The sequence below is a fragment of the Coffea arabica genome, chromosome 9e, assembly GCF_036785885.1.
Source record: "Coffea arabica cultivar ET-39 chromosome 9e, Coffea Arabica ET-39 HiFi, whole genome shotgun sequence".
NCBI lineage: Eukaryota > Viridiplantae > Streptophyta > Magnoliopsida > Gentianales > Rubiaceae > Coffea > Coffea arabica.
Window position 1 is genome coordinate 32,147,423 of NC_092327.1, and position 142,351 is coordinate 32,289,773.

The following is a 142,351-nucleotide window of genomic DNA, read 5'->3' on the forward strand; positions in this document are numbered from 1 at the left end:
TCTAGTGGCAATATATTATTTGCCATATATTAGACTACTTTTTATCTAGTTAAATTTGGCAGAGGAAGGGTCAGCAGTTTAGGAAAAAGTGGGTGAAAGAAAGAGTGCTGGTTGATTGGGAGCAAGTCCCGCGAGTCCATTCCTTTTGGGAATATTGGTGGATGGGACAGAAAGCTGAGGAACAGAAGGTTTCAACAGTAAAAACAAGTACATCTATCAGACATGACAGGAAAGCTCAGTAGAGACTGGGATAGATGTTGGATGGGACTCCCTCTCATTTTCCCAGTGGCATAAATAATTGCAAGTCTAGTCCCTTCAAACATAAAAAATTGCTTCCATTGATTCCAGAATTGGCAAAAATAAATAGAATTCTGCCAGTATATCCGTGTTACTGAGCCATATTCAGTGTATCTTAGTATGTGCTATGTTTGTCACACACACACGCAAACACTCCTTTTCCTTTTCTGGCTGCAAGCTTTGGGGTTCCTCAGCTTTCTGTTTCAGTTTTGGGATAATATAATTTACTGTGTGTTTAGTACCTACGTAAAGACAAGGATATATATATATATATATATATAGACAAACACATATATATATACATATATAAAGACAAGGATAAATACATATATATACATGCACACATATATATAATTTGTCACAAAACTTTTACAAGTTTAATTTATTTTTGTTTTTTTCCCCTTGTACAATACTTTTTTTTTGTTATATAATATGTTTTGATTGTCCGTTTTGCCTGTTATCCCCGAGTAATCAGCAAACAGTTGACATTCTCAACATCTTAGACTAAACAAATTAACAAACCCAGCATATTTAACTATTAGTTTTGTGGTTCAGAGTATTTATGTGAATACATGAGTTGAGAAAATTTTGATCTAGTTTGGATTGCGGTTTTCCGTCGGAAAATTACGTCGTTTTCCGTGATCACATTTCCCTATTACCTTTTTCTCTCACATACATCAAATCGCTACAGTAATTTTTCCATGAAAAATCATGAAAAATGCAATCCAAACACAAAAAGTTAAGATTTCAAAAATTAAAGATCCTGAAATCTAATCCTTTTATCACCTTTCTGCCTTTTAAATCCCATCATTCCCTTATTGGAAAAAAATTTTTCTCTAAAAAAGTGATCCGTTTGTCATTGAGTATTAAGTATATTCATGAGATTTTTGTGTTTTACTTCTTAAATCTCATCCTTCTCTTGTTGGGAAAAAAATTTTCTCTGAAAAACTGATCCATTTGTCGATGAGTATTAAGTATACTCATGAGATTTCAGTGGCATATTTCATACAATACTACAAGTATTGTAGTATGTTCAATGGTTCAGAGTATTTAAATGAAAGCATGAGTTAAGAAAATTTTGATCTAGTAGCTAAATTTAAGATTTCAAGAATTAGATGTCTTGAATTATAATCCTTTCATCCCCTTCCTGCATCTTAAATCTCATCCTTCCCTTGTTGGAAAAAAAAATTTCTCTGAAAAGCTGATCCATTTGTCATATTAAGTATATTCATGAGATTTCAGTATTTCGTTTCTTAAATCACATCCTTCTTTATTGGGAAAAAGATTTTTCTCTGAAAATCTGATCCATTTGTCATTAAGTATACTCATGAGATTTCAGTGGTAAATTTCATACAATACTACAAGTATTTCCGTTTGGATTGCTATTTACTAGAGTTTTTGTAGAAAAATGCATTGTAGTGATTTGATATATGTGAGATAAAAATATGATTGGAAAATGTGTTCACCGAAATTATATTTTTTTGGTAGAAAATGACCTTTCAACCAAGGGTGCATTCCAAACAAAAACAAAATTTAAATTTGCAGATGCCAAAAATGGTTCACCAAAAATGGGAGTGAAAATACTCTAGACATAATTGGATTGCATAGTGAAAGGATCAATTTTGACACATACATTAGCAGGAAAAACCTTGTTTACAACGTGGGCTTTGGTTGCAGAAAATAAAAAAATTAATAGGTTCTTTGACATGATTGTAACTTTGAAACGAGTAACTGGGTACCGTGAAGAAATTGCAAAGGTTCCTTATCCTGATAATAGCTTTGAAAATTTCTAAAAACTGTTCGTGGACACATTAATCAAACAAAAGCAAATAGCCACAAACTATTTCGCCTCATAAAACATTTTGAAAGACTTCAAAATGCTTGTATGGCTTGCAAATAATCATTCCGGAAACAATATAATTTTTTTGAAAAAAAAATGTCTCTGTTTTTTATTTACTATTAACATATAATAGTACTCGTATCTATAATCTAGTGTGATGGAATATATTGCAACACGTCTTAGTGTAATCATGTTATGTGTTCCCATTTAGCATGCAAAATGGCTGAAACAGTCTGTCAATTTTATTCTTCAGGCTTTCAATTTAGTAGCACCACACTATTTTAATAAAGTTAGTGAAAATTTATGCTTTAGTACCTACTTCAAAAAATATATTCAAGGTGGACACTTGACAATATATAAGTGTGATAAGCACCACAAATTGGACACAGAATTTTCAATAAACAAGACACGAACTTTTTTTTCCTTAGTAAGAAAGATGTGAGATTTTAAGAAATAGAAAGAAGGGAGGGATGGTTGGAATCCAAACCTCAACTTTAATCACCACTAGATCAGACATAAACTTGAAATGCAATAGTCAAAATTTATTTTATCTCCCAAAAGGAGCCAAAGATTTAGTTTGAAATTTGTCTCATATTTCAAGGTACATAAATATTTGTCCCCAATAGAAAGAAAATTAATCTCTTTGGATCATAGATTATATATGGAAAAACATTTTTTCGTTTGTTGTGAAATGTTCTGAATGTAATATAGATGGGATAAAAAGATGAATGAAAGATAAATTCATGGTAGAAATTCGGATTTAGAGATTCTCCCAAAAAAATTTCCCAATTGACAAAAGCTGTAAAAGGGCGTCAACCATCCATTAAAAAGGTAACACGTGTCACGCAAAATAAAATGAGCAAAAAGAGGTTGTATTGCATCTTAAAAATGGTGGTTTTATAGCGGGTTGCAGCATATACGGTAGGGAATGAGATGAACTTATTTAATAATCAAATCCAAAATCCCATCTTAAGTACTGCAAAAGTGAAAAAAAAAAATGGAGGGGTACCACTTATCCAAATAGTATGCTAGAATTCATTTGATAATACCTTCATCAAATCCGGAAAACACGTATGAAACATGATAATACCTTCTTCGATATTAGAGTAATCTTTTTTGGTAATTCAACTTTTTACGAAGATAATAATCAACAATCAACTATGATTAAATGATGTGGTATTAGTAAATTTACATATGTATCTTTTGAATTCGAGATGTTTTCTTGTTAAATGTGCATTAGAATTTTAAAATTTGTTTTTTCCAAAAAAGATTTAAAATTGAAAAACACGTGTCAAATTTAAAATAATAATTTTTATTTTAAAATATTAATAAATAAAATATGACATTAACAATGCAACGAAAGATTTTTTTTTTTTTTATCACAAGTGCGCTAACGCACTACAGAAGCGTCCCAACTAACATTAGCTGAATTTTATGTCTTCAAGCTATGGACTCTTCATGACTGGGATGGTGGTGGAAGCACTTTCCCTTGAATCATTATTGGTGAAACAGTGACCTCAAGCTTTGTCAAATCTATCCATCACTTCTGATAAGATGAAAGAGCAAAATAAATAAATACATTAATAGATAAATAAAATTCATGCCCACTAAAACTAGAGTCACTTCCTAGCAGGAAAATGGAAAGTTTAAAAGCTTTATTGCGTTTCTCATTCTGATTGATGGAGAATAATCATTAACAGTATGATGGACTCCTTTTGTGCATTTGAGCTTATTGGAGTGACTGTTATTATGGTCATGATTCAAAGGGAACATACACAGTTTCATTGGGCAGGTATTCAACTGCACCAATCAAAATACTAGTACTTATTAAGTCAAATAATTTTTAATATTATTTTATTTACATTACAAATAAATTTTTTTTCTCAATGCACAAACAATATTTTCAATCAATTTTTATTTTAATTAATTTTTTAGCTCGCAGATATCACATTACAAAAAAATATTACAGTAATTATTTTATATAATTATTTCAAATAATTTCTTATCCAAACACAATTATGTCACAGTACCAATTTTTGTTTCACAGCAGATTTCTTTTTAAATGATAACTGTAACTTTCAATATTGAACTATTGTGTTTATTTTGAAAAGGTTAAAATTTTCATTCCATGAATAATATGCAGTGGAACAAATTAAAAATTATTTTGTGACATCGGAATCGTTTTATGCAATGCAAAATGTGCTGGATAGTGGATTATTTAGGATAATTTTTTAAAAAATATCATAATATTTTTTATGTGATATATATAAAATAAAAAAATAATTAAAAAATGTATCGATACTGTAAGTAAATAAAAAAGAGCAAATAATCCACTATCCAAACACTACATCGAATTCACGCGCTCTAAATAGCAATTAGTAAACTCGCACAAGCTAATGACCTTAATTTCAGACACTGTTGACAAATAGTACAGTGTCAAAAAGAATCAAAACCTCAGACAAGACGTTGAATTGAGGTATTCAAGTCACTTGTGAAATCTCAAATTTGACAAAGATGATTAGTCTTTAGAAGCATTATTCACATGCAAGTCCATATGACATTTGGATTTTGTAATCTTTTCATTCTTGAAAAATCGAACACATGAAATATCATGTCGCGCTTTCTTTTCAGATACTCATCATTATTGTAGCGCTAATACATCATTAGCACACAATTCTTTTTCACGATTGGTGGCTAAAACTAATCAACTTGTAACTGTAATTTTCTTTTGTTAGAGGTCTAACAGAGCATTATTGAGGACTATTTTGTACCCTTGCCAAATAGGTGAATGTCATGAATGATTATTTGTAAAACTTGTCGTCATCAAGGTGTGAATGTGACCCCTAATTAACCTACATAATGGACTTTAAACATTATTCTGCTGGTAATTTTGAAAGCAAGTGATTATGTAAACACCAAAAGTTATTTTCACTAATTATTATTAGGGAAAGTCGTTCAAAACGTCCCTCACATTTTGCAAGATGACTTTTTTCATCCCTTACTTTTAAAAGTGTAATTTTACGTACTTTACAAATTCACATTGGTCAAATTTGGTTTCTATTTAGGTTTCCGACTAGTTTTTTGTGGGAATTCACCACGTGCCTTGCACGTGATCATATTTTAAGGGCAAAATTATCAAATCAGATTTTATATAATTCGATTCATAATCCCTCACATTTCATAAAATAAATTTTTTCGTCCCTTATATTTCACAAAATGAATTTTTTCATCCTTCACATTTTTCAATATGAATTTTTTCATCCTTTATTGATCATGTGTGTGAATAAATTTTTTTAAATCTATGTATATATCTATTTGATTTTACCTGAACAGTACGAATAGCATGTGAAATCAAATAGAAATATATTACATACTATTTGTACTGCTCAAGTGAAATCAAATAGATATATATATATATGGGTTTAAAAAATTTGTTAGTTTTTCACTTATATTCATTTTCTTTTACTCGAAATTTGAAAATATAGAAGATATTTAATCCTAAATATTATCGAGTGTTTATATCAAATTAAATTTGGATAGAAAAAGTAAACAAAATAAAAGTATGACAAAAAGAAATAAGTGATTGGCACTTTCAAATTTTAAGACAATCACAAGGTAAGTAATTCAACTGTTGGTCTTAAAAGTGTCGAATAGAAATTTCAAATTTAAACTGAAATTTGTTAGCACAATTATAGAATTCGAGTTAGGACCCATTAATTAGATGACCTTATTATACAATTCAATAAATAAATTATTACCAAAAGAGAAATGTCACAAATATTGAATAGGTTCAAATGGTGAAATCATATAAATATATACATGGGTTTCAAACAAAATCATTAGTTTTAAACCCCTATATATATATATATCTATTGAATAGTATGTGTATAACTACAATTAGCATGTTTAGATGAAATCCAATAGAGATAAATTACATGTTATTCATACTGTTCAGATAAAATCAAATAGATATATACGTGGATTTATAGAAAAAAACTATTCTTACACATGATCAATGAGAGATGAAAAATTTCATTTTGAAAAATGTAAGGGATAGAAACATTCATTTTTTGAAATGTGAGGAACGAAACAATTCATTTTGTAAAATGTTAGGGACGAAAAAATTTATTTTATGAAATGTGAGAGACTATGAATCAGATTATGTAAAAATTTGATTTGACAATTTTACCCTTAAAAAATGATCACATGCAAGTCACGTGGTGGATTCCGGCAAAAAACTAGTCGGAAACCTAGGTAGGGACCAAATTGGTTAATGTGAATTTGTAAAGGACGTAAAATTACACTTTTAAAAGTGAGGAACGAAAAAAGTCATCTTGTAAAATGTGAGGGACATTTTGAACGATTTTCCCTTATTATTAACATCTCATTTTTTTTCTCAAAATTTTCCTTGGTAATAAAAACTTTAGGAGAAAATAGCTATTATTTTTCTTTTTGTATTCAAGCATAGCGTTAAAATTCATATAAGGCTCCGAATTGAATTTAAATCGTAATGACTAAGTTTTTTTTTTTTTTTGGTTGAAGTTCAATGACTAAGGCTTTGAAACCCAATTGACTTTGAAAGATTATTGGGTCAACGGTCACAGATTCGATTATTAGGCTAGATGTAATTGACCATTGATGCCATAATTGTGTCATAAATGTATTATTGAATATACTCGTTAACAACTTAAAAGGACATAAAACATAAGTAAATATACTCTTGAGTCTTGACCAGAAAAAAAAAGGTTAGCTAGGGAGACAAATAAATTTATTTGTATAACTTATCTGAAGGTAAAGAAATATAAAGAAAGAGCACATATACATGATTTGAATTTTAAATTTAAATTCATGTTATGTTGCATGATCAAAACCTATTAGTGTCAAAGAAAATTTATATACTGACAATGTATAAAAAACTTATGGGAAATTTGTCAAATTGGTCCCTAACATTTACACAAAAAACTTTTTTAGTCCCTAACATTTAAAATCAGTCAAAATAGTCCTTAACATATAAATTATAATCCATTTTGGTTCTAATGCTCGTATTTGCTCATTTCTCTGACTAAAAATAGCACGCTTCTCTCACGTGGGTATATTTTCAAGGGTAAAACTGGAAAACACTATTGTCTTCAGTGTAAATGTGGAATTGAAGCTTCTACTGCTGCTGCTTCAGTATATTCTCCTCAAATTGAAAAGCACCCGCGTCAGTTTGAGGCTTGATCCCCCTAGTGGTGTGGCTGCTGTTGTTGATCCCCCAAGGTACTGCCACCATTAAACCCTGCAAGGTTGATTCTGTCACCTTTCCGTTAAAGCTGTGTGATCCTATCGCCGAGGAACCCCCAACACCCTTTTTCCAGCAGATTGTGCAGGAGGCGAAGCCCAGGCATCAAGATTGTGGGTTTTGGTGGGCTATGGAAGAGAAGAAAAAAGAGATGATGTGGAAAATGATTTGGGTTGAGGAAGCGAAGCCAACAAAGATGACGATGGTTTTGGAAGCAATGCCAAAAGTCTCAAACTTTCCCGATTTTTTAGCAATTGCTGCCCATCCCTCTCTTCTTGAAGTTCATTAGATTAATGTGGATTCAGGGTTGAGGAAGACGACGAGATAGGGGGCTTTGAGGGGTGGGATTGGGGTGGGGGAAATGGAAAGGAGATAGATGAGGAAGAAGAAGATGATGAAGATTTTGGGGGTGGCAGTGAGGAGAGGAATCCAGCGGATCTGGGATTTGAGAGCTGTGGTTTATCTTCTTGTTCTTCATCGGAAGAGGCGTAGCTCGCTAGCAAAGAGTCCATGACCAGAAGCAAAAGGGGAAAAAAGCCCTAATTTAATAACAGGGAAAGAAAAATATACGAAAATGTTGTCCTTGAAAAGGGGAGAAAAGCTTGTGTTTTCTAGTTTTGCCCTTGAAAATATACCCACGTGAGAGAGGCGTGCTATTTTTAGTCCGAGAAATGAGCAAATACAAACATTAAAACCAAAATGGATCATAATTTATATGTTAAAGACTATTCTGGCTGATTTTAAATGTTAGGGACTAAAAAAGTTTTTTGCGTAAATGTTAGGGACCAATTTGGCAAATTTTCCAAAATTTATTCATACTTAAATCTATAAAGTAATATGAGTTCGTTGAAGACAAGTTTGTATTGATAGTTAGCTGTATTTAATTGTAGATTGTCTTTAAATGTGCATATTTTACCAAATTTAAAAAATTTTGACATTAATTGCTTTAATAGCAATAAACTAGTTAGTTCACCTAGAACTGTCCCAGTTCAATGGTAGAACCTACCAACTCATCCGAGTTACAACTTCCAATACATAAAGCGGTTAGTTTGAGGGCATGACTGGACCGAACAGTAGATCGGTCTACGGTTTAACCAGTATGCGTTGTCAGTTCGGTTTAGATTTTAAAATCATGGTAATGACTCGATAGAATGATTTGAGGTCCTAAGTTTTTACTCTCAGATCCTCCACATTTGCACTTCCCCTTGTAAAGTTATTAGTCTCCCTTGAATTGATAAAAAGGAAAAAAAAAGAAAGAAGAATATTTGTCTTTATATGCCTTCTAACGCCAACAAAACGGATTAAAAAAAAAGCACTTCAAATTCTTTTAGTTCTATTTAGAAGGTAAATTGACGAATTTATACTGAATATAATTATGTAGTTTGCTCTAAACCTTATATTTTTCATATTCTTGTTCCTTTCTGTTTGGATAGAGTATTATTTGAAATAATTATTGTAACACTTTTTATGATGTAATGTATGTGAGGTAAAAAGGTGATTGGGAATATAAAAAGGTGAGTTGGAAAATATGTTTATGATACAAATGAAATATTATTTGAAAAAATTTGATATCCATGTCCATTAATTTTGTTTCATTGATGGCGTACTATATATCTACTCTTATATTGGATAGAGACTATAGCAATTTATTATGTAAAAAGTGTAGCATGTCTATCAAGACGCCATGATGCATTGCTTTATGAATTACTTGATATTTGAAAAAAAAAAAGATGAAACAAATTGAATTTGAAAAATCAAGATGTAGCACACAAATCTACAAATGTTTGAAAAAAAGGAAATAAATAAAATTTAAGAATTTTTGAAAGGATTTGACTTAGAGAGTTGAATTTGGCAATTAGTCAAGGCAGGACTAATTGCTACCAATTAGAAGTACTGAACTGGCCTTTTAATCCGACAAAATTTTGCAGAATTTATCTACTAACTGGGCTAGGAGTTGACAAGCCCATAATTCGGGACCACCTCACGAACAAAGATTCAAAGTCGTTGTTTGGTTGTCCAAACATCATTTGGAGCTCATGCAGGCAATGGGCATAAAAGAATCCAAAAGATTTAATTCAGTCCAAAACAAAATTCTGGACCTCTAATAATTATGGGCCAGCCCATAGTTAACTTATACAAACCTAAATTTGATGCTACTATTAGAGCCTCCTTTAAATAAGGGAAAAGCAAAATATTTTTTTCTAAAAAAAAGAGTATTAAATATAACTTCCATGCTCCTTGGGTTGGCTCGGATGGTCTTGGAGTAGTCTAATTAGATTCCGAAATCCTGTGTTCGAATCACCTCTCTACCACTTGTGTATTCTTGGGGGGGGGGGGGGGGCGGGGTGCACAGGAATAGGGAGATTAGTCTGGCAAAAATTGAGATACTCTCTATGTTGAAAAAATATATATATATATATATAACTTCCATGCCATGTCTCTGTGTAAAATTATATACAAATTTTCTCTATTTGTTTGTTTGTCTAGTTCTTTTAGGGTTGAAATTACATTTTTGTTACATTTATGTTCTCGTCTTTTTGGTTGCTAACACCTACAAAATGACACTAACATGCGTGTTGCCCATGCTCTTAATACATGGTTAGTTTTTTTGGATTCTGTCAATATTTTGACTTAGATGGAACACTTTTTGAAGTTTAAGAAGTAAAGAAGTCCATTTTAAAGTTTAGAGACCAAAGTGGGATAGCGCACATAATTTGAAGGGACAAAGCGGAATTAACCTTGATTTTGCCAAAGACGTGTGAATTGTACAAGGGTCATAAGGTTATTACCATATTCCATTCCATTCTCTAATGTTAACAAATGTTTTTTTTTTCATTTTTTGAGATTTTTTTAAAAAAATTTAAACCTCATTCTTGAATTCAACAAGCTTTCCCTTATTAAATTAGCCTTCAGACCATTCAAAATTTAGTGGTATAAATTTTGCAAGCACAAAATAATTTGCCTTCACCTAATGCTAAAAAATGCTTAGCTATAAGACAAGAATTGGACAAATGAAACACAATCAATACCGAAAGTCAAATCTTGATGCTTTGGTTTGCCAAAAGCGTGTACAATAAATTATGCATACTTGACGTGGGGAGCAAGTGCACTGCTAAATTAATTGTGCTGAGAACTCAATCATCAGGTCATTACTTTAATCAAATCCTCTTTTATTCATCTATTTATTTTGAGGCATCTTCTAAGCCAAATCAACACGACAATTATACTTAGCATTCCACACTTTCCACCAACATTATCACCAAGCTTTGCTTCTCAGGTAGGGCTGCAAACGAATCGAGCCGCTCGCGAGCTCGAGTCGAGCTCGATATTAATCGAGCTCGAACTCGAGCTCAGAATATTAAGCTCGTTAGCTCGCGAGCTTGAATATATATATATATATATTTTTTATTTAATAATAAAATTACGTCTATGATATATATATTTTTTATTTTTTATTTTCATAGTAAAATTACGTATATATCCTTAATATTTTATTATTTATTAAGAAAAAAATATTATTTTATTTATTTTTTAAAAAATAAAATAATTATTTTTTATTTTTTTCGAGCTCGAGCTCGAGTTCGAGCTCGACTTGATTCGAGTCGAGCTCGAGCTTGAAAATTGCCGGCTCGTCGAGCTCGAGGTTGGTAAAATTTAGTCGAGGCTCGGTTCGATTAGCTCAAAACTCGACTCGACTCGGCTCGTTTGCAGCCCTATCTCAGGTTAATACTAATTAGCTCGAGCTCGAGCTTGGTAAAATTTAGTCGAGGCTCGGCTCGATTAGCTCAAAGCTCGACTCGGCTCGGCTCGTTTGCAGCCCTATCTCAGGTTAATACTAATTTGCATTCCTAACATTTCCCTTCAAAAAATTACATTTCTCTAATTAATCTGTGATCATCACATTTTTTGAGACTTTAACTTAAAATATAGATATACCTAGCCCATGAGTTCACGATATTTATTTATTTTTTTCGTCGTTGGCTGCAGGTTTATATTACGCAGATCCTGCAAGCATGGGGGGTTTGAGAAAAGGGCTTCAAAATTTGCAAGAGTTGATTGACAAGAAGAACGAAGTTATATCAAAGATAGTGAAAAATTTAGGCAAGGGGCAGGTGAAAACAATTGAGATTTTTTCACATACTCTTTTGTTTCACTTTTTTCTTTTACTTTCTTGAGACAAAAAAAAAAAGTGTTACAATAATTTTGTTTTGCTTCCTTGATCTATCTTGAGACCAAGCTAGTTTCGGCACTTTGTCTTGCAGAACATTTGTTATTGCGACGAGCTGAGTGATAATGCCGGCTATTTCACTATCAGTAGAAGATTTGATAGTCTGCCATGGAAGTATGGACTTCATGCTGTAAAGGACAACATAATTGCAATGCAAAATTTGCAAGCAGCACTAGATGAGCATCATCGTGCAGATGAACATGTAATCCAGGTTAGTAATGCCATCAAATAGAAATGGCAAATTTTTATTAAAACAAAAGCAATTTTATGCTGTATTTTATCTTGCACTCTCCCCAAATTGACTTAAAATTAATTTGAGATTCACTGCATTATATGATTTGGTATGTCAAGAATTTGAGGATCGGGCAGCCAGTGTTATTGTTTGTGGTTATTGTATTTCTTACATTATTTATTGCAGACTCTCTTATTTCTTAGACAGAACAAGATTAACTCCTCGAAGGGTGAACTTTAGTATATCTGAGCTATAGCATATAATACAAAATACTTTTAGATTTTTGTGGGAGCAAAAGTTTAACTTGTGTGAAGGATATTTTTGCAAAATTTCAATAATCCAAGGGAGGAAAACACGATTTTATAAGTCCCCTCTAGTTCTGTCCAATGTTGTTAAACTCGGATCGGATAGCAACGACGCGAATAAACTATTGGATGCAAAATGGCTAAGTGAAAGAAATTGTTGAATATATCCGAAAATAAATAGAGAAATTCTATTTGCTAGCAAAAGATTGTTGGTTCACTTTGTCCTTCCAAACTATGCGAAACAGATTAAGCAATTATATCATCGGCTGCATAAAGGAAGAAATTCTTTGTCCATGGAGAAGCAGGTCATTAGAGAAATTAAATCCGCTGAAGAACGCAAAGAAAAGCTTACTCTTGATTTTGAAGAAAAAAAATGGACATCACGAAGTGTACGAGAATTTACAAAATCAAAGAAGATGATCAAAGATCAGAAGGAGGTAAGGTTGATTTAGTTGTTTATTTTCATGCATAATTCGTATTACGAACAGATACTGACTTTGCAGCCCTTTATCTCCAATTTTTGCAGATTCTGTTTGCAGAATTGAAAGGATTAAGAAAACAGCAAAAGGCTTATAGTTTTGAGGCAAAGCATCTTAAGAAGATATTAGAGGCGGCCGATAAGGATAATAGTTACAGAAAATGTTTTATACGGAAGGACCGTATAGAGGCTACATTAAATTGAAAGCACCTCCAGTGGTCCATGTGTAATTGAAGGGACATGGGGCTGTTGTTGTATTTGTACTGTTATTGAATTATCATGTTGTACTTTGGAAATTTTGTTCTTCAATCCTATAACAAATAGAGTAAATACTGATAGTATATATACTATCATGGTTGGATATACGACAATATATAGAAGATTAATCCTGACAAATGTATTTAACTATACATAATCAGATCAAGTTAATTCTAATTATACGTAGTTCCTAATGTAAACATCTACCACTTATTAACGTAATTTAGTGTGGGATTTAGTTTGTGAGTTGTATGATTTCATGATATTTGCATGTATCAAAAGTTTTTTTTTTTTTCAGTTTGGTTAACAGATATCCACAAGAGGAAATTTAGCTGTTAGTTTTTTGAAAAAGTAATAATTTGGAAAAGTGTCTAAATATAGGAGGCACATAATTGTAATTTTATCTATTAATATGGTAAGTTCGGTGTGATTTAAAACTGTTTAAAAGTAATTTTTTTCAGACAAAAGGCTAGTTATCACTTATCACTTTAAATTAGGTGCTAATTGGGCATTGGTCCTGCCAAATGTTCCACCATAAAAAGTAAATTTCCTTTTGCATTGTAATTTGGTGACTCACCTAGAGTAATAACATCTATCAAATTTCTTGCTTGGAAACAAATCCTTCTAAAAGCCATGGAAGGATAATATAAGATGAGAATATTAATTTTTTAACATTTCATGTGAATTATTTATTAATATGGACCAAAATTGTTACATTGATATTGAAAAATAAAAGATGTAAATGTAATATTAAAAGCTGAAAGACGAGTCAAGTGAAATTGCTCGAAATCTTAGGGGAGATTTACGAAATTATTCTAACTTAATATAGCAATATAGATGTAAACTTATTGTGATAAAAAGGTAGAATTCACTAGCCATTGCTAAAAATCTTAGAAATTCCAATGTATTGAAATTTCAGCTTTGACTTTCGACCCTCGTTGAGAACTCGTGGTTTTGATAGCACTTGTGGTCTGGTCGCTATTGCTCAACTAAAATTGGACATAGTTGTGGTCCGGTCTCTGTTACTCCAACTTCCCAGTGAGATTTTGTCGGATTTGCATTCTAATTCATCAGCTGACCTCGAAATGAAGATAAAATGCCAGAAAGAAAAAGCTCAAATTATCTTAAAATACTTTCTTACAGGCACAGTACTTCCATATAATTGTCAAATATAGGGCAAATTGCACTTTACTCCCCTGCTGTGATATAGTATATTTTTATATATAACCCTTCTATGGTTTCAAAAGTTATACACAACCTCCTCATGGATTGGGTTAAGGTGTCAAAGTAACGGAATTTGCAATGCATAATGGAGTCATCTAAAATGTCAAAAATACCTCTATGTAAAGTTGAAAATTGTCACGGGGGGATTATGGGTATATTTTGAAAATTATAAGAGAGTTATATAATAAAGTGTTAAAGTATAAGAGAGTTATATGGTAAAACATAAAATCATACAGGGTTAGTGCATCATGTATACTATGTTTATATATTTTGGTCATTTTAGCCATTTTAATTTTTAAACAAGGGTAATTTCAACATGTTTAAAGATTCCGTTACAAATGATTATTTCCGTCATTTTGGTATTTTAATTTAAACCATGAGAGGGTTATATATAGTTTTTGAAACCATAAGCGAGTTATGTTCAAAAGAGATTGCAACGTGAATAAAAATGATGTATCACGAATCTAAAATTGCTAGTGTGTAAAATTTTTGATATTGTATAGTGCAAGAAACTTTAAGTCGTTTTTTTCATAAAGAGTAACTCTAATTGGGACAGAATTAGAGGGGTGAGGAAAGGCCTTTGGCCCCTCGCCCCTTCAAGTTCTAGATATTTATATTTTTCCTCCTTAATATTTTGAAAATTTTGAAAAGCTCTATATTTTATACTATATACCCCCCTCCCTAATTTTTTTTTAAAAAATTTATGTTAATTCGAAAGTTTATATGTACATATATTTCGCCCCCTCAAATCAAAATTTTTGGTTCCTCCCTGTAAGTCGACATATGCTTCTCTGCCCGCACTTGCAGGTTCTGCTTCAGGAATTGCAAGTACTACGGAAACCAAAGATGCAATACGATTCTGAGGCCAAGCAACTTAGGAAAGCATTGGAGGTTGTTGAGAAGGATATTAAGTCATTGCAAGAGGAAACAGAAAGGTTAAGACAGCAAAACGAGCTATTGAACAAGCACAGTAGTAAACGAAAAGCAATGAGAACATCCATGTTGTGGAATGAATTCAAAGGAAACCATCCACAGAAAGTCTCGTAAAACTAGACTTAGCGATGCTCATTGTGTGATATCTAGGAAGAAAAGAGTGCACTAATTAACTTGAGCTAGAAATTCTTGGTCCAAATTTCACAAGCTGCGAATTTCGGTTCAAATTTCATGAGTTGTGAGTTTAGTCTAACTTTTTACTCCCTCCGTCCCACTTTGATAGTCTTGGTTATTTTTTCATACAGTTTAAGAAAAAATAGTTAACTTTGTTGGAACAATCAATTTAGGTAGCTATGACAGGTTGTCAGCCTGTGCAATAATAAAAACCTGCTCAACTAAAGTTAATTTCTGTAGATAGTGGTCAGCAGGGTCGAATCCACAGGGACTGGGAGTAATTATTTCTTTTCCAGTTCACAGTGACAAGGGGGGTGTTTTTGTCTCAGGGGTGATAATTTAAGCAATCTAACTAAAAGTAAAATAATAAAAATAAAATAGCCAACTAGAAATTAAATAACAATTTACTAAAATCAAAGGATCTAGCCAAGGAATAACTTCAGCAATGGTTCACCTAATTGATCATTGAAACAAAGGCAATTCCAATTATTTATCAATAAATAGGTTATAACTACCAAACAAGCGATGGCAGTCAACCCCTCCTTACTGTGTCGGTGATCAAGGTACGCCCGTTAATCACTGCTCTAATTGAGAAATAATCCTAGGTACGCCCGTAGAATTTAATTCCCCAATTGCCTTAAGTATTAGAGGAGCCCTATTCTAACCAAATAACGCACTACCAGGGTTATTTTAGATTAGCCCGCGTATTCCCCTGACACAAACCTAATCATGCCAGTTGTCACTATTTTAGAGCAATTAAACAATTACGGATTTAATGCCCTAATTGACAATAGATTACCCAATCAACTAATTATCTGGATCCAAGACAATCAATTAATTAAATAACCATAAGAATAGCAATCAAGAAATATGCGGATACCAATAAATAAAAGAAAAAGATTAAATTAAAACGATCTCACAAGTTTAGATGACCCAAAGCATCCGTTGTCCCTTGAGTAGAAAAAGGGGTTTAACTCATTGTTGATGAGAAAAACCCATACAGAACTGATGCAACAGTAGCGGCCATTGTCAAATTCAATTCGGAGAAATCAAGAAGAAAGACAAGCCACAGCAAGGAATTCAATGTTTTTGCTCTCCCTAACATACGGCCGAAAAGAAACTACTAACGAGAAGCAAAAGAAAAGAAAAGTCAAAGTTCCCAACTACACTACAAGACGAAAAACTAAAAACTAAAGCCAGCTCTCCTCTGCAATTCCTATATTTCCTATCTAAGTGCTTGCTCCTCCTGTGCGGCGTCCGCCGCACGAGAGAAAAGAAGAAGACCCTGAGGTTTGCTTTCTTTTCCCTTTTTCTAGTTGCTGTCTTCGGTCAAAATTACCAAAAAGGTCATGCATTTTCTTGTTCCAAGAATGCCCTTGATTGCCTGCTATTTGAACTCTCTCCCGATGACTGTCAAATTGGCCTTGATTGTGACATTTTTATTCTACTCCCTGAAATAAATACAAATTACGAAAAGTGAGTAGAATCTAATAATTAATTCACATTGGGTTAAGTAATAGGGGAAATTAATTATAAAATAAATGATAAAATTACAACCTATCAAGCTATTTTCCTAAAATACCCTCACATTAATTAGAGTATAACTTTATGGGAACTTGAATTGATGGTAAAAAAAGAATTAACTCTCATTAAATGGGATAGGTTTATAGTAACAACAACTTACATTGAATAAGGGTATTTTAGGAAAATTAAAATACAACTACATTCTTCAATTGGAAACTGGACTACAATTTGGGACAGACGAAAAAGGAAGATAGGACTATCAAAGTGGGACGGAGGGAGTATTATTATTTGTACCGAGTGTTGACTAATTGTGATTAATGAGTTGTAAATTGTTGCATTGATTCTACAATTTTAAGTTACATGTAATTATATATATATAAATAAATAAATGGCTCCTTAGTTTAAAAAGGGCACTCAATTTGACCTTAATTATAACCCAAGGCATTTTGTACTTTTTTTTTTAAAGGGTCATGGATGATGTGCCATTCTTAGAGTTTTTCCATGTCACTATACTAATAATGTCTGGATAGTTTTGGAACATCTTAAGTCTTAGCTGTCTTTTTCTTTCTGTCTTGAACATATGTTGACAGTCTTGCAGGTTTTAGATATTTAGTTACATAATTTCTTATACTTAGTGTTAATCAAGATGAATTGTGTCTCCACATTTAATGTTTAATATCAGTGAGCATTCATCATTTACTAGCCATATATCCTATTAGGAGAAAAGTGGCATCCTAATGCAATGTATCATACAGAGTGTAGCAAGAAAATGAAAACAACATTGCTAATTAAAAGAAAAAAAAAACCTTGTTTACTTTATCTCTCATTCTCTAAATATTCTTGAATTGGATTTGAAATAGCTAACATTAGAGTCATCATTAATTTTGCAAATTTGAACTCGTTACATGAGCCCATCTAAATTCTATATGACACATACAAAAAAAATTCAAGTTGCAGTATGAGAAGGAGTAGATATAAGTAAAATTTTTTAAAAATAGCCTCAAAAATATCTAAAACACCCCAATAAATAACTACAGTAAAATTTTTTATATACAATGTTACTATAAAATTTTTGAAAAACAGCCCCAAAGACACCTAATCCATACGAATTAGTCAACTGGGGAACCCGTGGCTGGGACAATTACAACTATGACAGTCCCAAAATAGTTTCGTACAAAATGTAAACATGTTTGTTCAGAAAACAAATCAACTTAAACACAATATAAGCCTAGTATATTTTTTGTTAGCTTCCACACATGTTAAAATCAATGTGTATATTTTATAATTTGAGCGATATATTCTTTTTCTTAGCCAATCACAGCTATGAACCTTTTAGGAACCGTTGCTACTGCAATAGTGCTTGTCCCAAATTCTAGTTTGGGTGGGAAAGGGAGGGGGGGGAGGACAATTTGCTAATGCTTTAAGAACCTTTATAAGGCTGTGGGTTTTTTGTTACAATTTCTAGTGTCACCATATTTCCTGGTTTCCATATATACAAAATAAAAAAGTCAACACAAGTTAACTTAATTGGTAAGGACGGATTACTTTCTCACAAAAAGTCATATACTCGAATCCCACTGCTGATATGAGAGGGTTGTGTTGTTGATGATTGATTTGTATATTTGTTGGGTTTTCACAACAAATTTACACAACAAATACAGAAAAAATTCTTTAAATATAGAAAAAGTTTGTTGGGTTTTCACAAATATACACAAAAATCCTTTTTGGGGGTGTATATTAGAAAAAATTCTTTAAATATAGAAAAAGTTTGTTGGGTTTTCAAAAATTCTTGAAATACAGATAGTTTCTTGAAAAAGAAGTTTCTGTGTCCCTTGCACGGCCAATATATAAAGGGGAAAGTCAAAAGTCCAACAATGATTTGAAGGAATTGAGGGCTTTTCATTGTCAGAACTTGAATTCTGGTTTTGTATAGGACTCACATAATCAAATTTGGGACCTAAAGGATTTCATTGCAATTGTTGAGTTTTACAGGCTGACATTGTTATTTTTATCAAATGTACTCAAATAATATTGCTCTTACCTGCCCCATTGCAGCTATTATTTAATGAAATGCAAGGAATATGGAAGGATCAAAAAGCACATGATCAGATGGTTGAGCATCTTAAGAAAGGATTGAAGGTTCTTGAGCAAGATATCAGTGATCGGATTCAAACTTTTGTATATGACCTATGATCCCGGAGACAGTGATCGGATTCAAACTTACCTAAACATTTTCTTACTAAAAGAAAAAACATACGCGAAATAACCGTTTAGTGAGCTATGCTGCTGTAAATAACTGCAAGAGAAATTCATGGTGCTGCCAAAGTGGAAATCTACTCCAGAGTGCAAAATGTCGTCATGTTTTACTTCTTCAAAGTTGACAATTAGCTTTCCGCCCTTAAATTTCACAAAAAGAATCCATTGACATTTGATTTTATGCAGCATCCTACTTATCCTTTTTTTTTTTTTAGCATCCTATGGATCAAAACTTGTAAAACTGAAGAAGAACAAAGGTAGTATCACAATATTGTTACCTAATGTGGGAATTTAGTATGTGTTTTATATACTTTAGTACACAAATAGTACTTCATTTTTTGAGTTCAAGGGAAACTATATATCTTACGAAGAGGAAGAAGAATAAGGGAAAAGCTCGACACTGGAATAAAATCTGATTAATGTTTATTATCTACTGAACTGGTTCTTGAGGGGAAAAAAGAGTACTCTAACCATAAAATTATTGATTATAAACCAAGATTCAACACTCGAAAAAGATTATGTTAATCTTAGCAACGAGTTTCAAAACCAGAAAGTGTTGAAAGCGAAGCCATGTGGGCTTATTTGTTTATCAAAGAAGTCGCAAAATTAATCAAGATCCTTTCCTTGACGTGGGGAGCAAGTGTTTGTTTTTTTTTTTTTTTTTTGATAATCGCAATGCTATTATAAAAAGAAATCACCAGGTCAACGATATTAATTTATTCTATTCCGATCCAACTATTGTATTAAATATTTCATGACACATCCCGCCATGCCTAACTCAGACTAACTGCTATATGGGTATATAAAGCCAGTTGAACTCGATTTAATCCAAGTCTTCAATTTTTCTCCATTTGCTTTTCCAATATTTTCCTTCTTCTTTTCCCTTCTTTAAAAATTTCTTCTTATTCAATCACTTTCTCTTTTTTCATTCAGTACTAGGTGACAGCATATTTTGTCGAGAAAGCTTGAGGTATGTTTCGGTCATACAACTTCCCCTGTTGTAATTCTATTTTTACAATTTTTTAGAATAAATTAAAAAAAGAAGTTATAATGTTTGCGGTATCTAACAAATCCAGTTAAGATTTCAGTGCATTTTCCACTTTAAGTGCTTGTTTACAATGTTTTTTTTTTCTTCAGAAAATGGAAACTTAAATTATGAATCTTGCTTTACTGGTTGTCGATGACAGGTTTGTTTGAAAGAGGAACTTCATGGACCCTGAAAAGCTGATGGTTTTAAACACTGATGAAAAAATTAAGTACGTGGAAAGTTTGATTAACAAGGAGAGTCGAGCTCGAGTGCAAATGTATCAAGAATTTGTGCAGAAGAAGGTGAAAACAGAAAAAATAAAATAAAAGAACCTCTCATACACAATGATTTTCATTTTTAGGTAAAAAAAAAAAAAAGGTGACGTAATATTCTTCTCTTTCTTTGATTTTTGTTCATCATATTTGCAGAAGGATCGAGCAAGAATTCTTTTGAAACTAAACCCTTCACCATGGATGAGAGGATACTATTCTACATATCGTGAGAAACATCCAATTCACTATTTACGGCAAGCTCTTGATGAGCATAATGGTGGCGGCCATAGTGAACATGTTATCAAGGTACCTAAGGATATTATTCTACACAACACTTACTAAGAATTCTGCCACAACTTTGTGAAAATTATTTGAGCAAATTTCTCAATTTGCATTTGGACATTTAGCAGCAGGGATAGCTATCTGGAAATATGTCATATGCTTCCTTTATCTCCATACTAGCTCCAAAACAAAGCTTTCTAAGTTGGCTTGGAAATGTAATTTGAGATCTGAACCAAAATATCCTCCATTTGGTTCCTTTCTCTCCAACAAACTTCGACATCTTTATGCTCTACTTGTTGGAAGTTTGGCATTTTTATCTGGACTATCAATGCTATGTTACATCTTTAGGGCTTATAATCTCGAGAAATTCCTATTGAGGAAGGGATGCAAGTCTCTTGCATCTTTTGGTTAAATTGTCGGACTTAATTAAGATGTTATGATGAAAGTCTGGGGTGCAAAATCAAAATTGATGAAATAGTAGGAGAAAAATAAAAAAATGAAAGTCTGGTGGGCTAAAGTTTGAGAAAAATCTTCTTGAGAAACTTTATGGGCTCCTCAATTGATTTACCTCCTTTTTCTCCCAATTTGTACACCAGATAAAGTGTTTATTTCACCGATTGCGAAATGGAAGGAACTCTGTGGTTGAAGAAAAGAGAATCCTTCGGGACGTCAAATGTGCTCAAGAAGAATGTGAAAAGTCTTGTGGGGCTGTTCGTACAGAAAAATTTGTACCTTGGGAATTGCATTCAAAAGGCTCGATCAAATATCAAATGGAGGTAAGGTTTCTTTTAAAGAAACTTTTTCTCTTTTTTTTTTTTTTTTGTGGCTTAAAGTTCGTGAGGAAAGCTGCTTTGTTGGCACTTGAAGTATTCATAAAATCTTCTAGTGGCAGTTGTGATTTATTCATAGATCTCGTGTATTCTTTAAATATAGAAAAAGTTTGTTGGTTTTTCACAAATATACACAAAAATCCTTTTTGGGGGTGTATATTTATTGGGTTTTCACAACAAATTTACACAACAAATATAGAAAAAATTCTTTAAATATAGAAAAAGTTTGTTGGGTTTTCACAAATATACACAAAAATCCTTTTTGGGGGTGTATATTAGAAAAAATTCTTTAAATATAGAAAAAGTTTGTTGGGTTTTCAAAAATTCTTGAAATACAGATAGTTTCTTGAAAAAGAAGTTTCTGTGTCCCTTGCACGGCCCATATATAAAGGTGAAAGTCAAAAGTCCAACAATGATTTGAAGGAATTGAGGGCTTTTCATTGTCAGAACTTGAATTCTGGTTTTGTATAGGACTCACATAATCAAATTTGGGACCTAAAGGATTTCATTGCAATTGTTGAGTTTTACAGGCTGACATTGTTATTTTTATCAAATGTACTCAAATAATAATATTGCTCTTACCTGCCCCATTGCAGCTATTATTTAAAGAAATGCCAGGAATATGGAAGGATCAAAAAGCACATGATCAGATGATTGAGCATCTTAAGAAAGGATTGAAGGTTCTTGAGCAAGATATCAGGTCTTTGCAGAGGCAAATGGAAAACATAAACAGGGAAAAGGGAAAACTGTATGCATACATTCTTGAACTCAAAAGATGAGAGTATTGTTTTGTTAAGAGTTGATGGCATTTGCACAAACCAGGTGTAATATCATATCCTTATTTAGTTGGGAAAAAAAAAATCTGCATGTACTCAATTTTGGTAGCCTAGCCAACATTCCTTCATTAGGCTCCAAGTGTTAATTCCTTGAAAGGTGAAAATTATATTGAGCAAGTAATTTAGTACAAGATAGCAAATAAATGCGAATTTGTGTTTATATTGTAAATTTTATGCATCAACTATTAGAAGAGGACAAACAAAACAATTTAGAGACCCCTTTTTATGGATTTATTTAAAATTACCATGGATTGTGCCAAATCCCTAAATTATGAGGTGATGTGTATTGAAGGATGAGATAGAAAAAAAAAACAAAAGATTAATGCAGAAAGGATTCGTATTGTAATGTGGTCAAGTGATTCGCCCATATGCTTTTGAGGTGAAATACAGACTCCAAATGAATTTAGGGACCATAAAATCAAGTTTTTAAAATCTGAAGAATAAAAATATATTCATTTCAAACATGAGGGACTAAAAAGTTACATATGAGCGTATGAGGGAGTAATTGTGCGACTTCCACGAGCACGTGCTATGCTAAAACGGTGTCGTCTAAGTAAAATAGGCCGGCCAACAATCCTGTTTTGTTCCATCGTACCCCCGCTACACCAGATTAGACACCTAAGTATTTCTAATTTCCATCCCAAGATTTTCTTATATCATTAAAATGATCCCACTTTCTTATATCATACTAGAGAAGCTAAGTATTTTTATTCTTACGCAAATTTCTATTATTTTAATTCTTGTTTGTATTGATATTTATGGACTTTAATTGAACGAATTAAGTTCAACTAATGAAACCACTTAGGCCAGCATAGCCAACATTTTGAGTGTATAAATCTTGTTCCCTTTTATTCATCAACCACAAATGCATTAGTATTACATAAAATTTAATGAATATAGAGGTCTTGACTACTCAATATGAAATTAGAGCTACTCAAAACTTTAATAGAAAAAAGAATCAAGCTCAATTTTTGGAGATTGTCGGCAAATAAGACCAGAGGAAAGTGAGAATTTAATTAAATAATATTACTAAAACTTGATTCAAGATCATTAATAAAGAATTGAAGAAGTGGGAAGTGAATATAGAAATGTACATATGCATTCTCCGAATCAAAGCATCCACTAAAATTAGTTTTCCCTTTTGGCAATTTTTTCTAGATGGCAGGAAAATTTTGGGGATTAGAATTTTTTGAGGGGTAGGTTGTGTCAAGAATGGAAAGGGGATGGAGAAGGGAGAGAATTTGAGAACAATGAAGGTAAGATAGTGGAGAGAGTGCGATGGGTTTAAGTCAAAATAATAGAGTAGAGAAACAAGAGTAAATGAGAGATGAGGCAAGAGGAAAAGAACATGTAAAGAAAAAAAAAAAAGAGAAAAAGGGAAGTGGAGAAGAAGAGGAGAGGATACGGTCGACGTAGGAAATGAGGAAGGGGCTGATTTTTTATTTTTCTTTAAGTAAAACCTATTATTTCTCCATGTAAAAAACAGATAAAGTGAAGGCTGTTTTAGATAATTCAATATGTCATGGTGTTAGGGTCGGTATAATTTTTAAAAATTAGAGGGGAGCCTCATGAAATTGTTAGAAACTTTTGGTGAATTTTTGAAATTGTTTGTTTTTGAGATGGCAAAGCATACGCTAATTTTTTGTTTCTTGTGGTTGAGTATCTTAATAAATCCTTCTGGCATTAAACGAAAGTGAAACATCCTCCTCTTTTTTGTTTGAAAGGACTTCGAAATAAATAAAATAGAAGAACCGGGGTCATGGTGAGAAAAGGCTGGCAACTCTTTATTAAACTGTAAGAATCATCCATACTGTAGGAAATAGTTTGGATAGCAAATGCTGTTAAAAAACAGTTTCCATAGTTTGTAAGTGTCATCCACACTCTTTGTAATAATACCAAACTTTTCCCAGTCAAATGAAAAATTCGACCAGATGTTATATAATACTAGAGTAAGCCAACTCATAGATTTATACTATGTTTGAAAACGTAATTTAGCACTTAAACTTAATACATTCAGACGCGTTTGATAACTAAAAATTGAACATCTGAATTAATTAAGTGCCACTGAATTTTCTAAACAAAACTTACGTTCAAAAATAAGTGATAAACTATTCACTTATCACTGAATGTGATATGCACTCAAATATATTTGATTTAATACTTAACAATTCAATAATTTAATGAATTCAGATTCAAATTTTAGATTTCAGTTTTATCAAACACACCGTTAGTCTAATTCAACATATAGGCAGACTTTTCATAAGCCGATCTGAATAATTCATATTGGCAACAAAACATCGCTGACATAGTTTAAAATCTTGAAAGAAGAGAGAATATAACAAATTCAAACTGTTGCTGTTACTAACCAAATTATTCATCTAACTCTATTCAATTTTAGATCTATTGTATCTGTTGATTATGACATACATTCGTATTTGTTGTATGTCTGGTGTAATTTTTATCATTAGTTAATTGTAATGAAAATTTAGTGTTTATAAAAGTAAAAAAAAAAATTAAAGAAACATTTATGCCCTTTGACCGCCCTTTAGATGTAATAGAATAGTCAATACTAAAGTTGTTACTGTAGCACAGTTGACGTGGGGAACAAGTGCATGCTTTACCTGGTCAACAATTCTCTCCTCCTCTGTACTATTCCAAAGGTGACAATAATTCATTGCCTTCATTAGGCACTTCGATCGCCACCATGTTTGAACATTTGACACGACCACCTGCTTTACCACATTTTACTTCTCAGGTTACTACTCATTTCCTTCACAAAATTTTTGCATGTTTGTTTCTAAAGTTTGTTGTGGAAAAAAAATTCTGCACAATTCTTGAAGTACATATTTTTGTTGTTTTGGGATTTCCTAGTTTGTTTTGATTTGAATAGTCTTTTTCTTCTTAACTTATCTTCTGAAAAAAGCCGAACTGATCGTCAAACCCCGTTAGATCAGCTATTCCATCTGTGTATTTTGCTCCTCGTTGATTCACAGAAGATTTATCAGTAGCCAGGCATGGAGCTTTTGACTGTGGATGAAAAAGTTAAAAATAAAGAAGATTTGATTCAGGTGAAGAGTCAAGCTGGAAGAAATATTGCCAAGAAATTACAGAAGAGAGAGGTGAATATTGAATATTATGATTGCAATCATTTTCATGTACAAAAATCCCATTTTTTTTTCCTCTTTTTATATGTACTATCTAATATTTTTTCCTCTTCCGCCATGGAAACCATCCCACACAGTTTGATCGACGTCATATCCGGGAACAATTAAGGATGTTGTTGCTGTCCCACAAAGATTTTATGCCCATCAAAAGAGATGCAATTCGATATTTACAAGGAGCTCTAGATGAATATAATCATGTAGATGAACTTCAAAAGCAGGTAAATCTGGAATAATCATGTGTTACTCCATTTATTTTGTTCTTTCCATAGTAAATTAACTTTACCATTTTGATTTTCCTTTTTTTTTTTTGGATAATATGAACCATATTCACGTACTTTGATTGTACAAATATTGATGGGTCTATCTAATTGGGGGCATCTGTTAAAAGAGGTATTTAGAACATCAAAAGTTAAATATGGAAATGGTTTAAAAGCAGGAAACAATGAATGTGAGTGTGTGGTAACTGTGGTGTAATTTGTTTTTGGGTTTTTCTACCGAACGTTAACACACTTATATTCCACTTAACCTATCGTATATATACACACTAATAATTACTATTGGTTCTTGCATTTATATGTTTTTTCTAATTAATCCCTTTGCATTTATATACTTTTTCTAATTAATCTTATATTTCTAAAAATCTAACATCTTAAATTCATTTTAATGAGATCGTTGGACAAACTGTTCGTTTTTTTGGGTAGAAGAAAAACCCAATTTTATTTAGTTTATTATTTGAGTTTACTGATCATAGTATAGGTGATTGATAATTTCCAATTTCAACTTTGCAAAAAATAGATTAAGAGCCTGTCTCATGGGCTGAGAAGTGGGAGAAACACCTTGCTTGAGGAGAAACAAATCCTTAGACAAATCAAATGTGCCCAAGAACAAAAAGAAAAGTTTTGTGCAGATCTTGAAGCAAAAAATTGGAGTCACTGGCATTTACCAGAAGTTTTAAACTCAAAGGAATTTGTCAAAAGTCATTTCAATGTGAGATTCCTTTTGTTTCTGCATCCTTTTTTTGGTTTTTTTTTTTCTTTTGGGTTGAATATACACTCATGTACAACTATTTTTCAGCGTCTATACAATGAACTCGAAGGAGGGATCAAGCAACAAACGGCATATTATTCGAAGGCTGCCCGGCTTGGGAAAAAACTGTCTGCTGTTGAGAGAGATATAAGTTCTTTGCAAAAAAAGCTGGAAAAACTAGAATGCAAAAGAGAAAAAATGTATGAGCATCTTCAACAACTCAGAAGTTCTGTCCAAAACCCTTCTTGATTTGAATTGAAAGGTTTGCAAGAGTTACTCTAACCATACTAGAGTCAAAATCCCCTGGTCAATGGGATAAGGGGCATAGGAATGGTTAATAACATCCTTGGTTTAGAGCTACTAATAATATGGTTTAAACATTTAGGCTTGCACTTTAGGTCGTCCAAGAGTCATCTTGCAAGTCTAGACCCGGTATCATGTTTATAAAACATTTTTGTATCAATAGTAATTGATCGTTGTGGGATCTATTTATAATACATTTTTTACTCTATCAATAGTATTTTTTTTATTTTGTCTTTTTTGTTTTCAGATTATGCAAGAAGTGAACTTTGAGCCAATTTTAGTTTTTCAAACACCCTTTTGATGTCGGCCAAAAAACAAAGGGTAAAATATATTTTACTCTCTTGTGATTTAGCGATTTTTTACATAACTCTTGTATAGTTTCAAATACTATATATAACCCTTTTATAGTTTGAATTAAAGTACACGACGGATCTTCTGTCCCACTTCATGCTACTCTTTGTCCTATTTTTTATTATATCACTACAGGAAAGTAGGCTTTTTGTGACGTTTTCGCTGCGGCAGAAGGAGAAAATGCAGCAAATAAACTGCACATTTCAAATTTTGTGGCAAAGTTGACAAAGGCGCATAATTTTTGTGGCAAAACGACGTAGTTTTAATGAATCTAGAAAAAGGTATTATAAAAAAGGGGGAAACCGGCTTTCACTTCCAATGTCTCCATTCTCTGCTAATTACAAATCTTCCACACTTCTTTCTTCCAAATTCTAAATTCTGATTCCGAATTCCCAATGAACTTGTCTCGCTCTCTCTCTCTCTCTCTCTCTCTCAAATGGTCAAACCTAATTCCACCTCCTCCATTTTCCTCCCAATACGGCCAACGAATATGGGGCAACCACCTTCATCTTTGAGATACAAAGGAATTCCAGAAGAATAGACAGATTGATTGCTAATTGGTTTCGACGCCTGAAGCTAGGGTTTTAACACGAGGAAGATAGACCTCCTCCATTTTTATTCTCAGCAGTTGAAATCGATTCCCAATTGCAGTGCTTCTCCATGTAATTTTGATCATCGGTGAACTAATTGTAGCTTTGAGAGAACTTACCTAACAATTTTGCTAGCTATTCTGGTTCAAAAGCAAGGTAACTAAGCTCAATTCCTTTGCAATTTTTTTCACTTTATTCATTTATTTTATGGTAAAATCAGAGAATTTATTACATGCCCTTAGTGCTCGGGAGTTTATAGACTTTTGTGGTTATTTTTATGTATTTTTTGTAATTCTTTAGAATATTTAATGTGACTTAAGGGGAGATAATAGGAGTTTACTCTCGTTTTAAAGAGTCCAGCCCATATTGCAGATGGAAATGAAATCGCCTGAGAAACTCAATACAGTCGTTGTCTTGAAACAGCCAGATAGCAGCCGTTGGCAGAAGGTACATTTGAAGCTTAAGTGCACTCCATCCTCTGGTTTATATATTTGTCCGATTATCATGCTACTGATATTAGGTGTTATTTGTAATTCTGTCATAAATGCTTGTAAACAAATCTCCCTGTTCTTGGAGACTGGGATCACACAAATAGTTTAGGAGAAATCCCAACTTTGGAGCATAATCATTTCAAGAATGTGGAAAATGGCAATCAAGTATTGCTGTTTTAGACCAAGTAATTCCTGATTTAATCCTTAAAAATGGTTACAAGGCATTCAAACTACTTAAAAATGCACTTGCTTATGGTAGCAAGAATTTTTGCTTCACACTATGACATGGTATGATAATATTGTAACACAAAATTGTTAAGCATGATTGCCTCTACAGGTATAATAGTAGGCCCACCTTCTCTCATTATTAGCTTGGTGTTTGTGTTATTTACATAACTTCTATCAGGACCGACACTAATGCCTAGTTTGGGAGATGAGATTTGAGCAGAAAAGAAAAGAAGGGAAGAGAAATGTAGCATTTCCCACGTTTGACAGTTTTAACTGAAATAGAAAGGAAGAGAATCTGACAGATTTGGAAGGAAGAAGAGGCTGCTACAGTTTAAAAAAATTTCCGGCCCAAATCGGGCGGAAATCAGAGAAAAGCTAAGGAAAGGCTGCAAAAAATTTTTAGATTACCCATTCTATCCTTAAAAAGCTATTGAATGAAATATTTATTGACCAATGTATCCAAAATCACCTCCTTTCTTTCATAAACTCCCAAACAACACTAAAATCTCTTCCCTTCTTTTCTTATCATTTCTTTTCTCTTATAACTTAACCTTTCTCTTCTTTTCTTTTCTATCCTCAACTCACAAACTAGCTATAAGTATAACCATTCTATCTTGCAGTCACCCAGGAGAGATTGTTGTAGAGTTTAGCCATCTAAAAGGAGCACAAATATATATATATATATATCTGGGTAGGCAAATGCAGAACGGATAAGGTGTAGTAGAAGCAGCAGGCAAGAAATTCAGCTAGGCATCTATTCTCTTTTCGTTTTCCTTTAATTTCAGTGGACATTGTTGCTGGAATTCGATTGCGATTGAGTGGTGAGAATTGAGAGAGTTGAAAGTATTGGATTTAGGCTGGAAATCAGAATTAAGGTGCTTTCTAAAAGAACCGTAGGATCCTCAAATTGGGATTATTGGTTGCATACTTTCTCATTTCTTAAATTTTTGGAATACACTGGATATATAATTGCATTATAAATATTCAGTTATTCAATGATGGGCCAACTAGGTACCATCAGCAATATAGTCATAGAACGGAACATGTATGTATAAGCTATCAAATCTATGCTAATATATGAAACTTAGTTTTGGATGTTAACGTTGTTACTAAACAAATCACTGACTGGAGAATTGAAAAGAATGCTGCCAATGTTAAAGTGAGCTACACAATTTCTACAATAAGCCTTGGAGTTCAATAGCTTTATGGAATTCAGTAATCATGCAGTTTTTAGTCATGTGTAAAATTATGATATATGGATTCAAGTCATGCAAAATAGAGGATGGAAAATGCTTTTAATGGTATTGTTAATTATTCTTTTATCGTTCTTTTTTTTTCTGAATATATGTTTGTGTGAAATGTAAATTCTTTTAGCTTTCTCAGGTCCAATGACAAGTTAAATTGCTAACTTTCTTGGCCACTGAATGGACTTTCATGGCAGGTTAGGTATCAACTCATCCATGTATTGGCTCATCTGTAGTTAAGTGGCCCTCTGAATGGTAGCTAACTATTTGGTTAAGGATGGTTGAATACGAAATAGTAGCTAATTTAATTTTTGCCAATTGAGTGCAATTCTGTGTTCACTGAGTCATTGACAAATTTCGCCATTTCCTCCTTGGCTTCAACATACCATTTAATAATTGGTGTTCTTGGTATTTAGTAAAATTCAGTTTCATTTTAAAAGAAAATTCCTTATTTACCAAATATTACTACCTGTAGCAAATTTGGTTAATTCTTTTTGTAAGAGTTACCAGTTTCTTATATGTGTGTGTTAATTCTGCCCAGATTAATACATGCAATGGCTTCTAGTTGGCTATTTCCCAAATAAGCTTATAAACCCAAGATGCGGACTGAAGACTGGACTGGCTGGTTGGTTACCCCATCTCCAACGATGCAGTTATTACTAGTTAGACCCATATTATTGCTCGTTGGCATTAATTTCATGTCATTCCCCATATTATTGATGCCCATGATACCACCACCAAGCTGATTTGACATCATCATTTCATGTATGATTTTTTGAATAGAACTCTGGGAATCATTTGCATCTGTGTCACTGGAAAATGTTGGCTGTTGCATTGCAATGTTCGGTGAACTAGCAGAATTCATGTGCGTTCCGGTCGGTAAGCCACCAAGTGAAGTCTGTGGAGGATTGTTAGATGATGATGCTTTTGGAGACTGGAAAGGAGAAGGATTGAGTTGCGGTTGTAGTAAGGTACTCAAGGAACACTTGGAGATGGCATCTGAACACCATTTCCTCCATAAGGACAGTTTGCACTACTCTTCGGGTTTTTGCTGTCTCGAGTTCATTGAGTTTTGATGACGCAGCCCACATATATATGGCACTAGTAAAGGAAGTTGCAGGAGCCGAATTCAGTGGATTATTTACATTTGCCATGCCATTTCTGGAAGGAAGTTGCAATTATTATGAAAATTGTTTCAATGTGGCCTAACCATATTGAAACGTGATGACTTTCGCAAAATTGGTTGGAATTAGGAACTACTTGTACCTTTTAGAATTAGGTTATAATGATGAATTTGGAAATTTGCAATGATTGTTTCCATTTAGATAGTGAATTGAATTAACACTTGAAAGGGGAATGTACTACAAGCATGGAAAATAATTCATAAAAATATGCAAAAAGTGTAGATCACTTCAGTGCATCTGTTTATTGAAGGAGACTATTTGTGATGCAATTTTTGTGTCGCATGATTTGCCGTGCAATTTTTGTTCTGCTTGCATATTTTGTGGCACTAATCTGTGTCGCTAATTGTGCGGCAAATACTTGCGACACATTTAAAATAAAGTGTTGTTTTCTTTTGTAACGGCTACTTTTGAGGCACAAAGGACTTGCGTCGCAAAAGCGTCGCAAATACTTTTTTGCGGCAGTTTTTGGACTTTTTGCAGCACATTTTTGGCGTCGCAACAAGCCAAATTTCTTGTAGTGTATATTACTATTTCTCCTTCATAAATATTATGTTTTAGTTCTTTTTTGTTTCCTTAACATCTAATAACTATTAATTGAGTAAAAAATAAATACAATATTCTCAAAAAAGTAATATATAATAGAAAATTAAAAAATACAACAAAAAATTCATAAAAAAATCTCATTTTTTTATGCATTTCCTTCACTAATTTTGCAAGCTTTCCCATCAATTACTCCCAGTCCCAGCAGCCCCAGCCTCTTTGGGTTCCTATCCCATCACACTGATTTGTCTGAGGTTTCACTACCCTTCCTTTTTAAACTAGTGCTGCGCAGGACATCTGCTCAAGATGTCAAAGAAAATGCAGCCATGTTGGGTGAGATCCTTATTAAATATCTCAAAGAACAATCTCGTGGCCCTTCTTGAGGACAGGGGTTCTAAACAAGTTGACTTGAACAAGGAGATCCTAAGGCTCAATGAGTATTTCTTGGAGAAATCAGTTGACAGATCTCTGTGGTGTGGCAGATTGTGATGATATACTTGAGGGGCTGAGTCAGATGGCAAGTCTTTGTCAGGAGGGAAGACTTTATTTTTATGTTCTTTGTAATATGAAGTTCAATCGCTCATATTGTTTCCATCTGTTCCTGTTTGTAGTTTGCAGTTTTTGTTTGTGAATTGATAGGATCAAGGAAACAGCAAAAGGCATACAATTCTAAGGCCAAGCAGCTTATGCAAGTACTAAAAGTTGCTAGAAGGATTGTATACACAACTTATCAAATCGAAAGAATTTCTTGAGATCCATGTCGTGTTATGAATTGAATTGGATTCATGCTGTTCATAATTGTGGTGGTGTATATGCTTTATTTGAAGTTTGTCATAGTGCAAGATTATGTGAAGATAGTGATTTTGTGAGAACCCGTAATTTTCCAATTTCTAGGTTTCTCGTATTTTTCATGGCTTGTTTTCTGCATTTTCGTGATTAGAAAAATTGCTAGATGAATTTAAGGAGCAGATATAATTTTTAGATGATTTTTCTAGTATCGAATGGATTTTGAGAAATTAAGAGCGTATACCGGACGTGGGACCCACTAGTGCGAAAAGTTCGGAAAAATTCGACCAACTAGGTTAAGTTTTGAATACTGGAATTAATTCACCGGGTGTTAAGAGATAAGTAGAGGGTGCTAAGCGGATTGATATAAAAGAGACAAGGTAGGTAGGTATTTATTAAAAGGTGACAAGTGTCACCATTTGAGTGGTTGAACCTTAAGACCACTATTCATGGTCTTACCATTTGACTTAAATAAACAAAAAATGACCCAAAAATCATCAAAAAAATCCTCAAAGGTGGCCGGCCCTCTCTTGCTCTCTTTCTCTCTCTCTTACTCCAAGCACAAGGAAGAAAACACTTCAATCTTGTTCCAAATCACCAAAACCAACCATCCAACCTTGATTTTGCTCCATAAAACCACTTAAGGAAGTGTTGGTGAGTTGTTGTGTGAAGTTTTTTTTTGGAAGGTTAAGGTGACCAATAGCTCTCTCTCTCTTGTTCTAAGGTAAGTGGTGAAGAATCACCCTCCTCCTTTAATTGATGCTTAAATCATGCTTAGTGGTAGTATAAGATGCAAGTTGATGGATTATTTCTTGATTTGTGGTTGAAATGATGAAGTTTTATTATTTTTGGGGATTTTTCTGTTTTAATATAAGCATGATTGTGTGGCTATCTATGATGATTATAAATGGTATATAATGACTCTAGGAGGTGGAAAAAGTGATTAATTGCAACCAATTTTTGGTTTGGAAGAAATTTCAGAAAATTAGGGTTCTTGAGGGAGCATTCTGCCCGAATTTTTAGGTCCTAGTTAGAGGCCGAATTGGCCTTGGCTTAAAACATGAAAGTTGTAGGGAATGACATTTTAGAAGTGCCTACAAAATTTTAGGTCAATCGGAGTAGTGTATAATGAGATAAGTCGAAATTACTATTGCTGTTCTGGTTTTACCCGAATGTAAGAATTGCGCCTGTAATTGGCTGGAATTTCTTCCGAATTGGTTGTTGAGGCCTTCTGATGAAATTTAGCTCTGTTTCTTAGCTTTCAGATGGTTTTATAATTTCTAGATTTGGACTTGGAGAGCCTGAGTTATGATGTTTCCGCTAGCATGCGTTTTGGTGAATCTGTTTTACGTTTTTGATGTAGTATCTTGCATTTTTAACCTGTTTGCACTCAAAACTGGGTTGAGTGACCTTCTGTTATGTTGTAGCCCTGTCTTTTAGCTTCGAAATGGTGGGTCTTGCACCCTCATCCGATAATCGTAGTGAAATTGGTGTCATTACCGCAAAATGAGGACAAAAACTGTTTTTTTCAGGGCCAAAGCTAGTTACATTTCCGAAATTTCTGGTTTCCTTTAATGTTTGTATATGCTTATGGAACCCTATTGGGGTCATGTTTGGCCTTGGTTTATGACTCGTTATCGAGTCTCATTGTATTTGTTTGCATGTTTTAGGACGTGACCGTGGTGCACAACATTCTTTTGACGGAAGTGCATGAAACCACATTTGCTAGCTTGGTGAGTGTACTACTCACTTGTGTGCTCTTATATGGCTTTGATATTTGAACTTGAGATGTTGAATGTTAATTGATTGAAGTGAGAGTGTACTTTATCACTCTCACTTATTGTTTCGCATGTTATTAAAAAGTTATTGGAATGTTCTATGAAATGTTATATGAAATGAAATACATGACTTGGTGTCGTTTGGACGAGTCTCCAACGACTACAAATGTTATCAATGAGCTCAACCCCATTGGTAATTGATTGAATCGAGCCGGCGAGGGCTTGGTCGTGCCAATTAATGTGCCTTGGGGCAATGTTATATGGAATCTTGTAGTATGATAGACTCTCGATTCCGGTTTACTCGAGTAATACCACAATGCACGTGTTTGGATTTCGGGCCTGGTTGGGGAATGTTAGGTGGAAGGAATGGAAGTAAAGTGGAGTCTACGGTTGGTTATTGTTGAACATTGACGGAGAGTCAATGACGTTCGATCAAGAAATGCAAACGAGGAAAAGGGCTCTTGAGAGCCATCTGTATCCTTTTATCACCATATTTGACGTGTGCCTTTGCTTATGTTTATTATATTGATTGAAAGCTTGATGCTTATATGCACTTGGTTGCGTAAGTGATAGTATCTCACTGGGCAATTAGCTCACACCGTTCCTTTTGTTTTCCTTACAGGAATATAAACTCTTTTGGAATGGCTTTTGATAAGGGGTTGCCGAGTGGTCCCCTAAGTGCATTGTGATCCAACCTTTTGTTTGAATTGTAATTTGCAAACCTTATATGGATAATCTTGTAGGATCACTTTTGTGATGCCATTTTGGCTTGTATATGCTAAATGACAAGTTGTAAATGTATTTTTGATGTTTGGTTGGATTACGGACAGGTTCGGCTTCCAAACGGAAAAGAAAAAAAATTTTGGCGAGGACTGCCTGGCCTAAATCCGGCCAGGAATCCGGCCAGAAACTGGCCGGATTTGCGGCCGGATTGCCTGGGGAAAATTTGAATCCGGGCTGTTAGCTACTGGACAGTATCCGGCCAAGAATCCGACTGGTAATCCAGCCAGATTCCGGCCGGATTCTGCTGTGTCAGGCCACTATTCATCGTTTCATTTTTTTATTTTTTTTTATTTTGGTACTTGTGGTTTGTCCGAGTGCGTTTTTACTTTCCCGAAACGTTTTAGATCGCGTGTAACTACTCGTTAGTCCTGGCGAGAGCTGGGCAGGCAGTCCGCTAACCTCTTTGGTTCGCCTTAGGGGAAGGTGGGGCTGTCACAGATTTTGATACATACTTTTCTATATCTTACATAGTTTTGGAATTAGTGTTAAGCGAAATAATAAGCATGTATGGTAAGCAATATACATAGTACGGAAGTGCAAAGAACTTTCTCATCATAAATTTCAATTTTGGACACTTTGCATTTATATTTTTAAACTCGGACCGGGTCGGCCGGTCCGATCGGTCGAATCGAGAACCGGCCAACTGTTCGGTCCAAGTTATCCCTAAAAACCGGAAAAATAAAAACTCGGTCAAACCAGATCAAAATTTGGGTTTGACCGGGAAAATTGAAGAACCGGTTGTCAAAGTTCTTTTTTTTTGAAAGGCCAAAGCATTTTTAATATTATGTTTTGACCCCTAAATTGTTAAAAATTATTAATATACCTCAAATATTTCATACTTTATAAATGTTGTCTTAAAGTTTGGTGTTATTTTTCAATTAAGTCCATAATTTTAATTCTAAACTTGTTAATGTTCATTAAATAATATAAATTACTACTTGATTGTTCTAATTTCTTTGTATTTTCTTGTTAAATATATTTGAAACATCAAATATATATGAATATACTTTTATTAATATTAACAAACTCTTAGGTATTTTACATATACTATTTTAATTTTTAAATAATTTTTATTTATGACATCATCCGGTTCAACCCCGGTCGAACCCTGACCCTTGAGCTCGATCAAGTCGATACCCGGTCCGAGTCTGAAAACATAGCTTTGCATCCTAAACTCTTAATTTTGGACACTTTGTACCGTAAACTCTCAAATTTGTCCTATTTAAGTCTAATCAATAATTACATTTATAAAATTAATGAGATAAAAGATAGCAAACATTAATAATAATGTACTGTTTTGCTCTAATTGCGATCTTTTAACTTTTTTGACACTTTTAGAATACTGTCATTGATTTATATGGTCTCAATCATTAATATTGTTAGAAAAATGAATGAGATAAAAGATTGTGTAAATTAATTATGATATATTGTTTTGTTTTTGCTATGGGACTGTGGCACCTTTGGACCACTTTTGACACATTATTATTCATTTGTTGGATCCTCTATGCCATTAATTTTGCTAAAGTTTATATTCATTGGATTTAAATGGGATGAATTTGAGAATTAGGGTGCAAAACATTTAAAATTAATAGTTTAAGGTGCAAAGTATCCACCATTGAAGTATAGGGTGTAAAGTGAAAAAGTAATACAAATTCAAAAATACAAAGTGGAGTTCGTTCAAATATCGATCCCCTAACTTAAAATGTCAAAAATTGTATATTAACAAGTAGGCTAAAGAAATTATATTAACAAGTCGAGACCTTAGGACTCAAAGGTCCTGGGTTATAATCCTCATCTTCTCGCCTCTTAAATTCCATCCATCCCCTGTTAGGTTATATATATATATATATATATATATATGAAAAACTGGACTAAAGAAGTAAGCTGCTGCTCTGGTCGTCTTTGCTAATCCTCACTCGTAACTAGTGTAAATCATACAATTAAGCAACTATTTTTGTAACCCGCATCTACTAGCCACAAAAACTATAGGCTATTGACAGATTATTTTAGAAGAAATATTATGTGCAAAATTTCTGTTGCATCCTTTTTTTTAACGTAATCTTCGTACCGATTCCAAAAAGCTTGACAAATATTAACTAAGATATTTGACCAGTGTTATATAGGCAAATGGTACGCCAATCGCAGATTTAGTTCAATAAAAAAAAAACTAGCCAAGTTTATATTCCTAACCAATATTAAAAAGATTATTTCATTGAAAAAATCATTGAAATTATCAAATTCGAAAGAACATGGAAACGAAGAAATCACAATTTTCTTCCTTGCTGTATAGAACGTTGAAAATAGCAATCTAAACATAATATTTTCCTTAATCTCTTGCTATCAAATAAATCTGACTTCCAGTATCTAAAAGTGTTGTTTCTGATCTTCAACCATTAGAACAGTTAAAACCAGGATTTAAAAAGCAACTGAGAACACATAAAACTACTCTTTTTTAAAAAAAAAAAAAAAGAAGGAGCTAAAATTCGGTGTTTAAAATCATTTGAGAATAGCAAACCCCAAATAAACAAAACAGAACCTCTTAACTACTCCCCCTTAATTAATGAAAAAAATCAATTAGCAAAAGATTAAAGTGATCTAACTAACTAAATTAACAAGGTTGACTTGGGGAGCAAGTGCCTAGCTAAGCATGCATGGAGTAAACCTGGTCAACAATTCTATTCTGTTCCAACAAGAAAATAATTCATTGCCTTCCTTAGATGGTTCCTCCACCATATTCGATCGCACCAGCTGCTTTCCGTCATTGTGCTTCTCACGTTAGTATTCATTTCCTCCCCAAATTCTTCGCTTATTAATTAGGACTAAAACTCAGAAATGAATTGTATGCCTTTTTTTTTCCCTCTCAATTCACCCGCAGTTTCATTGTGATTTCATAACTAGTATGCTTTAATTTGATTCATCTTGTTTCTTAATGTTATTATTTGATGAATGGACTATTAGGGAATTGACTTAATTTCCTTTAGATAGATTCTTTATTTTGTGTGAAAGTAACTAATTTTCTAATTATTTTAGTTACTTGATTTTTTTTTTTTAAGTGTAAGTGGGAGATCTCGAACTCGAGATCTCTCACTCACACTCCCTCCCCCGAACCACCCAACCCATCCCTCCCTCCTATTTGAAATAGTAGCCTAAGAATTTTCTATTTGTATGAGTTTAGGAATTAGAAATTATTTCTTATTTTATATAAGATTATGTATTAGTAATTATTTTCTATTATTACTTGGATTTTGGCCAGGTAATGTGGCCATGAATCAAGAGAATAAACTATTGTCTCAATTCTTTGGAATGACAAAGTACAACTAAAGTCATAGTTGATAGGGGTAATTGCTAATTGAAGAACACTTCATTTCACCGAATTGTTAGCTTTAACTCTTAGTCCAGGGAGCTAGCAAAGTGCTTAATAAATACAATTTGGGTGCAAAGTGATTTTTGGATCAAACTTTAGGGGGGAATTTAATGCAATTTACTACCCATTTTTCATGTTCCAATAAAAAAAAACTATCAGCCAAAGTATAAAGATAGAGTAAATCTTATATATACTGATAATATATACACTATCATCGTTGGATTCATGACACATGTACAAAATTTAGAGTTCAAATTCAAATTTTGTATAATTGTGATTCATTCAATAGTGTATTGTGTAAGAAAGATTAATTCATAAAGGGGCTCCAATAAAAAAAATCTATTAGGCAAAGTATAAAGATATTGCACTAAAAGTTAATCAGCGAAATTGACGTGGGCAGCAAGTGTGCATGAATTGGTAAAACATGGAGTTGCCTGGTCAACAATTGTATAATATTCCATACGCGAAGATAATCCATTGTCTTCTTTAGACACCTTCACCACCATACTCAGACACCACCACCAGCTTTACGACATCTTACTTCTCAGGTCAATATTCATTTCCTTCCCAAATTTTAGCAATTTTTGTCATTTAAAGTTTGCTATGGAAAAAATTTCCACGAAATTCTTGAAGCACATATATCAGTTCTTATGTGATTTTATATTTTTCTTGTTTATTTGAATAGTCTTTCTGCTTGATGCATGTTATTATCTCATGAAAAAGTTCAAATGATCGAATCGAATGAATCAGTTACTGATCAATTCGTTCTAAGTTTGAATATATGTGAATTTTGCTCGCTCCTTGAATCTTGATTGACAGCAGCTTTATCAGCGTCCAATCATGGAGACGTTGACGATTGAAGAAAAGGTTAAAAATGCAGAAATTTTGATTGATCAGAAGAATGAAGCTCGGTTTGAGATTGTTCAAAGACTAGAGAAGAGAGAGGTGAAAATTCAACAGTATGAGCTCAATATTTTTACAGTAAAAATCCCAATTAATTAATCTTTTTTTTTTCCAGTTTGGAGTGTACTATTGATTTTTTTTTTTTTAAGTATTCTTCTGCCTTACAAAAAATCAAATACAGTTTGATCGGTTTCATATGCTCACCGAATTAGAAGGCCTGTCGCTCGAAATTGAAAATTTTGCTGTAAACATTAAAGAACCAATTCAATATTTACAAGGAGCTGTAGATGAGTATAAAGCTGCAGAAGAATTTACAAACCAGGTAGGTATATTTACCATATTCACTATTTTCATTGGACAAGTTTCAATTAGCTATTATTTGAATTGACTAACTTTATTATAGGTGATTGATATTTTTCCTTTCCAACTTTTCAAGAACAGATTAACAGCTTATTTCATCGGCTCAAAAATGGGAGAAACCCCTTAACTGAGGAGAAACAAATCCTTAGAAAAATCAAATGTGCTCAAGAACAAAGAGATAAGTATTCTGCATATGTTGAAGCCAAAACTTGGAGTCACTGGCGTTTCCCAAAAGTACTTTTAAACTCTAAGGAATCGGTCCAAAGTCATTTGGATGTAAGACTCTTTTTGCTGCTTCTTTATTTTTTTTTTCTCCCCTGTTCTTCTTTTTGGGTGCATATTGAAGTTTCACCAATACAACTATATTTCAGCGACTGTACAATGAACTTGAAGGAGGAAGCAAGCAACAGAAGGCATATTATTCTGGGATTCACCAACTTAAGAAGAGATTACCTGCTGTTGAGAGAGATATTAGTTATTTGCAGAAAAAGCTGGAAAAATAGATTGCGAAAGAGGCCAGTTGTATAAGCATCTTCAAGAACTCAGAACTTGTCTCGAAAACTATTCTTGATTGTGACTTGAAAGCCTTAATTTACAAGAGTTGCTCGAACTATATTAGCTACGGTCAGAAAAGTCCTTAGATGATACCTAATCCCACATCAATGGGATAGGCAACACAGGAATGGCTAATAACATTCTTGCTTAAGGCAACTAAGAGAGAATGCTTGGAAGCAAATTGATGCAGTGGTGGGAAATGGACAAAACATTTACTTATAGCCCATTAATCAGACATTATGGAAGGGAGATTGTAACTCAGTTTGGTAGTTCTATCGATGCAAAATTAGAATCACTAATGGAGAATGGAGAATGGAGCTGGCCTACAGGAAAAAGTAAGGAACCAAAAAGTGGAAGATTTAATCTGAGCAGTCCCTACAGAATGCAGGCCACTACCTCAGGAGCAGGATTCATTTAGATGGGCAGGAGACATAGCAAGAATATATACAACTATATCAGCAGTTCAATTGTTGAGAAGCAGCAATCAAACTGTAGCATGGTTTAAACTGGTATGGTTTAAGGGTTATATACCTCGTTATGCATTCATAATGTGGTTGGTATGTAAAAACAGGTTGGCTACAAGAGATAGATTAATGAGACGGCGGATTAATTATTTCAGAAAATCGGTGTCCATTATGTGCCTGTGCCAGGGAATCAATAGACCATCTGTTTTTTTCTTGTGACTATTCAGCCTATGTACGGGGTAGAATCCAGCAACCGTGTCTTCTTTATAGAGGAAAGCATGGATGAAATCAGGAAGTAGAATGGTGGATACGAAATATTACAAATGATTCATTCTTGAACAGGGTAAGGAAACTTGCAATGTTAGCAGTTGTGTATATGTTATGGAGAGAAAGGAATAGAAGAGTCTTTAGAGGAAAAGCGACAACAGCAGAAATGGCGATGTAGGGGATAGTGTAGGTGATAAGCAGCATTGTGGCAGGTTGGAAAAACATCCCAAGAACCAAAGCAAATTGGGAACTGAGTTTAGAATGAAATTTTAGTCCTAAGATTTGTTTTATGGTAGATTACTAATGTATAGAGTAGTAGATAAGGAGATATTGCAATATATAAGGATGTACTGCTGTGTAAACTGATTGCTAATCATCAATAAATATTTGATTTTTGCCCAAAAAAAAAAACATTCTTGTTTAAGCGTTACCAATAATTTGGCTTGTACATTTGGGTCTAGCCTTTTAGGTCCAAGAGTTATGTAGCATGGGCTACTCAATAAGTTGGATTAATCATTTTGAAGTTGTGATTCTGATTAAAGTTATTTAGACCAGTACATGAACTCAGGACGTTACAGTATTTCATCCTATTTTGAGCATTACTTGCCCACTGTTGCATTAGTTTCAACAATGGTTGTCAATAATTATATTGAAGTAGGACAGCATTTGTGTTTTATGAGGTGAAGTGCCTAAAATTGGACTTTAAAGGCTAATGTGAAATCACGTCTATTATTTAAGAGTCCAAAATAGAATTTATCCAAAATTGGACTTTCTATGCTTCGTATGACAATTTGAGAGACCAAATTGCTCATAGAAATAGCCAAGATCCTTATTTCGTTGTACTATATCTTTTGCAAGTTGTTTAAGCATCTTGTCTTGCTTATAAACTTTTAAGGCAACTTGTTGGATTTGGCTTATAAGCTATCTATAGGTGATTATTTCTCATGAAACAACACCATCATACTGATTTTGGAGCTCATATTGATTTAGGAAGGCTATTAAGGAACTTTTCTTTCTAATTGGCTTGATTACCACCTGCTCTATCATAGATTCTAGTCAGAAAAGTATCCTTATACCAACGGAAATCTGAAAGGTTTTTGAACTTGAGAGAGGTTGCCGGAAAGAGGGGAGAAGAGAGGAGGGAAGAGGAGAGAAAGGGAGGGAGAAGACAGGGAGAGAGAGAGGAAAAAAAAACCTTCTCTTGCTGCCGGCGCGGGCAGCCAACAAGTGGATGAGGTGAGGGTGAAGAAGTGGAGAGGAAAGAAAAGGAAAAAGAAAGAAAGAATAAAAAAATAAAATAAAAGAAAAAGTTTTACATTTTAAAAATTTTTTCTGCAAATTCTACAATAAATTACAGTAAAATTTTAGATAAACATCAAAAAAATTCATCTGTTAAACGGGACCTAAGTCTCGATTTTATTAAATTTAATGAGTTTGAATATGGATTAAAGAGATCCATTTCAAACTCTATTTATTGACATACCTAGCCTAGTCATGATAAACGAACCATTGCAGATGCAAGGTCATTTGATTTCTGTTTGGATATCGGAGTAGAAAAGATTATTGTTCAATCTTTGGCAATACGCTTCTCACTACTAACAGCAAGTGTAAATCAAAGGCTGAAGCAAGTACTTAGAGTCACTCTCGTTCGCTAAACTTAGCACAATTACCCACTAAGCACAATGCAAGACAAGTGACACTCACACCCACAATAATTAAAGCTAATGGAAGCTTTTCCAATGCAATTTTCTATTCTGTTTTTGGTCGTATCTTTATAATTCATTTTGGCACAAAAACGAAATTGAAATAACTTCTCGTTTTTGGAAAGGCCATCGAAATAAATAAAAGTATTAATTTCAATTAATCCCCTTAAGGTATATCCCGTTTCCCATTTTATCCCCTGATTTTTTATTCGGTTTGTCTAACGAGTGTCCTATCGTTAAGATATATTTCAGGTGTTATATTTTTTAAAATATAAGATTAATTACTAAAAATAAATAAATATAAAGGAGCATAGATAAGATTAAATAAGAAAAATATATAAATGCAAGAGATGATAATAGATGTTAGTATGTGTGTATATATATATATATATGATAGGTTAGGTGAATACTAAATATGTTAACGAATGCCTTGTAAGCACCCGTTAGAAAAAAAAATTTTATTTCACAAGAAATATTATGTGCAAAATTTCCATTACAACTTTTTTTTTTTTTAACATAATCCTCATACCGCTTCTGAAAAGCTTGACAAATGTTAACTAAGATATTTGACCAGGTGTTATATTGAGAAATGGTAAGCCAATTGCAGATATCTGACTTCCAGAATCTAAAAGCGCCTATTTTGTTGCTTCTATCTTCAGCCATTTTTCCTATAGAAAAGTTAAAACCAGGATTTAAAAAGCAACTAAGAACACAAACAACAGCTCTCTCTATTTTTTTTTTTTCTCAAAAGCTAAAATTAGGTGTTTAAAGTCATTTGAGAATAGCAAATGATTAATAAAAAAAAAAGTCAATTAGGCAAAGATTAAGGCAATTAACATGGTTGACTTGGGGAGCAAGTGCCTTGCAAAGCATGCATGGAGCAAACCTGGTCCACAATTCTATTCTATTCCAACACGAAAATAATTCATTGCCTTCCTTAGATGGTTCCACCACCATATTTGATCCCACCACCTGCTTTCCCTCATTCTGCTTCTCAGGTTGGTATTCATTTCCTCCCAATTTCTTCCCTTATTAAGTAGGACTAAAACTCAGAAATGAATTGTATGCTTCTTATTTATAAAAAAAAAAAAAAAAAAAAAATCACCAGCATTTTCATAATTACTGTTAAGTTTGTTTTGATTTTATATGTAGTATGCTTTAATTTGATTCGTCTCATTTCTTAATGTAAATTATTTGATGAATGAAGTACTGATCAGAACGATTAGATCAACTGTTTATCGACTTAGTAAACTTGCTAATTGCCTAGCTATAAATTTGAAAGATATGTGACCTTCATTCCTCCTTGAATCTTGATTGACAGCAGGCTTATTGGTATTTTGGATCATGGAGATTTTGAATCTTGAAGAAAAAGTTAAAAATGCAGAAGCTTTGATTCATCAGAAGAATGAAGCTCGACTTGAGATTGTTCAGAGATTGCAGAAGAGAGAGGTAAAATTTGGATACCATATATGACCTCAATCTTTCTCTTACACTGAAAGTTCCAACTCCTTCAATTTTCTTTCTAATATCTTAAGATTTGTTTTCTTTTCTTCTTCCATTAAAACTATCCAATACAGTTTGATCGATTCCATATTCGCACACAATTAGAGAACCTATCTCTGTACCATGGATACTACAAAGTAGATGCAATTCGATATTTACAAGGAGCTCTAGATGAGTATGATCATGTCGATGAATTTACAAAGCAGGTGAATCAGAAAAAATTGTTTTTGACTGCATACGATTTAATTTTTTCCTTTGGATATCAATTTAACATATTTCAATTAGTATACCATCTGAATTACAAACTTTGTTCCAATCCGACTTTGCAAAAACAGATTAAGGGCTCATTTCATCGGCTTAAATGTGGGAGAAACTCCTTAGCAGAGGAGAAACAAATCCTCAGAGAAATCAAGTGTGCACAAGAACAAAAAGAAAAGTCATGCGCAAATCTTGAAGCAAAAAGTTGGAGTCACTGGCAATTAGGAGACGTGCTTTTGAACTCAAAGGAATCGATCAAAAGTCAATTTGATGTAAGATCTTTTTGTTTTTGCAGTTTTTACTGAATATGAATGCACATATATTGAAGTTTCTCCTCTACAATTGTTTTTCAGCAGCTGTACAATGAACTTGAAGGAGAAAGCAAGCAACAGAAGGCATATTATTCAAAGATTAAGGGGCTTCAGAAAAGATTGCCTCCTGTCGAAAGAGAGATTAGTTCTTTGGAGAAAAAACTGGAAGAAATAGATTGCGAAAGAAAGGAATTGTATGGGCATCTTGAACAACTTAGAAGTTGTGTCGACACTCGACACCTGTTCTGGATTGTAAATTGAAAGCACTATCGCCCAGATCAATAAAGTTGGATTTTTTTGGTCAAATGGAGGCCGAAGCCGTATTCTGGGTAGGTTGAGGCTTCACAACTGGGGATGTCAATCACGTTTCACGGGCCATGTTTTAACAAGATAGAGCTCAAAAAAGAAGAAGAAAAAAGAAAAAAAAGAACTTACGCACTTCCAAACTTTGGGTTGAGGCCTAGATTAGAAGGCTCAGGTTCGGGTCATCATTTAACATGAGTTTTGGACTCATATTGAGTTCAACCCAACCTCATAATATATTTATAAATTATTATAAATTGAATATAAATTTTTAATGTTGTAATATGTATTTTCATATATTATACATATCATTTAATATGAAATTAATTATACATATGAATAGGTCTGGCTTTAATTGGGCTTAAGGCTGTGATGATCAAACTCGATTCAGAATTAATTCGGACCTATTATTTAGACCAAAACACTATCCAGCCTTGTGAAACATAAGGCTTATTGGGCTTTTTTGCAGACCGAATGAAGTGCGGCTCCATTGACAGTCCTGCTCAAGACGTAGAGGTTCTAAATTTCAATCTTCCTTTTTCTCTTCGCTTCTTAAATTCCACCGTTCTTTTGTTAGAAAAAAGTTCAAAAAATATTGCACAAATGGTCAACACCCACAAGTAAAATAAGAATAGTTAATACCACTTTTAAGTTATTGGCTACTACAATTTTGACATAAATTTTTGGAGTCAGCAGTTTAGATTCAAAAGTTATTATGTGGAGTCTAGGTTTGGGGCTGCTATCAATTAAATCTATGCCACATATTATTCGTTTTGAGTATGGAATTTTACTATAATGACCATGTGAGATCATGTTTGCAACGTGGTTTACCGTATTCATAACATTTTCTACTTTGTCGGGCTTGGTTCATGCAAGAAGTTGACTTTTTAGCCTTAAAGATTGTTAGACTAATAGCACTAGATTATATCAACGGCGAATTAGATAAATAAGAACAAGGAAGAATACAGTTGTTTGAAACGATTTAATGTACGTGAAGTGAAAAAAATAATTAAAAATATGTTCACTGAAAACGTATAAATTTTTCTGCAAAAAACCAGAACCCAAAACAGAAAATTGAGGAGCAATATATTCTACTACCCTTGAAAATAATTTCGCCTTCGTAGATGATAAAGTATGGTTCTCCTGGAATTAGCTGCTAAAACATGGAATTACGTGGTCAACAATAATATATTGTACTGCAAACACGACTATGATTGTGTTGGGGCAAAATGGGCAAAAACCGCACGGACAGAAGGATTCATATATTGCCGTCATTTAAATCTTCCACCACCGTGAGTTTGACCGCTAAATTCAAGCGCTTCCAACCGGATCACGACTTACAACAATTAATGGGATTATATTTGTTGACAAAGGCAAAATCAGAAAATTTCTTTTGACGAGGCAAACTCTAATTCAATTAAAACTTAAATATATAATTTAACATTTATAGTGTATCCACAATATTTTTCATGTTTCCATAATAATACCAAAAAGAAAACTAGGTAATTTGGGAAAAGTAACACATTTTCTAAAATAAGATCATCAAGGATTGATAAACATAACTAACTAATTCTTGTGAGCAGATACGAGAACTGTATTGATGAGACGATCTGTAAAAATTTTGTAAATAACTTACAGTCCAGAGGATATGTCCTATCGTGGTGATGACCGATGCAGAATATTTTCGTATAAAAAAAATGTAAAACATAACTGGGGAAGATGACGTGGTAACCGGCTTGACCGTATCCTTTGTCTTTATTATTGAAAACAAACGGCAAGATTTGGCTGAAGGTGCCAAGAATATAAAGAAAACTACCGTTCTCAAAAACCAGAAGAGAGAGAGAGAGAGAGAAGCTACGGTTCTCAAATTGTGTTTGTCAGCATTGCGACAAAGTTTATCCATAATCAGGACATAACTCGAAGTAATTATATATATTTTTTCAAAAAGGGCAAAAAAATTATAATAAGGTAAAGAGAATAATTTTACTAGTAATCAGTCCATGTAAGTGATTATACAAAGGAAATACGTACAAGGCCCCAAGTTATACAAATTGAGGCTCTATCAAAACAACATAGAAATCCAAGTGCAGCAGCACGATTAATCTGTAAAAAAAACTGAGAAATTGAACAGCAACCAAAAATTAAATGTTTCTCTCCTTTCTCTTTGTGTCGAGTCTTGATTTCCAGCCTGAAAAAGATTTTTTTTAAAAAAATCAGAAATATGCTGTTAAAGAAATCAAAGGGCAATAAACAAATTACATCAGATACGAGAAAATTAACAAAATATGAAGAAGAAGATCTACGGTAGAGGGGAACAAGAAAGAAAATGGAGTTTTGGCATGCTTGACTCCCCACATGGCACCCATCCATGGCAAATCCGCCACCGGATTGCTGTTAATGTGTGGCATGCAGGGAGCCAGGCACATCCTTTTACACCTATTTCCTTCATTCATCAACCACCAAAATCCCAATTCTTCATAAATCAACAGTCTTTCCACCATTTGGCATGCTGCTACTTGATGAGCAAATAGGTTTGCAGGTTCAAGAAAATACACAAGAAACTTGACAATATTTTGCAAAGACTATAATGGTGTGGATTTTTTTTCTTTACAAGGAGATTCTGTGGTATGCTGTGTCTGACTCAGGGGGGAAGGCAAATATATAAAGATCTCATTGATGAATGTGAATGAATAGGTGATAGGAATAACCCCTAATATTACATTCCTTATTTAAAATAAGGATGTTTTTCAAGATAAAGGAAAAAAAAGGGGTTCAAAAGTTGCACTAAAAGTTGGTCATAAGCATAAATGCCAAATGTATGTTAGTCACCCCATTACTCCTTCATCATTGCCTGAAATTAAACAAGAGAAGCTGACAAACAATAGTAGGTGAAGATTCAAGATATTACTATCTGTGGTTTCATATTTGCGTCCAAGCCATGTAAGAGGTTTTCCAGTTGAGTTTTTCAACTATAGTCAACAATAATTTCTAGTTGAGGTTTCCCAGATCATGCTTTTCTCCCACAAAGTTCGAAATCAAAATAAGTGTGAAAACCTAGGATAAAGAGCAAAGGGGTTAAAGAAAAGGAAAACTTGCCTTTAATTTCATCTAATGAGATGGCCAATAAGATGATCCTATATTGAGGATGAGGCTCAATCAGTGCCTTTAGTTAAGGAGATTAAAGCTGCATGTATTTCTTCTCAAAACTGACCATTTTGCACCTTCTAGTATCCACCTTCTATGGTCAAACATCAAAATTTAGAATGTTTTACTCTAATCACATCATCTAATCGACAAGCATTCGAATTGAAACTAGATTGGTGATATTATTGTTTATCATGACACAAATTTATGGTAATTATTCTCCAAGTAGTGAAAATTGAGCGTAAGAAGTTTGATACTTGTTACTGACTTCAGAGAATTAACTTCGAGTTTAAAGGGACATTAGTACTTCTTAGTGAACCAAAAAGACTATTGGTAAACAAATAGAGGTGCTAAATAAAAATTGGTTAAAAAAATTGTTGGTGCTTAACTAATTTATATAATGTGCCACAGGTTGATAGTATAAAGTATAAAAGTATTAAAATTGATTGCTTCGAAAAAAAAAAGCATTAAAATTGATAGTCTAAGAAGGAAACTGCAAATCAGACATAGTTTAAAAAAAAATTTTAATCGTACACATTACTAGGAATATAAGGGATTAAGGGAAGGGAGCCGGCTCGTGATCTCGAGCTAGCTAAGCAAGCCTATCGAGTTGAGTCCTCGCAGAGTCAATTTGATTTTATATATTTTTAATAATTTTTGTTAAGAGCAAAATTACGTGTATGTCCACTACATTTGTATTATTTATTAAAATGAAATGTTCATATATATATATATATATATATATAGGCAAATTATCCATTTGGCTCTTGAACTTTTAGTTTAGGTAAAATTAAACCCTCTAACTATTTGTAGTCAACTTTTAGCCCTCAAACTTGTAAAATTGGGAACGCGTGGTCCTTTTGACTAGTTTATCCGATTTTGCAACTGAAAAACCAAATCACACGAATGGCAGCATGCTTTAAAGAAGGGCATTTTTGTCCGTATAAAAGTAAGCAAAAAGTGAACAACTCCTTCCCTTTCCTTAATCCAGCCAAACAAGTCGAACCACACCTCTTTTCCTTACCCCTCTTCATCTTCACTTGAGGATCTTTATGGACGGAGAAGAGCAAGAGACAATTAGCACTGTCGGATTCAACAATAGCTAGGTATCATTGATATTGAAGCAACAATGGAGTGGCAAATCAGGCCGCAAAATAAATACTTTAATTCGGTCCTCGCTTATATGGTATGAAACTTTGTTGGAACCTTTAAATGTGAAATAGCTAGCATATTCAGTGGTTGGATGGGTAGCAATATTTTGGTGGTGGGGATTACTGAAAGTGACGTGGTAGTGGTCCTAGATGTGGGGGTTTGATGGTGGGGACCTAACTTTGTTGTTTGGTTGTTCAAAAAGTGTAGGGGTTTGCGAATAATCTTTAAGCATTTGATTAAAAGTTGGAACTTGTTTATTGTTTAACTTGGATTTGGGTATTAGATTAGGGTTACTTTTTTAAAAAGCATGTGAGGCAAAAATTGAAAATTAATTAATTATAGTTTAATTTTGAATAGCATATTTATCTGCACTTCTTGTAAGCCGAACTTGTATTGAAACGAAAAATTCACATATTGGTATGCAGCTCCAGAATTTGAAATATTTAGCATAAGATTGAACTACAGGAGAAGAATAAATTGGGAAAATTACGTAAGGTATGAGAATGGAGAAGTAGACTATATAGATATGTGTGATGATGAGCGTATGTTAATCCATGAGTTGAATAAAATGATTGAAAAAGTTGGTCATCCTAATGTAGCCATTTTGTACTATTACCTAGAACCAATTGCAGACATGGGGATTGGTTTGAGAGAATTGTCCACTGATACTCATGTTAGGACCTTCTGTGATTGGGCATATAATTTCAAGGTGATGGAAGTGTATTGTCATCATCTAACAGTAATAGAAATTGAAGAACTGAATAATAATCTAATAATAGAGTCACCAAATGAGGGAAAAAAATAAAGCTGGAGTTGTCATAGAGGAATTAGATGAGTAGGAATGCATAACTAGAGATGTGGAGATTCAGAAGAGAAGTACTAGAAGGGATTCTATAGTTGGGGCAGTAGGGGGTGAAAAGAGAGCAAAATGCAGTCATGCAATTACTAATGTTGGGACAACAGAGGGTCAAAATGGAGTAGACTGTAGTAATGCAACAACTAATTGTGGGGCTGATGAATCAATAGGTATAGAAAACATTGAAAATGAATTTGAATCAGAATCAGATGAAGAAAAATATAGATTTAGTGGTGCCAATGACTATGGTGGCGAAGAGGAAATGTTAGACATTCTGTTTTCCAATGTTGATGGCAGTGGTGAAACCTCACAGCAACACCATGGAGATGAAACCACACCTGACCAGACGCAGTGTTCACAACAAGCAGAGGTTTTAGACATGCAAATAGAAACTGACTTGGAATCACAGCAGCAAGGTGTGAGAAAGAAACAAGTTAGGAGAAGGAGAACTAGACCAACAAATCAATCTAGCCAGGGACCAGAGGATACAAATTCACTCTAGCAAGATTACATCCCTTATCACCTAAGTAGTGACAATGGCTCATTAGATGATAAATTCAAAGGAAAATACAAGGACTTTGCCCTAGAGAAATTCCTCAAAGATGCCAAGTTCGAGATTGGGATGAAATTTGACTCAAGAGCACAATTCAAATCTGCTGTTACTGAGTATGGGATTAGGATGGGTAAACGTGTTTGGAGCTATAAAAATGAACCCACCAGGGTGAGGGCCAAGTGTAGGAAGCCATATAAATGATTTGTATTTGCTTCAATAGAGAAGGCTCTCGGCACAAAGGACTTGGTAGTAAAGACTATGTATGATGTCTATGAAACATGCAACCATGCATGAAAAAATAAGAATATTACTGCCAAGTGGCTGTCTAATAGGTATGTAGAGAGAATAAGATCAAATAACAATCTACCAACCAGAGAGTTAAGGCAAACAGTCCACGAAGACTACCAGGCAGGAATCTCTAAGCATGTTGCAACTAAGACAAAGACACTAGCCATTGAGAAGATTAAGGGGTCAGTTGAATCACAATACAAGAAAATATGGTAATATTGTGAAGAGATTAAGACGACTCATCCTGGAAGTATAATGGAGGTTATGTTCACTCTATTTAGAGAACCTGGATGTAATCCAAGGTTTATGAGGATGTACTGCTGCCTTTGCTCACTTAAAAAAGGCTTTAAAGATGGATGGAAATCTATTTTGTGTTTGGATGGGCGTCGTATTAAAGGTAGATAGCTAGACCAGCTACTAACTGCTATTGTAGAGGGGTCCAACAATGGCTATTGGCCAGTTGCATGGGCAGTTGTTGAGAGGGAGGCTATAGAGCAATGGAGATGGTTCTTAACTCTCTTGAGTGGCGACCTGTAGATACAAAATCAGGGACATTATACTTTCATGTCTGACCAGTAGAAGGTAAAAGTACAAAATAACTAAAATGTTATGAAATTTCTTGGATATCTAACTTATATCTGCTTTGATATTTTGTGTAGGGACTAGATAGGGCACTTGCAGAGGTTCTCTCAAATTCTGAGCACATATACTGTGTTCAACATATGTATAGAAATTTCAAGAAGAAACATCCAAGATTAGACTTAAAGGATAGATTGTGGAGTATAGCAACCTGCACAACAGTTGAACATTTCAACAAAATCATAGATGAGATTGAAGAATATGACAAAAAAACACATGCATGGGTGAAGAAGGCACCACACTCTAGTCATTAGTGTAAGGTCTTTTTTTCTAGACATACATAGTGTGATATGTTGGTTAATTATTTGTATAAATCATTTAATGGCCATATTTTAGAAACTAGGGACCAGTCTATTATTTCTATGATGAAAGCCATTAAAGAATACTTGATGAAAAGAATCCAAAAGAGAAGGACATTAATGAAAAAATACAAGTTAGATGATGGACTACTCATTAGAGAAATTGTGGAAGAAATGGTCAAACATGCAGCACAATGAAAAATAACATGAAATTCAAAAACAAGTTATCTGGCAAAAAGGCCACGGGAAGCCCAATTTGCTGTTGGCCTTGAGAAAAATGAGTGCACATGCAATTTGTGAGTCTTGAGTGGCAATCCATGTTGCTATACAATTACTGCTTTACATAGAGTTAATAAGGATCCACACAAAATGTAAGCTAACTGCTATCACATGGAGTTTTTCTTTACCATCTATGATAACGTGTTGCAGCCTATTAATGGAAACATTCAATGGCCACAGTCAGATATGCTGGAGTTGGACCCATCAGCAAGTGTCACTCAACCTGGCAGACCAAAGAAAGCTAGGAGGAGAGATGTTACAAAAGAAAAAGATCATGGCAAAAGATTGTGAAGGAGGATTGTAATCCATTATAGAAATTGTGGAGGGATTGGATATAATGTTGCGACTTGCAAGAATCCTTCCAAGTCATCTAGTATACAACAACCTTCTCAACAACCAGCACCTATTGAACAACCATGTAATCCGCAGCAACAGCATGCTCTAACAAAAAGACAATGTGTGAGTTTGGATTTCATGGTAACTTTCTTTTCTCTGAAATTTTTTTGTGATCTGAAATTTTTTCCTTAATGTGTAGGTAAGCAACAACCAAGGACAAAGAAAGCAGCAAAAAACTCAGCAGTAGACAACACATCAACCTCAATCCCAACAATCCACCACAAGGCCACCAGTTCATAGGCAGAAGCGAAGTACATCAAAAAGGCCATTGATTGATGCAGACAAAGATTTTATTGATCTCAACTATACTTACTTGGGTAAAGATCCACCTTTTAATGTTGGAAATTGGCAGGGAAGAGATCGAGGAAGAAGAAGCGACAGGGGAAGGGGAAGAGGAAAGAGAAGATCTATTGGATCTGGAACAAGTTCTTGATAAATTGCATCATCTTTTGTCACCAGGCCTAGCAAAGTGGAAGACCTGTTATTTTTGTGATAATTTTATTGATTGTAAATGGATGTAACTAGAAACATTGCTAGATTAGAAGATTTTTTTATTAGTCTTTTGTAGGGAATGAAATATGTATCTGTGCTTGGTATCTAACAATACAAACAAAGATCACTGCCTTTTGGGCATTTGTCTGTTTCCTATGAAAGTGATTATTCTATGTATTTACAGATAAAGATCATTGTAATTTTTTTTTTGCTAATTATATTCTAATGTTATGCAGTTGTTATCTTACATTTGTATGGTTTGATATAGCAGTTTTTTGTTGAGTACTAAAATCAAATACATCCAACAAAACGCATGACATGGGAATTGGGATAAATAATTCTCATCACATTACATGGAGAAAATTGTAGTTATCATTGATTGGGTTCCACCACACTTTTACACTAATCCAACATGCTACAAAGACTTGTAAAATTAAAGAATGCAATACACTTCTCCCTAACCCTCTGCATCATACACGATACATCTATTTGCTTCTTCCATTTTCCTTAAAACTAGCAATATTGATAGCTACAAATCGCAGTTACACACTGCCCTTAATGTATCACTTTCAATTCGCATCATCCCATTACATTTACCCCCAATTTGCAGTATCCCAACAGAGACTCCACCTTTTTTTTTCTCTGTAAGCAGCATTATTATAGCAAACAATTAACTCATAACAAGTACCCTTATAAAAAACTTATTCAACCATTTCTGCCATCATAGCTGCTCTTATGTTTCTCTTAAATTTGACTTCAACTTAGCAGCTTTTGCCTCAGATCTTAATGCTGCAGTTTCAAATATCTCTTTTTTGCTTTTCTGTTGCATTGATCTTCCTTAGAAGGCCGCGTATCAACTCAATGGAATGGCAGCACATCTTTTCGTTAATCCAATCCCAATACTCACAACCACCAACTTCTTCTGAGTAAACAGCGTATCTTCTCTCTGGGTTTCTATCAGTCCACGAAGTAATCATCTTTATGACTTTATTGCAAGGACAAATAGGAAGCGAAGAGCTGTGATATTTACACATTTTTGCTTGTTTCTCTACACACTTCTCTCCATTCCCTCTGCAATTCGTCTATTGAGATCTATTAGAGATTTAGGTTAGGGAAAGGGAAGAAGATGGAGTTGTTCACTTTTTGCTCATTTCTATGCGAACAAAAAGGCCCTTCTTTAAAGTATATTACTATTCGTGTGATTTGATTTTCTGGTAGTTGCAAAACTGAATAAACTAGTCAAAAGGGCCATGAGTTCCTAATTTTACAAGTTTGAGGGTTAAAAGTTGATTACAAATAGTTAGAGAGCTTAATTTTACCCAAACTAAAAGTTCAAGAGTTAAATGGATAATTTGTCCTATACATATATATGAATTTATTTTTACATTTATTTGAGCTCGGTAAGGCTCAAACTTTAACTCACCTAGATTTGAACTTGAGTTAATAGTTATACTGAAAGCTATATCAATTTCGAACTCGAGTTCTATATATGGTAAAATTAAGTCAAATTTGGCTCGGCAAACCTCATAATCTATGGGACGTGCTTGAAGCCCTACACATGACTCAACCATTAGTACACGCATTACTTTTTTTTTTCAATTTTTTTCCTTTCTTAACCATTAGGGCATCTACAATGGATTATATTCTGAAGAAGATAATTCATATGCCGTATTATCACTTTATTATCCCTTTTTCTATTACGCTATCACTCACTATAAATTACTCTCTACATCACAGTATAATAGCATGGACCAACAATCAAATCACACATTTATTTTAATAATTCTCAATACAAATCCCATAAATACAAATAAATTTATTTTCTAAAAAATAATTTCATTATTGTTCAAATATAATTTATTGACTTTCATTGAAAATTTTCCATTGAAAATTTTTTTACTTTCTAAAAAAAATAATTTTATTAATTTTTGAAAAATAATATATATTTTTATGGCTCTCAAAAATAAATTCATTGTTATTTTCTAAAAATAATTAAGCAATTATTAAAGAAATACCCAACAATATTTATAGACAAAATTTTGAGGATTGAAAGTGAAAAAAAAATACAATTGCAAACTGGTGAAATTGAAACAATGCTGCCATTATTTTACCATTGTAAACATGTTGAGAATTATATTCAGGAGACTGTTGCAAAATTTTGAATAATTGAACAACAAAATGTGATCGTTGCAAAGTATTGAATAATTGGATAAATGGGACTCACTTTTTTCAGCTTTGTGCTTCAATTATGTGTGTAGTATGCATTATATGAGTGTTGTTAGACTCAGATTGAACCCATTGATTTGAACAGTCTGACTATGAATCGACTTTCTTTTCGAGTTGGTTAGTGGTATAAAACCATTTTGATAAAAATCAGTCAAAACAGTAAAACATTGACCAGTTCAATGACCCAGTTTGACTGCTTGACTCAGTTTACAAGCTTTTCTTTCTTGTTTTTTCCAAACATAATGTGAGTTACCTAAATTGTAAAATATTCATTTATTAATAGAATTAAAAAATGCCATCCATAGTATAAATACCAAAATCACTCACACCACTAAATGATCTCTAAACCAAAAAGTCTTCATCCCTATCATTTTATCAATTTATCTTTAGTGATTCCAGCTTGCATTAGAAAGCAATATTTCCAATAAAAAGATCTCAAATTGACTATGATTTATTCTAATTTAGTTTTTCAAATGGTTTTGGAGAATAGACATATATTAGACATGAATTCACATTTTTATATATAATTTTTAGATGTATATTTGATTGCAAGCCTAATATTTTTGGAACATTTTGTATGATTGACCAAAATATAATCAATAATTCAATTTCAATATTTTTGGAACTTATGCAATATAAAATAATTATGCAATCATACTGACGTCAACAATTTTTTGAGAACGGTCTGACCGATCCAACCAATTAAACTCTGATTTAATAGTTTAGTCGAATTAGTATTCAGGTCGAGTTTAACAACATTGATTATACTCCCACTATAACCACCGAGTTTTGGCTTAATGGCCACAAAAAAAGGATTAAATCATTCTTTGGATTGTAGGTCGCAGGTTCGAATCCACCTGCTGTGAAAAAATTTAAAGAAGGTGATAGAGCACCTCTTTAATTTAGTCGGGTCTGCTCGCCCCTTATACATTTTATTTTGACTCTCTTTCTTGTAGAATATGATAGATTATATTATATGAATGTTATTGTTGTGATAAAAAAAAAAAATTGTACTCCCAGTATAGGAGCGAGTACAATGCATAGGTGTCATAAAGGGTGCCCTTTATTACACTTCATTGTAGATGCCCTTAGACCAAAGCCACGATGCACACATTACTTAATTTTTCTTTCCAACGAATAATCCAAATTGTACCCTCTTTATTAATTACACCTTTCATCCCATTTTGATAATTCTGTTTTCCTTTTTCGTCTGTCTCAAATTGTAGTTTACTTTCTAATTGAAAAATGTAGTTATTTTTTAATTTTTCTAAAATATTCTTATTCAATATAAGTTGTTATTAGTATAAACTAACTTATTTAATATATATTGTTATTAGATATAACCTATCTCATTTAAAACATTTAGATTTTCCAAAGCATATTGATATATGAATGAGAATTGATTCTTTCTTGACCATCAATTCAAGTTTTCATAAACTATTAATTCAAGTTTTTATGAATAATTAATATAAAGTTATACTGTATTTAATGTAAAAGTACTTTAGAAAAATAGCAACATAAATTTATTTTTTTAATAAAATTAACTTTTTTTTAAATTATGTAAAATAAATTAGGAATATTAAAATGGGACTGCGGGAATATATAAGACATGCAGCCAAACCACGTTAAAAAACTAAACTAAATAAATGGTGGACAGACTGGAATACTTAAAACACGAGTCTACTGGCCATTTGGTCCAGTGGTCATCCCTTTCTTTGGGATGCTGGAGGTCAGGGGTTCAACCTCTGCCTCCCACAACTTGCCACCTTACGTGGCTGGTCTTTGCCCTCACGGGGTAGCTCGAACGGTCCGCTCCCCCTCCTTAGGGTATGGCGACCTTCTTGGCTTGTTCAGGGTTCGAGTCCCGCTGTTAACGTGTTCGGTGTGGAGTGGGGCCTCCTCTCCTGGACCGCAGGGGATTAGTCGGGCCCCGTAAGGATTGACCTGGACACCCCTCGTAGGAAAAAAAAAAAAAAAAAAAAACACGCGAGGCGTTTGTTTATGCCATATTCGGCGTTCGATGATACCAAAGCGAAAACAGAGAGTTCAAGACTTCCTAGAAGAAATGGCGGATTTTCCCACAACGTCTAGCTTACTGCAAATGGGGAAGTTTTGTCTTCCTCATTTGGCTTTCTCCTATTCAACCGTCCCATCATATTGCTGCTTCTCTGTATCTCCTGCTGGATAGATATGCATTTTTCTGGTTTTGGAGCTAACATTTGGCACTCTTACCCAACAAGGCCAACATGAGGTCTTCTTCCGCTTCAATGGCTGCCAACCGTCAACAGGTGGGACTGAATTCCAGAACCCATCTTCAGTTTTCTCTGGTTTTTATGTTTATGTATGATAACAGTATTTTACTGGATTATGAATTTTGGCGTGGATGATTCTTTTGAGTTCTTGCAGAATGTCATATTTTTCAAGTTAAAGTACTTGTTCTACTACATAACATAATAGCGAAATGAAACGGGCTGTTTTCAATTTACTTGTAGAGTCCATCTTAGCATAACTGCTGAATCGATAATTCTTTTTTGATTGAGTGGCAAGATTGGTGAAGTGGTTTGAAAGAGTAACTGGACAAGTTTTAAGGATTTTTGGGATTGTCACATAATTAAATTTTGGGCGAGCAGAGATTATCTCTTGGTCTGTTTTCAGCCCTGGCTCCTTGTAGATGAGAAAAAGGAGGAATAAAATGAAATGGCAAGATCGGATACACCGGGCTCATACCTGTGCAAATAGTTGTGCAATCCAATATGCAAAAGGAAATCTCCTGAGCTATGCTTCCTTACATTTTTTTTTTATTTCTTGGTCAGAAATGAAATAATATGATTTGTTGTGAGTAACAGCAAGCACTAAGTGATCTTAAGAACCATGAAGTTTTTGCTACCATACCCTTCTCGTCTGAGTTTTCTTGGTATTGCTAAATTCAACTTTCAAAAAACTACACAGATAAGTGTAGTACCAGCAGAAAGAAAGAGAAAGATTGAAGTAAAGATGGGAGCAGTAAGAAGAAGCAGAGAACTAGATTGGAGAAAACTGACAATCTGATAGAATGGAAGGAATAACCCATAGGAAGACCTAAACCTCTTGTTGAGAACTGAGGAAGAATTAGATTAAATATGTTTTCAACAGCAAAAACGACTAGTGTTCAAACTAACCCAGCACTTTACAGGCAAGGAACATTATTTTGCAAAACTACTGTTTACCATGCCTCAGAAACGAAGAGACAACTAATCATCCATTTCAATGCATTGTGAAGTTGCAAGTGAGCTGGACAACCCTCTTTACCATGGTTTTTTCTGCACCGGGCTATGCCAGAGAGCGTGAAGATTCTTCTGTTGATTTGGTGATACTGAAGCAGAAAAAAGAAAAAAGGGACTCCCAATTGGGACTCTGCTTTGCAAAGATGAGCAATAGGGATATTGACAGAAGTTAGAGGATCATAGAATTACTAAGATTTAGTCTCTCGAAGACAACACTCTTTACTTTTGGATACATGAATAATATGCATATAATTCCCATCTTTTGCTGACTTCTTATATCAGAGTCATAGGTGTCTTAATAGTTTGTGCTAAATTATCAATCTGGTCTGCACCACCTAGGTGCCTCCTGTTAAAGTTTTACCTTTTCATCTTTCTGTAGTGGCTTGTGCCTATATAGGTACTATACCATTGTTATATGCCATTATATAATGTCAAACCGAATACAAAACTGCTCCTTGAGAATCTGTTGAAGTTCCTCTATTAGTTGAAGCTTTTTGCCTCCTGTTTGTGGGTTTTGGATAGGTCAGGTAATAATCAGACCAATGAGCCACTGCAGAAAAATTTGAAGTCCTCCTATTTCTTTGGAAGTTTTATCATCTGGTGCTATTCCATGGGCTATAAATCTTTACTTCGATACTTTATTCAATAGTCCTTCATTTGACTGTTCATTCTGAGTCCACATTACTGTCCTTCATTTGACTGTTCATTCTGAGTCCACATTACTATTCCTGCTTAGCTTGATACTAGCTGCCACAGAAAATCTCTATTTATTAATTTATTTTGCTGGCCTAGGACTTAAATTTGCAGTTTTTTATGATTCACTTTTCTTGACGTAGAGCTGACATGATTTCACAACTCTAATAACTTTGTTCTTCTACTTAGTCATCTGTTAAATGTTTACTGTCAGGAAACATATATTCGTGCTCGGGATAATCCTTTCTTTGATGGTATGAGAAGAGGAGAGGCAGAAATAATGGATAAAGGTAGTAATTTTAATTTGAATGAGAAGATTGCAGGTGAAAGCATAATGCGTACTGCTTCAGATGTTAGTTCCAGAAGATCTAGAAAGATCACAAGTGAAGTACTAGAAAATCCCTCTAGCCCATTAAAAACTTCACCCTCAGATATTATTCTAGAACATTATGGTCGATCGGCTTCCAGTACATGGTCAAGGATTTCTGAAGCTACTTCATCTCCATTGTCAGAACACCAGTCGGCACTGAAGTTCGGAGTTGAGGATGTAAATGAGTCACAGAAAGAGCACCCTCCAAAGTCTAGTCAAGCAAATGAAGTGACTCAAACTCTGGCACTTACAAAGCCCATGATCGAACAATCATACAGCGTGAACAAGGATAGAACAAATCTCTCTAAAGTTCCACTTCCTCCATCAGCAGCATTATTTTACAATGGGTATTCACCACAAATGGAAGTTGTTGAATCATGTCAAAGTATATACAAGCTAAATATGTATCTAAGAGCTCGAAAGGATGATGTCAATGCTGGTGTGCCAGGAAGGTTCTTGCATGCTGTAATAGGACCTGACATCTGTGGTAAGTAGTATGCTTCCAACAAAGATTAGATTCCAGAATTCTCTTTTACAACGCACATCTTATACTTTTGCCACAACTATGAAGAATTGGCTATAACAATGAATTCTTGTTCACCTGTATAATAACTTTGGTCTTGAAGCGTATTTGATAATAATAGCTTTACACAGAATGGTGATCATACTTTGTTTTAAAAGATATTGCAAAACCATTATTTTCAGTTGAGTGTATATCATACTGTCAATACCAGGACTTTTTAGCCTTGTATAGAATCATCACTTCATCTAATTGATATACTTAAGCATACACCTTCCGGTAGAGGCCAGGTGATCTTTAATGAACTAGGACATGGAAGAATTAGAACTATGCGGTTAAAAAAACTCAAAATCCCGATATGTGTCTTTCTGATAAATGTTGAACATTTCCCCATCCAAATGTTAGGACTTAGTAACCAGAGTAACTTATTTCTTTGTACATACAATTTTAACGTGTTCTTTTGAAGCTTGTGGATAATTTGAATTTTATAAAGTTTGAACTGAGGAACTTAATCTATGTGATTGAAGATATTTTCTGATATACCTATGACGTTCAATAGAGTTATCAAAGAAATACTTCAGAGAGTTATGTGATCCTATTTCCAAAGTCTAATCAGAGGAACTACACAAATAGGGAAATAATTAAATAGCCACTTTGTTGTTCGTAAGTGCTTCATGAACCAATTACCTTGTTAACTGGTACTAGTTGAACATCTCTCTAATTTAGAAAAGTTACTACAAGCAGATGTTGGTTCTGTTGCTTCAACAATCATGTATGCCTTTTACCTGAATGAATCGTTACAGAACAAACTGTTCTGCACTGTGCCTATAATCAACATGACAAGGGCAGACATGGAATCTCGAGCTGAGCTGAAATGGCTGCTTGATGCATGCCATGTAGATCAGTCATCACTGGTGTTTCTTGATGAGGTTTGTCCCGTAGACCAATTTCAAATCTAAATGTTTTATGTTATAAAAAATTGGTATGTAGCAAATCTTCTATCTGCAAAATTAGGCATAGATAAAATGTGTGTAGGAGTAGATGAAACGTCTTACTTATAGGCTTACTAGTCTGGATCTTAATATTGCATTTGAAAACCTGTTTTAAGCTGTATATTTGCCCTTTCATGTTGGCTTGTTATTCATATCTCTTTTCTCTTGTTGTAAGGTCAAATTACCCAAACCTCTTCTTTGTTGTTGTTGTTGTCCCCCCACCCCCTTTTCCAAATTTTGCATCTAACTCAGTTGCAATTTGTTTTTCTTTAACATTCACATAAAACTACTTCAGTTGAGGTCACATTTTTTTTTTGTTTTGTGATAATGAGCAGATTGACTTATCCTATTATGATTTATTTGGAAGCCTTAAACTAGTTTTACTGAACTGCAACAAGCTTCCTGCTAGACAAGAAGTAAGTTTCTTATTCTGCGTCTGTTGTTTCTTTACGGTTTAATTAGTTGAAATGAATGACAAGTGTTCTTTATGGTACAGGCATTAAAAGAAGCCTTGGTTGAAATATTCAGTTGTTCAAAGGTAGTATAGATGGCTGTGCTAGAGTTAACATGAAGAAGTCTTGTTTAATTACTGAAAATTTTATGTCAAAAAATGTATTACAACATTTTGTCTTCTTGTTTCGCAGCATGATGATGGCTATTCTTGGGTTAAAAATGCCACATTTGGAGAGGTACTATCATTTTAAACTATCAGTACATCTTTCCATCTTGTTTGCTTCCAAATGTTTAACACACAAATCTCTATGCTAAAATTGGTATTTCGTACTTTTCTCTTATCTGGTAAGAAGTATATATTCCTATAATGCATCAGTTATAATGAGCTTTGCTGCATTTTCCTGTGCAATTCATTGTATTAAATGGAATTATTATTATTTTCCTAGGAAAATATTGTATTTCATGTGACTAATTAACCGCAACATAGACTCAGAATGTACATAGTTTTCATGACAGACGTGTTAGTAGAAATATCTTTTTTTTTTTTTAAAACTTTTGGTAATAATGACTATTCTTCTTTAAACACAAGTACAACAGATTGATCAGAGCCTAGTTATCAAATAAATGGCCCACTTGGATGGTTTAACTAAAATTGATGTTTCTCTGTCCCAAGAGAGATAATAGGAATGTCAAGAGAGCTTCTTGAAAGTTACACATAGTATTAAACCACGCATGTTTCTTTAACTGTTTCAAATGTTCTGGTTAACTTTCTTATGAACTAGATTGTTGGTAGACTTAAGTGTGACTAGTAGATATTAACATAAGGGGAAAAACCTTTGGAAGAGAGCGTAAGCAAACTTAATTGGTGTGTTTCAGCTCTCCATGGCAACGCAGAAGAATAATGTATCTGTGTGAGCCTTGCTTTGTTGGTTTGTTTTATACACTTTTCAGACCAGATTCTCAGTAAGTGGTGAAGAGAGATTGCATTTATCTGGTTATAACAACAACAATTTTTTTTGCATGGTCATGTTAGAAAAACAATTTTTTAATCATCTAGTAAAATCATAAATTGCATGATTCAAGGATTTCATGTCATATTTGAACTCCCTCTGCACCTAAAAATTTATGCCTACTTGCGTATATTCTTGTTCTGGCCTGAGCGATGCAGTTATTTGTGTCTCTCTTGAGAAGAATTTCCTTTCAAAATTTTTCCCACTATACGTCAAGGGAAATTCATGAGTTATAATCAACTGAAGAAATAAAATGCCTAGAAACTCATGAATTGAAATGAAGTGTTAGAAGTAGGCATCATCATGCATAATCATGTATGCTGTGTGACTTGTGTGGAGATAAAGTATATAATTATGAATATTACTGATTTGAAATACTTGAACATAAAAGGGCTTTCTCAGGAATGATATCTGTTTGGCATTCCTTACTATAATTAAATCAATTGAGCTTTCACTGCATCCATGAGAATTTTGGCTTCACATCATATTATCTACTAGTTGTGCACACACCCAGAGTTCATTATTTCAGCCACCTGCTTTTTGTATTTAACTTACTTTACTGTGTTTATTGTTGATTTATGATTCAGGAAGCATCCTGCTCTACACTTATTGCTGAAAAGTTTCTGCTTACCACACCAGAGATATTGGCTGGGCAAAGATTCAGCCGACTTCTGGTAGCAACTACTATATGCTTTAATAATTGAGCATCCCTACTGAGTTTTATTTAAGAAACTTGTTGCTCAAGCATCGTTTTAGGAGTATTTGTTGGAATGCAGCATGTTTGATATTTATTCTTTTACTCTCTTTTATACAATTGTCAAATATCCGCTCATATTTTTTACCTAGTTACTGTTCTGGATAATTGTTTGATTACAAATGCTTAGGCTGCAATGACAAGATTAGGTATCCTTTTAATTTTTCTTGAACCAAAACGTGAAAAGCAGTGACCTATGTTCAGTAACAATTTATTTCATACGTGAGTTTTCTTAACCATTTACTCAGGGTCTAAAAGTGATTTACTTCATCTCTGCTGTAAACTTCAGATGCAGAAATTGGGTATTTTGTAGCCATGACATACATCCATTTTGTGATGATATGCTTATAACTGAAACCGTGCTTGCTTACTTCTGCCCAACCAAAACAGTTTGGCCATTAGTTTTACTCATCTTGTTTACTGATGGACTTTTTAGCTGGTAAATAGGAAATATTGAGTTTAAAGCTTTGATATGCCTCTAATTCCTTTGCTTTGGTCTCTGTGATGCAGCTAGCCGGCATCCTTATGGATACTGGGAATTTGAGAAGTCCTCTTTCCACTTCCAAAGACAACTACATGGCAACCTTGTTGATTAATGGGGCCGGTCGATATGGTTGCAATGGACTTTACCAGATCTGTATGCTCTAAACTTCCTTGGCTCTACAGCCTCTACTTCAAATAATATTTCTTTACCTCATTCCTTTATATTTTTAATTTATTTATATACATAAAAAATGCAAAGGGCTAAAGTTTGTTTTAATTTTTATGATTTCCAGTGAGATACAAAATGTATGATGTACCTGAACTGAGCATTGGGGAAATCCTGCAGAAAGATATCAAAAAATGGACAAAAATAGGTTTGGTTATTTCCTGTGCTTCTCTACTGCCATTAACTGGTGAAGTATAGTATTTTAACTCTGTTTCTGTTCATTGACTGTATGAATGTGGTAATATGAAAAGAAGATGAGATAGTATCCTCTTCACATGCAATGTGGAACCTATTAAGAGATACCATTGTATATTATGAGTACCAAGTTTGTAAATGTATCAAGTTGAGATTGGAGATAACAATTTACTGACCTCACAATGCATCATTTGCTAAACAAAGCTCTTGTCCTCCATGTTTGAAGGACCTCGCCTGATACAAAAAGACAGTGTTAGTTGGCTATGGTCTATCAATAGCAAACGTGTGTAGAGCCTCAAAAGCATGCTAAACATGTGTAGAGCCTCAAATATTAACACATGCATTGTATTTTCGACTGAAAAGCTCAAATTATTCATCTTAAAAGTCTTTGTTAAATATTTATTTTCTAGAGATTGAGCTTCTATAAACTTTAATTATTTTTGGGTTTTAAGCTGTCAAAAATATTTTAGTAATGTACCATTTATGTCATCGTAACTTAATATTACTACATTTGTAACTCAGCATCTTTGGCTCCAATTTTGAGTTTTAACATGAATCTAGAACTGATTTGGACAAGTTCTTGCATTGGCATCTTATGTTGGCAGAGTCGATGCTCAGATTATAGTGTTTGAACATTTGCAATATCATCTTGGAGCAACAACTGAGTTTGTTTATCTGAATGTTTACCAATGAACTCTTTTGAGTTAAAAGAAGGTTTTAACTACTCATAGATACTTTCACAGTTCAGCTTCAGAAGCATTTCCTACAAATTGGAAATCTTCTTGAGTTTGATAGATGATTCCTACCCATAATTGTGATGTATGAGTAATCCTCCATGTGATCTTTAAGTTTTCCTCCTCTTTTTTTGTTCTTTTTCTCTTTTTTTCCCCTAATTCTACTGCAGAGTTTTTCTGTTCAACCTTTAGATTCTGCCCAAATACTATTCCCTTCAGCCATAATGTTTAAGTATTTTGACATTCAAAGCTATTAACATCTTAAAAGATCCGGCATGGGTCAGCACATCCCTCCTGACTAATTTTAACTGCATAAAGGTATTGGGTGTGGTTTCAGAGTTCCTTACATGTTCCATTTTGGATTCATAAAATTTTTTACATTAAACTCCATTTGTAGACTTCACTGCCTCAACTCAGGACGTGATGAGCAAACTTAGGAAACTTTGTCTGGGAAAGACTCTGTATAGCTAATTCTTTCTTTGCAATAGTACCTTTTAGCTGGAAAGTATATGAAATAGGCCTCAGATTGCAATATTAGCTTGAATCCCTTAAATTGTCAATAATAATGTCTTGCAGTCTTGGATACATGGGCTAGAATATTGTAAATAGAAGACAGGTGTTTTGCAATGTTTTATGGGATGAAATTGGGAAATTTAGAATCACGTTTAACACAATATTAATAGGGTAGTGGTATTTTCATAATCATATGAATTGTTTGATACGAATACATTTATGGACACTAATTTCCTAGTAAGATACGTGGGGGTTCAGAGATTTTGAAGACTATTCTCCAGCTCTAATACTTCCCCATCCCCCTCTCTCTTTCTGGCCTCTCCCCCTAATGGTACATAAGGCTTGTTTATGTCAATTAATTGAGGCACTATACAAAGAACAAAATTTACTTTCCCTTGGATAATAACTTTTAATTATAGGAATTAGATAATTGGTTTCTTGAATATTCTTCACTCATAAAAAAAATGAAAAATAAGCCGATGCGGCTGCAGTCTAAGGTCTTGTATTATGAAGGCCTCAATATACAGTTTCCTAAAGGACTTCTGTTCTTCCAGATAAACTAAAAAATGCTTCAAATTGCTGCTTTTGAAATTTGAGAAGCCAAGTTAGGGTTCTTGAAATGACCAAATACGTAAATGAGTCCTTTTGTTGGAATGCCAAGGCCACAGAAAGTTATTAGGGCATCTTTGCTTCCCTAGCTTTAACCAATATGAAGCATATATTTTCCACTGGATAAAAAGAGTAAATGTTCCTGAAGTTATGTTAAGAGTACAGCTGACTAAGCTATATAACTAATTCACCTGTCTGGTGAATTCTTGTTGCATAATTCATTAATTTATGCTACTATGCATATTTGGCTTCCTAGGTTCCTGCTTTCAATAGACTTGTACATATCATTTAACCAGAAAATTCTGTTGAAGCAGGTAAACTAATCAGTGGTAACTCTAGATTGACGGTGTTAAACATTGGGATGAGTTCAATTGGAATATCAATTGCACAGCTCCTTTCACTTGATTCAACTTCAAATCTGGAGATTTCACATTTTCAGCGTAAGATTTGGCCTCATTCCGTACTAGATTCAGAACCTGTTTAGTTGTTACACGCTTTTGCTTAATCTCCCTTTCCAATTTTTTCGGTCAATTGTTAATCAAAATTTTTTTATTGCCCCGTGCTTATCATCATTCAATTGTTGTTTAGTACTTTTTAACCATTTTTCCCTTGATGTGCTTTGTCCAATTTTCTTGATATCCATTGTCCAAACTTAGCAATTAGCATGTCCATATTTCTTGTAATATTGACCATTCAATCAGCTATTTTTACTTCTAGCGTTGGGATTGCTTCTGGGGAATGGCGTATAATAAATGTTCCTCTGGTGTTTTTGTTCATCACTGCATCTATCTCATGATCTGCAGCGCCTATCCTAGATAGCTAAAGAAAGAATTTACAGGACGTCTTGAAATTGAAACCCTATTTATTGTATATCATCTTACCTGTTAAAAGATTGAAACTTGAGATACTCACGGTCAACTGAGTAAATGCGTCACTCTAGAAATAGTAAAGCTTTTTAAGTTTTTTGAATCATCACAATCTCTTTCTTAACTGCAGGCTTGGAGAAACTTTCCCTCCTCCTAATTGTTTCTGGATATCACGATGCTGAGAAGAACTTTAAGGTTGGAGTAGTGTTTTTCTGCATTTTCTTTTATGCCTCCTACTAGATCATGTTGCACGCATCGCAGGCATTTAGCAAATATGGCTTGCATCAAGGTAGGCCATGACTTGTGCCTACTTTGGAGGGAGATGTTTCTGCTGACATCACGTAACTCTTTTTTTTTTTTTTTTTTTTTGCTTCAAGACAAATGAAAAAGAAATGACAGGAACTCAGGAAGTGACAACCTTCTAGACATAGGGAGTTGTTAGTTGTTGGAGACCTTCTGCAATTTTTATGCATTATTTCTAGATGGTCTTAATGTGTTTTCAATTGTTGTAATGATACCTTTTTGCTGATGGATGTACTGAGTTCTTGAATTTTTCTGCAATTCAGAGGGAAATCCTGGTCTCAGCTGAATCAGTTGAACTCCTGAAAAACCTGATCCAATTTATGAAATCAAGTGCTCCTGACCTGCCGCTTAAAATTTTGCATCATCCAGGTGAGTTTGCTGATGTGGATCTGATTAGTACTCAACTGCGAATAATATGCACTACAAAACATCAGCATACTACCAACATGTGTGGAAGTGTATCCAGTACCAAATATACAAGATTTTCAAGTTTCCACTCACTGTGTCTTTAAGCAAACTTGATTCCGTGATGAATTTGGTTTTGCTCTGATGTCTAGACTTGATATCATATACAGTATGTGTCAAATATTTTGAGAACCTGCATATTGTGCTTTTATAGTACTTTGTAACCAGACAAAAGGATTAGGCTAAATCCTATCGGACTTGGTTGGAATAGAAAGCTAACATTGATAGCAAGGTTAAAAATTTTTCCCCTCCATTATTGTGCTCTGATGTGCCGTTCATAGCTGCATCATATGTGCGCATATGATGTTAACGATTTCAAAATGTTTGTCAACTATATTGAACTGGCAGAATCAGGAAATTGTGGCACTGACTGTGTTAGGCGTTAAATTTAATAGATTGAATTTCATCTGGCACACTACTAGGGACTAGAGACTTAGCTTTGTCTACCAAGATTTATTTTCCTGCAAGGCGGGAAACGTATTTTATTGCTCACAGAACTACAGCCCGTTATTTGTTGTTGCTGAATCTCAGTGTCATGCTATAGTCAAACTGTTACCTTCTATTGCTAATAGTTTTGCTTTCCTTTGGCAGGAAAAACTGTGCCAGTCAGAGTGCCCACTTTTATTGTCCTAGTTTTCATTCTGTCCAATCTCAAAATCCTGCTACTTTATCTTTAAATGCACTCTATTTTGAAACATAGAAGTAGCTTGAGGATCCTGTGTATCAAAACGCACCTCACCTTATATGAAATTGGCTTCATACTTCTCCATGTTAATTCATATGAGGATACAGTATAAGAGATCCAAACAAGTCAAATATGGGGTTTGCTTGCCTAATATCATGTTATGCAGCTGCACAAGTAACTGAGGAAGCCAACTTTTCCTAATAGGTTTAGCATAATGGAAGTGAATATTATCCATGCCGTAGCGCTATAACTAAAGCAAGCCAAACTCTCATACTCACACAATCACTTGTTACAAATTAGAAATGATCTTGCAGTCCGCTCATTGCCTGTCTCTGAAAGTTGGATAAGCATAGTTAGGTATGCGTCGTCCATTTTACTTTCTGCATTGAATGAGATCTTTATCTTATGGCTGTGCAGATCTAAGAGAGGAGATGAAAGCATTTGAAGTTGACAGAGTCACATCTCGCAAGACGATTGAGCGACTCTTGGAAGAATATATTGAGGTTTCAAATTGACCAAAGATTTATGCCTGATCTACACTGGTGCCAAACATCTAAATACAGAAATTTCAAGTTCGTTTGGCCACAATCCCTTGCAGGAAGTTTAAGCAGCTTACAACCCCCGCCACCCCTTTTCTCTGTCAGTATTTTGTCCCTGTTAAGACTTATTCATACATTTGATATTGTCAATGATGTATAGCATGTATAGATAACCTCTCTGCACTGAAAAGGGTTTATGAGCCTTCAGCTACCGGATATGAGATAATTTTGTCTTTGCTAAAGGGGAAAAAAAATCAATTCACTTAAAATGTGTGTGTGTTTCTTTTTGCCTATGAGAACTTCTATTTTTGACATGTAATAATTTCAAGGGAAAATTGCAGAAACCTCCCCTGAAATTTCTGACATTTGCACTGACCTCCCCTATCAATTTTGAAATAGCAGTAACCTCCCCTAGAAAAAGTTGGAGTCAATTTAAAAGGTAAAAATGTGTGAATTTACTAGAGTACCCCCAATTGTATTTAACTAATTAACTAATTTCTATTTATCTAATTAACTAATCAAACTATTTCTGCACAGTTAAACTAATTAAGTAATTAACTATTAACTAATTTATCTAATTAACTATTAACTAATTAACTAATTATCTAATTAATTAATTAACTAATTAACTAATTTCTGTTTATCTAATTAATTAATTAACTAATTATCTAATTAACTAAAGCTGTTGTCTGTCCAAAACTAACAAACTATTTGCATGTTAAACTAATTAACTAATTAACTGCTTAACTAATTAACTAACTAATTATCTAATTAACTAATTAAATAATTTTTATTTATCTAATTATCTAATTAACTAATCGAACTATTTCTGCATAGTTAAACTAATTAACTAATTAACTATTAACTAATTATCTAATTAACTAATCGAACTATTTCTGCATAGTTAAACTAATTAACTATTAACTAATTATCTAATTAACTATTAACTAATTATCTAATTATCTAATTAACTATTAACTAATTAACTAATTTCTATTTATCTAATTAACTAATTAAATAAAGCTGTTGTCTATCCGAAACTAACAAACTATTTGTATGTTAAACTAATTAACTAATTAACTAACTAATTATCTAATTAATTAATTAACTAATTAACTAATTTCTGTTTATCTAATTAACTAATTTCATATTTAAACAAATTTATGAAAATTCAAATAACGTATTTGAAAGTTGCATTTTTATTTGGAAGAACGCATTCCTTCGATGCTTTTTTCACTCTTTGGGAAGAGACTCAAAAATCGCCACTCTTTAAAAAGTTAGTTTAAAAACTCTCTCTTTTTGGAAATTTACTCCTTATTAATACAACCACTATATTTATTTTCTAGTATTAATTTTTGTTATGGTTTATGATTTTCTTATATTTTATCAAAAAAGTTAATAACTATTGTAGTTACAATTATGGAGATGTTAATTTGTCGTATGTGTAATTCTTTTGTTTTATAAGAATTGTTATATCAGGGATAAATTTGAAATTTAATTACATTTAATTCCGAAACACTCATCAAACCAAACTAGATATTGGAATGAAAAATATGTTGCATTTATACCCCCTGAACTTGCTTGATCTTTAATGCCTATGCCCCTCCTTTGTTAACACTAATTGTCAAGCAAGATTAGGGGTAAAATTGAAAGAAATTTCTTATCTCACTTCTACAAATAATTTTTTAATGGGACATCAAGCCTCAGGGGAGGTTTCTGCAACGAATTGTTCCTGTTCAGGGGTGCTGAATGCAATTTCTAAACCTAGAGGGGAGGTCAGTGCAAGTATCAGAAACCTCAGGGGAGGTTTCTGCAATTATCCCTAATTTCAATGCAAGTTCTTGATAGGACATGCCATAAGGTATATATCTGCATCTTCTTTAACGGGCATTTTAGGACAAGAACAGCATATTTTCAGGACTCAGGTACCATACATCAAGGAATCTGAGTGTTTGTGAATGTGGCAGTTTTCCATTTTTGAGTCATCTAACAGCATGATAAGGATTCTGCAGATTGTCCATACTCTTATACATAACTTTAGCACTATAATTTGCATCTCGAAGAAGCGTATTCTTTAGGAATTTTTGATTTATGCCACTTAATTTTGTCGTTCTTTTGGTGAATATTCTTTTCTAGAAGAAGGTATATACTGCAGTTGTTATCTTCTTGAATATTCTTTCGTTGTTAAGACATCATTCCGTCTATAAATTTTGAGGGATTGCATGCTGCCAATGTTAAAAACAAGTCAATTTTCCTCCGAATAATATCTGGTATTCAAGATTAAACCTACTTTCAGGGAAAAAAAAGAAGGTTAACTTATAAGATTGGCAAAAAAAATGGGCAAACTATTCAACACAAATAGTTCTTAAGTCATCAATAATCCATGTAAGTCTGAAAATTTAAAGAGATTTTGCAAGTTAAAGAAACCTTGGAGGGTATGCCTAATTCATGCAATTTGGAGATCATTTTTCACTCCTCCAAACTAGCTTTTGGCAAGTCTTAACTCATTTACTAGGCTAATTTCTCAGAATATTCGTGTTTTGAAAAAAATTCGGTCAACTATGACTCTGACACGGAGAAAACACCGATGATCCTGACAAGGTACTACGGAATTCAACACCTTGAAACTCCATTTAACTGGTGAAATTTCTAAAAATTATGTTTCTAAAAGATCTTTATCACTTTATTACTTTTGCACTTTCACTACAAACATAAATAATTATTATAGTCCTTAAGACTTATGGAAAAAAAAAATGTAATTTTAGTCCTTAATATTTAGCATTTGAAGTTTAGTCCCTAATGAAGTTATACAAGTTATTTGTAATAACTAACAATGTGTTAAATTTTTAAGTAGTCATTTCTTTGCAAATTATTTTTTTAGTTATATCATAAATATATTTTTCAATCTTTTGTATCACCTAATAAACATCACACCATAGAAATACTGTTATATTATTCTATAAAATTTTTCTAAAGAATTTTCTATCCTAGAAGACCCATATTTGTAAACCATTTTTATATATTCTCTGTAATCACAATAATGATTGCAGAAATAATTTATGGTGAAAAATGAATAAAATTGAAATTGGACGGTTAGGATTGAGTTTTGGATACAAATTGGACGGTTGTTATCATAGCGTGCGTATGTCTTTATACACACATATTTTGGCATATATATTGCCTACTTCTGTTATGTCAATATTTACATTGTACAATGCAATGATCCAATTTGTACATGGTTCACTTTTATGCCTTTGTTGCCTAGGGATGCCTACTCCCTTGCCATTTGGATCAAGAACTTTTACAATTGCCTACGTCAATTTTGCCCTACAACATAGATACTATCAGAATAATTCAATATAATATACTAGACGATTACACAATAAAATGTTAGTAAAATACAACAAATTTTCTCATTAAAACTTGTGCCCAAAAATTTGTTATGTTTTTACACATTATTACAAATTTGTGTAAAAAAATTTGTTATATTTTTACACATCGTCCAAAAAGTATTTATGAGTCTTACATTTGTTGTGTCATTGCTTACACCATTCATTTGATTTGGGCGGATTCGGGGTCTGGACAGTTGTCAGTAACAACCGTTCGAAATAATGTAACATTTTTTGAATAAAGTGTAACTCTACATGAACTATTTGTAAAATTTAACAACAGAAACACAATTATTACATATAGAATTCACATGAATAGTAATAAAATATCAGATCTCTGTTATAATAATATACAAGAAATTTATATAAAATTATAAAACGTTAAAAAAAAATGTTACGCCATTTAATTAAATGGTTATCAGATCGACCGCACTGCCTCGCGTCCATTGCTGGCGCCTCGCGCTTCTGGGGTGAGCCGCACGTGCAATGCTGATGCTCCAGTCGCTCTCCCCAGAATGTCGCAACGTGTCCTTTTCAAACTGCCCAACTCGGCAGCACCATTGACTCCAAATTCAATACTCTTCCATGACCAATCTCCACAACGGCCTTTCCAAAATTTCCTCCCACCAGCCACCTTTCTCCCTCCATTTCCCACAAACGAACCCACCACCCTGAGAAAAATCCCAAGAAAAAGCACCTCTTTACCCCCAATAATGGGCTCTTTCCAAAACCAATCCAATTCGCCTGCAGAGAACAGCAGCAACAACAATGATTGCATTCCTGAAGAGGCCAAGAAGATCTTGAGAGCACTGGCTTCAAAATGGGAGGATACGATCAACCCGGATCAATTGCAGGTGATCCCACTTAAGGGGGCTATGACTAACGAAGTTTTTCAAATAAAATGGCCCACTACTCACGAGCGATCCAGGAAAGTGCTCGTGAGGATTTATGGTAAAGGGGTGGATATCTTCTTTGATAGGGAGAATGAGATCAAGACGTTTGAGTTTATGTCTCAGAAGGGTCAGGGGCCTAGATTGCTTGCCAGGTTCTCCAATGGCCGTGTTGAAGAGTTCATTCGTGCCAGGGTACATAAACTTTTCCTATTTCTTTTCTTCCTTTTTTTTCAAGAAAATGCTTGCTTATGTTTTTGTACAGTGGTACTTGCTTTGGGTTTTTACATTTTTAGAATTGTTTCTGCACTTCTAATATGTAATTATAGGGAGATGGGATCAATTTCAATGCATTGGATTGTGATTTTTTTTTTTTTTTGTTTTTCTATTTGCGAGCTGAAAAAATAATGTGTTTGCATATTCAGTATGGCTTAAATATTAAAATTTAAGATTCCATGGCAACCTAATGTTTATAAATTGGAGATCCAAGCTCTTCATTCAAAGGCCAAACTTTTAATTGTCTTACCGTGACTTGGAATCCTTTTTAAAATGCAAATGATGTGGGCTCGAAGTTGCTGGGTGCAACTTTAATTGGCACTGAAGACAACGTGATCTCCAGAATTAAACTTGTATTGAAATCATAGTGCTAAGTTTGTTTTGCAATGCTAAGAATGTAATGTACCAAGATGTTAAATACACGATGATATATCCTTATCTTGTTTCCTGAAACTTTCCTAGATTAATTGTTTGTGATTAATTGCATCGAAGATATTCTCTTAAGCCATCCCACTCTAAGGATGAAGGAGATGAAGCATCACATATTTCTGAAGGATCCACTCTGCTTAAAGTTAATCATTAATCTAGCCTCTTAAAAGGTAGCTTGGAAGTAAAGAAGAGATTGTTTGTTGACTTGTAATACATGCCTCCAATTGTGGACTTTAGGACATTTTAGTTCTCAGATGTTTTATGTGTATGTGACTTTGAACTTTCAGGTAAAACATTGGGTTCCCTAGCAAATTGCCTCTTTACATTCTGATACATGCTCTGAATTCACTATAGTACAATTTTTTTTTTTTCTCCATTGTTGCGTTTCAGACTCTCTCAGCACCTGATCTACGTGATCCAGAAATATCTGCTCTTATAGCCGTCAAAATGAGGGAATTTCATGAACTTGATATGCCTGCCCTGAAGACTATCCTCCTCTGGGATAGACTGCGGTATGCTCGTCTAAATTCAAGTCATCTTTGACAAAAGAGGCTAAGTTGACACCTTTACCAAAATGAAGGTCTTTGAATGGTTACAGATAATTATTTTCATTTTCATTCAATAGATGTTTGATGAGGCTTTTCATGCATTGATTTTGCAGCAATTGGTTGAATGCTGCCAAGAACATGTGTTCACCGGAAGAAGCTAAGGCCTTTTCCCTGGATACCCTACAGGATGAAATATCTGGCATGCAAGAGAAAATGACAAGTGACAATCAACAAATAGGTTTCTGCCACAATGACTTACAGTATGGGAACATAATGATTGATGAAGAGACCAGATCCATTACCATAATAGTAAGTATAACTGCTGTCTACTTTTGTGCTTTCTGATTATAGCATGTTGAAGGAAAATTCTTGTAGTTTCATGTGATCCTCATCCTTTATATTATGTTGAAGTAATAAAGTCAGCTGGGTAATCTACCAGTTGGCAAAATTTGCTAATTGATTTCTTTACTAGTTTTGTTTCTTTTCAGTAAGTATATTGCGCTGAAGTAGAATCAGGGAAAATAACTGTAGCTGCAGTTTCTCTTTTTGTTTCAATTGAATAACCGTCCAGTTATTTATATACTTGGTAAACATGGAGTACGTTGGAAATGTTCCATCTTGTGATCAGGATAAGTATTCTGCCTGAGATTGTGACCTGATTTTTCCTTCAAGTGGGTTCTTATATTACAGAGATCTGTGGTCCTTTTTTTTGTTAATGAGCTTGTTATCTTATATTCCATGGTTTTGCTCCTCCTTAATATGGGGTAATTTGTTTTGCAAGTGAATTCAAGTGATTCAATTTCAAATAAAACGTAGTGTTACTGAATCACCTCCTTTTGTTTTGTGTGTGTGTGTGTGTCTCCATTGTGACTTTCTGTAGAATTAAGCGAATATGCTTTTACTTGATAGCTATCTATGTCTCTCTGCTTAAAAACAGAGTAATCTCTTCTTCCTCTTCTTCTTTCCTTCTGTATTCTATATAGTTTTATTCATTGTTAATCTTTTATAAATCATGTTGTTGTTGTTCACAGGATTATGAATATGCAAGTTACAATCCTGTTGCTTTTGATATTGCAAATCACTTCTGTGAAATGGCTGCTGACTATCATACAGAAACCCCTCATATTTTGGACTACAGTAAATATCCCGGTGAGTCTGTACAGTTTTCTTTGTGTAAGGTTGAAAACCGAATCTGAATTGCTTTTCACTGACCAAGAACTTGGAACAGATGTCGAGGAGCGCAAGCGGTTTGTCCAGATATATTTAAGTAATTCAGGTACCGAACATTTTAAATCCCCCTCCCTCCCTCCCTCTCTCTCTCTCTCTCTCTCTCCCTGTGCATTATATGAGGGGTGTTTGTCTGTGGTGTATGTAAAGGTATATGTATGCATTGCTTGTCTATTGTATATGATGGGGGGCATTGGAGATTATTCAGATTATGTAGCTTAGATGCATGCCTACAACAATCAAATTTGTAGCCATCAGTGCCTGACACGTTACCCAAGGCATACTTCAGCTACGTGATATACAGCCTACGTTCTAATTTCTCTATGAATGGGGCTTGTATTGTCCCATGCTGTAGTACCTTTTGCATGGATTTGCTCACGCTCACTTGGGATAGTCCAAACTTCATCCTGCCTGTGAAGTCTTGATGTATCTAATTCACTAACCAGTTGATGCAGTCTCCTACTTTACTTCGCCAAAGGGGGCCTTTCCCAAATGGTAGAACATAAAAGTCTCCATTTGATCAATGAAAGAGGATCCATCATTTGTCAGATCATGAGGCTTTTATGTCTTAGAAGTGAATCAAACATTAATGTAAATGCTGGCCATCAACCAAATATTAGCGCATACAAAAGGAATTTAGTAAAAACAAATAGTGATCTACACGTGCAGAGGTAAGCATCTGGAATATGTCCTATTAAGAGTTAATATATACTGCGCCTCATCAATTGCTTCACGAACCACTCAAAGGAAAATGAAGAGTAGCTGTTGTAAGAAATATTGAGGTAATCAATATGCATTTTTTCTGTCTTTGGCACCATAAGGGATTACCTGCAAAGTATGGGTGATGGATTAGTCACCTTAGCGACCTTGGTTCCATAAGCAGCAGCCCTTCTAGTGAAACGGTTGAGAACCAAGGTCCAGCAGAATAGGGAGTCTTCCCTTATGTCACCTCAACACTTGCCAGCAAGCAAGGGCAGTCGATAGGCCATAGAATACCAAAGAAAAAGACAAAAGACAAGGGATATTGTGTTCAAGTCAAGTTGTCAAACCCTGATAAGAAGTTTTTCTATGTAGGTTCGAATCCTGCTTCTCCCACTTCTTGTTGTAGGCTTCAGAGATAGAAAATAGGCATTCGTCAGGTAGGAAGGCCAACCAAGCGATTTTTGCATGCACTGATGCTAAAAGAACATGCGTTAAGAAATTTTAATCAGGGGGTCCAAGTCTAGTATTTGTTAATTTCCAGTGCTTTTTCGTTTTCAATAGAAGAAAATTTTGGATGAACTTTCTTATAAGTTCCAATCTCAATCTTTGTGATCTTTTGTGTAGGTGATCAACCTAATGCCTTTAAGGTGGACCAGCTAGTCCAAGAAGTAGAGAAATATACTCTTGCAAGCCATCTCTTCTGGGGCCTGTGGGGAATTATCTCGGTACTGTATGAGATCCATTCACTGCATAAATGTTTTAGTACACTATTATAATACTCTGAGCATTAAATGGTTTTAGTCTCGAATACTATTAGTTAATTACTTGCACCAGGCTAAGAGAAACACTCAAATGTTACAAGCTAAAAAAGTCTAATCTAGACAGCAACAAGGATGTGCGCAAAGCAATTATGAAAAATCAAACGTGTGGTATGTGGAATTTGGGTGATAGAGGTTTACCGAGAAGATAATTGCTTTCTTGACCATGAGGCACCACAGTGTCCTGTGCACATCTGTAGTTACTTCTTTATTTCTCAATTTCCCATAGAATAAGTTGCTTTGTGCTTATACTGAAGGCATGATTGTACCTTATAAGGTGTCTGAAATGTTTTATCTGCTGAGTCATCCTCTTTGACGGAGTTGCATGTTTGTACCAAGTTAAAATGGTTGTGGACTAGAATATCTCCTATAGTTAGTTGGTCTCTCCTAGTATTCAGTGCCTTCGACAAATGTGAACAAGTTATAGTATTCATTCATTTCACAGAATAAGTACTTTGTGCTGAAAAAATGTCATTCGACTGCTCAAACAAGGATCAGAGCCAGTATTTTCTGATGCTTTCCTGATCTCTGTCCTCCCACATGATTACAAAGGATAAATTTATGCCCTTCATCAATTGACAGTTTATGTCTCAAAATGGTTGTAATGTTTTTCTCCTGGTTTCTCTATTTTTGGTCTCTAAGATCTAAATGCTAGAAATGAGTCATCTGTACAAGCAGGGACTTTGGCAGTTGATTGGGTTTCTGTCCAGGCTTTTGGATACTTTGTGGAACTGGTTTGTATAGCAAACTGTGGTTATTTATGAAATCATGTTCAAATTTGGTTGCCCCTTAAATAACAAGAGATATCTCTTGTAATTGTTTCAACATATATTGACACACAGAACAGGGGTGATTGGTAGGGCTATATAGGTATTAGGAGTACTTTTAGGTTATGGATTTTGCGGTCCTCAAGATAATTTCTGACAGTTTTGAAGTTGGCTTAGTATTACAGTTAAAGATACCGGCACTTGACATAGTTGATATCGTCTCATTTTAAATAATAAGACTTCATTGAGCGTCTTAATGATAAGATTCATGCATATTTACAAATTCAGTGTTCAACTTAACTGCATTGATTTTTTTCAGGAACACGTTAACAAAATCGACTTCGATTATTTGGAGTATGCTAGGCAGAGGTTTCAGCAGTACTGGTTAAAGAAGCCAGATCTATTGTGCTAGGGCTATACTTTAACAGGTAAGAACTGATGGTAATCTTGGAGCATGAGCTTTTATTCATATGGAGTTGTCTTGATATCCAGTGGACAAGAAGAGTACATAATCCCAGTATATTGCATACAAATCATTCCCTATGGGACAAGCTGCTCTTTTATCATTCTGTATTTTGTTGGACCTAGGAAGTCCAACTTGTGTGCCACTGTGATCATAAATTTTGATTCAAAGAGATCGATGAGAGAAATGCATGAAAATGTCTTCTTCCATTTCAGACTCGAAAGATTTTATAATTCTTTATCATTATTTACTTGTGTGCAGGCTAGCAAGCAAAGTATGATACTCTGTGCCAACTCTTTATGTGCATATGTGGAAGCTGGACAGTTCATAAGTCGGTCTTTTGGCAGCCCCTGCCATTTTGGCTTCTTCCTGTAAGTAGACAAATACCATGTCCAGCGTAGCAGTCCACCAGAAACATGGGAATCAATTTTTGAGTAGGATTTTTTCATCATCTATGGGTGCTAGTCATCGACATGAAATGCTGCTGTGATATCTTTTTTGGCTGCTTGTCAAGTTGTTGAAAATTTAAGTCAGGTGATTGGAATTTTCTTGGCTAAGGAAAGGTGCAAGTGGCTGTTATCCTCTGTAAAGCAAGAGAGTGTTTTTTTGATTAGTTAGGGTGCAAAATTATGATTGATTTTTTCATTAAATGTAAGACATTCTTTTCATGCTTTGATATCTTTGTTAGTTTCTTCTATTTGTGAAGAGCATAAAATCTGAACTCTTTTTTTTAAAGTTTTTTATTTATTTATTTTTTGGTTGTTAAGTTGATGTACATTACATTGTTTTCTTGCAATAGCAGTTTTCCTTAATTTCTCAAGAGTAAAACATGGGAATTACAATTCAAGAACTAGAATTGAAAGCTTACAAACTCAAGGTAGTAGGCAGCTTGAATGCAGAAGTAAAACCTCGAATTAAAAGCTTACAAACTCAAGTCCCTAAGAGCCCCTTTAGATTGTTACTCCTTTTTTTTTTAAAATTCTTGTAAAAAAAAAAATACTATAGTGAATTGATGTATATGAGATAATAAAGTAATTGACAAATGTGTTTATAGAAAATACAAAAAATTTTCTATCTTTAAAAAATTACAATCCAGACAAAGTGTGAGTTATCTGAACGCATATGGATATTTGGGTTGAGGATTAAAAATTCCAATCTACCAAAATCTCTTCATACCACTAAACAAGATAAATTACCTTTTTCTTTAAAACTCTTTTATGTCAATTTGTACAAAAGATTGTTTGAGAAGAAATACTAAAAATTGAAACGAAACGATTAAATTAGGCACTACATGTGATTCGAGATTTCATAAATATTCATTTAAACAATTTAACTTAATTTCATATTCTATGTTCGACGCTGAAAAAATGATAAAAAAAGTAGTTGGTTTTCTTGATCGAAAACTGAAGCTCATTACTCCATTCCGAAAAATGATTAATCGTTGTACATAATTCACAACATTCATTTTGTTATTTATAGCGATCCATGTTGTTCTCGTGATATAAAGTAGTTAGATTTTTTGATCGAGAACTGAAGCCCATTACTCCATTCCAAAAAATGATTAACCGTTGTACATAATTTACAACATCCATTTTATTATTTATAGCGATCCATGTTGTTCTCGTGATATAATATACGTGAAAATGTGGTTGAAAATGTACAAAACTAGTTGCAAAACTTGTTTGGGCAATAATACAACAAAATAAGCTCCTTAAGGGGTTTTCTGTTATTTTTCAAAATTTTGGGGAGTCGAATGTAATTACCAACAAAGGCAAAGCGAACTAAATCCAATGCCTGTCTGAAACCGGCCGGCGCCCGGTCCATTTCCGATTTCCCCACATTTCCTCTTATTATTACTTATTACCCCCTTCCGTAGATCCAAAATCTTTTCTCAGATCTTCACCGAATAAAAAAATTTGATCACCCAATCCCCAGTCAAAATCACGCTCATATATAGATCTGCCAGTATATTATTCACATTTCTCTCAACCCAATTCTCCAAAATTGTACTATGATAAACTAAAATAGAAGAAAATAGATTATTTTTCAGACTCTCCATCGCCGTCGCAGCCGCCGGAGACGTCGCCGTTGTGCTGGTAGCTACTGCGTAGTTATTGAGTAGATCTTGAGAAGCAGTTAGGGCAAATGGATTCATCGCCTTCCCGATTGGGAAGGTACGAAAGCAATCTCGCCAATCACAGTAGCAAAATTGTCCGGAATTCGTCGTCGTCGTCGAAATCGATTTCCGATTCCGGCAGTCAAAGTCTAGCTTCAATTCTTAATAATCCACACGCTGGAAAATCGGACTACTGGTGGTCACCAACGTCCTCCATCCCCGCGCCAGAATTCGCGCCTTTACCCGCTGCCAACTCTGCCGGCATCCCGAAACCCGGATCCGAAGTGAACAAACCTGATTTCGGACCCTATCTTAGCTCCATTACCGAGCATTACAGTCGTTTCCACGATATTCAGCAGCATGAATCGCTCGAGGGGCAGGACAGTGAGTTCGCAGGCCAGGGCGAGGCATTGGTGGCTTGCTTGAGGGAAGTTCCAGCTTTGTACTTCAAGGAGGACTTTCAATTGGAAGATGGCGGGACTTTTAAGGCGGCGTGTCCGTTTAAAACGACGGCGGAGAATTTAGTTCTGCAGGAGAAGCTCTCGCAGTACTTGGATACGGTGGAGTTGCATTTGGTAAAGGAGATTTCGCTCCGGTCGAGCTCTTTTTATGAGGCGCAAGGGCAGTTGGAGGATTTAAATGCTAAGATTGTTGAAGGTTGTAATAGAATTAGGGAATTGAAGGAGACTATAAGGCTTCTGGACTCTGACTTGGTGGGGTCGGCAAGGCGGGTACAGGAGGTCAATGTTCGGAGGGAAAATATGGTTGCTTTGAGGAAAAAGTTGATGCTTATACAGTATGTGAACCAAGCACTCTCAACTCTCAAGTTGGTAAGCATTGTGTATTTCATTTCATCTTCGGAAATTGTTTCTGGTTTTGGCTTTGGCTTCGCAAGTTATTCTTTTTGACATTTGTGATTGTGTACAATTTGCTTTTCTAGTTTTCCGACGGACGAAGACTTGCATTAGTGTAGAAGTTAAATTCCATCTAAGACATGCATGAGGATAATCCGGATGTGATGACAAATATAATGGATTGAACAGGATGTTGAATATGCTAGTTATTAGTTTATTTTGGACGGTGGAGGATGGAGAAGATTCTTGGCTGCAGATTCTAGATTATGATATTGTTCTTATTGAAGTCTTAGTCCGCATTATGTTGCAGGAGAACATTGGAGTCCTTTTGCTTGGAAGGAGGACTTTTTTCTTTGGGTTAGAAGCACTAACATGGAATGCTTCTCCCATAAAACTTTGAGAATTTGGATGATAATTTGGGGGTAAAAAGGGGTTTCAGATAAAGAATATTACTCCCATGGCAAATTTAAGATTATGGAGGATAATTTTAAGATGGACATGATTATGGGAAAAAATGATACTCAAATTATTCTATTTAGGTTTGACCAAGGGGAACCTCTAGCAACTGCCTAGTTGCAAAGCCTTGGAACTAAGTTGATTGAGTTGCAGTTTATTTGTTTGGAGGTTTAAACTTAATATGCTAAGCGTGCTGAAGAAGAATTACACTGGCTGACAAACCAGGGAGTAACTTGATTATACGATACTAAAACTTCTGAGGGTTTAAATCAGCCTAGTATGCTCTTTAAAATTAAGGAAGTTAAAAGTTAAAGAAACTATACCCTTTTAGATTGAAAATTTAAAATTCTGCACACCAACAAACCCAAATTTTAGGTATTGCCCTGTTGGACATTAATTGAGTAAAATGAATAATGTGCCTCTGTCAATGACCTTTCACAGCTCTGGAAAAAAAAAAAAAAAAAAATTCGCTGCAGCCAAATATTTAGCAAATTGGATTGAAACAATAAAATGGGCTTGGTATCTAAGTTACAAATCAGGAAGATCTTACATTAGACTTTCCTTTGGACCAAGAACTTTTCTTAAATGATGTTCTTGGTCTGAGATTTAATTAGGCAGTGAATTTCAGCACACGATGTAGCTGTTGCACCGATTTGTTTAATAGGGTTTCTATAAACTAGTTAGGATTTAGTCTTATCTAGTTTTCAGTTTCTTTAATTGCATGATTGGTTTCACTTTTAGGTTTAATCATCTAAATTATTGGCTAATAGTTGCTTATTCTCTGTCTAGACTTTAGGCTGATGCTACATTCATTTGCTTTATACAGCTTATTACTTCTGCAGATTGTGCTGGAGCTTTAGATGTTACTCTTGATTTGCAGCATTTACTGGTATGTTTATCACAACCAAAATCTTTTTGCTTAATCTTTAGCTGTCTTGGTGATTTCTTCAATTTAACTTCTTTGCTAGAAAGGAGGGCTTGTTCTCTCACTGCATATCGTTATAGAGGAGTTGATGGTCGCCACAAGTTTAGAGATGCTTTTGTCGCCCTTTTTTTGTTCTATTTTTTATTAGTTTAAATTTATATGATTAGTCTTTTCAGATGTTTCCTTTTTGTGTCTTTGCTGCTTCTTTATTTCCTTTTTGTGGAAATGAAGGTAGATTGCTGTCATTTTTCTTCATCGTGTGTGTTAGATTGATGTTAAAGAATAAGTAGAATGTAAAGTAACAAAGGCAACAAAGCTCAAGTCAGTTTTTCAAAATGGTTGAAAATAATTTCCAAAAGTAAGTTCTCACTTCTTTGTGTGGATGATTTCTGTGGTCTATTCCTGTATTTGGGGATATCTGTTCTTTATGTGAAGGAAGAATTGTTTTGATTCTATGGATTTGAGAATCATTATCCCTTGAGATGCAATTAAGAGCTCACGGATGGATCTTTTAATAATCTTGGGATTTTGCTTCCTGAATTTCTAATGAAACTTGCAAATTTGATTTTTACTTGGAAGTCTAGAAAAATTCTTTTGCAGATTAGGGAGCTGTCTCTGTAGTTGATTCTGCAATCTGTTGTGGATGATTCATGATTTCATGTTTCTCTCTCATAGGATGGCAATGAGCTGACTGGTATGCATTGCTTTCGTAACCTTCGTGATCATGTAGCAGCTTCTGTGGACTCTATTAACAGGTTTGTTCGGCGCTGCAATTGTTATTATAGTTGAACTCCTTACTGTCAGTCTTGGAGGACCTTTGTATCTAGGTAACAGAAAACTTTAAAATCCAATGCTGTAGATGCAGTTGATGACTATGTAGGCGTGTATGATCAAAAGCAATTATATATCTATGTTATTCTGTGAGAAAATGTCAGAGAATAGTTTGTTCTGTTCAATTGATGACAATTTTATGCTAGTATCTTCTAGTTACTTTCATGATTCTAGTGCCCGACTTTTTAACAATAACATCGGTTCTTTGAGTACTATGAAATGAGATTTCTTAAACTCTTGTGCACTTGAGAGAACAGGAAAACAAGAGTGCAAAAATATGGCCATGCTTTTCCTTTATATTTGTTGGAATAAAGGGGATATAAACCCATACTATTGATTATTGAAAATTCCAATGGGTTATTTTGTTCCCAAGTGGATGGTATTGTAAGCCCACCCAATAGGCGTCTGTTCCTTTTCCCAAATCTGTTTTGTGTTCCACCAAGGGATTGAGACTGGTAATAGCATATGCAGATTATGTGAATGGAACATGACTCTATGTATTAGATATTTAACTGTGACTGTGCTTCTTAAACAAAATCGATCTATGAGAGGAACAGATAGATGAGTCTAGTGATGAAGGGGAATATTATAACCGGGATGGATATTAAGATCTAAAGGAGTTGGCTTTTGGTACTTTGCTGTCTATCTGTGATCATTACTCTCCCAACTTGATTACCTTTCCTCGTTGATTCTGTCAGAATATTCACACTATCCTTGTGTTGAAATTTCCACACCAAACAACAAGGACGCATATGATTTTAACTTTTACCTTAAATGCATGTTGACTAATGTTGTGATCTAATGGGATTTCTACTTTCTTTTTGGGCTATTATTTATTTTCCATTGGTAATGTGTTTGTCTAGTCAAAGTAGGACTTTCAATCTTGTCAAATTGAAGTAGAATACAAGTCTTAAAAGTGCCAATGACCATTTTGAAAACCATGTGTATAATCATGGTGCTTTGTATGTCGCTGGATGCAAACGAAGTTTATATGTCATTACATGGTATCTACCATCTGGTGCTTTCTTGTGTTGTTGAAAGTTCCGCACAGACCAAATGAAAATTCTTGAATGCCTTAGCTTCCCAAAATATGGTAATGAACTAAGTGATTAATTCTGTGCTTCTACATGAGATTAATTTATGGAAACTTCTGGCTGACTACAATTTATTTTTACATCCTACATGAAGAGATTAGTCAATTTCCCATCTTTTCTAATGGTATGTTGTTCCTTATTTGAAACTTTCTCGGAGTATGAATTTGGTGCAACTTTATATAGTCTTCAAGGATGATAAATAGGAGTCCTTGCATTGCACTACTCTCATCAGGCAAATTTTGTGACTTTGATGGGTATTACAGTACATTGCTTTTAAGTACTCCATCTGTCCCATTTTACATTTTATTTTGGTTTGTGCAAAAGTACTTGTCATGGTTTAAAAATGGAATTAAATAAAGCTCAACTTTCCTATTATACCCTTTGTACTATTTCTGAGAAGAAAAGATTTATGTTCCCTCAATAATTAGTGTTATAAACCATCTTTGTAGTTTGGTAGTTGTGTTCCAAAGTCAACCTACAAAATATTGAACTTTGATTAAGGGGGCAATAATGGAAGAGTCGCTTCAGTAGCTGATGTGATTTGGACAAATTTTATGTTTCATAAACTATTTGCAAAGTAGACCAAGACTTACAAAATGGGATGGAGTATGATCTTTTCTTTCTTCATCTTGTTTCTTCTGACAAAAATAAGTGCGAAGGAAGCTGTATGGCTTTGCTCAAACTGCCTGCATATTCAAAATCTTGGGTGATAATGAAATAGGCAAATCCTATGATTGAAAAGGAGTTGGTCCTAATAAAACAATTCGTTAAGTAGTTAATCTTATACGGCTGAAGATATTGCTCCTATTCTTCAGAAGTATTGGATGTCCATATTATAAAAATAATGAGGTGGGCTTGATTTTAGTGCTTGCATGTGGGGGAATTTGGGTTAAGCATCAAGTGAAGATGGCAGTAAAGAGGAATTGCATTATTTATTTATGGTCGTTCATGTTACTGTTTCTTTTACTATATGCTTATTTGGATTATGAACATAAATGGTTCATTATTAGATATAGCATTGTTACTTTAGTATAAGAAGAACCTTTTAGATATCATCCAATGTCCTGAGTGTGTGTTTTGCATATCAGTACATTAGTTATCTAGTGCTCATTTGGATTTTGGGTATTATTAGTTTATTATCCATTGCTTTTTTAATGGAATCACAACCTTATAGATCTTATCCAACTATTAGTTTGTCTATTTGTTTGGTAAACTGAAATTTGTGTTGCGTGTGATATTGGACCATGAATTTATGAAGTGATGCTTGTCTGGGTGCACGCTGTCTCATAAATACTCTTGCAGTATCCTTTCTGCAGAATTTCTGCACGTGACTATGCATGACGAGGTCAGCATTGAGGGTGTAAGAGCTAGCACCAGCATAGCTACAAATGGAAAGGAGGAGAAGGTAAGCGCCATTTCTGTCAACTTATTTTTTCTCTCATTAATGTATGTACTGCATGGGTGCATTCAATAGGTTTCACCCTTTTAAAAGCACAATCTTTAGCACTTTGTTGATGGTTTAGGCTTTTAGTTCTTTACAAAATATGTGAAGAACTGCTATCTGTTTGAATCAACTCAATTGAGATATATGCTTAGGCTGCGCTATTCTACTTGATGTTGTGAATCCTCTAATTTACTCAAAATATTTGTTTGTTAGAAATAAAAATGTTCAAAGTAAGATAGCCAAGACAGTGAGGATAAACGGATTGAGAATGATAAACAACATTGCTGTGGTTTCTGATCTCTCCTCAGTTTGTACTCGGATGTTGAATCCAAAGACAGGAGTCTTTACTCTTCAAGCATGTGTTTGATTTGGTCATAAGTAGTATTGTAGATTTATAATAAATTGCTTAACTAAGGTAACTATTGGTCTTGAAGACCAGGTCGGCTTTCACAGCAATGGATGTTCGAATAATGCTTTAATAATCAGTTAAGTTATGGTGGAGAAAACCAAGGATGACTCTATATAAACCTGGCCAAGGGAAGTGTTGAAGACACTAATTTATTAGGTAATTTTGCTTGTAAACCCATATAATTCAGACTGATATTCTTGATTCTTGCGATCTTGGAAAACGAGGAAGCACAAGTACAAGAAAGTATATGATGCTCAAGAGTCAAGTTAAATATCATTTCCAGCTAATTTTCTTTGAGCATTTGTGAAATAAGAATAGTAGCTTGTGTTGCTCCCTGATTTATATTTTTTGATATTGAATGATAATTGCTTATTAACATCCTGTTGGATCTAACTTTGGCTGATTTCCTACGTACTGAGAAGTGAAAACATGACGTTTGGGTACCAAGCTTATGTTGTTTGCTTATGTTAAAAGTTGAAATTGACATTGCAGACTGAGTTAAATGAAGAAGAGGTGTCAAATCTTCGTGATCGGCTTCTTCCTGTTATTATTGGATTGCTTAGAACTGTAAGTTCTATATCTTGTATGCCATTTTTGTTCTTGAAGATCATGTTGACTTGTTACTTGTTGATAAGATGAATTATTCGGCTGTAAAACTGTGTCAAATATTTTTCTTTAGTATTTGATTTGGCAGCATGTTGAATGAAAAGGAAATGCATTGTTGTTCTAAGATTATTGTTTGCTCTTGCAATGAAGGTAAAGAAAAATTTTACATAAAACGTTTATATGATATAAAGATAGACTGCCTTAACAGCTTGTATCAGTCAAAGATGAGGAGTAACTTATTGTGTGAACTAGATGGAGTCATATAGGTCATTACTTATTTGATGCAGTGCTTACTTACAGGATAGGTAATTACTGGAATTTTGCGGTGCGTGCTTTTTTCATAGGTGATTGCTTAAATTATGCAGTGCTTCAGGTGGCTTACATCTGAGCGTTTGATTTGACTCCTCACCCCTTTTTTCCTCCTTAGGTATAGGAGTTTTTGCTGTTCTCATACGCTGACAAGTCTACTTGACTTGTGCATGAATTGCTTTAGTTGGTTTCATCGAAGTTTTTGTAAACATGTTTTGTGATAAGTGTTTAGTTTTGCTTTTTGTTTAGTTACTTTTTTGTTGCCTTTTTTTTTCTTTTCTTTTCTCTTTCTTTCTTTCTTTTGCTTTCTCTGCTTTACTGATTTTTCCATCTTCTATGGATTTGTTTAGAGTTTAGTCATGTGTGTCACTTAGGATAATTTGTTAAATATATGATGCTTGCTTTCAGGCAAGACTCCCTGCTGTGTTGAGAATATATCGTGATACACTTACTGCTGATATGAAAGCTGCTTTCAAGGCAGCAGTTTCTGAGCTGCTTCCAGTTCTTGTTGCGAAATCTTTGGGCTTGGAGTTTATTTCAGGTGGAAGAATGGTGAATACAGATGGTGGGTCTCATAACATGCTTGTTCGCTTCATCCTTTTGTTTTTTTTTCTTTTCCCTTTACTGTGTAAAGAAAAGCTTCAACAGCACTAGTTGCCAACTGACGACTAATGAACCTTCAATATTCCTAGGTTGGTAGTTATTATGATTGGTTTTTTTTAAAAAAATTTTATCTCAATTTTTTTTAATGGTAGGATCATAATGCCAGTTGCCATTGGTACTGTAGAAGCTTAAACAGTCATTGGTTTGTGGCTGATATCGCTGAAGCGTTTGTTGTTTCTAGATCTTTTTTATTTTTTATGGTGGAAAGAACAGCTTCAGTAGTACCAGTGACAACATCAATAGTTGTTTGTTGCTAGTTGCTACTATTGAATTTTTTTATTTTACTTCTTTTGTTTGTTTCTCTTATTATTATTATTATTATTTTTTTGGAGGGGGGTGTTGGGGAAAGAAAAGCTTCAGTAACAATTGATCATGAATGCTGATGTCAATTATATCATGCTCAAGTTCTTTGCTGGGCACATATGATTATTCCATGTCTTTTAGTACATTTCTTTTTTATTTTCATTGTTTCTCTTTTTGACAAACATAAATTGTCAGGGGGAGGTTCCTCGCTTGCAGATAAGCTGAAAAATCTGTCACCTGAATGCTTTCTCCAACTTTTAAGTGCTATTTTCATTGTCGTACAGGTAATGCATATGTGCTCATTACTTTAATGCTGCATTCTCTGTTTTATTCATCTTTTAGACTTAGTATTAATTAACTATCTCTTGGTTAACTGTTCATTACAAAATGGAAATCAGTCATTACCACTTCAAACGTGGTAATGACTGATGTCTTGTTTCATGATGCCGACATTAGTTTAGATTGCCCTTTAAGTTTAGGTTTTGTTGAATGGTTTCCTTCCTCTTTAAGGTATATGGTATTTGGAGTCACCTATTTCCCTCCTTTTGGATGTAAATTGTGCATGTTTTCTTGAATTATGGGGATCTACGAATGAGTTTGATGCTGATTTAAACAGTTATGTATTTCTCCTCTTTTATTCATTTTCTGTCACCAGTGAATTCCATTTCCATGTAATCTTGTATTAGAGGACTTGACTAAGACTAATGCAGCCCTATATTTTGTTAGGGTAGATTTTACCAATTTCACTTTGAAGTGATCCTCATGCTCAGATTGCATAAAACTGAATAGTTTTTTAGCTATTCATGAATATTTGATAATGAAGTAACTCTAGACACATAACTTAAGCTCTTCAACTGTATTGCCATAAATTCTTGTAGTAGGATGCAGAGTAGCTGTTGATCTTTGACTCAGCTGTACGTTCATGAAGGCTCATTTTTTGCTTTTTGTTTGCTTTTTTCCCCATTAATTTTAACATGTACATAGCTTATTCCTTTTGATTTAACTTGTTGCCTTGTTGTTTCTCAATAATAAGTTTCCAAAAGGCTGCCTATAGCTGTTCTGAACTTTCATAAGTCCTTTGGAAGCTTTACTTCTTCTTTGTTATCATAGTAGCCAGAAGTTTGTGTAGTGAGCAGTCCAAAGAGTCTGTTCTGTTCATTTATCCTGCTGTAAAAGATTCAGCTATACAGCAGGCCTTTTTGTTGGTCCATTCATATAGCAGAAGTTGTATTCTCTTTGTTCTGGCAATGGTATTGCATATAGCCAGGTGGTTAGTTGTCTTCACTCTTAAGGCATATGCAGTTAATGTCTTGAGCTATGCGTCTTTGGTTTATTGCCATTTAGTATGCTTCTGTGAGTTGCTGCATAGATGATAATGCCACTCTTTTAGATACAGAAATGTTCCAAGTTTGTCCACAGGGAACTCTTGAAAAATTACAGCAGTATTTAACAAATTCTGGGCAATCAAGTTAAGTTACAGAACAAAAACTAATAAAAGCTCAAGATACTTTTGCATCAATTCTCTTCTTTTGGAAAACTCATTTTTGTTTCTTGTTGCCATCAATGTTGAAAAGAATTTTTAACGAGCCTGGCCATGTTCTTTGCCTTCTCTCTGAAATAGGAAACGTCGAAATATATGTTTAGATTTGGGTTGCTGTCACATTGTTCTGCCAAACTTTTCTTGCAAGTTTACTTCTTTTTTCTTAATTATCAATGTGTAATTAATCTCTTTTGTATCTTACATGTTCTATAAATCTTTTCCGTAGCAACTTATCAGAATTTTTGTTACAATTTTAAACTCTAGTTTACAATGACAGGTATCTTTATCTAGTTATCATAGAGGATTAGACTAACATGGAAGCAAACTTGCATACCTGTCAGCAAATCAAACTCTATTTTGCAATGATAAATATATTTGCTTTTTTATAGTAGAGCATTATGACTAATTGGACAACAATATAGCTAACTTCCATTAATAGTTGGACGGTTATATGACTAATGCTTTAGAGTATATTGCAAAAAGGTTGTGTGGTTAACTGTTGAATCAAAGTTTTGTACTTGTGTCAACTAATTCTGATGCAAATGAGTTAAACCTCAGCATGTGACCAAGTTGGCTTTAGCTTTTTAACCCCAAGTTTTTAGCCACTACTAAAGGTGAATCCTAATTCTAATTTTAGATTTTGCTGGTTCAAAGTTTGTTAGGACAAATAGTTACTTCTAGGACTAAGTGTTCTCTTGTCAAAACCTTTACAAATGAGGCTTTTTCTTTGACTTGTACAAGGTGATGTGACCTAGTAAAACGTACCAGGGACCATTTGCAAAATACACCTCTGTGAAAGGAGATGCTACGAATTGCAGGAGATTTTCTTATAATGGTGTTTTAACCTTTGTTGGAGTGATACTTACCAAATCCTTGGTAATATTCTAAAGTGATACCTACTAAATCCTTGGTAATATTCCAAGAATCTCCTGTATCCTTTTGCCTGATAACCTACTCATTTTAATCTTTAGAATTAGTTCCTGTTCCTGCAATCTTTAGATAGCTGCATCAAATTCTGACTTTCTTCATTTGAATTCAATTCTAGCACTAGAGTTTCAAGGATCAGTTCAATCCCGTTGGAAGAACCAAAAGTATTTGATTTTCGCACGACCCAAGAGATTCTTTAGTTTGTTATTACTCTGTTTTCCATTATCGTAAAATTGTTTCTCTTTCTCCTTGTTGCCACCCCCCCTTTTTTTTGTGTGAGGGGGGGGGGGGTGGGGGGAGAGAAGGGAGGGAGGGGGGGCTGTTCCTTACAATGATGAACATGGTTTATATGAAGGTGCTTGATGAACGTGGTTTATTTGCAGCAGGAATTCCAGCAAGACTGCCGATTTGTTTATGAAAATTTTAGAATATCATTTAAGAAGTTTTTCTCACTTAATTGGCCTGTGGGACTGAGAAATTCCTGCAGGTCTTTAAAGAATTATTTCATTGTGTGATTATATGTTTCCATCATTAAGTGAAATCTATTTGGTATTTGGCTTCTGTGTCCTTTATTCTAATGGTAACTTGATTCTTTGTTTTAGTGAATGCAGGCACACTTAGTGCGAGCTTCTGAAGTAAAAAAAGCAATTGAGTGGATAATGTGCAGTCGTGAGGGTCATTATGCTGCTAATACTGTTGCTGCTGCAATAGCAGTTGGTGCAGCAGCTGCAGAAACAACTCAAGAGACTGATAGTCATGGCAGTAATCTCTTGGCATACTCATCTATCGGAGATGCTAGAGACAATGATGCAACAAGGCCATCAGATTCATCAGGAGATTTTCGGTTATTTCTTTTCCTTCTCATCCTTCTTGTTGAGTATTTATGACTTCCTCAAACGTGCTCAGAAGAAGGGGAAAATATAAGAAAAAAAAATGATGTTATCTTTGTTAATGGTAGAAGATATCTTCAGGGAAATTTTTATCTACGCTAAGGTTTGTATTTCTTTGCTGCAAATTGATACAAAGGGCTTAGTGTTGACTTTCTTTGTCAACTAGAATAATCAGTTATAGATTTGGTTACTGTGGACTATTAATGTTTTCTTGGAAGCATTTTAGTCATTTGAAGAAGTCTAGTTTGAAAAGAGAAACTGCATGCCACTGTTAATGGGTTCTGCTAGGAATTATATGGAGGGCTTTTGTATTTTTTTCTTTGTCCACACTTGGTAAAATGACTTTTTTATTGACAAAATAGTATTTCCATGTTTAAGAGGTATAGAATTATTATTGGAAGTTTTGGACAAAAAGTTCATTCAAGATTCTGTGAAGGTAGGACTTATCTGCTTACTCGAGGAGACATGCAGGGAATATGTAGTGGTTCGTTATGCATGGTGATTTTTTAACTCTGAAAGGCATAGTATTTCTTTCATCTCTATTACATAGAAAAGAGCAAGTGCTGCACAATCCCAAGCTTTTCCCTTTCCTTAATTTTGAAGGGCTTGTTTTGATATTTAATGGAAACAGATGTAGAAATAAAAATTCAACAACTGCCGTTTTGTTTTTGTTTCTTAATGGTGAATTTAGTCTCATAGTGGAAAAACATTGTACTTTTAATTTGTTAAATGGCTTGTGTGTAAAACATCTGGGAACTTCTGCTATTTGATTCTGGAGTAAGACATGGATTTGATGACTTTCCTTGCTCTTATTTCTTTATCTGTTTTTTGTGATTGGATGCATTAGTGAAACAAATTAGTATCTATCTGATTGAGATAAATGGCAGAAATAACCTAAGGTTTATAAGTGGCGTGGCAAGCAATCACCTAAGGAACCTACTAGGAAGTTGGTCTGAGTCCTAAGGAGTCTTTTTTCTGATTTTAGCCATCAGGGGTATTTTAGTAATTTCAGTTGGTTACAGGAAATTTATGTTGATCGAAGTTTTGTGTTTGGATATTACTTTTGATCATTAGTATTTTAGTTGTGAGAATTCGAGTTATTAAGGAAGGTTTGTTATAACGTCCCTGCATACTTTGATTCTAAAGATTTCTTGTAGTGATTCCTAGAGTGTTCTGATCTCCTTGTTTGCGTGTTCCTGTGATTTTATTCAAGTTCTCTGTTCTGAATCTTAGAGAATTTTGGCACCTGTGATGTTGCCTAATTTTGCTATTGACTGCAAGTTTCAAAGCCCAAAGCCTGTCCTACAAATCTTTTCAGCCTACCAAGCTGTTGTGCTGCGTCACTATTTTCCAGAATCTTCGGCTTACTATTTATCTACACAAAAGAACAGAATAAAGTCTAGAGATTCTATCTTTAAGCTTCTACGTCTTAATAAGCTGATGTTTGTATGCTGCTTACTGGATGACTAATATTAATATAATTGATATCCTTTTTGTTTAATTTCAGAACTGATGTTTTAAGGGAGAACACAGAAGCTGTGGTTGCTGCTTGTGATGCTGCTCATCATAGATGGGCAAAGCTTCTTGGAGTGCGTGCTAAAACTCATGAAAAGTTGAGGTTACAGGAGTTTTTAAGTGTTTATAACTTGACCCTGGAATTCATGAATGTAACAGAGAAGGTACTACTTGCTTTTTGTGTTATGATAACTATAATTCCTTTATAGATACCTGTGGACATGATTGTGGTTGTGATAGCATATCATGCTAACATAAACAGATTGGTGGAAGGTTGGGATACAGCATTCGTGGGATATTGCAGTCACAGGCTAAAAATTTTGTTGAGTGCCACCATGAATCTCAGGTTAGCAGTTCTGTTTGAAGAGTTCTATTATTCTTTCCTAGCTTCTTGTTATTGTGATTTATCTATGAAATATTGGTATATGCAGATGACCAAGATGAAAGCTATACTTGAACAAGAAAATTGGAATGAAATAGACGTGCCTGAGGAATATCAGAACATTGTCACTTCATTGTTTTCTTCAGAGTCACTAGTAAGTGGGGACACAGATGATCCTCCTGTTGATATAGCGACAAGGAATGGTGAGATGGGCACAAACGGTGATGGTTCAAATTCAACCCAAAATGTTGACCGGATTGATTCCGTTGGATCAAGTGGAGATAGTGTTGTGCAGCCTCTGCCAGCGCAGAACAATATTATCGAAAATGATACTTCTGTAGCCCAAAGTAGTGATGCTAGACACAGGGAACGTGGGAGGTCTTCCTGTAGATCTCTGTTATTTAAGGGCCTTGCATATCACATGGTAAATTGGTGAGTGACAGGACAATGCTTTTCCCCTTGCTCTTTTAGTTTGATATGTTGCTATTTCATTTGGAGGTCCTCCTTTGCTGTGTTTTTACTATCATTTTCTACTTACAAGCTGCTTTGGTCCTCTGGTGCTGTAAAATTCAATGCAATTTTGCGTATTTTTATGGGATATTTTATCCTAGTGACTTATTTTACCGTTCATCATGATGGTGGTTTCATTATAAGTGCCTTTACTGTATGCTGTTGTTTTCCTTGAACTTGCACTAAAATTTAAGCCATATTCCTGAAATTTCAGTGGCTTGATTTTGGTAAAGATGTTGTCAGAATACATTGAGATGATTACGTATTTGCCCGCACAATCTCCAGAAATTGGTCAGCGTCTCGTGGAGCTCTTGAAATTTTTCAATACTAGAACTGCTCAGCTTGTTCTTGGTGCTGGAGCCATGCAGGTACTACTTGACCTAGTGATTAGTAACTTCATATTTTTGCTTAAATCTTGAAGATGCCTGTACTTCTTGCTGCCAGTTCATTTCATTTATTAGAATCAGTGGATGGTTATCTGTTTCTCTTGCTATATATTTCTTTAGTCTCCTTGCAGTAATTATAAATTAGTCAACTTCAGCATTTGCTTTGAAATGTACCTGTTGTTGACCACTGAATTCTGTCCTCCTTTCGATTTTGCATACTTCTCTGGACCATGTCCCTTGTTTAAACTAAATTGAGAGGAAATGCAGTCATTAAGAATTTTGATATCTTTCTTCTGTTGAACATATTTTTGCCAGCTTTTGTGCTGAATACGTGATATTGGTTTGCTGTCCATTGTGGATGTTTTCACCCATACTTAGTATCAAAAGACTTCTAAAAAATTTTACGGATTAACATTTTATGCATTGACAGTGTAGTGATTTTTTTACAATAGCAGCTTTGAATGTATTCGACATGTGCATGATTTGAATTTCAAATTTGAATTCATATTATGTGGCATGATCTAAACCTGCTAGTGTAAAAAAAATTATACACTGATAGTGTATAATAAAGTCATCCAAATATTAATGCTACTTCCATTTGAGCTATCTTGGAGATGAGATAACCATAAGATGCGATTGTGATGAATGTCCCTATTATATTTGTTTTTGGTTTTGCCTTTTTTTTTTTTTTAACTACATGCTATCTGCCTTTTGTTGCTAGTTTAAATCTGTTGGCGGTTTACAGTGTTTTCCTATGAAACTCTTGATGCACAGACGTGACTTGATGCTAAATAAAAATTTTTGTATTGGAATTGTGTATTGAACTGACTTAGGAGTTTTTTACTTAGAGTTTTTGCCACCGGGAAGATTTCTTCAATAGGTTTGATAGTAGATGACTTACAGTTATTGGTTTGGATTGGAGCCTCTGCTTTTCTGAGGTTTTTCAAAAATAGAAAAGGGAAGGCATGGTGGTTAATTGTATGGTATATTTTTTCATGTGACATTGCTGGAAAGAGTTTTGTACATTTGCTGCCACGTATAACAGGCTTTTCAGGCTATTGGCCTTGCTTTTGGTCATTGGTTGATTTTTATTTGGTTATTTACTTATTTTTATTTATTTCTTTTGTCTTTCTTCTATGTTGGAATTAACTTAGTTCACATTTTCACTTGTAAGTTTATGTTCATTTATGTTTCTATTCCTGAATGTTTGTCTTCTCAGTGATTGTGTTTCACTTGGCCTCTATGAGTTTTCATTTGAATCTTAATTGCATTGCAGGTGTCTGGTCTGAAGTCTATTACTTCTAAGCATCTGGCTTTGTCCAGTCAGGTCATCGGCTTCACGTATGCTGTCATTCCTGGTAGGTAGTAGTTGTTAAATCTCCTGCAATTTCAATGTTCTATGGCATATTAGTTGGCTTGTGCTTATGGATATTAACACTGAGTTGATGAAAATGTCATTTCTCTACATCACACCTGCAGTTCACAAAAAAGTTTTTCCCTGAGTAGGATGCCTGAAGGTAGATTTTCACATGGCAAATGGTTAATAGATTGAAGGAATTGGTTTATTTTTAAGATAACTCGACCTAGGAGCTTCAGTATTGTGTTGTCAATTGGTGCCCTGGAAAACATTTGACATATTTCCTTGTCTTATTTCGCCTACTTTTTGGCTAATGAAATTTGGTATGATAAATATGCATAATATTATCTGCATGTTCTGAAAAAATTGGGATATATTGCTTTTTTTTATTTTTTATTTTAGCTGTTTCTTTTGACTAATGGAATTGGCAACATAAATATACATGACATTATATGGATGACAAAACCTTTGACAACAGGAGCTTAGAGATAGTAGTCAACATGGGATGAAAGCGACATATTGCCTTGTATGTTTGTGCATGTTTGTTTGTGGCACTTTTATTGAGTCATGCATGCTATCATTATTTTTTTGCAGCACAATTTTCTGTTATGAGGTTGCCAGGGATTGGATATACTCTATTCCCACCTTCGTGCCTGGCCATAAAGGATTTTGCATGTAGTTTTTGATTATTGATTTTATTAGCCCAAAGAAAGGAAAGACAATGAAAGTAGGAAAACTGGATGCGGGCCTAGTGTTATCATGTGTAATGTGCTATGTCCCAAAGTGTATTAGTTTGACGAAGAAGAGTGCTTGGAAAATGTTGAAGATCTATTGTTGTATAAATGAGAATGGAATTATGTTGACCAACAGAAGTAATTTTAACTGGAACTTAAGGAGATAGTGGAATATGTGGAGATTTTACCCTTTTTTGAGCACAATGTATTGAAATGCAACGCGTAGTTTTACCTTTAAAGTTTTTGGCTGGCAGACTTATGCATGGCATCATCGGAGGCTACATTACTTTTGGAATATTAAATTTTCTAAGATATACTTAGCACCAAAGAATAACTATTTAAAGCTGACCTTGTTATTTCATCCGACTTCTCCCATTTCTTGCCAGCTCTGCTTTCTCAAGAAATTGCATGATAAAAGCAGCCAATATCACCTCAGTCCTGCAGAGTGTAGGATACGAGCTTCATTACCTCCGCCTTGCTTGATATGCTTTGCACTTCAAGTTTTTGGCATTCCTGCATTCTAGAATGCTTAGTGATTACTCTGGCTAAACTTGAATGCATACCAAAATTTATACACAAAAATATTCTGTATCTCCTTGCCTTTATGTGAACAATACCATGTAAATGAGACATTTCTTTCTCAAGGAGACATAATTTTGTTTGTGCTGTATCATCATGATTTTTATAAGCTCTAATTTTCAGTTGACTATTGTAAAACTATGCCTAAGTTTCTGACTGCTCTCTGCATCGAAAAGAAATCAGGAGGATTCTTTTCTCTAAAGTACATGAGACGCGGAAGACTGTAATTGCATTCGAGTTTGATCGAGTGACACAGGTATGCAATATTTCATGATGTTTCTTCTGTTTCACATGCATCTATATGTAAGAAAAAAGAACTTTGTTGATAATAAACTACGAGTCAATAATAATTCTTTTGAATCAACTAGGAATTAGCTGATGACATTAATTATAGCCAAAAAAATTGGTTTTAGTTGTCTGACACCAATAACCGCTCCTTTATACTAAAAGGCCTTCTGGCTCATAAAGAAGCTGATAGCTTTTAGTTTAAGGCTTCTAAAAGCCGTATTTTTATTCTGCTGGTTATAGCCAATGCTTCATTCAATGTTTTACTTTGTCCATGTTCATGACTTCATACCTTGAAATGTCCAAGATATGAATTTTCAGATTGTCTTAGTTGTCTTTAGGAATCTGCTCAGTTATGCAAATGGTTAACGTACTGAGCTATCAGGATTTTATAAGGTTTTCTGATGTGGTTTGACCTAATAGTTTATCAAACTTTCGGTGTAGTCATTGCATTTTGAGCTTTCAAATCTTTATTACAGGTTTTCTCTGTCTTGGAAAACATGATGAAAAGTAAGCAAAACAACCTGCAAGTATCTTCCGTTGTTGTTGAAAATAATTGAGGAAGTGATACATGAATCCTGAAAGTCCAACAACTTGTATTGGAAAATGCAGCTTGAATTTTATCCATCTGATTTCATACCATAGGATGCTAAATAAAGTGCATTTATGGTTGTTTTATGAGTTTTAGTCCCAAAATGGATTAGAGCAGTAAAACTAAATGCATAATTCGGCCTTCATGTCAAACATGTTAATAATGGATGCTTTCTTGTTCTCCATATTATTAGGATTATAAAATTCACCAGGATGAGATACACTCAAAGCTGGTTCAGATTATGAAAGAAAGATTGCTATTTCATCTTCGTGGGTTGCCAGAAATTGTTGAGAGTTGGAGCAGTTCTGAAGATTCCAATACACAGCCAAGTCAGTTTGCTCGGTCTATCACTAAGGTGGGTAGGAGCAGTGAGTTGTTATATGATATGCTGTAGTTGAACTTCTGGTTTGTTGCCTTCCTCTTATTGTAGTATACTGCCTTGGTACAGTATGTCTGTTTGTGACCCAAAGGATAATAAGACTACAACTTTTAGTACAATATTTTACCATTAGATGTTTATACAACCTGCTCTTGGAGGCCCAAACCTCTTGTTATTGCATGGATTTGATTCGTGATCTTCTTTGGCCTGCTCCACTTCCTTTATGCCATCTTATAGACTCTTTCATGCTCACTTGGCATCACCAGAGTCAACTAAGATGCCCTTTTCCTAATTTTTTTGAGCAACTGTACTTTCGGACTGGCTGATGGTAACCCTCGGCTGTGCATTGGCCATCCCACATTAAATTCTCTTTCTCCCTGGACATACACACAAGAAAAATTCCCTTGTAAATGATCTTGCAGCTCTTTGTTTTGTCTACATGTATGTCTATTTCATAGTTACTCTCCACTTCTATTTGGCCCCATAGATGTATAATAATGGTAAACCATGAAGGTTTAATCCTAGAGGTTTCCTTTGGTGAACCAGAGAAATTTTTCTTCGTGAGAAATTGGGACTTGCTTTAACCCAGAAATGCTTGAAATGAAAATGCATATATGCATGTAACATTGCTAAGACACAACCTGTGGCAAAAGAATTGGATCAATCAGTTAAACCACTATGTTGAAGCTGTTAAGAACTACTGTATAAGCTTTTAATTCTTATTTTTTAGCATCAGCATATTAAATTTCTTGTAAGATTTTGGGCTGTGATTCTTATTAGTTAGACCATGGGATAGTAATCATCTTGTGCCTCGTAATACATCGGTTTCTGATCAATTTTCTGCCTTGAGTTTTTACAAAAAAGTTCCTTATGTTTACATTTTAAGAGCCTTTTGGAATATTGACAGAAGTTTTCCTTTTACCAATGGGGAAATCGACATGAAACTGTGGTCATTAACTCCAATCTGAGACAGAAATGAAAACCTCAGCCATTCCAGTTTCTCAGCTTGCACTGAGTCTCCTGCCTTCTCATAATGTTAGTTTTAGTTAGGTCTGTCATGTGCACTCACGCCCCACTGGAGATGGGGAAAAAGTATGGAGACATGACTGAAAGTAGCCATTCCGCTGCTTCACAGTTTGAGCTCAATGTAGACATCTTGATGTGAAAACTCTTTCTGGCCTTTATTGAAATGAATGTTTGCTCTTGATAGAGTTCCAGAACCTGTTTCATTGTTCAGTTTAGGTTAGTTACAATATCTCTGTTTTTGTATTCATTCATCTCTACGATTGGTTTGGATTTTGAGTGAAGGGTTTGCTTGGCACAGTGTCCAAATACGAGTTCGCTTTGACAGTTTGTGGATGTCTACTTTCTTTGCAGGAAGTTAACGTTCTACAGCGTGTCTTATCCCGTACTCTACATGAGTTTGAAGTTCAATCTATCTTCAGGTTTGATCTAATTTTGACATCATAAGGAGTCCATGTCACCTTTTTCTTGCCCTTCTATCTCTAGCTCTCCTTTTTCATGTAGGACATACTTAATCATGTGTGCCTACCAGATTTTTCTTCTGGCTTTGTGATAGTGTACACCTCCTACCTTAGAGCCGATCTTGTATGATTCTCTTTTATGTGTTGAATTTCCTAGAGCTAATTATTCAGGTTGAACAGGCTGAGTTTGAGACAAATCTGGTCATTGAACGAAGTTTCTTTGTCTTATGAGGCTTTATTCCCAAGAGCTTAATATATCATCTCAGTGCTGAACGGAAAAACAGATCACAATACCATTGGCTTAAGTCTGTTGGCAGTAGTTACCTGGAAATGTTAAGGTATCAGGGCCTCAATAATCAATTATCAGAAGAGCCATAGTTGTAAAGTTGGAAAATGCTCACCACAAAATCAAATATTAGCTTGTTAATTATCAGTGAGAGGGATGTTGTGATTGAATATATGTTGGTAAAAGAATTGAACCTACCTCCTAGTAGTCTGCATCTGAAAACGAAACTTGTGTTTTTTGCGAATAGACAGGAATTTTTGGTGTAAGCCTATTACTATGTTCTTCTGGTCTGTATCTATGATCCTTAGGTCTGTTTGACAGGCCTGTTTTTGGCCTGTTTTAGAAGTACAAAGTTCATCTATAAACACCATATGTGGTAACAATTTAAAGCTCTCTAAAAACAACTTAGTTTTGTAGAAACACCCGAAAAAGCACACCCAAAAACAACCCCCAAAATACCAAAATTGCACATCAACACGAGCACCCCCACCATTCTCCCTCCTCACTGTGACCGTTGGCCCCCAAACGACCTTTTATTATTGTGATTAATCTGGAAAAATGCTTTCACGTATTGGCACTCCTTTGTCAATAGTTGTGTATTTTGGGGGAAAAAAAAACAGAAAGCAGGAGTCTGTTTATACTTAAAGTCCTCTGGGATTAAGAAATTTTCAATTTGAAATATGGAATTATCTGTTTTACATTATTTTGCATGTGGTGTTTCTTGTATTTCCCACTTATCTGGTAGTATACAATGAAGAGAGTATTGGTTAGAGAATTAGCAGATATTTGGCAGAGTAATACAATATTTAATCCAGTAAGAAATGAACTCTCCCATATCTAGCCATAATTCTAATACCAAGCAGTCAATCCCTTTTTGAGTTCATTTTACAGGGTTAATTAGTCTACCTTCATTTAATCAACTTGTTCTTTCAGTGTGAAGAAGTTGAGAATTCTCCCTTATTATTAACATCAAAATGGTAATAAGCAGTTGTTCTTTTAGTGTTAATAAGAAGTTGAGAATTCTCCCTGAGAATTATCCCTTCTTACTAATGTCAAAGTGTTCCTCTACCACAAGTGCTCTCAATATCATTAAGTTACTCATCTTCAGCTGATCATCATGCACTGCATTGTGTGCTATTTGCAGGCAAGTGGTTGTGATATTCCATGCCCAAATTTCAGAGGCATTATCCAAAATTGATATTAGCACTCTACAAGCTAAAACCAGGTAGTTATATGTTGAAGCTTGCACGCATTTTTGAGTTCTTAAGAGTTGGTTAATTTCTTCTTATGATCCCTTCATTTGAAAAATGTCTCTCTTTACTTTTCCGGTGGATTCTTATTTGACTTGGATTCTTTTCCCCCTTCAAACAGACTTCATCGTGATATTGAGAGCCTTCTTCAATGCATTAGATCATTGCCTTCTGGAAATTGGAGTGACGCTAGTCCACCAAATTGGGGGCAACTAGATGAACTCTTGGTGCAAAGATTTGGCAGAGAAGTTGATCCGTAGATGCTTGTAAAGTAGTTAGTTGATAATTGTGGATTAACAACTAATCGTATCTGCTGGGACAATCTGAGGTGCCATAAGCCTATAATTGGATTGTTATACCTCCAATTGAGGTAAGAGAATTGTCATATTTCGTCATTTTGTTCCCCCCCCCCCCCTCCCCCCCTCCCCCAAAAAAAAAATTTATAAGATTTTACTTATCTCCCATTACCTGAGTTTGCTTTGTTTTCTTTTGGTGGAAGTATGAGAAAGATACAGCTGGTTGACTTCCTTTGTTTGGATCAGTTAGTTGTCATTTTCCTTATATTGTATATCTGATGCATGATGTAGTTTAGAGCAAGAATGAAAGAGAACTTAAAGGTCAAAGTTGTTGGTAGATGAATGGTATTAGACTTCATTTAACAGCTTTGCTTATTTAACAGCACAATGTTATTGACTTGTATTTCAACCTGAATGGTGTTGGGATAGGGTGGTTGAGTTGTTGTATAAAAGATCGACCAGAAGCATGTAATGCTCTCTTTGTGCCATTGCTACTACCGCAGTTTCCTCTTCCAGACGTTCCAAAACTCGAGTACATGAATTTTATGTTGTGAAAATACTATTTTGTCTTTATTAGGGGCCTTTTGCTTCTCTTAGTTCAAAATTTTGATTCAGAGGCACAATAGGTGTAAAATTCTAAAGTGTGCTTACATGTGGTACTTGGTGAAACTCACCATGTTGAGCACGACCGCACTGGATGATTTGAGGGGTGATATCGAAATACAACCATTTGCCATCCTCATGACAATGAGTTTCTGATTGGGGGTGCTTGTTTAGTGACTTAGGTGAACCTTCAATAAGATGAGTAATTCTTGTTAAATTGTATAACCTGCTATCTTTTGCAAATTTCTAGGCTCCCATCCCCTTTTTATCGTTTCAGGATTCAATGGTATGGGTTGTATAAGAAATTTACAGTTGGTTATTAACTAGCTATGACAATGTTTTAGTCAAGATGATTGTGTGCCTCTTGAATAAGGGAACAAAGAACACGTGTAACAGTTGTTCTGAAAGCATCTTATCATATCAAGCAATTGAAAGAGATTCTCATGCACTGCTTGCTTGTATTTTGCACTGACGTGAAATTTAGTTTGTGTGTGGAAATCAGCTTATGTGATGTAGAAACTTTGATAACATGTGCACTGCATGAAATATTCTGATGCTGACTCAACTAGTACTATGCGTTCCGTCTGTTTTAGAGTGAGAAACTGAAGACATCAAAATAGCCATCTCACTTTCTTGTAACTTTGGACTTGCAGGAGTTCGTTTGCTCTTTCAATGTATCACTCCTTATGCAAATTCGAATGTGCAGGAGAGGAGAGGATCTTTTTTAACTGTTGTTTTTAGAAATCATGTGTACCATTTGCTAAACCATTGTCTATAGAAATCCTAAAACAGCTGAAAAGGAATCAGATATGTGCAGTTCATTTTGCCCCATGATTTTGTTGTTTTAGTATGGGGCTGCTGAGTTTTTACCTTTTTATTTTTTCGTTTATTTGTTCTTCAGTTTTGTCATCCAATTTTTTCAGGTTGATATATTATCATACGGATCAATTGAGCAATGTGCGGATGTGAAACTACTGCATAATCCATCTTTCTGTGATTCAAGTATGCGTTTCATATGATTCGTTTTACCTCCGAATTCAATAGACTATTTGTTTCTTGCGCTTCTGTCAATTCTATGGAAAATATATATTGAGTTGGTGTAAATCTGTTGCAACTCGTGATCAATGAGAGTCCCGGGAATTGCAGTGTAAGAACTTTTCTTTGTTTTATTTAAGGGTTAATTCCACTTTGTCCCCCCAAACTTTGGACGATTATCCACTTAAGTCCCTAAACTTCAAAATGGGACACTTAAGTCCCTAAACTTATAAATACCTCCCACTTAAAGAAAATTGTTAACAAATCCTGAATGCCGTGGGTGGTCAAAGTGTCCCATTTTATAAGGGTTTAGGGTTTTAAGTGTCCCATTTTATAAGTTCTGGGACTTAAGTGGGAGGTATTTATAAGTTTAGGGACTTAAGTGTCCCATTTTGAAGTTTAGGAACTTAAGTGGATAATCGTCCAAAGTTTGGGGGGACAAAGTGGAATTAACCCTTTATTTAACTCCGAATCTTTGGCGTAAAACCGAATTGGCAACTGCACACCGAGTGGAATGCATGCATTATTCGCTGTGTACGAGCCTATCTGCATTAACTGAAACCACCCAGACTTTGAACTGGTGGCCACCATCAAAGCATTAAGGTTTGGTGGGTAGGAGGTCAAGGGTTCAAATATTGTCTCTCAACAATTGTCATAATACGTGGGCTTGCTAAACAACAGTCTATACGGGTGCGATTCGTATGGTTCAATGGTGGTTCAGTCTTCTTTGGGTTATCCTTGGGTCGCTTCAGGTCCCCCTCTTCTTAGTGTAGAATATTGTAGTCTATTGTATCCGACAAAAAAAAAAAGAGCCTATCAGCATTAACTGGTCTTCTTCCTTGAGTACTAGCAAGGGAAAATTGTTCAATAGTTTTTGAGTCAAATGAATTTTTTTATCCATCACTTTTAAAATGTTAATTTTACATTTTTTTTATAAATTTAAATTAATAAAATTTTGTTCCTATTTAAGTTTTTGATCACTTTTTAGTTTAAAATCGCCATGTGGTCTATATGTATATATATATATATATATTTTTTTTTTTTATTTTTTATATATAAGAAGGTGGATCACGCCATTTTAATGGCAAAAATAAATATAGATTAAGCTTGATTTTACTTTTTTTAGAGAAAAAAATATGAAATATGATTCAGATTAGATCCTCCTTTCTAAAAAGTGAATATGGATCAGGTTATTTTAATCTTTTTACTCCTAAAAAAATGATCATGTATGGGCTAGTAATAGATTTAAGGTAAAAAATTTTTGAAAACCTGGATTTGGATTAAAATTTATCGACTTGATTTTGTAAGAGACGTAATTTACTATTTTAAAATTGAATGACAAAAAAAGTTCATTTGATGAAATATTAATGACGTTTTGCACTATTTTCCTTAATAGCAATGCAACTTCCTTCGGCTCGAAGTTGATGGTACGAGGCAGACTAGCATTTCATAGGACAAGACAATTGTTGGTGATCAATTGTCACATGGGGTTGAAAGTATATAGGGTACATATTAGAAAGTAAAAGAAGATACATTCAGGGTCCGTTTGTTTCGGGTGAAAATGTTTTCCAGGAAAATATTTTCCTAATTTCCCGTGTTTGGTTGCACAAAAGTTACTGAAAACATTTTCCTATGTAAAATATTTTCACTCATCTTATGGAAAACAACTTCCCTTCCAAACTTACTGAAGTTGTTTTCCGAAATGCATGCATCCCACCTGTAGTATGTTCCAAACTTACTAAAAACATCTTGTAGTATGTTCTTTTTTTTTTTAGTGTAAACAGGAGGACTCGAACCCAAGAACTCTTCCTTACACTCCCTCTCCCGTACCACCCAACCCTCCCCCTAGTATATTCAAAATAAAAAAAAAATCTCATCCTGCTCATCCTATGTTAGTAATTAATTATGTATAATAGGGATATTCTTTTCTAGAGAAACTTTCAGCAGTGAGAGTGCAAGATATATGTCACAATAAGCATTGTATGTGATTGATATTTGACACTAAATGGCCAGCAATTTGTTTATTGCTTAAGGAGATATTTTTTATTCATATATACATTTCTCCAAGATTTTTCAAAGTTAAACAATGAGATAAATTTTCTTATTTTGCATGGGAAGAAGTATGTAGTTATAATGTGTAGAAAGTAAAGATAGAGATAAAAGTGAAAATATTTCAAAAGTTAAACAAACACCAGAAAAATGAAGTAAGAAAATATTTTCAATAAACTAACCAAACACCTGAAAATGATGAAAGGGAAATGATTTTCATGGAAAATTACTTCCACGGAAAATATTTTCCCAAGGAAAACATTTTACTTCCAACCAAACAGACCCTCAATAACTTGCATTAAAAGTCCATGTAGCATGAAATCTATTAAAAAGGGCGTAATTTTTTCAAATTACTTTGGGAATATTTTTCTAGGACTTAATTATTTTTGGCAAAAAACTCGAATTTGAGTTTTTGGCCAAAATAATCTATTTCTTGGAAAATAATTCCAAAGTAATATTCTTCCAGTTTTTTCTAATTGTTGTTGACACATAGGCTCCCCATCAAAAGAAAAGAATCACTCGTAATTATTTTCTTTCTTATATTATATGTTTTTTTTTTCTATTTGGTGCTTTATAGGCACACTATAGCCAAACTAAGAAAGGAAAATAAATCCATATTAATTAATGCTTTAAAGTTATCAATTATCCCTTGAATTGCAATAATTTTACAGAAAAAATTTACCCTTTCACGAAAATAATAGTAACACCATACCAAATATTGTGTACTCTTATGGCACCAAATAACAAACTCATGTTAAACATATATCCTATCTTTTGACAATGATGCTTTTGTTTATTGGCTGCCATTGTTCCACCCTAACATTATTCTTGATTGTTATATCACCAAGTTTCTTTTTTTTTATTTGCTGTTAAATGTAATATCATAAATGATGAACTATTGACTTCATACATGTCAAGAAGTTCGGAAAATTCAGATATTATGGCACACTAATAAGCATTTCAAGATAATGACCATAATTTAATGTGAACTATAAAAGTTTCATTTTAAAGGAAAAAAGAAATGACAAGGAAATTTTTCTTGCATTTTTTGACCCATTATAGAGAATCTAAGTCATACTTAGCACCAGATTTAACAGCAAGTTTAGTTAATAGTCGATATTTGGAAGAGTTATCATTGTGTATTCTAAGAGTGAAAAATCATGAATTAATAAAAATAGATCTCCAAAGATTTTTAGTTTATCTATATGGCATTTCATCATACACATGGCAAGATAGTTATTATGACTATTTAAGAAATTTCCACATATATTAAGAAATTTCGAAGTAGACAATCAATAATAAATGGAGAAGAATTTTTATTCACTTTGGAGATTGGAGGCAAGTAGTAAATTTTGAACTATTAAAAATAATTGTGGATTCATCTAATGTGAATTAGCAATTAAGCTCCTAAGAGTAGTTATTAACATTTTAATGGGGATTGTACCTCTCAAGAAAAGAACGAAGATAAGAAGAAAAGTTTAAGCGTGATTTGAAGTCCACATGGCAGCAAGTAAATTAACAAGGGAATAAATTTTGAAACTGCATTAGTTTGAAAATATTTTTTTTAAAACAAGATTATTGTCACAATAAAATCCGTTTATTCTATGCTGCATTGAGATACATTTCCAAATTAATTTCATCTTTCAGACAAATTAACACCTAATGTCACACTTAGAATGTCCACCCTGCACTTACTAACCAAAACCTAATGATAAAATTGGATAAGATCTTGCAACTGCATAAATATGTTAATCAATACTTTTTTTTTTATTCCATACTTTTTTTTCCCTAAAATATGTGTGTAAATATAATGTAAAATCAGCTCCCTAGATAAAATCACATGACCTACTGCCAGATAATTCTGTCAAATCAGCTTCTCCTTTTTTTATTGCTTCGTGTCAAATAAGTCTTCAATTAAGATTTTCTGAAGGAAATCTGCATACTTCTTCATTTAACCATGATTGTGATGGATAGCGTCTACATGTCCTGAATGCCCATGTCTCCTTTGCAATTGAGCTACTAACGTGTTTTCTTTCAGACTTTTTTTATTGGGTCCTCCATGACCATCTATGTTCAACCACTCAATGAGGACAAATGTCTCACTTTCCCATGACTGACCACTGACCTGTAATAATCTATCCATTGGCATGAGAAAAACGAGAAGCCAAAAAGGCCAAAACAAAACAAACGAAAAAACAGGCTGTGTGGGCAATATGTAGGCTCAGAAGGCAACAACTTCTGGTTTTCTGGTTGTGTGGTGAAAACTGAGAAGCAAGAAAACCGCAGTTATAAAAGGGACAAAGCTAAACAGATTCTAGTGAGCGAAGCTACTGATCAGAGTGAGGAAAAAATGACATCAAAACTATCATCTTCTGCAAGAAGAAGATATCTGCAGTTTCTTCTACAATTCCAATGGCTCTTGGTACTTGTATTCAATTACCAGATATCCCTTTTTGCTGCTCAAGAAACTGAGGAGGCTGTTGGTTATGGATATGTAATCAAGTCAGTAGGGACTGATTCAGCTGGAAGGTCAATGACTGCTCAGCTGGACTTGATCAAGGAGTCCTCTGTTTTTGGCCCTGATATACCAAATCTCCTGCTAACAGCAAGGTAATCTTTATCATGTTTGACTTGGATTTTATTCCAACAAATTATTCCATGGTAGTGCTCAATAATTGTTCCTTCCAAATGGGAAATCAAATCTTTGAATATTTGGTATTTGGCTTTGATTTAGATTGATTTCTCATTTTTAACTAATTAGAGATTAATTTTACTCTGTTCGTCCTTTACACTTGTAAAGGTCAAATAATGCGTGGCCGACACTTTCATATTTGTTCACAGCACTCCTTTGATAAAATACACTTGACTCTCACGTGATTTAGCGATTTTTCACATTATTCTCATATAGTTTCAAAAGTTATGTTTGGACTAAAGTGTCACGGTGACGAAAATGATCTTCTGTAATAGGACTCATAAAAATGTCAAAATTATTCTTATTTAAAAATTAAAATAATTGAAGTGACTAAAATATATAAACATAATATGCACGACACTTTAACCCTGTATGATTTTATGTTTTACGATATAATTTCCTTATGATTTTCAAAACATATACATAAAACCCCATGGCTAATAAATAATTTCTAACTTTACATAAATGTATTTTTGATATTTTAGTTTACCCCGTTATGAAATGCAAAATTTGTTATTTTGACATTTTAATCCAAACCGTGAAGCTAGCGAGGTTTGTTTGGATAGAGGATTATTTGCCAAAATTTATTTGCTTACATCATCATTACAATTTTCAACACACCTTTTTATCTCACATACATCACATCATAAAAAGTGTTACAGTAAAAATATCTCAAATAATTTACAATCCAAACAGAGCCTTTTGAAACCATAAGGGGATTACGTGAAAAAGCGTTAAACCACAAGAGTGAGGTGTATTTTACTTTTTTTTAATCATATCAAAAGACATGAGTATCCCTATTTGTTACCATAATTACAACAACCCAATTTCTTTTATAATGTAATTGGAAAAATGTATTGGAATATGCCTTTTTTTTCCATACAATTGAAAGTGTCAAAGAGATTATCAGCCAAAAAAAAAAGGCAATCTCTTCTATATTTTAGAAGCTTATATATTGATTTTGCTTTTAAAAATTGACTTTTACAGCTTTGAAACAAATGACCGTTTGAGAATTCGAATAACTGACCCCAATAACCAAAGATGGGAAGTCCCCTATGACATTCTTCCCCGCCAACCACCAACTCAGCTTCTCCAACCACCGCCAAACCACAGCAACATCCGCCACCTTCTCTCTGACTCCACCTCAGACCTCGTATTCCAACTCCACAACACTTTCCCATTTGGCTTTTCCGTCAGCCGCCTCTCAACGGGGGAGACCCTCTTCAACACCACCCCAGAACCCAACAACCCCAACACATTTCTCATTTATAAAGATCAGTATCTCCAGCTCTCCTCCTCATTGCCTCCAGACAGAGCCAACATCTACGGCCTCGGCGAGCATACGAAGAGCACATTCAGACTCAAACATAATCAGACACTGACCCTTTGGAATGCAGACATTGGAAGCGTTAATCTTGATCTTAACTTGTATGGATTCCATCCATTTTACTTGGATGTTAGGCCGCCCAATGGGAAGAGTCATGGAGTTTTGCTGCTCAACAGTAATGGAATGGACATTGTATATACAGGGGATAGGATTACTTATAAGGTGATTGGTGGGATTCTTGATTTGTATTTCTTTGCTGGACCAACCCCAGAGATGGTTATTGATCAGTATACTCAGCTCATTGGGCGTCCTGCTGCTATGCCTTACTGGTCCTTCGGTAAGTGCTAATTTTACTGATTTTTTGTTTTGTGGGTTGTTACTTTTATTAGTATGATTGATTATTGAAGGGGAAGCAGCAGGGCATTTGATATCTGAACTTTGAAGTTATTGGTACAAGGAAATAATAGTGGTTAAATTGAAGTATCCTAATGCATTAATCTAATTTAGTCTGAGGACAGCAGTTTACGTTTCTTTGATGATTAATGCTAATCTTTTAAGCTAACAAAAATGTTGAAGGGATGCATTCATGTCTTCACTCTTCGCCGGTTTAATTGATTCAACAGTTGTTAAGCACACAATTGTTCAGGCCCCAAAATTACCATTAAGAACTAAGAAGAGGCTAGTAGTATTGGTTGTTTAACGAAGAAATCAGCAATGAATTTTTGGTATTAGTCATCCGTTATCTCAACGAGGATGTCTTTTGGGTTTAACTGGACAAGGCAGTAGACATATCTGAACATCAGATACATAATGTTAGCCCAAGATTGATAAAAAGCTAAACAAAAGTGGTCTTTCTAAAAATAAAAAAATTAAAAACATAGACAAACAAACGAGGACAAGCTGCCTGCTATGTAAATGTCACTCAGAATGTTAGAGTTCTGCATGGTTTTCATAAATCCTGTTGTGTTTGGCCAAGTTGCTCTGATCATATTTGACTCAAAGTATTCAGGAGCAATATACCGATAACAAGCAACTAGGATAGAGGACTGAGAAGCACAAGTTAATCACTCAAGAACATCACAGTGGTTCTACAAGGGCATCAAATGAGGCAACATCTTTTAAAAAATACGTCTTAAACATGTTTAGAATGAGTATCCAATTTCAGTGTCAACATTTTGAGGGAATTTAGTGGAGTGAAGAATATTCTTACAAGATGAACTTCCTAGTAGGTGTCAGTTTCTTGCACTTGCATTTTACATCTAATGCTTCTGGTTATAAGGGTTCCTTCTCTTTACAACCGATTACACGCATTTCATATTGGATGACTATTTTAAAACAGTCTCTTATTGAATTGAGAAAGAAATCAACGAATGAATTTAATCCCCATGATAAGCACATCTTTAGTGCTAGTATATATTCATCATGTGCGGAATAAACACATTTGTTTTCACTGTCATACTTGACATTGCAAGAGCAGGGCATATCTCTTTCTGTTTATTCAAGGTTTCACGTAAAAAAGAATGGTGAATGAGTGCATAAGGCATATTGTCAAGTACTAAATGGGGATCCTCTACTCTACTTCCATCTTTAACTTCTCAATATATCTACTCAGTTGATTTGGCAATTTAAGTGCCGGCCTTATACAAATCATGGTACTTTATGTCTGCTTACTTTTGAATTTTTCCTTTATCTCATGATGCAGGATTTCATCAATGCCGATACGGTTACAAAAATGTTTCTACTCTTGAGAGAGTTGTTGCTGGTTATGCAAAAGCAGGAATTCCTCTAGAGGTCATGTGGACAGATATAGACTACATGGATGCTTATAAGGATTTCACACTAGATCCTATCAACTTTCCGTTGGATAAGATGAAAACTTTTATTGATATGCTTCACCATAATGGTCAAAAATATGTAGTCATTCTTGATCCAGGTAAGCTTTTTTCTTGAATTTTGTTTGAATACCTGGCTTATTAAAGATATGGGTTTGGTTTGTGGGACATTTTGATTCTAACTAAATTTGTGGGACATTGTGGGAATGTTAGCTTACTCTCTTCATTTCTGAATGAGATCATTTGGTCCTACTGCAGGTATCAGCATCAATCAGACATATGCAACTTACATTAGAGGAATGCAAGCAGATATTTTCATAAAGCGTGAAAATATGCCTTATGAAGGTAGAGTTTGGCCCGGGGAAGTGTACTTCCCAGATTTTCTAAATCCGGCTGGAGGACTCTTCTGGAGCAATGAAATCAGTGAATTCCACAAGCTTGTCTCCTTTGATGGTCTTTGGATTGACATGAACGAGATATCAAATTTCAATACTTCTTCTCCTAACCCAACTTCTACTATTGATAACCCTCCCTATAAGATAAACAACTCTGGAGCTCAGTTGCCCATCGCTTGGAAAACAGTCCCTGGAACTGCTGTGCATTTTTTCAATGTTACCGAATATAATGTGCACAACCTCTATGGGTTCCTAGAGTCTAGAGCAACTAGTCAGGCACTAGTCAAACTGAAAGGTAAAAGGCCATTTGTACTTTCCAGATCAACTTTTGTTGGTTCAGGAAAGTTCACAGCACATTGGACTGGAGATAATGCTGCCACTTGGGATGATTTGGCATACACAATCCCCACCATTTTGAGTTTTGGACTTTTTGGAGTTCCAATGGTTGGAGCAGATATATGCGGTTTTTCTTTAAACACCACAGAAGAGCTTTGTCGTCGTTGGATACAGGTACGCTTGCTTGGTGCCCTGACTAGCTCAATTTTTTTCATTTATTTTTGGCTCAGAATGTCCCTTCCAAGAAGTTACTTTCCTTACATGTTTCTTATCATATTAGACAAGCCTTCCCTAGATGTTCAACTCAGTTACACTTTTGCTTTTTCAATCAAAATAAACCTTTATTGATACCATTTGCAGAGATAGTTTACAAGGAAAGAACTTGTAAAACAAGATTATAAAGGCAAAAAACTTAAATGAGAAGGTTATTGTAATTCAGGAAACCACAACAGGTTCATGTCCTTATAACAAACATTGGAGGAGGTCAGAATTCTACACCATCCACTAAATGTTAGCTGTCAAGTTGATGATTGCTTGGAAATGATAGCATTCACTTTTCTGGGGCTTCCCCCCCTTTTTGGAGAATTTAAGTTAATATTACTTAGCAGTTGGAGAGTTTAAATTATTATTGTTCTCATGGTCATCTTGAATCTTTCAATTTTCACTTTGATGCAGCTAGGGGCCTTTTATCCTTTTGCTAGAGATCACACCTCCATCGATACCATCTCTCAAGAACTTTACATTTGGGATTCAGTTGCTGCATCAGCCAGAAAGGTGCTAGGACTCCGCTATCAGTTACTTCCATACTTCTACACGCTAATGTATGAGGCACACTTGAAAGGAATGCCTGTTGCACGACCCCTCTTTTTCTCATTTCCGGATGATATTAATACATATGGAATCAGCTCACAATATCTTCTTGGCAAAGGTGTTATGATCTCACCTGTACTGAAGCAAGGAGCAGTCACAGTTGATGCATACTTTCCGGCAGGAAAATGGTTTAGCCTCTTCAATTACTCACAATCAGTGAGTTTGACTGAGGGACAGTATGTTACACTAGATGCACCGCCAGATCATATCAATGTACATGTTCACGAAGGAAATGTACTGGCCCTGCAAGGGAAGGCTATGACAACTCAAGCTGCACGGAAAACCTCATTTAATCTTTTGGTCGTTGTTAGCAGCAAAGAGAACAGCACAGGAAAATTGTTCCTGGATGATGGAGAGGAAGTGGAGATAGCAAGTGATAAAGGGATGTGGACATTGGTTCAATTCAATAGCTACATATATAATGGTACTGTAACTCTTGAATCCAAGGTTGTTAATGGAGACTTCGGTCTAAGTCAGAGGTGGATCATCGATAAGGTCACATTTTTAGGCCTTGACAATGTAAGAGAACTAAAGGGGTATGCAATCACAACTAGCAATAGACAGCAAAAGTATCAAATTGCTGGAATGAGAAGTATGAGAAGTGAACTGAAGGTCAACGGACAGCTTGCCTCAGTAGAGATTTCAGGGATGAAAATGCTTGTCGGGAAGGAGTTGAAATTAGAGCTTAGCCTCAGCATCTGAGGGAAGATCTTCAACAGCCTATGATGATATGATGGTATTACCGGACATTCATGTGTTTGATAATAACAACAACAAATAAAACATACATTCTCAAGAACCTAAACGATCCAGCAAATTTCTTGCATTGAACAAGCATAATCTTTCTTCTTCTCCACTTTTTTTTTTTTTTTTGTCGATAGGTGAATTAAAGGAAATCACATAAACTACAAATAGGCATTAAAGACATTGACAAACCGCTACAGTCTCCAGTGACATCCCCTCAGAAGAATATGCTAAATTACGCAGTTGGGCTAGTCAAAACTCAAAACCTGGATTTGACGTTCAATTTATCCAAGAAATCAGCTCAAAAATTCCTTTCGATAAGGTATTCTGGAAATTGAGTCCTCTTTTCACGCATTAAAGGTTTGCATTTATGTAATAAATTCGTAATGGAGAAAGTTGAGCAGTTGATAATATCAAAGGTTGCCTCAAGTTGAAACCTGATGCTTCCATAATAAATAATGTTCTGGTAATAGTCCTTTTTCTTACCTGTCATCAATTTCCTTCTCCTGGATATAGACAACCGGCCTCTCCTGGATTTCCTTCTGCTGTTCTATTAGAGTTTCCTTATCCCTATAAGATATAAGAACATGTATAGGGTTAGAGAGATGACCATTCTGGTAATTGTTGTCTTTAATCTCTATACAATTCATTCCTCCTCTTCTAAGGCCGGTGCACAAGTTTTACCTCTTCTTTTTCCATTTTCATTTTGTTTGTTCCTCCATGTCTCGTGTGTGTTCTTTTCCTGCTAGCTTTCTTCCCGTTTTCTTTTGTCCCTTTGTTTCCAGAATTTTATTCTAATACCTTTTTATCTAATAAATCTGATGTTGTGGCTTTGTTAGATGAACACATCGTTGATCAATTATCCAAGTCAGAGTTGGTCCCCTAATCTGCAGGTCCTTTTTTATTTAGAAAATTTTCCAGCACTCCTTTTCATAATTTTTTTTTTCTTTTCTTCGATTTACAATTCCTTGTTGATCCCTTAATCTATAGGGCCCTTTTTTTTTCCTCCTTTTCATAGTTCTTTCATAATTTTCCAGCACTTCTTTTTTTTTTTTTCTTTTTTTCGATCTAAAATAAATGAAATGTCTAGAATGCAGGAACCAAAAATCCTTTGGTCATATAGATAACATTATGTAGTGCCCTGGGAATTTATCTTGAAATCTGCATTAATCAACACTAGGGTGACATCTTCGGCTACAAGTTCCTCTCAGATATGAGAAAAAACAAAAATAATACTCCCTCCGTCCCACTTTGATAGTCCTGGTTTTTTTTTCACACAGCTTAAGAAAAAGTAGCTAACTTTGTTGGAACAATCAATTTAGGTAACTATTTTCCTAAAATACCCTCACATTAATTAGAGTATAACTTTATGGGAACTTGAATTAATGGTAAAAAAAGAATCAACTCTTATTAAATAGAATAGGTTTATAGTAACAACAACTTACATCGAATAAGGGTATTTTAGGAAGATTAAAATACAACTACATTCTTCAATTGAAAAGTGGACTACAATTTGGGACAGACGAAAAAGGAAAACAGGACTATCAAAAGTGGGACGGATGAGGGAGTATTTTATTCTCACATGAACTGCATGGGATCCGGAACATTTAAACTGACAAACTCAGAGTTGCGTGCAAGAAACTTAAGATGTATTATTAACAACACATAATCTTATGGATATGATATGCTCACTAAAAACAGCTAAGATAACCACAAAATCAAACACCAAAACACCCTTATAACATACGCTTAGGGATAACAACTCAATATACGGCAGCAGCCAGTTCAGTTAAAAATGATCAGCAAACCTTCACAAATCGCGAAGCTGCAGAATAAAGTCGCCATTGTAACCGGCGGCGCAAGCGGCCTAGGGGAGGAAACGGCCCGTCGTTTCGCCGAGCACGGTGCAAGAGCAGTGGTGATTGCGGACATTCAAGAGGAAAAAGGCCAGCAAGTAGCCGAATCAATCGGCCTGCATTGCTGCACGTTCATCAAGTGCGACGTATCGGACGAGGAGCAAGTCAAGTCCCTCGTGGATTCAACCGTCGAGAGGCACGGACAACTGGATATCATGTTCAGCAATGCTGGGATCGTCAGCAAATGCGCGCAGGACATCTTGACTTTCGATCTGAGTGCTTATGAAGAGCTCTTCTCCGTCAACGTCCGCGGCATGGCGGCGTGTGTGAAGCACGCGGGCCGTGTCATGGTGGAGGGCGGCGTCAAGGGAAGCATAATTTGCACGGCTAGTGTTATGGCAAATTATGGCACGGGGGCGGCTATAGATTACGTGATGTCCAAGCATGCCGTTCAGGGGCTGATTAGGTGTGCTAGTAAAGGGCTAGGTGAGCATGGGATACGGGTGAACTGTGTGGCGCCGGGGCCGGTGGCTACTCCGATGATTTGCGGCCGGCTTCAGATGAGTGCGGAGGACACGGAGAGGTGTTTTGAGGCTGAGATGGCTATCAAGAAATCAGGATTTCTGAAGGCCAGACATGTAGCAGATGCGGTGTTGTTTTTGGCAAGTGATGACTCTGTCTTTGTTACGGGGCATAGTTTGGCAGTGGACGCCGGCTATATACCTACCAATTGATCGACCGGACATAAAAAGTCTTCAATTCTCATAGGTCATCTCAACGGAAATGGATGTGATGTGCTGCTTTCACTTTTTTTTTTCTTTTACCAATTAGCATCAATTAAATCTTTTTTTTTTTTTTGAAGGAAGTACTTTCCCATTTTCAAACGCTATGAGAAATTTCTAAATTTGTGATGAAATTTAAAAAAATTCTACAAAAGGGGCGATTTCGGTGCGGTATTCCGCGGGGGATCTTCGCATTCCTGGAATGCGAGCTCAGCAGAATTTTTTTATTTTTTTTTTTGGAGGGCATAGAGCTCGCATTCGCGGAATGCGAGCTCTCCCAAATTTAAATTTTTTCGCATTTGCAGCAAAGGAATGGACTAGTGCATACGCAACTGGTGCATGACAAAGAAGGCAGGATATCGTGGTTAAAAAGTTATTTTCTTGTTGTATGTTTAATTGACAGGCAAGTTTGTCGTTTGAGTAATAGATGAATTAGTCTTTCAAACTATGTGCCATTGGTGTCCCTAAAACTTCCGCATTCAGCTGTATTTTACTATTTTCCGGTTTAGAAGGCTTGCTTTAAATATGTACAGCCGCCGTGCTATATTTTGTTATAAATTTAGTGGTAAGGTACACTTCTATAGATTGCTTGTCATACATTTTAAGGATAATTATAGAAACTTCCTTTAAGATTTTTGACAATTTCACTGGGCTCCCATAAGGTTTGCAAGACTACACCTGCCTACCTTGATTTGATTTAACTAAACATTAAAATAACATTGACTTAGGTCAAAGTTTTAAATGAGTAACCTAAAATGCTGATTTATTATAGTGATAGGATATTTTTTTATGGTGTTTATTAGGGATTGATTGAGAAATTGTTGAAATAATTCTTTTAAAGTTCGTAAATTTTTTGAGTGATAGAATTACCATAATTTGGTAGTTGGGTCATATCTTTTAGATTTATTATAAGTATGACTTTCAGAAAATTAAATTCAAACTTGCTAGGAAAAAAATTTAAAATGAAATTTACGAGCTCCCAAAAAAATGTAAAATTAACTGTAAATGTTGTTTGTTTTGTAGAATTTGCCTTTACTAAAATTAGAGGTGGCAAATCAACCCACTTAACTAAATTTACCCATATCCGCCCATGAATAGATGGGTATGGGTATCTTAAATTTTTATATATGGGTATAAATGGGTTACCCAATAATACTCATTTAATAAATGGGTATTATTGAGTAACCCATCAAACCCAATTAATCCATTTAGAATTCTCCTCCCCTAAATCTCTTTTTTTTCCCCACCCAATTTTTTTTTTGCAAATTTTTCATTTTGTCATGATGTTAACTACTTTTGTTTCATTATTATTATTATTATTTGTTGGTTTTATTTTATTATTTTATTTTCTTTTAGTTTGTTAACTTGCTCATTTTTCGGCATTACCAATTTATGATAAATTTGAGCCTCTTTTCTTATCTTTCTAAAATGAAATTTTAAATTTATATATGAAAAAAATGTTAGGGATTCAAAATTTTTGGATTAAATTATTATATTAACTTTTATAGTACTTAGTTCAAATTTTTATATTCTTATTATTCAATTGTTAAATAATATGTAATTTTGTGAAATAGAGTATAAATGAAAAAAATTGGTAATTAGGTTTATTGAACATTATAAATAAATATTTAAAACTAATGATGGGTACAAAGAGTCGTATAAATTGATAACTTAGTTTGCAAAAATAAATTTAAATGAATTTACAAAAAATTAAAATAAATGGGTTATAAATGGGTAATTGGGTTACCCAATTCATTTTTTGACTTACCCATTCATACCCATCTAATTAAATAGGTATAAATGGGTTGACTCACTTATACCCATTATCCATTTTACCCAACCCAAACCCGCCCAAGTCACCCATTTTGACACCTCTAACTAAAATGCTGTCGGTAATAAAATCTTATTTTAAAAGCTGTACTAAAATCTTTAATTTCCGAGAAATGTTATTTAAAAATCTGTAATTAGCAGAGGAATAAATTTTATTTATTTTAAAACTTGCACATGCCTAAAGTCATCAAATATGTGCTCTAAAAAAAATCATATTTCTTTTATATTAAAAAGAATTGGCCCAAGTTCTGTCAATGCTCCGGCTCCAAGAGAAGAACAACCGGGACCTGCAAAGAGCTTGGAATGTCTAGCACTTGATAAACTAATTAAATTTCGTAAGAAACAAAGTTAAACTGGCAACATTTAGCAACAGTACCTCCATTGAGCCACAGGACAAGTGGATTAGATGAAGAGTTTCTTGGTGATTCGACAAAATAGTAAAACAAAGCTCGTCTTGAATTGGGATCAACAGTAACATATCACTGAGCTCGCATTCGCACTGAATTTGGATCAACAGTAACATATCACCGAGCGCCAATGCAAGCTCGCATTTCTGGAATGCGAAGACCCCATTTGCAGAATACACTCCAAGAACCGCCCTCTTTGTAGAATTCTTTTTTTTTTTTCCAATCATAAACTAAGAATTCACCCTTGTTATACATGGGGTGTATTAAGGGTTAATGTTACACCTGCTTGCTTTTGTAATTCTAATTCATTTGGATTGAGGGATCTGGGAAAATAAACATTCACTCAAGATCATTAGATAGAAGTCGACCGAAGTTCCTTCCTTCTTTCACACCCTTCATACGCACGCACACCTCCCACTGCAACCTTGACTTGACGTAGGGGGGGAATGGGAATCTTGCACCTCTTCTTCACAAAGATCTCAAGCAATCGGCAGGTTTAGCAGATTTCTTTCCTTGAGTCCTGCCTGCAAATTAAAGCTTGTACTGGGATCATTTTGTTATTATGATATTATTATTAGTAGTAAATCCATGGTGGTTCAGACTTCGAAGTTGATTAACGTTGGAATCCTAGGCTTGAATAGTCTGCTTCGCTTTAATTTTGAAGATTTTCCCAACGTTACTTGAGGAGTCCGAAGCAAATCACCATCAACTCATCAATTTGAGACGCAATTGGAAATAATCAAATTTTGTAAACCAGCCTGCTGTGCCTTTTTTTTTTTTTTTAATATTCAAGTTGGTGTCAGACAAAACAGAATAAAAAACAAAAAAGAATAAACAACAAGGAATCAAGAAGAAAAGTTTGAACCTGATGTAGGACCAGAAAATTTCTTTGCTGTGGTTTCAACATTTTGAACAGAACATGATGGATTAATTAAGATTCATAGAAGTAGAATTCCATCCTATCCATTTTAATTACACTCGAGCACAATGCAAATAAAACAACATTAATTATGTATAATTATATAAAACAAGGCCTACAAATAAGACATGATGAAAACAAACTTACCTATTCAATTCCCTAATTCAAGCCACTTTCTCACATCCATTGGATATTACAAAATCCCTTTTATCCTCCTGTTCTTTAAAGTACACTACTGATTTCAGATTAAGGACAACGTGTGGAAGAAATCAAGAAAGACAATTCTACAATTAGTGGACCAAGAGGGAAAAAAAAATTTGACAAATATGTCAAGAAATTTAAACAGTTGACATGATCATACCCTGAAGACAACAAGAGGATTGGTCATTGTGGCAGCCAAAAAACCAGCCCTCACCTCGCTCTCCTAAATCAAGATGCTTGGAATTTGCAATTTGCCCGTATAGCTGAAGTTATAATTAAACATCTTTAAAACCTTCACTATATATAGATGATTTTGGTTAGAGAACGAAAATGAACTGAACCTATCCGCTTATGTATCTTTTTCTTTCTTTTTTTTCCTTTCCCCTTTCCACGATAAAGTACTGAAGACATTAGAATTTGGACTTTTAGACGTTAGAATTTAGAAGAGAAATGGGTCTATACTAATGCACAAGTTCCTATACCAATACTCTATATACACTATAGAGTCTGAGGAAACCATACCATACAATCAATCAAATGGCTAAAAAGACCAAAAATAACAAATGGAACAGAGAAGTGACGGTGAAACCGAAAAAAGGACATAGGAGCAAAAGGAGAGAAAAGATGCAAAAAGAACGAACAACTGCAAATGCGCGCCCCCAAAGAAATAATGAGAAGTAAAAAAAAAAAAAAACAAACATCCATGGACATGTGGTATGTGAAGACAAAGAAATTGCATGGACAAATTGGACAGTGGAAACTCGGACAAATCAATTTCACCTTTATGGCAGTCGCTTACCTCAAAAAGGAAAAAAATTACTAGTAAGCTTAGTCCCAAAAAAAAAAAAAAAAAACATTCTTAAAAATAGAATTTGTCTCTCATTCACACGTGCCAATGCATGTGCCAATTTTCTATTTCTCCAATCTCTCCTCTTGCCTCTGGTCTTTGCTCCTACTTGCAGCAGTTCACTTCACTATTTGTAACCCAACACTCAGGTCATTTTTTAATTTCTTGACATGTTCTTTTAATTTTGTACACAATGTTCTTTCTCTCTCTTTCTTTTTTTTTGCGGCTAACATAGTATAGATAATTTTTTTAATTTTCTGTACAATGTTCTTTTATTTTTGTGTACAATGTTCTTTTAATTTTCTACACAATACTCTTTTTTGTGGTTAACATAAGTTGGACATAACTGATTTTCTACACAATGTTCTTTGTCTCCATTTCATTTCATTTTTTTTTGGGTCACAGATGGCTAAAACTGAAATCATAAGCGTGCTCCAATACGAGTCTTCCAAAGTATTGGATATTGAGAAGGAGGTGGTTGCAATAGAGACCAAAACAATGGAGGTGTTTCACAATTCAGTTGTAGCAATGAATTTTCTTTTGGTTGTGAGCAAAAAATTGCTATCGTACTGCCGTCATCAAACCTTGCTGGACACTATATCCATTCTCACGGTTGCAATTTATGTGCGCCTTGGCATCAGAAGCATTTTTGCTTGTGTCAGATGTTAAGAAAATAAAACAAGACAATAGAAGAATGCAGAAGCTTCACTAACAAATTTCACAAAACTAAGGGAATTTGTGGATGATCTTGAGGTGTGTTTGATACTATCCTTAAAGGTGTTATTTCCCCCACAACACATAGTATTTGTTATGGGGTTATGGCAAATTATCTCTAGAATACAACAAGATTTTGGAGCAACTTAGATAGCAAATGTCAAGTTTGTTCTTACAAAGAAATGATCAAGATTCTAGTTAATTTATGTATTAGAAACTTGACTTTTTTATAGTGAGAAGACAACCCAAGGGTCACAAGCTATTTAGCCACTATTTCTCATATTTATAGACATTTATGGACATTGAAAGGCACCATTAAGCCCCTTTAATGGATAGAAAATGCCAAAAATGTTTCAAAAACTTTTGATTTCCAACATACCCTTAAGTTTCTAAAAGACAATAGAAAAGTGCAGTAAATTCACTAACAAATTACACAAAAGAAAGGGGATCTGTTTATGATCCGGAGGCGTGTTTGACATTATCTTTAAAGTGTTATTTACCCCCACTGCACATAGTATTTGCTATAGAATTATGGCAAATAACATCTATGATACAACAAGATTTTGGAAAAACTTGATAGCAAATGTCAAACTTGCTCTTACAAAGATATGATCAAGGTTCTAGTTAGTTTATATATTAGAAACTTGTCATTTTTATAGTAAAAGGACAATCCAAGCGTCACAAACTATTCAGCCACTATTCACATGTTTATGGACAATTATGGACATTGAAAGGCACTATTAACCCCCTTCAATGGACAGAAAATGTCAAAAATGTTTCAAAAACTTTTGGCTTCCAACAGACGCTTAAGTTTCCAAATTCTTTATTCTAATAAGTCTCATTTCTATTTCATTTACAAACTATTCCAACAATCTCCCACTTAGTTTGTGAATGAAATAACAAATTAACACATAAAATACCATGCATAAAGAAAAGTATCATTATATTTAAACTTTTTTTAGTGTAAGACATCACCAAATCTATTAGACTAGATATACTATAAACATGGTATTATAAACATTGATTAATTCACAAAGAAATTTAGCACTATTACCGGCCATGTGCTCCATCCTAGATTCATGATCATAAACAAAAACAAACCCAACTTTTATTAGAAGTGGCACCACTCCTATGATGATATTGGTAAAGACACTTTCAAACTTTATAGGATCGAGCACTAAGAAAGAATTTACACTTCATTAGGATTATAATTTCAACATGTACTCAATCTCTTATAACAATATGCACTAGTGGGGTAGAAATGTACACAAAAGTATCTAGTTCTCACAATCACTTTCCAACTTGTTGTTACCCTTACACCTTTTCATCTAGTGGTAGTGCTAGAATCAAGGTAGGGTTCCTATTGCAAGTGATTTTAGATTAAGGTTTTCAACCCATATCCAATGACGTTGAATTCACCAAGTTCCTTGACAAAGGTTTAGTCAACAGATATCCTTAATTGTTGTAGTTTTCATATACGATAAACACAATGTCATTCTTTTTATATTTGCTAAGATACTCTAGACATATTTTAGAGTTAACATGTTTAGATTTACCATTACACCTTATTCGAGGCTCTAGACATAATAGTTACAAATTGCAAAATAAATAGACCAAAGGTATAAGGTATGGCCACAAGCTTTAAATCACTTCGCCTTTTATACATGCAGTAGTTAAGATTTTGATTTCAACAATTAGCATCTTATGATCACAACATACTCTTGAATGAATTTAGAACAAATGCAACTACTAGCATTTGTAGTACCTAAATTCGCTTGAAAGTAACACAGATATATATTTCTCATGCTATTGTTTAGGCGATTGCCTTGGATATGTATGCACAAATATTGATTAATTATCATCAAGGTAATAAAATTTCTATTACCACATTTAAATTTAAATGCATGGAAGCAGACGATTCTATTTCATGCACAAATGTTACTACATGGAAGCACACGATTCTATTTCATTCCGACTTGAGAAAGTTCCTGGTCGAAGTTCTACTTGGAACTAAGCCGCCCTTTGCAAATCTAAATGACAGCCCAAACTGGTGGTAAAGCCTAAAAATCCAAATCATCAAGCCCTGAAACTGCATGCCACTGCTAATGGGTTCCGCTTGGATTATATGGAGGCCCCCCCCTTTTACTTTTTCCCTTCCTTTGTTTGTCCGCACTTGGTAAAATGACCTTTTTGTTGACAAAATAGTACAGTATTTCCATATTTAAGAGGTTTAAAATTATAAGTGGAAGTTTTGGAAAAAAGTTCATTCAAGATTCTGTGAAGGAAGGACTTATCTGCCTACTCCAGGAGACATGCAGAGAATATGTAGTGGTTTATTATGCATGGTGATTTTTTTTTTTTTAAACTCTGAAAGGTATACTATTTCTCCCATAGTTTTGAAGGGCTTTGTTTTGATATTTAATGGAAACAGATGTAGAAATAAAAATTTGTCAACTGCCCTTTTGTTTTTGTTTCTTAATGGTGAATTTAGTCTCATAGTGGCAAGACATTATACTTTTAATTTGTTAAATGGCTCGTGTGATCTTGGGAACTTCTGCTATTTGAATCTGGAGTAAGCGGCATGGGTTTGATGACTTTGCTGGCACTTACTTAATCTGTTTTTTTCTGATTGGATGTATTATTGAAAAAAAATTAGTATCCATATAAATAGCAGAAATAAGCTAAGGTTTATAAGTGGCGTGGCAAGCAATCACCTAAGGAACCCACTTGCAAGTGGCTTCAAATCCCAATTCGATCATTCAAATGAGGCACTGTCACATGGATTCCGTAACTCAACTTACATGTAAAATCAAAAGAATGACGAAATTAGTGAATTCAACATGGAAGGGTCTTTTATGTTCGCGACTGGATTGCAGCCGAATGTCCGGGACCAAGGATTTGAAGCCCTTGTGAGCTGATTTTTTTGAGTCCTAAGGAGTCTTTTTTTTTTTTTTTCTGATTTTAGCCATCAGGGGTATTTTAGTATTTTCAGTTGGTTGCAGGAAATTTAAGTTGATTGCTTTTGATCATTAGTATATTTTAGTTGTGAGGATTAGAGTTATCAAGGAAGGTTTGTCCTTGTTAATAATGTCCTTGTAGACTGTGATCCTCAAGATTTCTAGTAGTGTGATTCCTAGAGCGTTCTAATCTCCTTGTTTGTCTGTTCCTGTGATTTTATTCATGTTCTCTGTTCTGAAGCTTAGAGAATTTTGGCACCTGTGATACTGCCTAATTTTGCTATTGACTGCAAGTTTTATAGCCCAAATCCTGTCCTACAATTCAGACGAAACTTGGCGAATCCCAAGTAAAATGGGGGAATGGTTTTTGGCCTTTTGTGGAATAGAAGATAAAAGCTTCTGCCAGTCCCCTTCCAGACCGCCCACTAGCTGTTGCTCCTTGCTCGTGACCAATAATTTTTGGATCCTACATTTTAGTTTTTTTGGGGTACCATGGGTTGGTCCCCTTTTCAAGTGTAATGAGAAGCTGCCAATGCCATCCCTCTGATTTCAGAGAGTTATACTCAATTATCAGTCTTCAGTCCAAAAGTTAGGAGAGTGTTACTCTAATGACTAAATAATTAATTAACTAAGGCCCTGTTTAATAATCTAATTCAGTACTTAAATTTAATGAATTCAAATCTTAATATATTCAGACGCGTTTGATAATAAAAAATTGAACATCTGAATTAATTAAGTGGTACTAAATTTTCTAGGCAAAACTTGCTCCTGAAAACAAGTGATAAGTTAGTGCCTGTTTGATAACATAAAAAAGTGCTGAAACTGAATTCATTCAGACATTCAGATGTTGTGGGTGTTTGATAAATAAAAATTCACCTGCTGAACTTATTAAGTGGTGCTGAATTTGTATGTATTTTTTTCAGCACAAGAATCGTAGCTGAATGCTTAATTTGATAAGAATCAAGAGATTTATTTCAACTACTTTATCTTATCTACCAAATATATCCCTATTTGTTAATTACATTCAAAATCCTTATCTAATTAAACAACCTAATATTCCCTATTCAAAATCCTTATCTAATTAAACAAAACAACCTAATATTCTCTATTCAAAATTTTTTTTTAACAATAGTATTTTTTTGCAGTAATTTTCATCCACAAACATTTATATTTTGATATATATATTTTTTGTACAGATAAATATTATTTATGTGATGCAACTTATTCACACACACATGGCTTTATGACACCATATCGAAATATTAGATATTGGTTGTCTGATTTTCAAAATGCTTCTCGTCCAAGATCAAAAGAAGAACGTTTTAACCAAGCACATGCAAGATTGAGAAATGTAATTGAACGTGCTTTTAGAGTATTAAAAGCTCATTTTCCCATTCTCAAAACGATGAAACCATACCCTTTTCCCACACAAAGAAACATTGTCATTGTATGCATTGCTCTTCACAATCATTGTCATTTTCATACCTAACAATTTTAAGTTAATTAAATCATAGGTTTTATTTCCTTTTTGGATTAAAAGATAGAAGGGCAAAATTGTACAATCTAGTTTATTAAGCATTAAATTATGAATATTTATCAAACAGTATAAATAGATTCAGCATTAAGATTCAGACATTCATATATCTCTTTTTAGTGCTTAAAATTCAGCAAATTAATTATTTCAGTATTCAAAATTCAGAATTCAGAATTCAGAATTCAGAATTCAGATTCAGTGTTATCAAACGGAGCCTTACTCACTCATTACCGAATGTAATATATACTTAAATATATTTGATTTAATATTTAACAATTCAATAACTTAATGGATTCAGATTACAGATTTCAGTTTTTTCAAACGCAGCCTAAGACCTGTTTGGATTGTGAGTTTCTGTAGAAAATTTTTTACGTTTTTCATGAAGACATTTTCCAATCATTTTTTTACCTTCGCTACAATACATTATTCTTTAAAAGAACTCCTAAAAATAGCAATCCAAATAGGTTTGATAGTGTTGTGTGATGGTATTTTGGCTGTTTATCTTTTCAAAAAAAATTTTTAAAAAAATAAAGGGAGACATTTGTTGTTATTACTACTCCGTACTTGGAATATCTAAGGTATATTTGAGGGCTACCTATGACAATACTCTAACGTGGCCACCATCCATCAAAGAATTTGGTACTGAGATGGGAAAGTGGAAGAGTCAAAACAGAATAATAGCCTGAACAGAAGATGCAGCAAGCGAAAAGACAAAGCTTAGTGGCAATGTAGGGGATTAGAAAGCAACATCTTGTTCTTTGTCTGGAAGAAGGAAAACAAATAGATAATTTAGACAGCAATGGTATTATGGTATTCGGAGATAAAAAAAGAAGAAGCAGAAGCCAAAGATTATTTTCAGCAAGCAAAGCAATACTACTAGTGCTAAAAATGACACCAAAGCTATCATCTCTGTCAAGAAGAAACCTGTACTTTCTACAGCTTCTTCTGCAATTTCAGTGGCAGCTCTGTGTTTTGCTATTGGTTTTCAACTGGCAAATATCCCTTTTGGCTGCAGACGAACCACAGGAATTCGTAGATTATGGATATGCAGTCAAGTCGGTAGGCATAAATTCTGCTGGAAATTCATTGACTGCTCATCTTGAGTTGATCAAGAACTCCACCGTTTTCGGCCCAGATATACCCCAGCTCCTGCTCACCGCCAGGTGCTTTTTCTTCTTCCTATATTATATACACTCATCTTTTAGCTGTAGAAAACATTTGATACAGAGATTCCTTTGTGGATAACGAAATCGGCACAAATTAGTATACTTGATTTTATCATTCTTGCATTTGGACACTTCTCGAATTTAACTTCAGTGCTCTATAGAACTAACACTTTGACAGTAACCCCTCGTAATTGTGCCCATTATGGACACGTTTGTCAAACCATTTTTTTTCCCCATTAAATTTGGTTACCTTTTAGCCTCCATTCTGTCGTGATCCTGTGAACTTGGAACAGTGGACGAGGACTCTTTGATGATGATTTTTAATGAATGGCTAAATGAAAGACCGGCGTCTTATTGAAAAGATCAAGGTCGGAACTTGTAGTCAAATTTTAAAGGAGAATTTTTTAATACACAGTGAGTCTATAATTTTCTTTACATTAGCAGGTTTAGATCATGACACATAATATGAATTTAAATTTAAAATTTAATTCATGTATATGCATCATATATCCATAGTTGTTAGTGTAAAAAATAAAATTACTACACTGTCAATGCATCAAAAGTTAATTCAATTTTAACACGTAGAAGTACAAATTTGTTGTATAGAATCTATAGGGGTCAAAATGTCCATTCATAATGGTCCATTTCTATTTGTCTCTTATGTAAAAATAATAAACAGAACATGCATGCGTTTCCATATGGGAAAGTAACTTCTTTGTTTGTACTTGGTGATAACATGAAAGCTTTAAACATAGCCTTTATGGTTAATCACATATTCTCCTGTACAATAAATTAAAAAAATTTATCACTCTTTGAAAATAGAACCACTTTTTCCTATTTTATGCCTTGTATTAGTTTTTCCTAAAATTCATTTATTACCAACACAACTTCCAAATTACCCTACTTACCCAAAAAAAAAAAAAAAAATTTGATATTACTCTTGTTTTTAAAAGTACCTACCTTTTCAAATATTTCGTAGCTTTCCATATCCAAAACAAGTTAAATGACATGTGTTTGGATAGAGTAGTATTTAAAATATTATTTGAAATAATTACTGTAACATTTTTTATAATATGATATATGTAAAATAAAAAATGATTGAAAATATAAAAAGTGAATTAGAAAATATATTTATGATACAGATCGGGTATTATTTGGCAAATTTGAGCTATCTCATTTATACTTCTTTAATTTTCTAAGAACCAAAGGGTGAAAGGCCAAGCAAAAGCATGATGAGAAACGAGCCATCATTACAGGACTAGGAACAAATAACATGACCCAACAAACTTTACTCTTTTGTAGTTTTTTTTTTTTTTTTTGACAGCTACCCTTTTGTAGTTTAAAACAGGGTACATTTATTTGATTGTTCAAAACAAGGTGCATTACACTTTACCCTTTTATAGTTTAACGCTTTTCACAGAATCCTGTTATGGTTTAAAAAAGGGTTAATTCCACTTTGTCCCCCCAAACTTTGGACGATTATCCACTTAAGTCCCTAAACTTCAAAATGGGACACTTAAGTCCCTAAACTTATAAATACCTCCCACTTAAGGAAAATTGTTAACAAATCTTGAATGCCGTTGGTGGTCAAAGTGTCCCATTTTATAAGGGTTTAGGGATTTAAGTGTCCCATTTTATAAGTTCAGGGACTTAAGTGGGAGGTATTTATAAGTTTAGGGACTTAAGTGTCCCATTTTGAAGTTTAGGGACTTAAGTGGATAATCGTCCAAAGTTTGGGGGGACAAAGTGGAATTAACCCTTTAAAAAATTATACTTCTCATTATTTGGCCTTTGACTTTTTGTACAGCTTTGAAACAAACCGCCGTTTAAGAATTCGAATTACTGATCCCAACAACCAAAGATGGGAAGTCCCATATGACATTCTCCCGCGCCAACCGCCACCACCACCACCGCCTCACACTCCTCCTCAACCGCCACACAACCGCCACCTCCTCTCTGATCGCACATCAGACCTTGAGTTCCGCCTCAGCAACACCACCCCATTTGGCTTCTCAGTCAGCCGCCTGTCAACCGGGGAGACCTTGTTTGACACCACCCCAGAAACTAACAATCCCAACACATTCCTCATTTTTAAAGACCAATATCTCCAGCTTTCCTCCTCATTGCCGTCAGATAGAGCCAATCTTTACGGGCTTGGCGAGCATACAAAGAGTTCATTTCGGCTTAAACATAATCAGACACTGACCCTTTGGAATGCAGACATTTTGAGTGCAAATATCGATGTTAATTTGTATGGATTCCATCCATTTTACATGGATGTTCGATCGCCCAATGGGAGGAGCCATGGAGTTTTATTGCTTAACAGTAATGGAATGGACATTGTATATACAGGAGACAGGATTACCTATAAGGTGATTGGGGGGATTATTGATCTGTACATTTTTGCTGGACCAACTCCAAATATGGTGGTTGATCAGTACACTCAGCTCATTGGCCGTCCAGCTGCTATGCCATACTGGTCCTTTGGTAATAAGATCATATCTCTTTGTTTGTTACCTGATTTTATTGCTCTAAGCTATTCTAGCTGGTTCTTTCTATCGTGCTAATTAATCACCACTAATTAACTATTCTCTTAACACCATTTGGGAAAGAATCAAAGATAATTTCAACGTCAATTTTGAATCCTACGGACAGAAGGGAGGGACAAAAAAAAGAAGATGTAACAATGCTTTATATTGAATGATTTCCTCTATTTCCTTCTGTAGTTAGCGTGCAAGTTATCTTGAAGTTGAATACCTACTGTGTTTGTTCCTATGATATTCCACAGTTGAGTCTAATTCTAGGAGGTCTTCTAATATAAAACATGACTGATCAACCCTGAAGCTGGAGCCAATGCTTAATTTTAACATGTTTCGAGCAAAGCTCTTACACTTGGCGAGATGATAGAGAAAGTTCATCTTTATTTTTCTCCACAAGACATGTTTAGGACCAGTATACATTTGGAAGTGTTACACTTTGTATTCGATTTGTAAATGACAGAATAAGTACACCAGTTATGATACTTCTGTTCTACTTCCATACCATCTGCAAAAGTGATAATGCACATGGTGGCCTTTTGTATATCTCTGAATTCTATCTGGTTGATATTTTTCCCCAGGATTTCACCAATGTCGATGGGGTTACAAAAATGTTTCAAATCTTGAGGCAGTGGTTGCTAATTATGCAAAAGCTGGAATTCCTCTAGAGGTCATGTGGACTGACATTGATTACATGGATGGATTTAAGGACTTTACACTTGATCCTGTCAATTTTCCTTTTGATAAGATGAAGAATTTTGTTGATGCCCTTCATCTAAACGGTCAAAAATATGTTCTCATTGTTGATCCTGGTAAACTTTTCTCCTCTGAAACTTCTTTTTTCGTATGATTATTAGTTTCTATTTGTTTTGTGTTAGATTAGTAGGTTAGACAATGATATACATGAAACAAGACTAAATACTGTCTGTCATCCTTCTGGAACTGAAGTCACTCTCTGACAATCTGAGTGGATTACTTGTTCCTACCGCAGGTATCAGCATCAATGAGACATATGGGACTTACATAAGAGGAAAGGCAGCGGATATATTTATAAAGCGTGACAATATATCCTACCAGGGTGTAGTTTGGCCAGGGAATGTTTACTTCCCGGATTTTGTGAACCCCGCAGCTGGACTCTTTTGGAGCAATGAGATCAACCAATTTCACAATATTGTCTCATTTGATGGTCTATGGATTGACATGAATGAGCTATCAAATTTCATAACTTCTTCTCCTACCCCATCATCTCCGCTTGATGACCCTCCTTATAAAATAAACAACCATGGCGCTAAGATGTCCATCACTTACTCAACTGTCCCTGCAACTGCTATGCATTTTTATGATTTTACCGAGTACAATGTCCACAACCTCTATGGGTTCTTAGAGTCCAGAGCAACTAATCAGGCACTAGGCAAACTGAAAGGTAAAAGGCCATTTGTACTTTCCAGATCAACTTTTGTTGGTTCTGGAAAATTCACAGCACACTGGACTGGAGATAATGCTGCCACTTGGGATGATTTGGCATACTCAATTCCGACCATTTTGAGTTTTGGACTTTTTGGAATTCCTATGGTAGGAGCAGACATATGTGGTTTTTCAGGAAACACTACAGAAGAGCTTTGTCGTCGTTGGATACAGGTATGCTTTGGTGGTTCTTTCTTAACATTAGATTATGAATTTGACAGATTTTCACCTAAAGGGTTACATAATATCAGCTTTTGATGTTTGTTTTGCTCATGAGAAATTCCTTTTAGTTCCTGAAGTAACGGCAAAATTTTCCGCCAGATGATGAAGTCAGTAAAACTTGCGCTTTTGTCTTTTCAGAATCACCTTTTTGATATTGTCTAACAAAAACTCAATGAATTTAAACATTAGTGGAATAAAAGTTAAAAATAACTTGAAGAATTCAATGTAACTTTAAATTAAAAACTAGGGGCAGTCTTAGGTAAGGCATGTCTAACTTTTCATCATGCAGAAATTGAACAATTAACTCTATTTAAAACTGAAATTGTAAAAGTTCATTTCATCTAGTTTTTATAAGCCTTTGCCAGTTCACTAAAGCAGTTTGGATAGTTGATTGTTATATATTGTTCTCGCAATCCTGCTGCAATTTAGAACTTTCACTTTGATGATGCAGTTGGGGGCCTTTTATCCTTTTGCTAGGGATCACACTACAAAGGATAGTAATTCTCAAGAACTCTATCTGTGGGATTCAGTTGCAGCATCTGCCAAAAAAGTACTCGGGCTCCGCTACCGGTTACTTCCCTATTTCTACATGCTAATGTATGAAGCACATATTAAAGGGACACCCATTGCGCGGCCCCTTTTCTTCTCGTTCCCTGAAGATGTCAACACGTATGGAATCAGCTCGCAGTATCTTCTTGGCAAAGGTGTTATGATCTCACCTGTACTCAAGCCGGGAGCAGTCACCGTTGATGCATATTTTCCTGCAGGAAACTGGTTTAGCCTCTTCAATCATTCACAGTCGGTGAGTTTGAGCCAAGGAAAGTATGTGACACTTGATGCACCAACAGATCACATAAATGTACATGTTAGGGAAGGCAATGTATTGGCCATGCAAGGGGAAGCAATGACCACTGAAGCTGCAAGAAAAACACCATTTAATCTCCTCGTTGTTCTTAGCAAAAATGAAAATAGCACAGGAGAACTGTTCCTGGATGATGGAGAGGAAGTGGAGATGGGAAGTGAGAAAGGGAGGTGGACATTGGTGCAATTCAATAGCCATGTCTACAAGAGTTTCGTTAGGCTTGAAACCAAGGTTGTCAATGGAAACTTTGCTTCAAGCCAGAAGTGGACCATCAACAAAGTGACATTTCTAGGCCTTAAAAATGCAAGAGCTTTAAAGGGCTACCAAATTTCCACTAGCAACACACAGAGAAGGAATCAGAACGCAGGAATAAGTAGTAGTTTAAAGCTCAGTGGACAGTTTGCCTCTGTTGAGGTCTCAGGCCTTAATTTGTTGATTGAAGAGGAGTTCAAGTTAGAGCTAAATCTCAGCATGTGATCTTCGAAGAATAAGAGATGAATAGGATACTCCTGTTGGAAATGTATTTGCTTCAGATAACAATAATAAAGCAATACATGTTTTTTAGGAACCAGAATCCAGCAAATACATGGCAATGCATCTGCCGTTTCCTTCAACTCTTTTTTGAGTGACATTTACATACTTCTTGTACTCCGGCAATCCAACATATACAAATCACAAGCAAAGAAGTGCTCTTTGTTGCAGGCATGCTGAGTTCAAATTTTTTGTTTTGTGTTTTCCAACAATATGTTTGGACTTTCAAAATTAAGTCAAAATCAATTGCAAGCTACAAGTGCCCTTTGTTGCAGGCATGCTAATTTTCTTTATTAATTACCTCTTCCCTGTAGCAGTTGTGCATGGTTGGTCATAAAGTTTTCCTGGATTATCCCATACTTCGGTTTTAAAACCTCCGGCAGAACCTATGTGGTGGTAACACTTACCCTATACTTCAACAGTATACATTTTTTTTAAAAATTACATAATACCAACAATAATCGAATTATCAGTTCTTTGAATAGTTAGCAAAAAATAACAACCGCAATTATCAGTCATTTTTCACGTGTGATACTACACAAAATCTATGTGACAAATAAAAAGTTAAACAAATTGACAAATATGCAACAAATTGACAAATAAGCAATATGTTACACATGGATTTTTTTTTTGATAAACAATATGCAACATGTGACAAATAAAAAGTTAAACAAATTGACATAACAAAATCATACTTTTGCTACAAACATAAAAAATTGCCAATAAATGGTATATTATTTTATCCCAACAAAATACCATTTTATTAATTTTTAATTAGAACATGTACATATATATTAGTACTATAATACATTATATATTAGGCAAGGGCAGGGTGCAAGTAGAGTTCTATTTAAACCAATGCTAAATTATACATAAATCTACACAATAAATTAATTAAACTGTTGTCCAACATTATATCACGTAGTAGCAGAATATTGTGATGAATATATAATAAGAAAATGAAACAAGTTAAAAGTTGACCTTTGAGAAAATAGGAAGACTGGAGCTAGAGGTGGCAATATGGATAAATGGTTCATAATTGGTTTTGACTTAACGGATGGTGGATGAAATTTATCCAATCCATTTAATAAATGGATCTAAATGGATGGATCTAAATGGATTAAATAAAAACCAATTATCCATTTATAATCCATTTAAATATTTTCGTAACTTTTTTTTTTGGCCAGATCCTTCGGTATGAAATAGCCACTTTGGGCCCTGACTAATCCGGAGTTGAGCCAGGTTGCACCCCATAAGAGGCGCAAGCTCTCCCTATAAGAGTTGTAGTGCTTCTGGTAAAAATGCATTTTTATGTGCTAAAAGCAAAACGTTTGGTGAATATCATCCTATAAAATTAGGAGTAAAAATTTTTGTGTTAAAAACACTTTTAGCAAAAGGTTAAATTTGGTACTTTTATAGTAGCTTTTGTGATTTAAAAAATAAAACATTGAATTTAATCATTTTATCCTATATTATGAACTAAATAAAGAGATAAATATATTTAAAATTTTTTAAATTACATATTATCCAATACAATAAGTATTTATTGAACAATATCTCCAAATAATATATTTTAAAGCATTTAAATACTTAATAAGTATTTTTATTAAAAACTCTATTGAAAAATTATTTTTTAATAAGTTATTGTAACTCGCAACAGGCCCTTAGTGGAAGGCAAAGAACATGTGATTATTAAGCAACTAAAGGGAAAAATCTACAAAAAAGAAAAGGGATAATTTCAGAAACCTCCCCTGAGGTTTCTGACAGTTTCACTCCCCTCCCCTGTGGTTTCTAAAATTCCACAAACCTCCCCTGTCAGATGGTGAGGTCCCATTTCTTACATCATTTGTGTCAAAAAGACTTAAATACCCTTACAATTTTGTTAATATTTTGTGATTATCTGAAAGCTATTAGTTAAGTTAGTTATAAACACAATTAATGTAATTAACCATAAATTAGAGTCCTAAAAACGAAAATAGAAAAGGGACCGTTGTGAAATGGCGCCAAACTTAGGCGCCATGCTCTTGATCTGATTGACATAACAGCTTGAAAGGCACGGTGCATATAGAAGCAAGAAACTTGGTCTGTTCCCGCCATTGTTTGTGTTATAGCAACTGAGGTTGATGGTTGGCAAACAAACTTGTTGATTCTAACATTTGCTGAAGAAGAGTCTCTTTCTGGCAAGCAAACTGCGTTACCAGGTAAGCGTTTAAGATTTCAGAGACTGTTTCAATATTCCTTGGTAGCTTACTTCTGATTTGGTTGTTGTTTGTATAAGCTTGATACATGTTTGCTTATGATTTTCTGGTTTGTCACGTGACTTGGTTTGCTAAGCCTCTACCAGTTGATGCTTGCTTGATTCTATATTTCTCGTCTGACTTGGGTTGTTTGATATAGTTAGATGCCAAACCTTAGTAGCTTATGCTTTCTCTGTAACTTCAGCAACCAATGTTGCAAGATGGTTAATTTTGCTGCATAATATTTTCTGTAACTTCAATAACTTCAGTAACTTCAGTAGGCTATGATTGTCTATTGTAGGATGGTTAACACTGATGTTCATGATATTGTGCTCCATTGTATGGGAAGAAAAGTAAGAGTGGCTAAGGTAAATCCCAAGAGTTACATGTATTCTGACTTACTAAATGACGTTGCTGAGAAGGCATTGCAAGAAATGTCTGGAAATGTCAATCTACTGGTGCACATGAGATGCGAAATACCTGGTACAGCTAAGTACTTAGATGTGAATGATGACCAATCTGTTGCTGAAATGTTCAAGGTGCATCAATCTCATATAGTCATTAATATACAAGTGTTGGAGATGGATATCATCCCTGCAGAACAGAGTGACAACTTCCTAAACAGAAATGTAGTAAATGAGCATGAGAATTTAAGAACTGAAAAAACTGGTAGAGGCAAGAATATCGAAGTTCATGAATTAAATTGTGAGACTGAGGAGTACATTTGTGATTCTACTTCTGATGACTCATGGAATCAAGGTTGGGACAGTAACAATGAGGATAATTTAGGTGATGAGCATTGGTCTGTATCCCAAAGTGACAGTAGTCATGATGATTTTTCTGACTTTGATGACAAGGAAAATGAGGATATTGTACCTGATTCTGAATCTGAACATGAAATAGATCCCATGAGAGAAGCCTTAAGAGCCAAGATGTGGACTTACAACCGAAAAGAAGACATAGAGTTTAAGAAGGGACAGCTTTTCACAAATGTTGATGCTTTTAGAGCAGCATTAAAGGATTTTGTGATCCAAAAAGGTTTTCCCCTACAAAGATTGAAGAATGAAAAAAGCAGATGTACAGCCAAGTGTGGTGTTGATGGATGCAAGTGGAGAATTCATGCCTCACCTTTAGCAGATTCAGTGACGTATATGATAAAATCATACACACCAGAACACACGTGTGTGATGGACAGCAAGAATCGAGAGGCCACCTCTGATTGGATAGCAAAGAAACTTGTTGCTGTGATGAGAGATCATCCAGACATTTCCAGAAAGGGGATTGAAGCTGAGATGCTAAAATATGGTGTTCATCCTAGCAAACAACAAGTATACAGGGCAAGAGAAAAGGCCAGGGAAGAAATTGAGGGTACACATGCAGCTTCATATAGTAAGATACCAAAATATGCTGTTCTTCTAAGGCAGAGCAATCCTGGCAGCTTATGCAAAGTTCATTATGACAGACCCAATTTACTTGTCGAACCAAGATTCTTGAGATTGTTTATAAGTTTCAAAGGTCAGAAAGATGGTTTCTTAACTGGTTGTAGACCTTTTATTGGTTTCGATGGTTGTCATTTGAAAGGCAATTTTGGTGGAGTATTACTCACTGCTGTAGCATTGGATGCAAATAACTCAATTTTTCCTATTGCATTTGCTGTGGCTGAATCTGAAAACAAAGAAACCTGGAGCTGGTTCTTCTACTTTTTCCAGGAATTCTTTGGACCATTTCATAACAGTGTTCCTTTAACATTCATGAGTGATAGACAAAAGGTATAGACCTTATTTACTTTACTATCATGGCAAATGTCTCATTCTATATGTCCAGCTATGCCTATTATTTGAATGGTTTTAACTCAATTGCTGTAGGGATTGAATCTTGCTTATGAGGAGCAAATTCCATTAGCTACTGGACGGTATTGTTGCAAACACATCTGCAGCAACTTTAGGCTTCAATTTCCTGGAGTATTACTGAACAGTTTGTTCTGGAAAGCTGCTAAGAGCTATGATGCATTAGGCTTCAATGAAGCAATGGCCTCCATTAAAGACATGAATGTAGAAGCATGGAGATACTTATCAAAGATTCCACCTGCATCTTGGGCTAGGCACGCATACTCAACTGAGATAAAGTGTGACCATGTCACAAACAATTTTACTGAATCTTTCAATGCATGGGTGGGAGATTTAAGAGCTAAACCAATACTGACTCTTGCTGATGGTTTAAGGAAAAAGCTCATGAAAAAGCTGCATAAAAGATATCAAAAGGCCTGCACATGGAGCTCTAATATCACTCCAAAAATCACTAAAAAGCTGAAGGAAATTGTTGGACTGTCTAGGAGATGCTCACTGCAAATGGCAAGTGAGGAGATATTTGAAGTTGGTGATGTGGACAGAGAATACATTGTCAATTTGGCCCAAAAGACGTGTGATTGTGGTGCTTTTCAACTGTCAGGACTACCTTGCAAGCATGCTGCACTAGGCATTATATATAGAAGACTCAAAGTAGAGGCTTACTGTGATGGTTGCTTCTCAACAGAAATGTGGATTAAGGCATATAGTGGCATAATTCACCCAATTCCTCATGAGAAACGATGGCCTCCATTACCTGATGTCACTCCAGCAATTGTCCTACCACCACCCCTGAGGAGAGCTCCAGGTAGACCAAGAGTGAATAGAAGGCGAGGACCTGATGAACCAGCTCCATCTCAGACAAAGAGGTCTACTACTCTGAGATGTAGGAACTGCAATGCATTTGGCCATAATAAGAGAACATGCCAAAGAGCACCTGTGAGAGGAAATAACTCTACCTCGCAAACAAATCAGCAGGTTCATAACTGATTTCTAATATTGATCATGTTACTTTGTTCACCATACTTAAGATCATGACATACAACTTAATGTACAGATTCCTAAGAGAAGAGCAAGGCCTGGCAGGGGAATTGCAAACACAGGCTTGTCAGGAGTTGTTCTCTGGGTAAACGTTACTTTATTATATGTTTAGTGAGTGCTGAAACTGTTTACTATCAAATTAACAACTGTTAACTACCAAATGAGGAGATTTTCCTAATGCAAGATCACATAGAGGGTAGTGTGCCTGGTGTGATTTCCAGTCAAGGCAACAATCCAAGCCCATCAACTGAACCTGGTGCAACTAATATTCAAGCTGATGTACAGACAACTATGGATGCTGCTAAGAGAAAGGTACATCCAGTTGCTTTTTGGTCATTTTTTTTCATTTCTGAGTTGCTCACCCTATGCACTTGTCCTATATCATTTCAGAGAGGAAGGCCCTCAAAGAAAGATGGAACATCTGCTGTAACTAACATCAGGAGGAGAACTTCATTTGCAGCTTCACAACCAATGCCATTAATGCCAATTGCTGGTGCCAATTCCACAAAAAATTCCCACTTACAAACTTCAGTGAGCACCAATACATCAGCTAATCATGAGTCGCACAATCTTAGCAGCAGCTATAGCTTGAGGTTTTAAATAGTTAGGCCTCCCTTGTCATATATTGTTGCTAAAAGAATACTGATGTTCTTTTGAATCTGTTTACGATTGGAGATACTTTTGTCATTATTAGTTTTGCTGAAACTTTGCTGAAATGCTTGGTGCAACTTTTGGTTTTGTATACCATCTATGGACTTAGTACCTATACATGGTCTTTTGCCTGACATTTGAATTCCAAGCAGCAGTGTAAATTCATTAAAGACATACATTTTGTATCTTTGAAGTAAAGTGCAATATGCAGGGATTCTACAGGTTCGAATTCTTTTTGTATGTATAGATTGTATGGTGTTGTCTTAGTAAGATCATAATAGACAACGTCTTGCATGCACATATGAATAAACTGAAAGTGAAAATTTGAATAAACTGATTTCATTAAACTGACTTCACAATTTGAACAAACATATAAATTGCTAAGAATACAAGGTTAAGTATCATTAGCTTTGTCACTATGGAGTATTGTTCTTCAACTCTACCAATCTGGACTTGTTCTTCCCTTTGCATTGATGAATGTTTGCGTTCTCTTTGGCTGCTCACCTCTTCCTCTTCTGGACCTTCATACCATTCAAAGAATCTGCAATTTGTGCAGCAAAAGTACAGCTTGTGTGGATTCCGTTGACTCTCAGAAATTTTAATAGTTGCCTTGCGATTACATCGACAATATCTATTTCTAATTGTAAATGATGTAGGTGAATTCCAGAATTCACCTCTGCTGCTTGAACTGGCCATTTGCGTGTGTGTTTGTTGCTGCTGCAATTCAAGATGGAACACCAAGCACTTCAGTTGCATCCAACACCAAGCATTTTAGTTGCATCTCACAGATTAACATTTGTCTGTTGTTGTTTGTTGCATCTGTGGCTGCTGCATTTTACTTTGATAAATAGCCTTCGGAGTTGGCCGTTGCATGCACTACAAGAAAACGGGCTTTTTGCAACGCTTTTGCTGTGGCACAAGGAGAAAGTGCGGTAAATAAGCAGCAAATTTCAATTTGTGCTGCAAATTTCACAACGGTTCCTAATTTTTACATAAAAACGACATAGTTTTAATAAAACCCATAAAAGATAGTTTCCTAGCACAATCCACATATCGATCCCTTGTAAAAAGGTATCGATAAGCCCCCCAAAGCAGGAAGGGGTTTATCTTTTACAAATCCGAAAAGGAAAAAACAAAACTACCTAGACCCGAATTCTTCCGCTCATCCAAAACCACTGCAGTACGCAACTCGGATAAGAGTTTGTCAATATTTTCACCATCTCTGCTTCAAATATAGCAGAAATCAAAAGCTCTTACGCCATCACTATTACAAAGAAAAAGGTAAAAATTCTTCCATATGATTTTCGATTTCTATGTTTTTTTCCCTCGTATGTCTTTGTGACCTGCACTCTTCTCTGTTGCATATATATTAATAACCCTAGGATCTTAACTGAATTTCGGTTAATAAGATTTGGCACAAAGCCCTAATTTGATTGGGCAAAGTAATTGGTCTTCCGTTGATTCTGAATTTTGTCAACCACAGTTGTCGAAATTCCTACAGCTGAAAGCTCGAACAAATTGACCCAACCATTTGAGTCATTGACTTCAAAAATTAGGTCTCGCGGCAACTAGAAGAGTCTGCCCCACTACAGCCCCTGTTCGTTGATATTGGTGTGTTCATGTAAGTGTTTCTTGTAATTTAATGTAATGCGGATTATCATGAGATCGCTGCTTTTATTATTACCTGTGTTCTGTTTTGTATGACAGTCAACAGATGCTACTGTATCTTTTCTTGTCTGCTCTGACTATGTAATGTCATAACGAATGTTTCTTCTATGGAATTTATCTGCAGTTAATCTAGATTGGATGAGAAAGACAAGGATATTACTCATCTGGAAATCACTTAACAATCAACAGTAGATTTTACTCTTGGTTTCTGTACTAGTAAAATGCGTGCCATGGACTAGATTTGCACGCTTGACATGATTTTCCAAATAGGTTGGCACAGATGCTAGTGCATCTTTATCTGGTTTGCTCTGGAAGTAGAGCTTGCATGTAGCGTTTATGTAACGTCATAACAAAATTTCCTTCTATGGCATTTATCTGAAGTCAATCAAGGTTGGATGTGAAAGATAGAGGATGTTACTCTTCTGAAAATCACTGAACAATCAGCAGTAGTTTGTAATAGGCACTAACAGAGGAATGACTGTTATACTCTCAGGTTAGTGGGCTAGTAAAATGAGTGCCTTGGACTAGACTTGCATGCTTCATGACTGTGATTTTCCAAATGGTTGGGCACAGTTTATTGGTAAATTTTTATTGCAGCAGCAAACTATGTTTATCGGATGCACTTGAAGAACAAGATTGTGAGAAGAGGCCTAACCTCCTGAAGTGCATTCTCAAAGTCCTATAGAAAACCAAAACCACAAAAAGATATTATTCCTTTCATCCTTCAGGTTATTAAAGTTCCATTTTTAAACTGTACAAGGAGGCAGTGCAGCGAGATTTATGTATTCCTAGATAGGTTCTATTCTTTAATTTTCTCTATGTGCTGTAAATTACCTTCACTGTTACGGGCCTCATATCCTCCTTTTTCAGCTTTGTGATTTCAAATCCCTGAGTAAGTGCCTCTCTCAGAGGGCCCATTGAAGCAGCCTTCACTAAGTTCTTCATGTAAGTGTTTCTTGCAATTAGGAATTTGTAAGACAATCTAGCTCCCCTGATTTATCTATGTTTCTTTTTCTTGCAAACAGAACACTGGTTTGCATATTGACATAAATTCACCACATTCTTTTGGCATTGAGAAGTTGGGTTAACTGTTAACATCGCATTCCACTATGAGCATAGCAAACTGGGATGCACATGCTGCACTTTATTTTTTATTTTTTTTGCATGTTAATAAACTGGGAAACTGTGCGTGCACATGTAACAATGAAGGGGTTTTTGACCACTTATACAAATTGGATTTATCATGGTGAAGATCCATGGGACTTCAATCAAGAAAATATGAACAATGGAGTGTTTAGGCGCATTGAAAATGATGACATGCCTGAAGGATCTAAGGAGAGATTTTGGGAAGATATTAAGGTATTTTGACTCACTATCAAAGTTAGCAACATTTTTTTTCTTTTTATTTCATACAATCTTGTAGCTTGTGAATGTTTAAACTTTTGTTTTGTAATTTTTGATAGAGAAATACATAGTTTTCCATTGAGTATTTGTATGATTGGGAAGACGAGCTGTTTTTGTTAAGATTTAGCCAGCTATTTAGGGGACATAATGTAGTAGAAGTGGTCTTAATTTTCAGTATCTGTGAAAAGGTTGAATTACAAATTCCGTTTCAGTATCTATTGTTATATTAACGTTTTCTTCATGCTTAATGGGCTGGGGTTATATGAGCAGGGGACTAATAGAATACACTTTGCAGCCCTGGACTTGATGGTACATTGGAAGCATGCGGATTGGGAGATATGAAGATGTTTTTGAGAGATGTATGATGAAGTGCTGTACTTTTGAAGACAAGCACATTTTGGAATATATGAAACATCTTGTAATTGGAGCGAACAATATTAAATGATAAAGTTTGTAGAATTTGACTAAAACAATGTATGGTACTTTATTCTAGTGTATTGTGGAACTATATTTTGTTATAATATTCGATTTTAGGATATTTGAGCATGATAATTATTGTACCATGAAAAAATTGATTTCTGGTCTTTATATTGGTGACTTTTTTGCGACGCAAGTTTTTGTCGCATGACATTGTGGACATTTTGTAGCGCATTTTTTGTGCCGCAAGTAGAGTGGTGACACTCAAATTGGCGTCACAAAGAGTGATGCAAATGTATGCGACATGTTGAAAAATTGTGTCGTTTTCTTTTGTAACGGCTACTTTTGTGGCATAATTTAATTCTGTCGCATTTGTGCCGCAAAAAGGTTTTCGCGGCGGTTTTTGGACTTTTTGCAGCATATTTCTGGCGTCGTGAAAAGTCAGTTTTCTTGTAGTGCATGTAGACGTTAGAACTGGCTGCCAGAAAGAGCCGTTGCATTGCATTTGTTCACTACTCCTCATTGTAATCAAATCCATGATTGGTCTCACTTACACCCCCTCAAGTTTCATTCTTCTTAAATTCCCTCATTTTTCTTCACATTGCATTAGCTATCTAACCCAAGATAATGAGGGCATTTGTGGAATACACTGGTTTCTCTCTCCAGCTACTAATTTTATATTGTTTGTATTTTGAAATTGGGTCTATTTTGGCATCCCCTATTTAGTTTTAGG

General features: G+C 34.6%; 11 protein-coding genes and 2 long non-coding RNA genes across 32 annotated transcripts in view; 11 read left to right on the plus strand and 2 right to left on the minus strand.

The window, feature by feature from the left end:
- The window catches only part of LOC113709269 (probable WRKY transcription factor 14), a 2,914-nt gene extending 2,910 nt beyond the window's left edge, over positions 1-4 (plus strand). The window contains exon 3 of the mRNA XM_027231993.2: positions 1-4. This exon is cut by the window's left edge and continues 802 nt beyond it. The gene's annotated coding sequence lies outside the window, so the exon portion shown is untranslated.
- Positions 5-19,871: 19,867 nt separating this feature from the next.
- On the plus strand, positions 19,872-22,446 carry LOC113709579 (uncharacterized). Its single transcript, XM_027232376.2, has 5 exons — positions 19,872-20,000; positions 20,218-20,359; positions 20,486-20,635; positions 21,208-21,387; positions 22,038-22,446. The coding sequence occupies exons 2-5, from the start codon at positions 20,240-20,242 to the stop codon at positions 22,218-22,220; spliced, it is 633 nt and encodes a 210-aa protein (XP_027088177.1). The 5' UTR covers positions 19,872-20,000; positions 20,218-20,239; the 3' UTR covers positions 22,221-22,446.
- A 2,537-nt stretch (positions 22,447-24,983) lies between these two features.
- LOC113709511 (uncharacterized) lies at positions 24,984-31,127 on the plus strand. 15 transcript variants are annotated; one of them, XM_072066579.1, is made up of 8 exons: positions 24,984-25,396; positions 25,519-25,659; positions 26,237-26,428; positions 26,516-27,867; positions 28,084-28,158; positions 29,805-29,871; positions 30,216-30,299; positions 30,458-31,127. In XM_072066579.1, exons 1-4 carry the CDS (start codon positions 25,292-25,294, stop codon positions 26,714-26,716), a joined length of 639 nt encoding a protein of 212 aa, XP_071922680.1. In that variant the 5' UTR covers positions 24,984-25,291; the 3' UTR covers positions 26,717-27,867; positions 28,084-28,158; positions 29,805-29,871; positions 30,216-30,299; positions 30,458-31,127. The 15 variants fall into 15 exon arrangements, 14 of the variants coding, with proteins under 14 accessions (XP_071922680.1, XP_071922681.1, XP_071922677.1 ...); XM_072066580.1 differs by lacking the exon at positions 29,805-29,871 and having other exon boundaries at positions 28,065-28,158; XM_072066576.1 differs by having other exon boundaries at positions 28,084-29,871; positions 30,216-30,336.
- A 7,455-nt stretch (positions 31,128-38,582) lies between these two features.
- LOC140014548 (proton pump-interactor 1-like) lies at positions 38,583-39,933 on the plus strand. Its single transcript, XM_072065558.1, has 5 exons — positions 38,583-38,657; positions 38,932-39,054; positions 39,194-39,334; positions 39,454-39,648; positions 39,744-39,933. Exons 2-5 carry the CDS (start codon positions 38,950-38,952, stop codon positions 39,873-39,875), a joined length of 573 nt encoding a protein of 190 aa, XP_071921659.1. The 5' UTR covers positions 38,583-38,657; positions 38,932-38,949; the 3' UTR covers positions 39,876-39,933.
- A 3,318-nt stretch (positions 39,934-43,251) lies between these two features.
- Positions 43,252-44,917, plus strand: LOC113709262 (uncharacterized). Its single transcript, XM_072065358.1, has 5 exons — positions 43,252-43,359; positions 43,686-43,810; positions 43,939-44,070; positions 44,200-44,394; positions 44,476-44,917. Exons 2-5 carry the CDS (start codon positions 43,706-43,708, stop codon positions 44,692-44,694), a joined length of 651 nt encoding a protein of 216 aa, XP_071921459.1. The 5' UTR covers positions 43,252-43,359; positions 43,686-43,705; the 3' UTR covers positions 44,695-44,917.
- A 1,713-nt stretch (positions 44,918-46,630) lies between these two features.
- LOC140014481 (uncharacterized) lies at positions 46,631-47,513 on the minus strand. Its single transcript, XR_011821242.1, has 2 exons — positions 47,040-47,513; positions 46,631-46,924 (listed from the first exon to the last, which is right to left on the minus strand). It is a non-coding gene; the product is annotated as an uncharacterized lncRNA (long non-coding RNA).
- A 4,478-nt stretch (positions 47,514-51,991) lies between these two features.
- Positions 51,992-52,894, minus strand: LOC140014852 (uncharacterized). The gene is made up of 2 exons (XR_011821565.1): positions 52,656-52,894; positions 51,992-52,387 (listed from the first exon to the last, which is right to left on the minus strand). It is a non-coding gene; the product is annotated as an uncharacterized lncRNA (long non-coding RNA).
- Positions 52,895-57,069: 4,175 nt separating this feature from the next.
- LOC113709482 (uncharacterized) lies at positions 57,070-69,002 on the plus strand. 5 transcript variants are annotated; one of them, XM_027232259.2, is made up of 14 exons: positions 57,070-57,348; positions 59,231-59,306; positions 59,529-59,873; positions 60,651-60,835; positions 61,234-61,314; positions 61,395-61,436; positions 61,543-61,587; positions 62,949-63,035; positions 63,626-63,752; positions 63,892-63,972; positions 66,190-66,315; positions 66,872-66,936; positions 67,308-67,413; positions 68,612-69,002. In XM_027232259.2, exons 1-14 carry the CDS (start codon positions 57,307-57,309, stop codon positions 68,707-68,709), a joined length of 1,506 nt encoding a protein of 501 aa, XP_027088060.1. In that variant the 5' UTR covers positions 57,070-57,306; the 3' UTR covers positions 68,710-69,002. The 5 variants fall into 5 exon arrangements, with proteins under 5 accessions (XP_027088060.1, XP_027088056.1, XP_027088057.1 ...); XM_027232255.2 differs by having other exon boundaries at positions 59,231-59,873; XM_027232260.2 differs by lacking the exon at positions 61,234-61,314 and having other exon boundaries at positions 57,072-57,348.
- Positions 69,003-72,575: 3,573 nt separating this feature from the next.
- On the plus strand, positions 72,576-79,008 carry LOC113709341 (probable choline kinase 2). 2 transcript variants are annotated; one of them, XM_027232088.2, is made up of 8 exons: positions 72,577-73,207; positions 74,108-74,229; positions 74,379-74,574; positions 75,297-75,414; positions 75,494-75,541; positions 76,819-76,919; positions 78,099-78,207; positions 78,504-79,008. In XM_027232088.2, exons 1-7 carry the CDS (start codon positions 72,638-72,640, stop codon positions 78,189-78,191), a joined length of 1,248 nt encoding a protein of 415 aa, XP_027087889.1. In that variant the 5' UTR covers positions 72,577-72,637; the 3' UTR covers positions 78,192-78,207; positions 78,504-79,008. The 2 variants fall into 2 exon arrangements, 1 of the variants encoding a protein (XP_027087889.1); XR_003452651.2 differs by lacking the exon at positions 76,819-76,919 and having other exon boundaries at positions 72,576-73,207; positions 78,504-78,626.
- Positions 79,009-80,237: 1,229 nt separating this feature from the next.
- Positions 80,238-103,203, plus strand: LOC113709857 (vacuolar protein sorting-associated protein 54, chloroplastic-like). Its single transcript, XM_027232707.2, has 19 exons — positions 80,238-81,188; positions 82,495-82,557; positions 83,269-83,348; positions 85,821-85,923; positions 86,864-86,938; positions 87,695-87,851; positions 88,448-88,536; positions 91,331-91,563; positions 93,117-93,288; positions 93,387-93,470; positions 93,556-93,938; positions 94,231-94,384; positions 95,679-95,760; positions 97,249-97,328; positions 98,143-98,304; positions 99,706-99,773; positions 101,243-101,323; positions 101,470-101,718; positions 102,901-103,203. Exons 1-18 carry the CDS (start codon positions 80,388-80,390, stop codon positions 101,606-101,608), a joined length of 3,006 nt encoding a protein of 1,001 aa, XP_027088508.2. The 5' UTR covers positions 80,238-80,387; the 3' UTR covers positions 101,609-101,718; positions 102,901-103,203.
- Positions 103,204-107,474: 4,271 nt separating this feature from the next.
- On the plus strand, positions 107,475-113,582 carry LOC113709327 (alpha-glucosidase). The gene is made up of 5 exons (XM_027232073.2): positions 107,475-107,941; positions 109,011-109,687; positions 111,053-111,283; positions 111,441-112,087; positions 112,589-113,582. The coding sequence occupies exons 1-5, from the start codon at positions 107,682-107,684 to the stop codon at positions 113,483-113,485; spliced, it is 2,712 nt and encodes a 903-aa protein (XP_027087874.1). The 5' UTR covers positions 107,475-107,681; the 3' UTR covers positions 113,486-113,582.
- A 1,634-nt stretch (positions 113,583-115,216) lies between these two features.
- Positions 115,217-116,748, plus strand: LOC140014812 ((+)-cis,trans-nepetalactol synthase NEPS1-like). The gene has a single exon (XM_072066305.1). It carries the CDS (start codon positions 115,323-115,325, stop codon positions 116,115-116,117), a length of 795 nt encoding a protein of 264 aa, XP_071922406.1. The 5' UTR covers positions 115,217-115,322; the 3' UTR covers positions 116,118-116,748.
- Positions 116,749-126,282: 9,534 nt separating this feature from the next.
- Positions 126,283-132,526, plus strand: LOC113709424 (alpha-glucosidase). Its single transcript, XM_027232188.2, has 5 exons — positions 126,283-126,737; positions 128,548-129,227; positions 129,859-130,089; positions 130,269-130,915; positions 131,415-132,526. The coding sequence occupies exons 1-5, from the start codon at positions 126,382-126,384 to the stop codon at positions 132,300-132,302; spliced, it is 2,802 nt and encodes a 933-aa protein (XP_027087989.1). The 5' UTR covers positions 126,283-126,381; the 3' UTR covers positions 132,303-132,526.
- Positions 132,527-142,351: the final 9,825 nt, after the last annotated feature.

Excerpts from the sequence above, each read along its gene's own strand:
- LOC113709579 (XM_027232376.2), top strand. The coding sequence starts at position 20,240 with ATGGACCCTGAAAAGCTGATGGTTTTAAACACTGATGAAAAAATTAAG. Across the intron at positions 20,360-20,485 it reads AAGAATTTGTGCAGAAGAAG|AAGGATCGAGCAAGAATTCT; the intron begins GTGAAAACAGAA and ends TCATATTTGCAG. Across the intron at positions 21,388-22,037 it reads CGATCAAATATCAAATGGAG|CTATTATTTAAAGAAATGCC; the intron begins GTAAGGTTTCTT and ends GCCCCATTGCAG.
- LOC113709511 (XM_072066571.1), top strand. The coding sequence starts at position 25,292 with ATGGAGCTTTTGACTGTGGATGAAAAAGTTAAAAATAAAGAAGATTTG. Across the intron at positions 25,397-25,518 it reads AGAAATTACAGAAGAGAGAG|TTTGATCGACGTCATATCCG; the intron begins GTGAATATTGAA and ends CATCCCACACAG. Across the intron at positions 26,429-26,515 it reads TTGTCAAAAGTCATTTCAAT|CGTCTATACAATGAACTCGA; the intron begins GTGAGATTCCTT and ends ACTATTTTTCAG.
- LOC140014548 (XM_072065558.1), top strand. The coding sequence starts at position 38,950 with ATGGAGACGTTGACGATTGAAGAAAAGGTTAAAAATGCAGAAATTTTG. Across the intron at positions 39,055-39,193 it reads AAAGACTAGAGAAGAGAGAG|TTTGATCGGTTTCATATGCT; the intron begins GTGAAAATTCAA and ends AATCAAATACAG. Across the intron at positions 39,649-39,743 it reads CGGTCCAAAGTCATTTGGAT|CGACTGTACAATGAACTTGA; the intron begins GTAAGACTCTTT and ends ACTATATTTCAG.
- LOC113709262 (XM_072065358.1), top strand. The coding sequence starts at position 43,706 with ATGGAGATTTTGAATCTTGAAGAAAAAGTTAAAAATGCAGAAGCTTTG. Across the intron at positions 43,811-43,938 it reads AGAGATTGCAGAAGAGAGAG|TTTGATCGATTCCATATTCG; the intron begins GTAAAATTTGGA and ends TATCCAATACAG. Across the intron at positions 44,071-44,199 it reads TCGATGAATTTACAAAGCAG|ATTAAGGGCTCATTTCATCG; the intron begins GTGAATCAGAAA and ends TTGCAAAAACAG.
- LOC113709482 (XM_027232255.2), top strand. The coding sequence starts at position 57,307 with ATGAGGTCTTCTTCCGCTTCAATGGCTGCCAACCGTCAACAG. Across the intron at positions 63,973-66,189 it reads CAAAAAATGGACAAAAATAG|GTAAACTAATCAGTGGTAAC; the intron begins GTTTGGTTATTT and ends CTGTTGAAGCAG. Across the intron at positions 66,937-67,307 it reads ATGCTGAGAAGAACTTTAAG|AGGGAAATCCTGGTCTCAGC; the intron begins GTTGGAGTAGTG and ends TCTGCAATTCAG.
- LOC113709341 (XM_027232088.2), top strand. The coding sequence starts at position 72,638 with ATGTCGCAACGTGTCCTTTTCAAACTGCCCAACTCGGCAGCACCATTG. Across the intron at positions 73,208-74,107 it reads AAGAGTTCATTCGTGCCAGG|ACTCTCTCAGCACCTGATCT; the intron begins GTACATAAACTT and ends GTTGCGTTTCAG. Across the intron at positions 75,542-76,818 it reads GATATATTTAAGTAATTCAG|GTGATCAACCTAATGCCTTT; the intron begins GTACCGAACATT and ends TCTTTTGTGTAG.
- LOC113709857 (XM_027232707.2), top strand. The coding sequence starts at position 80,388 with ATGGATTCATCGCCTTCCCGATTGGGAAGGTACGAAAGCAATCTCGCC. Across the intron at positions 91,564-93,116 it reads GATTCATCAGGAGATTTTCG|AACTGATGTTTTAAGGGAGA; the intron begins GTTATTTCTTTT and ends GTTTAATTTCAG. Across the intron at positions 93,289-93,386 it reads TCATGAATGTAACAGAGAAG|ATTGGTGGAAGGTTGGGATA; the intron begins GTACTACTTGCT and ends TAACATAAACAG.
- LOC113709327 (XM_027232073.2), top strand. The coding sequence starts at position 107,682 with ATGACATCAAAACTATCATCTTCTGCAAGAAGAAGATATCTGCAGTTT. Across the intron at positions 109,688-111,052 it reads TATGCCTTACTGGTCCTTCG|GATTTCATCAATGCCGATAC; the intron begins GTAAGTGCTAAT and ends CTCATGATGCAG. Across the intron at positions 111,284-111,440 it reads TGTAGTCATTCTTGATCCAG|GTATCAGCATCAATCAGACA; the intron begins GTAAGCTTTTTT and ends GTCCTACTGCAG.
- LOC140014812 (XM_072066305.1), top strand. The coding sequence starts at position 115,323 with ATGATCAGCAAACCTTCACAAATCGCGAAGCTGCAGAATAAAGTCGCC.
- LOC113709424 (XM_027232188.2), top strand. The coding sequence starts at position 126,382 with ATGGTATTCGGAGATAAAAAAAGAAGAAGCAGAAGCCAAAGATTATTT. Across the intron at positions 129,228-129,858 it reads TATGCCATACTGGTCCTTTG|GATTTCACCAATGTCGATGG; the intron begins GTAATAAGATCA and ends ATTTTTCCCCAG. Across the intron at positions 130,090-130,268 it reads TGTTCTCATTGTTGATCCTG|GTATCAGCATCAATGAGACA; the intron begins GTAAACTTTTCT and ends TTCCTACCGCAG.